The 132,717-nt window shown below is 41.4% G+C and overlaps 2 protein-coding genes and 1 pseudogene across 3 annotated transcripts; 2 read left to right on the top strand and 1 right to left on the bottom strand.

Moving 5' to 3' along the window:
* Nucleotides 1-62,883: 62,883 nt before the first annotated feature.
* LOC143435394 (NADH dehydrogenase [ubiquinone] 1 beta subcomplex subunit 4 pseudogene) lies at nt 62,884-64,065 on the bottom strand (annotated as a pseudogene).
* Nucleotides 64,066-64,565: 500 nt separating this feature from the next.
* Ripply2 (ripply transcriptional repressor 2) lies at nt 64,566-69,218 on the top strand. The gene is given in 4 exon segments (XM_034484313.2): nt 64,566-65,064; nt 65,067-65,281; nt 65,605-65,669; nt 68,994-69,218. Coding segments are annotated over 4 exon segments (828 nt in total). The 5' UTR covers nt 64,566-64,673; the 3' UTR covers nt 69,151-69,218.
* A 2,016-nt stretch (nt 69,219-71,234) lies between these two features.
* Cyb5r4 (cytochrome b5 reductase 4) lies at nt 71,235-121,510 on the top strand. Of its 2 annotated transcripts, XM_034484314.2 has the most exons (16): nt 71,235-71,462; nt 74,715-74,868; nt 77,651-77,751; nt 80,636-80,717; nt 88,851-88,880; nt 90,479-90,539; nt 92,037-92,094; nt 93,407-93,500; nt 95,181-95,213; nt 96,736-96,858; nt 104,058-104,198; nt 105,428-105,580; nt 107,232-107,382; nt 107,670-107,756; nt 117,466-117,630; nt 120,936-121,510. In XM_034484314.2, exons 1-16 carry the CDS (start codon nt 71,388-71,390, stop codon nt 120,988-120,990), a joined length of 1,563 nt encoding a protein of 520 aa, XP_034340205.1. In that variant the 5' UTR covers nt 71,235-71,387; the 3' UTR covers nt 120,991-121,510. The 2 variants fall into 2 exon arrangements, with proteins under 2 accessions (XP_034340205.1, XP_034340206.1); XM_034484315.2 differs by lacking the exon at nt 88,851-88,880 and having other exon boundaries at nt 71,238-71,462.
* Nucleotides 121,511-132,717: the final 11,207 nt, after the last annotated feature.

The raw sequence follows: 132,717 nt of genomic DNA on the forward strand, positions 1-132,717 counted from the left end.
ATAACATTACCTGAGGACCCAGCTATACCATTCCTGGGCATATACCTAGAAGATGCTCCAACATATATCAAGGACATATGTTCCACTATGTTCATAGCAACCTTATTTATAATAGCCAGAAGCTGGAAAGAACCCAGATGTCCTTCAACAGAGGAATGGATATAGAAAATGTGGTACATTTACACAATGGAATTTTACTCAGCTATTAAAAACAATGAATTCGAAAAATTTTTAGGCAAATGGATGGAACTAGAAAATATCATCCTGAGTGAGGTAACCTAATCACAAAAGAACACACATGATACGCACTCACTGATAAGTGGATATTAGCCCTGAAACTCACAATACCCACAATACAACTCACAGACCACATGAAGCTCATGAAGAAGGAAGACCAAAGTGTGGGTCCTTTGGTCCTTCTTAGAAGGAGTAACAAAATACTCATGGGAGCAAATATGGAGACAAAGCGTGGGACAGAAACAAAAGACAAAACAGAAGGAGGGGTCATCTGAAGACCATTCCACCTGGTTATCCATCCCATGTGCAGTCACCAAAGGCAAATGCTGATGTGAATGCCAGGAAGTGCAGGCTGACAGGAGCCTGACATAGCTGTCTCCTTAGAGGTTTGCAGAGTCTAACATACAGAGGCAGATGCTCACAGCTAACCATTGAACTGATCATGGAGTTCCAAATGAAGGAGTTAAAGAGAAGACTGAAGGAGCTGAAAGGGCTTTCGGCCCTATGGGGAGAGCAACAATACTAACCAACCAGAGCTCCCAGGGTCTAAGCCACCAACCTGGGAGCACACAGGGAGGGACCCATAACTCCAGCTGTATATGTAAGGGAGGAGGGCATTGTTGGGCATAGGTGGGAGAGGAGATTTTTGGCCCTGTGAAGGCACAGTGTGAGGGGATTCGAGAGCAGGGAGGTGGGAGTGGATGGGTGGAGGCACATCCTCATGGAAGCAGGAGAAGGGAGGATGGGATGGGGGTTCCTGGGTGGGAAAAAATGGGGTAAGGGGATAACATCTGAAATGTAAATAAAATATTCAATAAAAAAATAGAAAGAAAAGGAGAATAAAAAAATAAGAAAATGTAAAATTACTAAAAAGTAGTGAAAGAGAAATCTTACATGGTTTTAGGTATGGCAATATATGAAGCCAGGCTTCATCAATGTTGAAATTTTCTCATTGTGAAAGACATTAATAGAAAGATGAGACATGTTATCAACTGATAGAAAACATTTGCAAAATCACATTTAATAAACATCTTTTATTCAAAATGTACAAAGAGCTCTTAGAAATAAAAAATAACAAAACATATAACCCAGTTAAAAGAAAAACCTGAATAAATACCTCAAGAAAAAAGACACAGAAACTCATGTGAAAAGCACGTGAAAAATGCCCTTAGGGAGATACCACAGAGACACACATGAAAGGCACGAGAAAGATGCCATTGGGGAATTACCAGTTACAGTGAGAGCCTGACCTGACAGTCCAGTGATCACATCCATACCACTGATGTGTCCTGGTGGGGAGAGGGAGCACTGGGGAGGCTCATACACTGCTGGTGAAAATGGAGGACCAATCTGGCAGTTTCTTACAAGACTAAATATAACCTTATCATGAGTGGTTATATTCCTTAGTATTTGCCTACATGAATCAAAGTTTAAAAAAATCTGTGTTTGTGCAAGTGTATGAACAAAGTTATTCTTACATGTACATGTATTTATACATATGTATTTACATATACATCACATACACACATACACACACATATATATAATGAAACTTGGGAGCAATCAAGATGTATATTAACAGAAGAATAAATAAAACTAAACTTGTAAAATCCAGACTTGTAATAATGGATTATTACTCCATTCTATAAAGAAATGAGCTATCTAGTGTGAAAAGCCATGGAGGGGGCCTATGAGATAGATCATCTGGTAAATGTTTGCAGTGCAATCCTGACCACAAGAATTTGATTCCTTAAGCCATAGTGGAAGGAGAAAACCAACTCTGAGAGATTGTTCTCTGATCACTGTGTAGTTTGGATAGTATGTGCATGCTGGCATTCACATGTACAACCCCTACCCTGACACGTGCCTTAAAATATGTTTTAAAAAAAGGGCATAGAGGACAACTCAGTGTACATGATTTAGTGCAAGATACCCATTTGAAAATGCTACACATTCTGTGATTCCAACAATAGGGCATCTTGAGAAAAGCATGATTAAGGAAAAACTCAAAAGATCAGTGTTTCCCAGACTTTATATAGGGGAGAGAGATGAATAGTTTGGGTACAGAGGATGTTACAGGATAAGGCTTTTCTCTTTGATGCTCTACTGGTGGATGAATGCATGTCATTATACATTTGCACAAAGTGAATCCCTATATAAACTATGGGCTGTAGGTATAAAGTGTCACAGAAGGCTCATTGTGGCAAAATGTAGCACTCTGGTGCTTGTATTGCCAATAGAAGAGATATGTACTTGCCTTTGGGAGAGTATGTCACACCTTTCTTGTATTTTTTTCACTTGAAATTTTTTTTTGCAAGCCCAAAGCAGCACTAAAAGTTGACTAACTTAAAAACTGACTAGAGACTTGGACTCAAGGAGCATGGGAATGCGGCCTTGCTCTAATCAATTACATGACAGAATAGATTCAGGGAGAAGTTGCATTAGGTCAAGGCTTCCTCTTTGTTTATTATCAAGGCTCTCACTTCCAACTCTTACACCACTCTCTATTCCTCCCCTAGGTCAAAACAGCAACAATAACAATACAAACCCAGAGAAAAAGCACAAGGAGGCAATTATACAATACGCATGCCAATTCTGACGATTTAAATGACAAGAAGCTGCTGCCCTTTAGAGGCTTGGCCTCCAAGCCTCTGTGGGCCAGATGGAATTCAACTACTCAACAAACCAAATTATGGCTGTCCAGGCCAGCTGGACAGTCAAGTGGGACCCTTAGACCCTGTGTAGAGGACTGAGATGCACGAGAAAATAAAAGGGCACAGCAAGTCAAGAAGTCTGATCAAGCTGGCAAAATTTTTATTGTTCACACAGGTTATATACTCTGAAAACAGGATATGAGGAGGGGTAAGAAAGGAAAGAGGGCTTTGCAGGTGGAGGAAGCTAGCTGCAGCTGCAGGGTCTAAGTTATTCTCACAAAGCCTTTCCGTTACCAGGGGCTCTAAAAACATTTATCTAGCCGGATGTTGGCTAAATCTAGAGATCAGGAGGAAGGGTTACTAAGGTGGGTTGCTATGAGGCCTTGTTTGAAGTTCTGAGAACTGACAAGTGAATCATGGAAGGTAAGCAGAAAGAAGAATAGTAGATTGGAGAGCCAAGGGTGAGTGTTTGCCAAGAGTAAGGCCTTGCCATGGCTTCCCACACATGGCTTCATGTTTTAGTGCTGTGGAGGTGTTTGAATCTATTCAAAACTAATTTCTTCTGGCACTTACACATCTCTTAGTAGTCTTTAAATTTTTGTTAGATTAGATTTCACATATGTGTGTGTGTTTTGCATATATATATATATATATATATATATATATATATATATATACACTACATTTGTGCCTGGTGCCCTTGGAGGCCAAAAATGGGCATTGGATACCCTAGAACTGGAGTTACAGACAAATGTGAGCCAACATGTGGGTTCTGGGTATTGAACCCAGGCCTTCTGCAACTGCATCAAATGTAACAGGTAAGCCATCTCCAGCCCTCTAAAGAGTTTTAATTCAGATCTGGTCTGTTTAGAAAAGGCTAAAGGCATTCAAGTGACTTTTCTGGAGATGGCCCATCATTTTGCCTGGCCTGCGATGGGTGAGCTCTGAGGCAAGGTCCCAAGAGACTTCACCCAAGGATTGCTTCTTGCTACTGATACGTCTTTTCTGTCGCTGTTACATAGTTTAATGATTACTGGGGATTATCCCACACTTTTGAGTAGATTTTCTGCAGAACAACATGAAGATATACTTTCAGGTAAAGCCGTGTAGACAAATTGATGATTTCATAATTCCTAATAATGATTTTATAAAATTACTAAATTTGTACAAGTAATTTCCATCCCTCTAAAAACTGAAAACAAGGCTCTGTAAACCTTCATGTGTCATAGGCTAATTGTACTAGGATGAGAAAGCATGCTTGGAACAAATTTATGACCAGGAAAAACATTCCTTCTAAGTTAGCTATGAGACCATTATCTGGTAACTAAAGATTATAAACTGAGAATGGACTATTTGTTGTAGGTGCAAGAACAGAAAATAAAATATAGACTGGTTCATCTATACAAAACTTCAAAACTAATGAAACACAAGACAGATGATTCGTCTCTTGACAAAACCATGCTAACTAGTTACATAAAATTACTGCTTTAAACTTATAATGAACTTATGGGTCTAAAAGCTAGATAAGACTAGTCAAGTACTAGTCTTAATGAAAAGACAGGTAAACATTTCTGCTGTAACTGTATTGATTTATGACATGAACTTTTGCCTTAAACTTACTATGAACTTATAGAACATAAAGATGCTTAGAAAACCACATAATCAATGATCCTGAGAGAGTATAAGAACTAAGAACCCAAAATAAATGATGGTGTGGCTTCCTTCAGCTTTATCCCGAATGTATGGGTTTTCTCCCTCTGTGCATGAGTAAAGCTCGGTTGGAGCTTGCTCGATGGAACTTTTGCTCATCAACCAAATGTGTGTATGTGTATGCATGTATGTATGTAAAATGAACAGAGCCTCTCTTTCTGTTTCGTTCAGGATGAATGAGTGTTTCTGTGTGAGTGAATCTTCTCTTTTACACTTTTCATACTTTCTTTCTCTTCTTTTCTTTTCTCTCTGGCTAACAAAGAGTTAATGAATTCTGAGAGCTTCTAGCCTGGCCAGAGAGAGAGAGGAGGGAAGGAGGGAGGGAGGGAGGGGGGGAGAGAGAGAGAGAGATGAGAGAGAGAGAGAGAGAGAGAGAGAGAGAGAGAGAGAGAGAGATCTTTGAACCAGAGAGAAAAGATCTCTGCTGCTGCCAGCAGGCGTTTATTACCAGAAACCAGCAGCATTTAGCCACAGAATAGTAAGAAACCATCACTTATTAGCACAAAATAGTAAGAGAGTTACAAGACCAGAGACAATCAGTCTTTGGCCTTCATCCCACTCTGTGTCCCACCTCAGCACTGAACGAATCACCAAAGTCCAGAACTGGTCCCTGGCACTGGTCTTAAAACATGATTTATTTATTAGTTTATATATCATACAAACATACAGATACCACTAACTTTCCAATATTTAATTATTGCTTACGCGATCACAGAAGAGAATATGTGCCCTAGAAGTTCCTGATTAGGTGAGTCTTTTAGAAATATGAAAAATTAGAAAAAAATCATAAAATGTATTTATGGATTAGGAAACCGAGTGGCAGCTCAGTTAGTAGCCTGACACCATAGCCAAGCAAACCTGACTTCATAAATTAAGAGTTCTGAGTCCACAAAATATAATACATTGGTCTTAAAGGGGACCATGAAAACATTTAAAGACTTATGTTTTTGTCCATTTCTGAGCAACATAAGCGCCTAACTTGACCAGAAAGAGTTAACACCCCTCTCCCCCTGGCATCTCAGCACAGCTTGGATTTGCTATTGCTTGCTTGCTAGAGCAATGAGCTGTAACAGAACACAAAGAGACAAGGAATGTATTACAGGATATGACTTCAGTTTGGTCTCTCCTTTAAATAGAAACCAGTGCTATTTAGAGGGCAGGGGTGTTACTGAAGAAAATGCATCAACTTTACCCTCCAAGTATATTCCGATACTCAATTCCTGACAAAATGAAAGAGTGTAAATGCGTTGAGTATTTTATAATGCTGCTTTGTGTTTTGTGGCTCCTCCCAAGCCTCAACATGAAGGTCCTGTCTGTCTTGAGTGACAGTTATACTTGAAACATCATGTCCCATTTTGTGGTCAGTCTAGACCATGCCAATATACCCAATGCAGAGAGAAGAGGAGAAAGCAAAGCCACCACTGATTTAAGAAACATATTTGGTTTGTGGTACTGAAGATGGATCGTACAACCTCATACTGCACTGAGCAGCATCTCTGCCATGTTTCCCCCCCTTTTTGAGACATCTCACTCAATGGCTCCACATAGGATTCAAACTTATGATCCCCCAGCCTCATCCTCCCAAGTAGCTGGGAGTACGGGCTTCAGCCACCAGGCCTGTTAAGATCTTCTTAAAGATCTATTTATTTTATGTTTATGAGTACACTGTAGCTGTCTTCAGACACACCAGAAGAGGGCATCAGATCTCATTACAGATGGTTGTGAGCCACCATGTGGTTGCTGGGGATTGAACTCAGGACCTCTGGAAGTTCAGTCAGCGCTCTTAACTGCTGAGCCATCTCTCCAGCTCCCAAGACACATTATGTTTATCAGTGCACGAACCAATTTGCAGCGATAGAAGGTTTCTTTACCAGAGTGAGCAGGTAATAAATGACTCCCCTTGTGTGAACTGGTCAAGGTGTCCCTTCTCTGAGAAAACTGCTCGTTTGGTTCAATGAAAGATGGCATCTCCTTGTGTCTTCCACTTCATTCCTTTCATTAATTTACTCCCACTTTTTGTTTTATTTTTGGTTTTGCCTTTGAGACAGTCTTGTCTCATAGTTCAAGCTGGTTTTGGTCCAGTGGCCCCATCTGTGCTAGGATCACAAGCACGCACTGCCCGTCACCCTCACAGCACTGTTTTGTATTATTATGATTGAAGGCTTTTTGTTACTATCTTTTTTGATTTCTCTGCACAGTTTTATTCAAGCATTCCAAATTTCCTGCCTGACATTTCTTCCGCTTCCCAAAAGTCATTCTGATTTGACTTCCCCGAACTCCTCAAACAAAAGTCTTTTTTTGCTAAGTCTTTTTTAAGCTTAGGAAAGAAGCGTATTGATTTTTTTTTTTCTCTCTGCATCCCTTGCTTCTATTCAAGCTAATATTGGCATTTCAAGAGTGTAGCACTATCTGTTGAAAATTCAGTGCTAAGGTATGATTTTCTCTTGTCAGTTATGATGAAGCACTAAAACACACTTCTTCTTACCCTAGAATATTTGTTTATTTCTATAACTTGTATTCTTTATACTTAAATGTAAAAGATTTGTACAAGGTATTCAGATTGCTTTACAAACCCGTTAGATGACAGAAATTGTATATTGATTGGCCATTCTTAACACAGACTTTCTTCTCCAGACTCCTGCATGCACAGCAGTTTCTTATCATTGATGATGGTTGTGGTAATGCCTTAACAGAGCAGTTACACCTAAATCAAGTGCAGAATCTCAGGCCCCAGCAAACCAAACCAGAAAGGCATGCTTGTGCTACAGAGAGGGAGAGATTTTCCATGGGAGAGATTTATCCTTGCAGAACAAGAAGGTAACATGGAAAACTCAAGGCAATTTCTTATTCAGAACTGTTGAGGCGAGCACAGTGGACTGGCACCATTTATTCCTGGTCTCTTCTATGTATCACTTTGAAAATCGGTCCAGCACCAAGCCTACCATGCTACATTATAATTTTTTGCCTATAGCTCCCTCACACCAATTAAAACTATACTCCTCCTAAAGACAATAGCCACAGTGAGCATCCTCCTCGATCACTCAGACCCAGCCTGTTACAGATTCTAAGCTATTTTGGCTGCTGAAGATATCTAACCAATCAGTGAATCTAAAATGTTCTGCGAACGTTTGTCTTAACTTGTTTAGGACCCTATGTACAAGTCCCGCTGAGCATTCCCTCATATGATTTAAAACAGGCTCTGGATAAGGGAGCAAGATGCGGTGTGTAGGGTGCAAGCAATCCTTTGACTGACAAACCTCTGTGTAATGTCAGCAGCAGCCTTGTTCAAAGGAGGTATTCCACAAGATCCCTGTCAAAGTGTAAACACATAAACCCGAAGCTCCCGGCGAAAGGGGAGTTTCACGTGTCAGAGTCTGCCAGAACAGAGCCTATTTCTGTCAGGTGACTCAGCTCCCACACGAACACCACCAGCAATGCTTGCATGTGCTGCTTTCCTGCTGTGTTGTTAGCAGATGCTTTTAAGCCTGCACTATTGCTATGTCCATTCCTCATGCTGTAGGTGTCCCCTGAATCAATGGCATTACCTGCTTTGCCACTAGGTTTAGGGTCCCTTTCGGGTCGTGTCTAAATTCAATGGAAGAGTATGCTCTTGAGATGAGATCTGTCGCTACACATGCCAAAGGTCTTGCAGGGTTTGGGGGTGGAGGGGGGCACATCGTTGTTTTACAGACTCAAATTTTCTAATGTGAGCGGTGGGCAGTAACTTACTTGTTCATGGCCAGATGTCTGCTCAGTAGCTGGGTCATGATGTAACATAGGCAGTTTCTTTTACAGGCCCCTTGTAGGTAATCCCTGATATGTTCACCACCATGCATCTTATTTCTTTCTGATAACAGCAGAAATGACAGCACCTTCGTGAGTCTACAGAGGCCCCTCAGCCCTCTGCTGTATATCCTGGCCTTATTCAAAATTGACAGACTGATTGTAATAAGCAATTACAGGGAGAATTCTCAGGGAGAATAGGCCTGCTCCCTGTGAGTAGGAATTTTCCTAACAGGCTGTTTCTGGAAACATGGTCTAACTAACTCTGTCTGGCCTAGAACTTTCAGAGTGTAACCAGGCTGACCTCGAACCCATGTCTTTAAGGTTTAAGTCTGGAAGTTTTAAAAGACTGTGTGCTAAGTGATATCTCCAACAAAGTCACCAGCTGTGATAACACATTAGAAAAATTTTGACTTTGACTGTACTTTTAGTTGCTTTACCACAGTGCTCGATGTGTTATGCCTACATCTCATTAGCTGGGCAGCACACCAGCACCTGCCAAGAAGTCCCAGACTTGATGTAAATGCATGGACTTGACATAATCCCTAGAACAAGACAGAATAGTGTCATAAAAAGGGGGGGTCTTTTCCCTAGTAAACTACAATACAGAGCCAGGATAAGGGGTGCCTTATACACATTCTGGAAAAAGAAGACCATGCCCTTTAGGCCAGCTTCTTATAAGACCAGTAAGCATTTAAACATCAGACCAAGGCACTTGCTTAACTCTGTGTTGCAGTTTTTACACACTTACTTGCTTCCTTGGGAAATAATGCTTTTATACTTGACTCTAGCTGAGAGAATACTTTTTCAAGTCTGGAATACTAAACTATTTTTCATGGATCTTAGGGTCACACAACATACTCAAATAGGGTTACTAACACACAACACAGGGTGTTGTCGCTTGCCAATCTCCTGCTAGTTAATTTGGGATCAATCAGTTCTGTGCATTCCACCAACTTGGTTAATAAGCCAGTATGTCCTAAGGCCCTGTGTTTAGTCCTTAGGTCTGTTGCTCTGCTCACTCTCCCCATGTCATTGGTTCTCAGCCTGTGGGTCATGACCTTTTCGGGGGTCAAATGATCCTTTCACAGGGCTTGTCTAAGACCATTGGAAAACACAGATATTTACATTACAAAGCAAAACTACACTTATGAAATAGCAATGAAAATCTTTCTGTGGTTGGTTGGGGGTCATCACAACTGTATTAAAGGGTTGCAGTAGGAAGGTTGAGAACCACTGCCCTAATCTCTCACTTTGCTTGGGAAACCTTTTCCCATCTTCCTCTTCCTCCTCCCCTGGTTCCTATTTCCCCTGTGATTTATGTGTTCAGGTTTCCTTATGTGTGGCTCAAATTAATAAAGGCTATTCAATTGGCCTCTAGTTTCTTCCATTTTTCCTCTTCTAATAAATGCTTCCTTCACATTGCCACAATTACTATCTGTCAGACAAGAGACCTGTTTTGTCACTTTATAACTACAGATCTTCAAGGACACCTCATTATCCAGATAAAGTCCCATGGTGCACAGGAGTCTTTACTATCCAACTACTTTCTTCCCTGCTCAGTGACCTCCCCACCAGCTCAGGGTTGGGATGGTATTGGCTACTTTTCTTCTTTTCTTGACAGTCTCATTCATTGCTTATGGACAGTTCAGATGTTATTTTTAATAACTAACAGAAGGCAGGCTTTTCTGAGCAGAATGAGTACCTCATTGGCCTTACCTGGCTTTCTCTAGCAAGCATTGTATAGTTTTGATGTAGCAGTTGTAAGAGTATTACAACCAGGCAGTGGTGGCACATGCCTTTAATCCCAGCACTTGGGAGGCAGAGGCAGGCGGATTTCTGAGTTCGAGGCTAGCCTGGTCTACAAAGTGAGTTCCAGGACAGCCAGGACTACACAGAGAAACCCTGTCTCGAAAAACAAACAAACAAACAAACAAAAAAGAGTCTATTACAGTGACTTGTCCATTTGACCTTCATATGACCTGTACATCTTACAAACTTTAAGCTCCATAGCAAGAACTACACTGTCTCTTATTTTTATAGCACATATTAGTGTAATCCAATGAACAGAAATCTAGACTTGTGAGTCAGATAAGTTGATCCACATCCAGATGTAACACTCAGTGGCTAGAGAATCTTGAGCAGAAATACTTTTTATTTTTCTGTCTCCATTTCTTTTTCTATAAAGTAGAGGCTAATTATATCTATTCATAGGTGAGTTTTGATGGTAAAGTGAGATGATAGTTATCAATCACTTAAGATACATAAGTAATCGTCTCAGACTAGATTTCACTAGTTTATTTTCTGCACTGAGGCAATAATAATGATAAAAGGTTCAGGAAGATGGACGCTACATCTCAGTGAGATGAGAACAGTACTTGAACCAGCCCCACTAACACACCAGATTGTACATCAGTATGTCTCATTTAGTGACATCTGGAAAAGAACAGGGCGTTATTCCAGGAGAAAATGGAGGAGTTTTCAAATGAAATAGCTACTTAAGGAATACTGATATGAAACCGTGGACAGTGCAGTTTGAATTGCATATGGCATACTTGTTTTTAAATCATTGATGAAGAGAATTATCGTTGGGCTGTGGGGAATGGTTTCTCTTTAAATTTGCTCCAAATAGCATAGTCCATAGGGGAGTAATAAAGTGTAATCAAGTTGATAAGCTGAGGCATTTTTGAGGGTGTGAAGATCAGTATCTCCTTTGGTTTATTTATTTATTGTGTGTGGGAGGGAGAGTGTTACCTACATGCTATGTGTATATGTGGAGGTTAGAGGACAGCTTTGTGAAGCTGGTTCTCTCCTTCTACCTTTATGTGCATTCTGATGACTGAACTTATTTCATCAGGCTCACACAGTAAGCACTACACCCACTGACCTGTTTCACCGGTCCAAGACCTTTCGGTATTGAAGTTTGTGGGAGCACTAGACTTGTCAAATATGGAGTACTTATCATTTTTGATATGGCTAGCATTACCTTACTTGTCTGGGCAGCTCGTGTTGGTAGCTATTGTTCTGGCAGAGTTATTAATAGGACCATATTTTACTTTAAAATCTTCCTGGTTTAGGTGAAAGATTCAACGATTATCTTAATATTAGCGTGCATCATAACACACAAGTTTGCCTTGCTACAGTCAGTGACTGAGTAATAAGCTAATGTGAGATGAAGAAAAAAACCTCTCAGGATGAGAAAGGAGATGAGAGGGGGTTTCCATAAATGTCTCAGGTGGTACGCTTGGGTTCTGAGCCGTGTAATATTGGAGCTAATACAGTCGATTGGACCAGCAATAACTGATGCTCAAAACTAGCCAAATAATTCGGATTGGCTTTGCTCAAAAATCCTCCTGGTGAGTGTGCATAGAAGAGTGGGTGGTTGTTGTTGTAGGGGTAAAGCCGTACAAAAAGATGTGGGTGAGTCAGAGTTTCAAAGGTGCATCCTGGGCTGGGGAGGGAAATTAAGGTAGCTGTTGAAAAACAGAGGCATAGACCTTTGGTGTGGAATAGGCCCGAGTAGGGAGAGGAGGCTGGAGGACAGTGGTCTCACTTCAAGTACACAGAGTACTAGAGAAAACAACATCAACAAAATCAGTTTGTTCTAAGTGCTACATTGTCCCAAGAGATGAACGCGACTGGATAGCAAGTGAGACCATCATAGTAACTATACATGTAAGTGTCCCAGAAAAAAGGCCAAGTCTTTCTTTGGGAAAATAAACTTAGGAACTGGGTCTCAAGTCAGAGTATTTGTCACACATTAGCTGCCGCAGGAGGGGTTTATCCACTGAAGAATGCCCAAACAGCATGGGCTTCACTGAGAAACTCTTGCTTTCCTCTTAAGCAGAGCTGTTGGTATAAATGCAAGTCCTCACTGGGAAATAGAGGTGAAATCCTGAAACTGAAAAGTCTTGAGATCAGAAATGAGATCAAAGTCTACTGGTGGAAGCAAGGGTAGATCCTAGAACAAATCAGAGGAGGGAGTAGTGAACTGGGTCCGTGATGATTGCCACACCCACCAGTGGGGGGGAGTAGCTTCTCTTTGCAGGTCTGCATAGTGATGAAGTAGAGACGCTTATATCACAGGTGATTGATTGATTACTAGGCAAAAGCCGATGGTTTTGTCTTCTGAAAACCCCATTATAAGGGAGACAGGAAGACCCTGTTTTGTGACACCTTAAATCCAGTAGTGTCAAAGGTATTTCTCTGTGCCTGATGACTGCTTAGTTTGTGTGTTGGGATTTTAGTAAAGACATTGAGAGAGCTTCAAGTCAGTGTTAAAACTGCATTTTCCCATATAGGGCTCTTGTCGATGAAGTGAAATTGGAGAAGAGTAAAGCGTCAATAAATGCACCCCTTCCAAAATCTGTTTTTATATTCATCTTAGTTAAAATGATACACTAATAGTCAATGGTACAAAGTTCAACAGTAAAGCTGGTGACCCTGTGGAATATTGGATCGAAGAACAACACATGGATAGTTAGCAATAAATCAGGCATATGGTTTTGAACAGAATACTGAGTTAAAACAGACTTTTTAAAATATGCGAGAACTAGTGAGATTTTAGATAAGGTATAGAGTATGTTTTAGTCTATTCTGTGGACACTGCATCCAAAATCGTTTTCTGGATTCGATTACACACACACACACACACACACAGAGTACACACACACATACATACCCTCTGGTTTCATGATCACTCTACAAGGTAGGAATTACCATTTTATAAACGAGGCGACTAGGGGTAACTCACTTAAGATTAACACTGAGGTACTGGACCAGGGTTTTACATCCCCCACCTGTCTCCCAGCCCATTTTCTTTCTTCATTCCAACACCTCACTGCACACTTCATGCTGATTATTTTATCACCTGTCCTGATTCTATGGGTTTGCTAAGGAATTCAACCAGTCATATTAAGTCATAAAACACGCAGTCATATTAAGTTGTGTAAATTGACAGATATTTACAAGGAAGCACATACATAAGAAAGAGGATCTAAAAACATCAAGGATCAATACTTGAGACTGTCATAAGCCTAGAGGAATAGCACTGGGAAGACTCACATGTAGGATTGCTACATCCTATACAAATGATGAACAACATTTTCAGAGAATTTTGAGTGATCTTTTTCTCAAGTCAAGTTCAGAGCAAGATCAGCACAAGAGCGATGTGGCAAGGCCTGGGGCAGATGGTGCAGCATTAACAGATGGCAGAGAGAAGAACCCAGCTGGCCTTTGTAATTCCTCTATCAAGGAAAACATTACTTAATCTGGGACTCATAAAGTTTATATATAAAGCTGTTTAGAGGCACTGTCTGGCTCATGTACATATACATTGTATGTGAGGCAATAATTGAAAACCATCAGCTTCTTCAGATGTTTTGTAGATCCCAGGTTCTTAGACATTGTATCCAGGGTTCTTGGTCACGGGGCCTGTGTTAACATTCAAGCTCAAGGGAAAGAGTTCAGATGGCAGAAGTAAATATGCCATGGTTCTGAAACAGCCAGACTTTGAAGAGTGGGTCATGGCTCGATGAGCTGATGCTCAGCAAATGCTTGCATAAATTATTAAAAAATATGATAGTGGATATTATAGAAATTCCATCACCAAGCCTCAGGTAGGCAGAATTTTGAGGTACAAGTGAGGAACTGTTCTGATTGTCAAGACCAAAGAAGGAGGAGGAAGAAAGAGGAGGGAAGGAAGGAAGAGAAAGAGGAAGACTCGAAATCCTGCAAAGGACAATAATGGAAGGGCTGGTGGAAAGTTGAAGGATATTTGAGTCAGGCCAAGGCCAACAGAGACAATGCACGTTGGGTTGGCAAATCAAAGCAGGGTCTATGGAGCTGAGCCGTCTTCTCAGTTTGAGCCTTTAGAGGTCTCTGGGCTGCTGGGAACCATGCACTTTTGAAAACACCAAACACCTGGACTACACTCTCCCCACCCTTTCCCATTAGGTATACCTTCCAGACACTTTAATTTCATTCTGTAGAAAAAAAAAAGAGAGATGTTTTTAAAAAAAACAAAGAATTTCATTTTAATGGACTGTGCATTAGGGTGCTCACGATGTTCTGAATGTCATGTTCTATAAAATATGTACATGAGAAGATAATGACTACAGGAAGTGGGACTTTTGATGCTGTTAAGTCACAAGGGCACAGCCCTTGTGGGCATGAGTAGGGCCCCTAAGAGATGCTCCACACAGACCCCTAATCGCTTCCACTGTTTGAGAACATAGACAAGAGGTGTTGCCCTTAACAGGAAAGTGGGCTCTTACCAGACACCGAGTCTGTTTGGGCCTTGATTTCGGACTTCCCAGGGTCCAGAACTGGGAGGAAGGCAAGCCTGCAGTTCTGTCACAGTAGCTTGAACACCATAAACAGTGCTGCCTCAAGGAGAGACAAAGCTTTTCATAGTCACCAAGTATAATGCCCCACAAAGAAAAAACATAATAATAAGCAGAAGATGAGTGTTCTAAGAGAAGCCATGACTGCCCAAGTGCTTTGAATAAAGAATGTTAGAAAGAATTTAGCCACATTTCCTGTATGCAGGCAATTCTCCATTAGAATAAACCCATTAGACTGCCAGTAAATATTGCTAAAATATATAGATCACTATGCATGGGCAGCATGTTTTATATTTATAAAAGCTCTTTCTCTGACAGTTATGTGGTTCGTTCTATTCTTAGGTCACGATTCTTCACATTAAGTTTCCTGTGGTATTGTCATTTTTTGAGTATGTTCATGGTTAGGAAATAAAATTGATTTTTTTTCTCCATAGGAAATGTCTTCATTTATAGAATCTTTTATTTGCAGTTCCATCATTTATGAGCTTCTCCGTCTTGTAACCAACAACTGGTGAGGAAGTACATACTTTTCTATTTATCACCGGCACTGTGGAGACAGCTCAGTGGTTAGACATTTGCCTTGCAAGCATGATGATGACCTGAGTTCAGATCTCTAGCATGCAAATGGAAGCTGGACATGGCTGTCATCCTAGAACAGGGAGAAACAGAACAGAAGGATCCCTGGGGCTTGCTAACATTGGCCTATGGCTTCAAGATGTATGCACACATACACACGAAGTTATTCATTGTTAAGCTAAACAACCTCATCGGGTTTATTAATTCAGTCTCCCCCCCCCTTCACCCCACCAGCTTCCTTTCTCTTTGCACTCCTCCTCTCTGAGGCCCCTAATCTCTAATGCTGGCATAGTTTATAGTTAGGAATAATTTTTGTGACAACATTAGAACATACAATGATGCTTAGGTCTTGCACATGTACAAGTCCAGAAGTTAGCAGCACAGGACACTTGGCAACTCAGTTATGTCTTCAAGGATCTGAGCTATATTGCCTTCTCCCACGTGATGCCATCTTTAGCATGCCAGCTTTCAGCTTCATGGTTAGTGCCGTTCAGCTGCTTCATCTCTTAGTACCAAGAGTAGGAATGGTGGCAAAAGCCACCCATTGCTGTCTAAAAAGCCTTTGCTACTTTATGGACCTTAATTGGGCTACACTGCCATCTCCACATCACTGGAAGATGCCAGAGAACTGTGAGGTGTGTGACTTGGAAAAGCAAGTAAAGTATCTGCAGCCCTTTCCTGTTTCTTCTAACTGCTGCCTAAAAGTTAGTGAAGGTGTTGTGCTAATGGTCCTTGGCCTATGTACAAATACACACACACATATAAAGTAAGCAATATATAAAATTATATATACATAATATATTGCTTCATTTAAATGAAACAAAATTCCACAGAATAGTCTTTAGTCTTTTTTAAAGTTGAGATAAAGAGGCTTGAGTAACCTAATTGCTGCTGAGCGGTAGGAAGCACTATCAAGTATTGATTTCTCTGCCAAGTTGTGGGATGCATTGTGAAGAGTCATCTGGGACATTGTTTTTCTCATAAAATAGTTCTTAGTGCACGTGACCTACTCCAGTACCCGAACCTCTTAAATTAAAGTGAACCTCTGAGACGAGATGTCCAGGAAGGAAAGAAAGCAACCAGACAATAGTCTGCAGTCAACAGAGGGGAGGGCCCCATCCCACAGCTGCTCTACCATAGAGATAAGATAGATGGAAATGACCCCAATCATAGCAAAATGTACAATAATCAGGATGTGCTGAGATTTAAATACCACTTTTGCTTTTACTCTAATTTATTTACTAAGAGATGTGTAAAGGTTGCCTTTTTAAAGGTTATATTTAACAGCTGTCTCTAGGGATGTCTAAAAATGTAACAGCTGGCTCTCAAGGCTGTTTGCATGAACAAGAGTGCCCAGAAAAACCATGTTGAGTCCATTTCCTCAGCATGAAAAGCAAATGAAAATTCTTGTTTTGTCTAACTCTGATTATGAGACTTACATAAAGCAAGCTATTTGATGAACGGACTTTATAACTGATGAAGTGCTGTGTAAATGTAATCCCAGGAAGAAAGAAGATGTGTAGGGAAAGAAAACAAGCAGTGTGTCCTGGAGAAATACTTACGGTTTTAAAGAGGGCAAGTAAAAATAACATTTCAATCTAAGACACCATTTTAACAGTGAAGATATCTTTGTAAAGTATAAGCAGGAAGAGAAACAGTGAACTTAAAAATACCCCTAAATTCTTCATGCTTCTTCCCCTCGTGTGGTTAAACGTGGCCTGACCTTGTGACTTGCTTTCATCAACACAAAGTAGCAGAAGCTACCTACATACGAAAGCTCAGACACTGGACATGCTCCATTTGCTGCTGGTGAGTCCTGGCCCCCATGAAAAGAAGCCCAAGCCAGTCTGGACGAAGAAGGAAGGATAAGAGACATGGAGAGAGGAACTTAGGTACTATCCCCCAACAGTTGGCCAGCCTCCAGGTGATTCAGCAGACATCTGGAGATACTTAGGGGAGCCCCGGGTAGAAATGAGTCAAGCCTGCTCGAAGCATCATAACGGCCCAGTTGAGCTCAGTCTAAATGACTGACCTTCAGGGCTGGTGGCTGGTAGTAGTTGGTAGCAGTTGAGGTGTACCACGGAGTGAAATCCAACACAGCCCTACAGTGTGTTCCAGCATCTGTATTAGATTCTTCCTCATCTTTAATCTCAAGGAATCTCTATAAGGGCCCTGTGGTAATCCTAATTATATTTTCATGTTTGAGAGACCCAAGGACTCTGGTTAAAGGACTGTGCTGAACATCAAACCGAAGAACATATGAAAGGACACATATGATTTACGCAAAACTTCATGGAAAGTGTGCTGGGGGCAAGGCTGGTATCTAAAGGGAGACTGGAGAGATGAGACATAAAGATGTCTATTATTACTAAGCATTTAGTTGATGTTCATGTTTGTATTTATAAAACTTAGATTATTTGAATATGTGGTAAATACCCACGTTTGTAATTCTCATGCTTAAATTTCAAAATAAGGACAATAGGGAGATCTTTTTGCTTCATCAGTCTCTGAGCTTGTCTTTATAGTCATAATTAGCACATCTATAATTGCCCTCAGTGGTTTTTAGAGTTTAATGTCCTCCCTGTATCTTACAGTATTCTATCTTCAAAGCTCTTCACTGGTCCTGTGACTATTAATACTTACTGTATTTAGTTATGATATACCGTGCTTTCTTCATTTGAACTAATAAATCAATAAAGAAAGTTTAAATCTAAATTATGTACCAACAGAAATGTTTTGTGATGAATTGACATGTATGATATTAATATTCAAATTTATAATTGTAAAAATTCTGCAAGGTCCTCATGCAACACAATGTACTTTTTAAGGAGCTGAATATAAAATTCTAGAATCCCATCACTTTCCAAATTACCCATCTTCTTTTAAAATATTCCCCTCACTCTTTACCTTTATAAATTTATTCTGTCTCTGTCTCTCTCTCTTGTGTGTGTGTGTGGTGTGCGTGTATGATGTGTGTATGTGTGTTGTGTGTGTCTGTGTGTGTCTGTGTGTGCGCACATATGCGTTCATGAGTGTGTGCAGATGCATGTGTATCATGACATATCCGGAGGTCAGGGGGTACTTTCTGGGGTCTGTTCTTTCCTGCCACCATGTGGGTCTGAGGCTGGAACTCAGATCTTCAGTCTTGTATGCTTGCACCTCTGTTCTCTGACCCCTCAAAATGGGACAGTCTCTTCCCCCTTTTGCTTGAAATGATCATCCAACTTTTTTTTTTCTTTAGGAAAGAAAATTATTTTGAGATCAGCTCTTATTAGAGGGAAACCAACTGAATGGCCTAGAAGGGGTTATAGAATGCACAAAGCTTATTCTGAAGATGCAGTGTTGCCATATCATGCAGATGATAGTCACCTTTGGCTTTGCTGCCCCATCTCCTGAAAGGCTCATTTCCTTCCACCACTCCAGCTTTCCCAGCCTCCTCACGTTCCCTTCTGGGTGTCTGGCTATATCATTCTCTCTTATTGCCTTGAGACAGTGTCTCTCAGTGAACCTTGTAATTGTTGTTTTGTAGCTAGGCTGGCTGTCTAGGGAGCCCCTAGCATGACCTTGTCTTTGTCTCCTACAGAACTGGACTGTTAGGCATAGGTGCAGGTGGCCATGTCCAGCTTCTTCCTGGTTGCCGGGGATCCAAACTCAGGTTCTCGTGCTTGCACAAGCCCTCGTTCCCACTGAGCCATCTCCCCACCCTTACTTCATTTTATTTGAAAGTCTAACTTAGTAGCAAGAGACTTGATTTTATAGACCCCCAACACGCCCAAGGTCAGTCTTACCTTGTCTAGCTTTCTGTACTACACACATATTCAGTTTTCATTGCTATGTCATCTTTATCTGCCTCTGGGAGAACTCCTAAAAGCTGGAATGTCTCCACTCAAGACCCACTGTGCTTGAGCCATGAACACAGCTTTCCAAACATGTAGCTAGGCAACGAGCTGTAATCCGTAGCTCCGACCCTCATGTAAGACACCTCAAGAAATCTTCAGAAAGGTCTTTGCTTAGAATGTCCAGCTGGAAAACAAGCGAGGCAGCAGAAAGACACATGCTTCAACCTTCAGGATCCATGGAGGTGTCAAGGGAAGGATGAAAGGAGACAGTTAGGTAAAATGGGATCAATGAGAGACTCAATACATAAAGTGTGGAGTCATGGAGACACGCTTGTCAACCTTTGGCTTCTGTAAGCACATATGCACACACACACACACACCAATATATGTGAATGTACATACATACACATGAACATAGACTGCTATTGTAATTGTATTCCTAGGGTGTATAACCTTGGTCCCAGTAACAGGATTCAATGTTAGTTCTGTAAATGAGTCTGTGACTCAGCATGCCACAGGCTTCCTGTACACTGTGATCTGTCCCATCCCATTCTGTGAATGATCATTTTGAGGGTTTTTGCATGTGTCCTCACACACACACACAAAATCTCCTCGGTTGTTTCTTTTATGTACCCTGAGATATCGATCCCACTATAGGATCTCATATCTCCCCTGGGAAATACCACTTTTTTCCCACAAAGCTCAGACTACCGTGTATAGCCCCTCAGCCAAATTTATTAACAACCCCCTCATTTTCCAGAGTCTGTAGATTCCTGTCTCTGTCATCATCTAGAGAAACAGCCTTGAACTATCAGATAATAAACATTTTCCTTACGAAATAAAAGTTCAGGGTCAATAGCTTCAGAATCTTCAGTCTGATTTACCGTATTAAACAATTGAAACAGTAAGTTACTTCTAATATACATGGCCAATTCTACATTCCTTGTAGTAAAAATAAACATAAACATTTAATAATTTGCTACTACTTCTGGGCATGTGAGTTCTGCCATTCAAGGATAAAAGCTAATTTTAAACTTGCTGGAGGATACACAGGTATGCAGCCATGTATGTCTTCTTGAATAGCCGGTGTCTTTATGCTCTTTGGTTCTCTTTGCAAATCCTTGGTATTTTCACACATATGGTCCATTCATCTGTTAGAGCCATGCAACTGCAGAAATATTTTATTTTTATGATCATTGACAATACTTTGTAGACTTGTATGACCAGGAAACCATCTGCACTGACATCCTTTAGTCTCTTAAGCCTTGTCCACACTTCTCTCTTCCTGAGGAGTGGTGCTCAGGAGACATGTTCTCTCTTTTTCTTCCTGGGGAGCACGAACTGTCTTCTGGACAGGGTTTGGATAACTGGGGGTAGGGGTGAGTAGGGTCAAAGCATCTCTGGTTAGGTTCATCTAAACCAGTCTCCTCCTTCTCATTTTTTTTTTTAAAGCTCAGCCATCTCCTCCCTGCTGAGACATGTTCTCTGGATCCTCCCTCCTTCTTTTTATTCCCTCTCCAGTTCTCCCTCCTCCTTTGTCTCTTTCTCATTCTCCCTTCCCCTAAACTAATATGTGCTGTAAAAATAAGTTCTTGCTAAGGAGCTCAAAGTTTGTAAGATGTACAGGCCATATGAAGGTCAAATGGACAAATCACTGTAATAGACTCTTACAACTGCTACATCAAAACTATACAATGCTTGCTAGAGAAAGCCAGGTAAGGCCAATGAGGTACTCATTCTGCTCAGAAAAGCCTGCCTTCTGTAAGTTATTGAAAGTAACATCTGAACTGTTCATAAGCAATGAATGAGACTGTCAAGAAGAGAAGAAAAGTAGCCAATACCATCCCAACCCTGAGCTGGTGGGGAGGTCACTGAGCAGGGAAGAAAGTAATTGGATAGTAAAGACTCCTGTGCACCATGGACTTTATCTGGATAATGAGGTGTCCTTGAAGGTCTGTAGTTATAAAGTGACAAAACAGGTCTCTTGTCTGACAGATAGTAATTGTGGCAATGTGAAGGAAGCATTTATTGGAAGAGGAAAAACGGAAGAAACTAGAGGCCAATTGAATAGCCTTTATTAATTTGAGCCACACATAAGGAAACCTGAACACATAAATCACAGGGGAAATAGGAACCAGGGGAGGAGGAGGAGGAAGATGGGAAAAAGGCTTCCCAATCCACTGACTACAAAGAAAAAAGTGAGAGCTTAGGGCAGTGGTTCTCTCAACCTTCCTAATGCTGCGACCCTTTAATACAGTTGTGATGACCCCCAACCAACCATAGAAAGATTTTCATTGCTATTTCATAAGTGTAGTTTTTGCTACTGTTTTGCATTGTAATGTAATGACAACATGCTGTGTATTATTCAAGGGTGACCTCCTATCTCAGGGCTGTTACTGTTCTTCCTGAATCCTAGCCTACTCTCCATCCCCATCTTGTCAGATCAGTGGGACGTCTTATTTTCCTCACCCTTTCCCATGGGTCCAGCTGAGCATTCATCTTCTCATTTAAGGTCATCTATAACTAGAACCAAACTTGAGATCCATGTTACTTCTGCTGACCTTGACTCTTGCCTCAATGTTCAGAGTTGAGCCGGACATCAGAGTTGATGTCCCGCAAGCCTTTAGTATAAATTCACAGTATAACACTCAGCCACATAGTCTATGCATCTTTATTATGTCACAGATCTATCTGTATGATTTTTTTCCTTTGAAAAATGTAACAATATTAATCCATAGAGCCACGTTACTGGTCAGAATTTTATTTGGCAAACATAAATCATATGATCTTGTTTTTAAAGAAGATTCCAAGTCATTATTTTGCAATGTACTTGTTTACTTAATGTTCAGAAGTTTCACCCTGACCATCAGAGTTATGATTAATGGTTTCCTTTTAAGATTTTAAGACTTGTTATATTGGCTTTGAGGGTTTCATGGTGCACTCTAGTGGGGTCTACTTGAATTACAAATAGTCTTGGTCCCAACTCTTTCCCACCGTTTTTAGGATAGACCATGACTTACAGAAACAAGAATTCATTAAAAATACACTATCCCAGAAGGGCTGAAAACTTTTGTTGAGTAAAAGAAACACATGGTTATAGAGGAGGCAGAGCCAGCTCCTTCTGTTGCCTCTAATAATCACTTAGCTTGTGTAAGTCCAGAGGAGAGATTTCCTGTCCTACATCCGTGTCTGAAAGAGAGAAATAAACTTGCAACACAACCATGTTTGTGTGTGCTCGTGTTTCACAGATGTTAAACATCATTATCATCAAATATTTATGGAGTGTGGCCTGTGTATTTGAAATTGTACTTGCCCTTATAATTCTTCTGGGTTATTACTTACAGTTACTGGCTCCTGTGTATAACTGTCTCTGTGTGTATGTGCACTCGTATGTAGAGGGAAGAGATATGGAGTTACTTCTAGCTCACTATTTTTTTTTTTCATGCAAGGTCTCTCTCCTGAGCCTGGAGCCCACTGATTCACTAGATCGGCTGATCAATGAGCCTCAGGAATGGGCCTGTCTCCTCCACCCCTAGTGCCGGGTTATGGCAATTCACTGCTACTTTGGCTTTTACATGGATTCTGTAGCTCTGAACTCAAGTCCTCATGCTTGCAAAGCAAATGCTTCCCCCACCAAGCCACCCCATTGAGCCACCTCCCCAGTCCTATAAACGTATGTTTGTTTTTTTTAACATTGAATTGAGCAGTTACACTAGAACTCTTCCAAATGGGGCCATACCACAATGTTGTAAGAAATAGTTATATTCTTCTGTTAATGCTCAGGGACTAGAGATGTCCAGCATGGAAGGAAAGTGCTGCACATCTGGTGAGGAAGATAATTTAAGAAATCTGACTTTTACCTTGTGCTGTTGGGAGACTGGGCAAGCAAGCCAACAAACTGTCTGGACCTCCCTTTCTCATTTGTAAAATTAGATGACAGCCAAGCATTTCCTCATTGTGTGCTTCCCTTAAGTGATGCTATCTGTGATTCTGCATTGTTCGTAAGTACAAAAACTAGTCATCAAAATCCCTGAAAATCCACAACAATTCGCATATGAAAGTCCCATCTGTATCATGTCATTTTAACCCTTCAAGCACTGGATGTTTATTAACCTAAGAAAAATAAGGCTGGCCAAATAGTATTCTTCGAGCATTTCTATCTATGTTTCCTTTGTCTTGGATCATGGGAATTGAGTGCTCATGGAAGGATGACAGAGTTCTTAATATGTACTTGGAATGGGCATGAGGAACCGTTGCTCGTGGCCCTCTCTCCATTATTAGTAAACAGATAAATGTGTAGCATAACAAGCATTTTATAAGTGCCCAAGGTTTTGTATAGATCCATACTAAAATATATATATATATAGATTCTGAGTAATAATTCTCAGTCCACTCTTAAGACTCATACGAAAAATATTTTCTGCTAAGTGAAGCAAAGCTCAGATAAGAGTTGATAATGTGAAAGTTTCCTTGAGAAAGATTAAGTCCATTCTCTACTCAGCACTAAGTTTCTGTACTACACTGTTGGACCAGTCAAAGAATGCTGATCCAATTTAAAAATGTCCAATCTGTGCAGGTTCCTCAGTCCTGCAGAGTAGTGCCTGCATCCCTGTGTCTAACTGCATCTGCAGGCTCCACTCTCCTCTCTAGGGTACAATGTTCAAGAGCATAATTGAAGGATGAAAAATTAAGTGCCATTTGGTACATAATTTATGCTATAAAGGAACTCACATTCCACACACATGTTTCCAGTATCCTCGATTTCCCTTTTAGCTGGCCATTGTCAAGTAGCTGTAGCATCAAGAGTCAGCCCTTGATTTAAATAATAGTTATTAGCATCTGGTGAGCACTGGATAGCATATAAATGCCAGGACTAGTGGGGAGGAATTGGAGGGTGGGGAGGGGGGAGGGGGGGTAGGTGGAGGCACACCCTTGTGGAGGCAGGAGGGGGGATGGAATAGGGGGCTCCTGGGTGGTGGGGGGAATGGGGTAAGGGGATAAAATCTGAAATGTAAACATAACATCCAATAAAAAAATATGAAAAAAAAAAAAAGCCAGGGCTAGAATCTAGTGACTTCTAAGTTTTTAAGTGTAAAAGATTTGGTCATTTCTTTCCTATAAACAGGTTTATGTGGCTGTGTACCTGCTTCTCCTCATGATCTCCCTTCCCCGAAAGTCTCTTTTGGTTAGTCTTTTGTCAGATACGCTTGTGTGGCCAGGTATAATCAGCTATTGGAATTCCAAGCATCTAGATGCAGCTGATTCGGAATTCTTCCTGTCCCTCTGTTCTTGCCAGTCAGTCAGTTGGGAACAGATGGTGAGGCTGCACTGAAGCCACTGAGGAGCATCCAAGCTTCCCCTTGCCTTAGGGATAAAAGAAGTAGACCATCTTAGCCAAGTGGGCTGCTTCCTGGTAATCTTGGGTGGAACACCCTTTTTGCAAAACAATTACCTTGCTGGGTAACTTGCACTTTGATCATATACTTCTTTGTACAACACTAATAATACTTACTTCTAACAAACACAAGACCTGAACCTATCTATTACAAAATAAATTCTAATTCTAATCAGTGGCTTGATATTAAACAGCTGATTCAGTCATATACTTTCTGAAAACATGTGACCAAAATTTAAATAAAATTTAATTTGAGAACAAAACCAGCTAATGAATGATATATAAAACACTATTAAAACTATTTGGACTCACACCAAACCAAGTATATCGTTTTAGAGCAACATGACTTATATTGTTTTTTTCATATCGTAGTGACTTAAAATTCATATATATATATATTCAATATATATATATATATATATATATATATTCACTACAATATTCAAATATTATTCACATAAAATAGATGTATTTATTTCTGATACTGTTGAATTTCACTGAAGTCAAGAGACATATCTCAGAGCTTGAAGAATGAATGTGTCTGTTGTGAAGTCTGATGACCTGAGTTTGAAGCCAGGGACCCACATGGTGTACAATCTCCTGCCAGTTGTCCTTTGACCTCCACACATATGCCATGACATGTATCATGCCCTGAATAAATTCATAAATGCAATTGTAAAAAAAAAATTAAAGATATGTGGCTTAGACCATTTGCTGCTGTCATAATGGGAAACCACAAATTAAAACAGTAAAAGTAATCTCATCATACTGGAACCTGATAAGGTCAAGATCAAAGGCTGCATTTGGGGAGGGCCTTTTGCCATCATAACATAGCAGAGGGCATTTTATATAAATAGAGGAAACATGAGCAGCTGAATATGTTTTTACAGCAACCTGCTCTCCCAAGAAAAAAAGTCACATCCCTTGACAATGGCATTAAAAATTCATTCATTACTACAGAGCTCTCAATAGCTAATCACCCATAAAAGCTCCAATTACTACCCCCTTTTACAAGTTTTGATAATTTCATATAGTATACAATGTATTTCAATCATATTTGCTCTTGCATATACCCTTCCAACTCCAGTGACCCTTCTTCTTCCCAGCTGGTTCCCACTTTTTATAATTTCCTTTTGGTCCATGCCGATATTATGCAGATATCACAGTTGTTTTGTGTGCCCCTGGTTTCAATAGCTGCATCATATCCAAGAGATAGCACTTCATGACATTCTCCCTCATTTTCCAGATCTTGGAGTCTGCATCCTACATTCTGAATTGCTCCCTGGGCCTTGGAGGGAGTTATATTGATGTTCTATCTAGGGCTAAGTACCCAACAGTCAACTTACTCTCCTCACTTGACCAATTGTGGGTCTCTACATTAACCATTGCTCATTGCAACAAGCTTCTCCAACCAAGGCTGAGAGTAAAAATAGACAATCCACACAAATGGGAATAAGCACTTAGAAGGTAGTGTGACTACATGACCACCTACTAAACCCCAACTTTACTAAACTCCCCGCTTTAGATCCTGTGCTCTCCCAGCCACAAGCTTTTGACAAGGCTAACACTACCAGGTGTGTATTTTCTCTCATAGAGCAGACCTAAATTACAATAGAGATGTGATTGGTTATCACTGTAAAAGCCATGCCACCATAACATGAGTGGACATAGCTTGCCAGGCCGGTCAGTATTGTAACATGCAAGGTCCACAGCTGGATAAGACTGCTGATGGCTTCTCTCTCCCTAGCAGCAGTCATAGTACTTGATCAAAGTGAATCAGCTGGAAGGACACTTCTAGCTCTGTTCTAGCTTAATTTCATTGTGTCCTGCATCCAAAGTGAATGATGTCTTCAGCCTCAAGGTCTTACCATCTGGTTCTGGTGGGAGCCAAGAGCAATAGCAATACCCTATTTAGTTTGGATGACCTCTGAAATCTCCTTGGACAACAACTTATAAGGAAGGATGCCCTACCTGGCACTGGGATTTTCATTTTAAATCCTATGTTTCTGAGAGGAACACTAGCTAACCAAATAGGATACTGTGGTGGTTTCAGCGATAAATGCCCCCTATAGTCTCTAGATTTGAATAGTTAGTCCCCAGTTAGTATTATTTGGGGAGGCTTAAGAGGCATGCCCTTGGTGGAAGAAGTTTATCACTGGGGTTAGGGGTGGGCTTTGAGAATTCAAAGGCGCATTCTCAGTTTGCTGTCTTCTTAGTGCTTTTGGTTCCGGATGTGACCTTTCAAATGTCCCTGCCACACTTCCCTGTTTGATGACGAAGAGCTCTTGTCCCTTTGGAACCATAAACCCAAATAAGGTCTCCCTTCTCTAAGTTGCCCTGGTCATGGTGTTTTATCACAGGCAATAGAAAAATAATGAATACAGATGTCTTGGTTCAAACTTTTTTTCTCTTAATATTGTTTTGATAGTAGTTAAATTTTAGCATGAGTTTGGAGAGAATGTTAAGCGTAGTAGTATGCAATGTCAACCCACTCCAGAAGCTTTAATAAGCAAGGCTGCAGTGCTGTAGGAAGGGACAAGCCAAGCGTAATTGAAGAATTTCCCATGTAGACACTCAGAATAAGTTTCTATATTTAATTAACTTTAAAAAGACACTATATTTAGTTCTCAATTCTCAGAGTTCTTCAATTATTATCTGTCTACTAAAAATATTGGTGGAAATGAATAATTTTGATGATCTTTCAAAAATAGCCTAACTTGGCACATGCCTTCTAAAAATGGATAACATGTAGGCTCACAGAGGAAGGAATTGTAAAATACTAGGAGAGAACTTAGGTACCCAGAAACTCATATGCAGTCCATTTCAGGAGTTGTTGGAAGTCCAATAGTAATTACCTCCAATGGAGTTCTTGTCTACCACAATCTACTTCCTGTCCTTGAGGTATATTCAGATTTCGTAAATAAAATCATGCTTACAAATGTCACAGGAAGGCAACCTCACCGGCATTTGACCTTACTCATATAATGAAATATAATCCCAGACATTTCACAAGAAGGATAAAATCACACCCATGTTCGTGAAATTCTCTGCTGACAAATATGCACGGTGCCTTTATGGTGGTGGGAGGCATTTATGATAAGGAAGGCCTTGGGGGAGAACATACATGCATGGCAGAGATTCTCATTGCAAAGGAGCACGCATTTGCCTGAGCTGTTTTCTTCTTGTTACATAAGGGCATGGGAGTCAGCCAATGGACATCTTGACACAGAGAATTGACAGATGTCTGCAGAGTAGAACTGGAAACAAGCCAGCAGTCCAAACTGGCACACTTCATATTGACTATGGACCAAACATTTGCTTTAATGAAAGATATTTAACTAGGTTTCCAGTTTTGTCATAGGTCTTAAGAATTTATGAACACTTTTAATTACCCATATCTTTGAGACTTCTTAGTAGTAATTCATACCTTTGCTTTCATAAGTACAATGCTGTATTTGTGATGTATAAAAATAAACTGCAATATGGTTTGTGAACAAAAATACTCAGTATTTTTGGATTATAGGCAAATACTGTCGCTCTTTGATATACATTGAGAAACCTATGTGTTCTCATGAGAATAATGGGTAAGCAAAGTCAGCAAAAGAAAAAACGGATTTTCTGCAAATAATCCATCCCTCAGTGCTACGTTTTATTGAAGGAGTGTGAGTTCACAGTTCCTCACGATTCCAGCTGTACATAGGTGTGACAGAGAGGGTCCAGGCTCTGAAACATGACACATTTTGTCAGACCCACCTCTTCTATTTATCATATGGGTGACCTTGGAAAGTGACCATCAATTCCTTCATTACACAACAAGAATAATGAAGATAAAATCAAAATAAACTTGTTACATTTAGGGGATGAGTCTTCAATAGCCATTATTTCCCTTCAAATCCCTCTTCTGCCTTCATGAAACCAAACAGTAAAACATGGACTTGTTAGAGCATGTCCTGTTTTTGGGTGGCATACTGCTCAAGAATACTCAATCAGCGTCTAAGATGCTAAGGTTTAAAGGCATCCATAAATGCTATTTCTTAGAAAGATGGTCCCTAATGCAGCAGACTCGGGGAGGGGAGGGTGCTTCAAGGAGGAGCTAGCCCCAAGGCTCCTGCCCTATACATGGGTTCATCCCTTCATATATTAGTGAATATGGAGAAACTGGCTCTGTTACAGACAAGAGTTCTCTCTGGTGCTCTTGCTTTACCAGCCCATGCCCTCCACCATATCACAAGTGTATCAGAAAGGTCCTCCTTAGATGTAAACACCATGCTCTTGGGGTTCCCAGCTTCCAAACTGTGAGCCGAACAAACTTCTGTTGTTTATAAACTCACTGGTCTGTGGTATTCAGTTGCAGCAAGAATAAATGGAGTCATACAAACAAGACCTGTTTATGTAGAAAGAAAACATCAATCATGTTAAAGATTTTTTTAACTAAAAAAAAATCTAGAAGAAATATTAGGCTTTGGAACACACAGCCTGTCAATATTATAATAGCATCTCACACACTACTAGGGCGAAGTTCGTGTGGAAGGAGAATGGTCCTATGCCCAGCTGCAGTTAAGATGTTTTCCTAACTTCTTGAGTTCTCAATAGATTTTGGATATTAGCCCTCTGTCACATGTAGGGTTGGTGAAGATCTTTTCCCAATCTGTAGGCTGCTATTTTGTCCTATTGACAGTATTGTTTGTCTTACCGAAGCTTTTCAGTTTCATGAGGTCCCATTTATTAATTGTTTATCTTACTTAATTCCTGAGCTGCTCCCCTAACTGGGCTATGTTCTTTGGCCTCAGTGGAAAAGGATGTGTCTAGTCCTGCAGTGACTTGATGTTCCAGGGTGAGTTGGTACCTAGGGGGTCCTCCCCCTTCTCAGAGGAGAAGGGGAGAGGGAAGGAGCTATGTGAGGGGGGACTGGGAGGAGAAGGAGTCTGCTATATGGATGCAAAGTGAATGAATAAATAAATTAACCAATGGAAAAACTTGTACAGGAAAAAAATAGTCAATAAAAATCTAACCAGGAAAAAAAAAAGAGAGATATTTTCCTAAGACAAAGCTAATAACCATGTGAGTACAGGGCTGGGTTCCGCCACAGCTTTGCACAGGTCCTTTGATACCAGGGGCTCTGAACCACATGAGTGTCACCTAAAACTCACCTTTGCTGCGGATTTGTAGTCACCCCTCCTTCCCTTCCTTCCTCAGACTCTGACCACCACTTTGGATCTGGTTACTATGCTCCCTCAATTCCGATGTTTCAGTCTATCACAATACTTGCTGTTTTGAATGTGAGTCCAGCAGCTTTCTCAGCAGACTTGATCCTTTATCCTGTTCTAGGCTAATGTGGGCGCCCTTCTGACATCCCTGCCGTCCTCTTGACCTGCACTGCCTTGAGAGTTCTCAGCCCTGTCCAGGCTGAGGCCTCTGCCTGGGCAGTCTTTAAGCCTTAGGCTCCCTGGTCCTCTTTCATCCTGGCCTGATTTCATTTTCCTGTCCTCTGTAGCCTTCAAGTCAATCAACACACACCACTGCTTAAATTTACCCCCATTTGTGTCAAACTATTTGTAAAACCTAGTTATCTACCGACATGAAATTGTGTTTTTTTCTCAAAAGACTATAAGTCAAAAGACTCCTCTTCTATCTCTTCCACTTCATTCTCCTATAAATTCCTAAACTGAGCTGATCACATAAGGAATAACCTGTAAATTGGTGCCTTTAAAATAATTTATTTAAAAAAAAGAAAAAAAATTTAAAAAATCATTCAAGAATTTTTTTGTAGATTATTAGGGTAGTACTATAGTCTCTTCCTGATAGCTTTGATCATCTTCGACCTGCCTAATTTGCAAGCTTAATATTTATTAAGCTTTCAGGAAATCTTACACATGGATATGTAACTACTAAAAATTATAATGGCTTTGGCTGGGTATTCACTGGGATAGTCCTTTATTAAATGAGAAAATCTGTCAAATGCTACCCTCTGCCTTCCAGAGAATTGTAAAATTAAAAACACAATTAAGGCAGTTAGATTGCTGACTCACAGCAGGGCAACACCACCACATTATATGATGAGCAATGCAGCCTGAAACTGCAGTGTAGCTGGAGATGGGAGGAGGAGAAGGAAAGGATGAGGGGCAGGGAAAGGAGGGGATGAGGGACAGGGAAAGGAGGGGATGAGGGACAGGGAAAGGAGGGAGGGAGAGGGAGGAGAAAGATTGGGAGGAGGTTAAAAGGAAGAGGAAAAGGAAATGGGAGGAAGAGGAAGAAGAAGGTGGGGAAAGAAAGAAGGAGACGGAAAGAGGAAGAGAGCAAGTGAAGAACAAAGAGGAGGAGGGGAGAAGGAGGGTGGCTGGTGACTACCCAGTTGCCATGTACAGAGCTGGCAGCCAAGAAGACGAAGGGAAGGATGACTAAATTAGGCCTCATCATTAGCAGCCGAGTACTATTTACACTTCAAGGAGCACTCTTGCTTCAGTGTGCTTCAGTGCCACTGGGTTTCAGTCCTTGGCTGCATCCGAGATCCAGGGTGGAGAGGGGTGGGGAAAGGGATGAAGCCTGGAGATTCTCTGAAGTCCTGTAGGAATAAGCTCTGCCCTACCAGGCCCTTCTGATTCATGGCTGACCCAGCTCTGGACACAGATGTAATTAGACCATAATTTCTTCTCACAGAAGCCCCATGAACTAGAAACAGTTATGTGATTACCAGCTTCACAGCCGAGACACTAAGGCCCACAGAGGCTAAATCATTTGCCCAAGGTTTAAACAATTTGAAAAGATAAGTACCAGGGTCTGAAGCCAGGCAGTCTGCTTCCAGATTTCCTGCCTTAATGAAACCATGCCGATCCTTGTGTACTATATTGTAGTATGTGGTTGTATGTTTTAGTCTATTTAGTTAGCTAAGCAGCACAATGTGCACCAGTTTTACTGTTAAATATCCAAGGTCAGAGAAACTGGGTGCAACTGTCACATAATTGCCGCCCTCCACCCCATGTGTGTGTGTGTGTCTGTTATTCCTGTGTTCACCTCCACAAGTACTTGTAGAGGCTAGAGGATCGGAATGTCTTCCCCAGTTCCATCTTTACTCCATCTTTGAGACAGGATCTCTCATGGAACCCAGAAATGGCTGTTTTGGTTAGAATGGCTGGCTGGCCAGTGAGTCCCCCAGCCTTACCTCTCTCTGCTCTCCCCAGCCTTTATGTGGGTGCTGGGGATCTGAACTCAGGACCTTATGTTTACACAGCAAACACTTTACCACGGAACCATTTCCCCACCCCCACTTCCGTTTTCGTTTCAGGGGTTACAAAATATTAACTATAGCTGAAGGTCTGTGTAAAATATTAGCAGACTTAAATATTGATCGTTTTAATCTCCCAAGTTATCTCAAATTTCACAGAACTTTGCAGCTAACTTGAAAATCTTAGCACGTACTTACAGGTTTTTTGTTTTTTAATTTTAATGCCTTGTTGAAGATGGAAAAATACTAGAAGCATGTATTTCCTGCTCCTAAAGAGAATTAAAATAGACACATTTTATTTAGCCCCTACCTCAAAGGTTTTGGAAAGGAATTTTGAGATTTACATGTATAACATGATTGAGAGTACCTGGCATGAACAATATTTAAAAGATTTCTTTTTAAATGAAGCGTACGTTAAGCCAAATTTCTAATAAAGTCCTACCTTGTGGAACTACCCACAGACAACAAGCCTGCCACGATGATTCAGGTGCTGAAGTGGGAGAAGATCATGAATAGAAGAAAAGGAGAAAGGTGGGGTGGGGGTTGAGGGGTGGGGAGAACATCCAAGAGGGAAGCTATGGAACCACACCCCCAAACCCTGTGAGCCAGGAAGACTTGCAAGGCTGGAAGGAGGGGCAGCTGCGACATCTACCCTTCACTCCTCTAGGTCATTCCTTCCATGGCTGTTCTGTGAGGGATAACAACCCTGCCCCTTGCCACACCTGTCATAATGGAGGCAGAAGAATTCAACAGCAAGAGTAGGCACTTTAAAAGAAGCCCAGCCACGTCAGGTAGCAAGCCAGGCAGGCCTTCCCAGCTATCCCTTTCAAGCTAAGAGGCATCCGTGTTTTGTTTGCCTAAATGTTTCCATACAAACAACATGTATCCTTGGAAGCAGGAAAAAAACACAAAAAACCAAGGTATGCAATGATTAGAACCCCTCAGCTAACGGCTGTGATGTCTTTGCTCCACCATGTGGACTCCGGCCCTCTGAAACTGTCAGCCAGATTGAATGCTTTCTTTTATAAGTTACCTTGGCCATCGTCTTTTGTCACAGCAATAGAAAAGCAGCTAATATCCTACCTAGGTTTAATTCCAGAACCCATGGTGAGAGGACAGAACAAACTGCCAAACACTGTTCTATGTTATCCACACATGTACTGTGGCACATGTGCACCCCTCCACATACACACATCATATATACAGCAATAATGAAATAAAAATGAAAAATCAAAGAGAAAGTTGAGAACAATAACGGAAGATACCTGCTGCTACCTCTGACTCCACATGCATCCATGTATGTAATAAACATGTAATCCTCTCCATACATATTTGCACATACATATGTAACATTATACACATAAGGAATATATTTATTCTTTGGTCTAAAATGTTCTGAACGCCTTATTAACTTTCAATTTTTAACAGTGACTGTTTTCCCTGTATTGGCAGCAAAAGCATTCAAGAAAGTAATGCCACGATTTCCACTGTTCTCCTCAAAAAGGATTAAAGTGTGATTTTTAACCCTCTTCTTGGATGCTGATGAGACTTCCTGGAAGAAGGAGTCCGTTAAGCATTTGATTTATATCTGTGTACTTTGAAATGTGTCCCTAGCCTGAAGTTAGATCTCTGTGTTTATGCAGACAGGAGAAAGGCTTATATTACTGACAGGATACACTGGATATTTTTTAAAAAATAGACAATAAGCATAGTGCCCTCCTTCTGAGCATCCTGAAACACTGGGTGCTAAAGGGAGGATGGAAAATGTCTTCCTTGTGGTCCTTATGAAGGCAGAAATGCTGACCAAATGCTGACAGGCTGAAAGAACGGTGTTACGCTTCCAATGAGCCTCGCCTTCAAGTTGTGTGTGCCCGTGCGCATGCGTGGATGTTCTTGAGAGAAGCTCGCTAAAACAGTATTGGAGAGTTGTAAATAGATTTGTATGAAATCTTTTATATCTTTAGAGAGAAAACCCGCAAAGATACAAAGTATAGGAACAGAGACCGTATGGAACAGAAGAGCAAAACACGACAACCCAGGGGTACCCGTTAAGCCATCTCTTTTCCAGATAGCATGCTTTCCTGTACAAACTTTCCTGGAGCACACTCGTGTGTTCTGCTGTGTTTTACAAGAAGGGAGCAAGGATGCCAGTGAGCACTGGTTTAAGATCTCCGAGAGCATCTTACTAGTCTTGGGCTTGTTTACTTTTTGCTTGGTTGAAAAGTATTTCATTTATTTATTTAATGTTCTTTGAAATTTGTAGTCTAACACATGTCTCTGATTATTCTCCAGTGCAAACACTGCCTTGGAGGCATGCATTTAGTACAGAGACTTTATTCATATCTATGCAACATGATGTCTGCATAATAGACATAAATGCTTACGGTAGACAAACAAAACAAGTGCCAAAGCTTGCTTTCCTAGGAAATACGGCTTTCTTTCATATCATAAGCAGGCACTTGGGATTTGAGGGAATCTATATCCTTAAATATGAATAAAATATTATGAAAAGATAATAGCACATTTATAATTGTCAGAAACATTGGGGAATAGTGGTGAATTACCATAGCTATTTCCAGCAATAATTAACCGAGGTGAAAATTTGAACAGGAACAAAAGAATAAAGGTGTAAGATTATTCAGACCTTCCAGGGAGTCACTGCAATCAGCAGGCAGAAGACTTCAGCCCACAGTTCCTATTCTGTGAAAACGTGCCCCAAATCTGCAGCGCTGAAGGCTCTGTCTCATTTGACCTTCACACACAGTAGCCTCTGGCCTCATGTGGCCTTTGGAATGTAGACAGCGGAAAAGAGGACCAGGTCTTTAAACTTTGACTCATCCTAGGAAACTCAAAACATCCACATGTGGTTACCATGGCTACCATATTGGGCACTGTAGTTCTGGGGTGGGAAGAAACTCACTTTTAAACCTCCTTTCCCCCATCCCCCCCAAAAAAACCCTACAGTGGCATGGTAAAGGGGATATAAAAAAAAATCAGAGAGTTAAAAACCAATGAGTATTGTCTGGAACTATATAGTAAGTTTTAAATCAGGAGCTAATGCCAAAGTTTAGAGATTCTATTGTTGGAAAAATACGAAGTTTTTGCTTATTTGTTTTGTTTTGTTTTTTGAGCTTCTATTTTTAGGAAAATAAACGTTCTCTAACCTCTTTCTTCCATAAACTTTGGGAAAGACTCTCTTAGGATTTCTTGCCGGGCGGTGATGGCGCACTCCTTTAATCCCAGCACTTGGGAGGCAGAGGCAGGCGGATTTCTGAGTTCGAGGCCAGCCTGGTCTACAGAGTGAGTTCCAGGACAGCCAGGGCTACACAGAGAAACCCTGTCTTGAAAAACAAACAAACAAAAAAAAAAAAAAAAAAAAAAAAAACACAAAAAACAAAAAAACAAAAATAAAGGATTTCTTAGCATCTGGCTTTTACTGGGGTTCTGGTGATTCAAACTTAGACCCTACTGCTTGTACAGCAAGTGGTTTTACCCACTGAAGCATCTCGTCCGTGCCAAGGAAAAACTCTTGAGTAGGGATATCAGGTAGTGTCTGCCCATCTTCTGTGTTCTTTCTCTCAAACTGTGACTTCCTTAAAGAGAAAACTACATCATGGTACATCAGAACACACAGTAGTCTGAAGGACAGCAGCTACTAAGTAAGAACACATTTGATGTGTGCATCGGGTGCATGCATTCTTATCCCCGGGAGGGGCATTCCCATAACCTCATCTGCAGCTTTATTGCAGGTCAATTTCAGAGTACAAGCTACCGTTTTGTATGTGTGAAAGCTCACCAGCACACTGTGAAATTGAAAAACGTGAATTTAATAGGCTTTGTATAGATTCCCACAGAAACTCGGATACGGATTTTTGAGAAGTGGATTTGGTTTTCACGACTTATCTGCCCCATGCAAACATTGTTTGCTAAAGGGAGAGTCCTTTAATTATCTTTTCAGGAATCCTTGATGAATGTGTAGATTCTAAAGTTACCAACCAGAGCAGCCCCCGACAGCCCATGCATCTTCTAAACACAAGTTAGCTGCAAATCACAGTTCTCCTCCCTACACATAGTGCTTTTCTCAACACAGAGTAATTAACATCTCCATCAAGTAAAACCTCCAGCTGTGTCATATGGTCCATGCTACTCTCAGGCCACTCACCCATCTGGCTCCATTATTTCTGCCATTTGCCAGCGTATGGGTCTGTATGTGCGTGAGGGGGTGAGGGGCGACAGAGGCAGCTGGGTGTCTGGAGTGACACGTTACCACATGTGCATGGTCAGGTTTTAACTTGTAGCCCGTCACTCTGTCCTACCAATGAAGCAGGGCAGCTAGCCTTGATTCCAGTACTCTGGGATTCCAACTCCGATCCGTGCCCTGCTCAGTGTCTCTGGAAGACATCACAGTAGGGAGGAAATAAATGTTTGTGATTAATCAGGTGGAAAGTTAGAGACTGGGAATTTCTCAACTGTGAACATAAATTCTACAGATCAAGGAAATATTGGCGATTCTGGATGAAAGGCAGAAGTTTTTAAGCCATTGAAGAACATCATATATAGAAAACTAAATGTGAAATAGTCTCAATTTATATGTGTCTTCCAAATACATATGCAGGTTAATTTGCACATACTCAGTATACTTAGGTCAAAGGTTAAACTCTATCCTGACCTCTCAAAGTGATTTAGTTCTATGGCATTCTACATACAGGTATTTCTGTTTAACTCCCTTTTTCTTTAAATTGCTTTGAAAGTGCATAAAAATATGATAAAAAGAAAAGTCGAGCTGTAAGGAGAAAGAGTTGAGTTTATGCACCATTTGGCGCTGTGTCTAGGATATATGAAACCTAGGGCCTTGATTATCTAAGGTTACTGTTTATCAAGCTGTCCATAGAAACCACTGGAGAATGCAGAGAGCACAGCACGGTTACTGTGATGTGTGAACAGCCATTATCATGTGCTGAAAGAAAGGAAAGAGGAGGAAAGAGAAATTAAGAAGGTAGGCATTCTAACACATGCTAATTATAACACTTTTGATGAATATCAGTCAACCCCAGCAAGGGCCTTCCTGCCCACACATTTTACACATTCTTGTTTCAATGTATCACTTACATTATTTTTCATTAAGGAAAAATAAGAACCCAAACTGAAGTAAGCATTTAATATAGTCTTCTCACGAAGTCCAGTGACCTCGTGTGCCATTAATTATGGCTGCTGCGTTGGGACAGGAAGTGCTATTGCAATGAGGCCTAAAGGATCCAGTCAGAGGGCCCTGACACAGCATGGAGCTCAGCTCACCGTGTGCTGCTGTTGGCTCTGACTCGTTTGGTCCCATCTGACCAGATGTCTGTTCACTGAGAGAGAGGTGGGGCATTAGAACAGGCTGCAGTGGTGATACAGTGACTCTGTATGGTCCACCAGTCTGGGCAGCTTGACCACATTGTTTGATCTCTTGTTCTTTCTCTATTTTATTTGCAAACTGTGGACAATGACTGAAAGTATCTGGCAGGCTTGTGGGCACATTGAACACAATAATCATAGGACATACTGAGCCCATGGATGTTCACTATCTAGTTCTTGCAGTGGTGGGAGGTAGGGGGATGGGAGCACAGCTGCTGAGCCTACAGAGGACACCAGCAACCATTCATTTCTTCACTGATCGTCACACCCTGAGTGCCTGCTCCCTTAGGTGCACATAACTGCTTCGGACAGTTGTAAAATTCTCAGGCAGGTGAACCTGGCCTCGGGTTTTCTCACTTCCTGTTCAGCTGTTCTTGTCTAGTTTCCCTCCCACTGCGCCAGTGGGTCAGGGCCGCTCACTCAAGTCCACAGATACAGCCTAAGCTATTGTTTCAACTATCTCATCAAAGCTCTGCTGTGTGAAGCCCTATCGACTGAGAAAGAATGACAGAGGGAGAACAAGAGAGAGAGACAGACAGACTGAGACAGAGACAGAGACAGATAGAGACAAATAGAGACAGAGAGACAGAGAGACAACCAAAGCAGAGAGTGTGTATGGTGTTACTGAATGAATTCAAATTGCTCTATGAGCACACTGTATTAATATCATAAGCCTAAAGTTCTAAAGGGCTCCTTTGGAGACACTGTGCCTGGTGCAAAGGAATTTTTAAATAAAAGAATATCAGATAAAACGTAGGCTCATTGGGTAAAGAAAGACCTGGGACAGACCAGGTATCTGGCACTGTCTAGTCACTCCCCGTGGGCAGATCTGGCTATATATTGGGAAGGTCCTGGGTAGGGAATTTAATGGTGTGCACGGCTTAACTGGAGAGACAGATACATCCATTAATTAGATAATGGCAGTTTACAGCCAATGTTTAATGATGTTCTGAGACATCAAACATCTTTTCATATGGTTGTTGGTCTTGTGGTGTGGCTCTAAACAGCTTTATCACTTGATTGTCGCCATAGACTTGCCGAGTGTTTACATAAGTGACCAGAGGCTTTGTAAGTAAGATCGAGTGTCAGGGGCCATGGCAGAATCAGGGTCACTGATCTCTGGAAATAGGGGAACTTAGCCTGGAAAGTGGGGGAGATAAAGTCAGACCTCCAGGGACCACAGTGTAACTGTAATGATGAACGGCTATGGGAAGTGTCTTCCCTATCAGGCAGGTGCTATCCACAGAAGCCAAGAGCGGGGCGCTGTCTGCATCCCTGCTTAAATAGGTTGGCCCTAGACATTCAGCTTTCATAGGGAGGCTTTTGAAAACCTCTATGGGACACCAGAAACCTTTATCTTTATTTTTAAAAAAGAACTAGCCTGTCCTAAAAGTTAAACGTCCGCGTTAGACGTCCGTGCGCAGTTTAGGACAGATCACTCCAGACTAAACGGTTCCAAGGGAGGGGGAGTTTATTCAGGAGATAGAGCAAAGGTGTGGGGAAGAAGATGGAAGAGAGAGGAAGAAGAGAAGTAGAGAAGCAGAGAAGTAGAGTAGTAGAGAAGTAGAGGCCGGCCATGACCACGAGGAGAGAGGAGAAAAGGAAGGGGGGAAGGGCGAGGGGACAGAGAGGAGCTAGAGGCAAAAGATCAAGAGATTAAGAGAGTAAGAGAGGGAGGAGGGGCAAGCAGCCCCTTTTATAGTGGGCCAGGCCTACCTGCCTGTTGCCAGGTAACTGTGGAGGTGGAGTTTAGACAAACTACGAACACTAATTACACCAAGATCTACTATCTTTCAGAAAATGCATTTTTAATTGATTAGCTAGCACTCTGTGATCAGAATATAAAAAAATGAAGTTAGACATAAATAACCCAATGGGAACAGAATCCAATCGGTTTCAAAGAGCTTCTACTCAGGTATGAATAGACCATTGAGATAAGACAGGTGAACAGAGAACACAGGCCTGAGAGCTAGTGCTTTTCTATCCATTTTCTGGTCCAGCAGGCCATGAGAAAGGTGTCTGAGAATACACCCATATCACCTGAATTAAGTAGATATTATACTGTGGCACATCATGGCCACGTTATAGTCATCATTAACCACTAAGACATCGCACATACCTTAAGATTCTTCTCCCATTGATCGTCACCGGGGAAATCAACAAAGGCACAGAAGCAAGAGTTTCCAACCAGTGCCTTTGAAAATCCCAGAGAATTTCCGGTAAAAAGATGTCTGCCATTACAGGGGACTCCATAAAGCGTGAGGTTGTTTTCAGTTACAAGACTCTTTTAGCCCCAGTGCTGCACAATCTTTTATGCTTTCTGAGATAAAATTAAAGTGGTGGATGGAAGGACTCTGTAAGTCAGGAGTAAAGGGATTAGACAGGGAAAGCAAAGCTTAAGATTCAGGTAACTAAAAGTGTCTGGAGAAGCCAATTTCCTGGGCCATAGCTTGCTGCCTCTGCTCTGCATTTTCTTGGGGACCCTGTGAGTAACACTGGCCTGTCACATTGCCCTGGACCTTGTGGGTGTTTTTATTAGCACACAGAAACAAACCTCTAACCACACTGGGACTTTCTGTTTACTTTAAAGGAAGTGCAAAGTAGAGATGTTTACCAAGCTTAGCTGGTCTCTGCTTTCTGTTATGTACTTAAATGTATTTCCCTATGAATACAACAGTTGAGAGCAGAAACACCTGAGGCTCAGTTCCATTCCTTTTCCCCCAGGATCTCCAAGTCCCAAAGAATGAAGAAATTGGTGGCAATTTTTCTACCAGATATGGTGACTGTAAGATGACCTGTCTGTAGTATAGATTGGTGCTTTTAAGAACTATATTTCAAAGAACATGGACTTTTTGTTGTCTTTTTCTTTTTCCAGGCAACTGTGTTTTTAAAAAACATTTGCTCCAAGAATCTTCTTTCCTCTTATTTAAAAAAAAATAAAGTCCCACAGCAAAAGTCACATTTGCACAGAGACTGGCACTAGTGGAGACAACTGGGCAGCATTTGCTGATGTCCTGGCTGTATCTGTAGCATTTGTTTCCTGGAGAGCGGCATGAGATAAGGTGAGATCTTCTAGAGACACTGATAAACCCTGCTCAGGGCTTTGCCAGACATGGAGCTGACTCCCAAGGGCACAAGCATTTCAGAACATGATCTTTTAATTTAAGACTAATTGGGACGTAGGAAGTATTCTCAGATGCCCTCACCTATACTGGAGCTGTATGTGTGTGTCCATGCATGAATGCGTGGGGGGGGGGCAGTGTGTGTGTGTGTGTGTGTGTGTGTGTGTGTGTACAAATCCAAGTTCAAAAGAACATGTAAGGTATCACACACAAGTGCATAGAGGAGGTTAGAAAATGTGGACATTACTGACTTTTTTTGTATCTTCTTTCCCCTAAAGCATAGGACGCCAAGAAGCAACACACAGTGGAAATGTGCCAAGTGTTTGGCTGCCTGAGAATAGATGATGAATTTTTCACTTTTTGTTCTCTTTTTGGTGATGGGGATCTGCCGCAGGTTCTTACCCACACAATGCAGGATTATCCCCCCAGACATATGTTCTCAGGTTCTAGCTTTTTATATTTTAAACTTCATTAGTGGTTTTGTTCTTGAGAGAAAATATGATCATTGTTGAAAAATAGACAATTTTAAATAAAAAAAAAAAAAGTTGGCGATTGCAACCCTAGCTACAACAAGGTTTGAATATTTTGGCCTTTAAAAAAAAGTCTCTTGACTATGGTTGTATAAATGCATGTGTATCATTATCTAGATACTGATTTACTTACAGAACTGAATTCATACCATATATATTTCTTGTTTCTATTTTCATTAAACGTTATATGACTTCATTTTTTGTTTGTTTTCTGTTTGGGGTATTGTGTTTTGGTTGCACTTGTGTAATATGAATATGTGTCTGCTTGAGAAGTGCGTGCACATATGGACACTAGGGGTTAACTTTTAGTATCTCCCTGTATCACATTTCATTGTACTTTTAAAGATAGAGTCACTTCCTTCAACCAATTTGGCTGGCCTGGGTAGCCAGGAAGTTCCAGGGATTATCATGTCCCTACCCCACCCCCACTTCTGTGATTACACATGTGCACTGCCATGCCTGACTTTTTACATGGATGCTTGGGATCTGAACTCAGGTCACTATGCTTGCACAGTAAACATTTTCTTTACTGAGCCAACTCCCCAGGGCTCAAATGACTCAGAATCATTAGATGAGAACAATTTTTGGTTTATGACTGCTGAGTATTTAATGCATACCCTTCGGCATAGGTCTTTGATTATTGTCTTCATATAATTAGTGGAATAGGAAATGATGAGTAAAATATAAATGCACAACTTATAAATGTTCATAGTAAATTCTGCCCTTTGTGCTCTGAGTGAACACGCCATTGACATCTGTGAAGACTCATATCACATTCTCCTGCACTCCATACCTGTGCAGTCTTTTAGTATCCTAAATGGCTTCCAAAGAGATGTGCAAAAATTAAAGAAGCAACTCAATATCCCTTTAATTACTAGCTCTTTTCATGTCTAAGTAATTACACCCTAGAACTGTTTTTTTTCCATCTGTAAATATGTCATAGACTCACTGGATATCATGGCACATGCCTGTAATCCTGGAATCTGGAGAGTAGAGGCAAGGAGATGAGATGTTCCAGTTGGCTGATGTAAAAAGTTTAAATGCCAACTTGGGCTTCGTGAGACTGTCAAAAACAAAGGAACAAACCAAAAATGCACATTCTTTATTCATTTGTTACATTGCCTTGATGGTCCTCAGTCAGAGGCTCTCAGTTCTGAAACCGTCTATGTGATGTGGTTCGTCTCAGTATTTATCTGTGCACACCCCTGTCTACGTGTCTTGTGCTTGTCATGCATAAGGCTTTGATCAATTTCTGTGAATCTAATTCAATGTAGAATATGGATAGAAAATAGATGCTTTTTCTGAGGGGGAGAGCTTCTGCATTGCAGCCTGAGAACATAGTTCGCACCAATTAGTTAGAAGAGCTAAGGGTAAGGGATGCTGTAATATGTCTACATTTCTGCCATGACATCACGATTCCTGAAAAACTGTGTGTATAACTGTGTATGTTGGGAGGAAGAGATGGGAGGGAGGGGGAGGAGAGAGAGAGAGAGAGAGAGAGAGAGAGAGAGAGAGAGAGAGAGAGTGACTTCTTTACTCCCTTCCCACCAGAGCCAAGAAACAGAAGCAGTGTTGTCACACAGCTGGGTAAAGAGAGAGCTGAGTCTCTATGCTGCAGCCCGTCCACTGCTGAGTTCATAGAGCTATTAAACAACCTGTGCTGGCCACACATGGGGCAAGGTTTCCCCTGTTCCTAGCATAAGAAGTCCTAAAACTCAAAAGAACTAGTAGGCTCTTGGTTTCTGCTTCCAGGAAATATCTCCACACCCAAAATCCTCCAGAGCCCAGAAGAAGCAGAAACTGCCACGCTAGCCCCGTAACATCTCCTACTCTCTACACGCCATTTTGGTTTGCCTCCAGGGAGAAAGATACATGAACACATCCATGAATATACCCACTCATTCATGACTTCGTTTAGAATGAGCATGAGTATAACTCACCTGGAGGCAGGCACCTCTGGGTGTAAAGTTGATGGTGGAGGTAGAGGGCCTTCAAGGGGGCACCAAAAGCCCCTAGTCAGTTTTGTATACTGGTACTTTGAAAACAAATGAAGGATTTAAGAAAATCTACCAAAAAAAAAAATCTAATTTGAAATGTAAGTTTGATGAACTATGCACTTCATATTCAACAACAAGACAGTGCACAGATGTGTGGGCAATTATTATATTCCAGTGAATAGACATAATGACTTTCTATTAAATTTCAAGTAATTTAGAATAGTTGAAAATCTCTCTGTAGCAGTTACTTGGAGAGACAGAGCATGTGAGCAAGAAAGAAGTGGGGAACAAACATGTAGGTGGAAAGGTTCTGGTAGGAGTTGGGGGGAGGAAAAGAATATGATTAAAATACTTTTTATAGAAAACATTTCATTTAAATTTTTTAAAAAAAGAAGTATAAGAAACAAAACAACTAGCTCCATACTTAACTCTATGGCGTGCCCACCCCATGTAAACAAGCCTGAAGGTCTAAAGCTGGGATGCAGTGGGGTAAAGTATCTACAGTATAGACTTTTGACACTTTGTGAAGAGAAGCAGAGGGAGAGAAGAAGTGTACACATATGTGCACACACAGGACCATATTACTGTCAGCTATCTTTCTGTCATTCTCAAAATACCTCATGTAGACAGTAGATGAAGAAGAAAGCTTATGTTGTACTGCTAGGAATGGATGGTGGGGCAAATATGTGGTGGCTGAGAAGCAGCTTGTGGTGGGACTGGGAAGAGGTTGCCACCCAAGCCACTATCCCTCTCAAGAGCAAGCCTCCACCTAGGCTCCACTCTTAAAAGTCTTAAAATTTCTACCATTTCCTGATAGTACCACTCTAGGGAATACGCCTTTAATGCATAAGCTTGTGGGTGAGAGGATTCTATAACAGTTTCCTCAAAGTTGGAGCCTTCCATCTTGGGGGAAGCTCATTAAGACATAGAATGTTAAGAGGGAGGTGAAACAACAGAATGTGCTAAGAGGAAGTGAAACATCTCATCCTGCAGGGAAGCTCATTAAGACAGGAAGTGAACAACTCAAAGGCTTCAGGAAATCCCTGAAACTTAAAAGATTCACTAGCTCCCTCTTTCCCCAAGTATATATAAGTAGTAAGGGTTCAAGCAGCCTAGAAGAGACTATGATCAGCTAGGTTACCTGAAAGAAACAGAGACGAGTCAAACTGCTTGGAAGAAGCAGAGACCAGCTGAATTCCTTGGAAAAGGCTCAGACCAACTGAGCTATCTAGAAAGGACACCCTCCAACATGTAAAGCTATCTGGTAGATTGTGCAGTAGCTCAGGGTTTCCAGATTTCTTGAACTATCACTTGTCTGAGGTGGGTTTTGGAGATGCAGTTGCCTTTGAAACATTTCTGCTCCTGTAAGTAACCCTCACACCTGTTCTTGTAAGTAACCCCATCAGTCATTGGTTCAACAAGTTGGACTTCGCTGTCATCCGTGCTTTGGTGTGTAATAACTTCCATGCCTGGAGTCAGTAGACATTTGTTCAAGTATCCCCAACAGTGTCATACAACAGAGGGGCATGTAAGACCCAAACTATAGCACCACCAATAGAAAATGTTAATCTCTAACATAAAAACATTATTGTTGACTTTTTATAGACTTTCCTTAGAATTTACATCTGTATGAATGAAAATCCCTTCTAATTTTATTTATTTATTTATTTATTTATTTAAATTTCATGTGCATTGGTGTTTTTGTTTTCATGTATACTTATATGAGGGCAGCAGAGACCATAGAATGAGAGTTACAGATAGCTATGATCTGCCATGTGGGTGCTGAGACTTGAACCTGGATCCTCTGGATGAGCAGCTAGTGCTCTTATCTGCTGAGCCATCTCTCTAGCCCCTCCCCTTCTGATTTTAGCAATTGATAGTTTCTGGGAAAATGAGGAGAACAAAATGATATGCATCAACATGTCATTGTCTAAATGTACTTTTAAAGGAGTAGCTTTTCCGTCAGTCCATGGCCTCTCCCCCACTTCACTACAGCACTAATTTCTATTATTACGTCTCCTACTTTTAACCTCCTGCTTACCTCTTCCAAGAATCTGTAGTTATTAGCCTGTCCCAATAACCCAGGGTAGCCTTCCAGCTGGACACTCTTTTCCACATCTGCACACCCATTTGAGTATGTGTGTGAATACAGTCATAGGTTTTAGAGAATTTGGATTTGGATATTGCTAGGGTTAAGCATAGGTGCCATGCTGGTGAGGTCTCCTGGATTGCAGGTTTCTAAATGAGGAAGCACTTGGATCAGCTGTCTGTTTTAGCACATTACCCCTACAGAATGAAAGAGTAGACTTGGAACCGTCCAGACGAAGATGGAAGGGGTCTTGGTCTGTTAGAAGACAATGGGGATGAGGAATAACGACATTAAATTTTCAACAGAATGTGGATAGTTGATTATTTTGGCTATGTAATATTTTACTCTTCCTTCTTTCTTTGCTGACTTACAGGGCTAGTGTGTAATTATTTCCTCACTCTCTGGGAGTTTTCAAAGACTGAGCCCTCCATGCCCTTGAAGAAAGGGAACTGTCTCTTCCTGCAGCTTTGATCTATGCTTCAGACTTAATGAGCCACTGAAGTCTCCTGGGAAGGTGCAAAGAGAGGGATAAAGAGGTTGTAGGGTGAAGGAAAGAAAAAAAACCAAACAAGGATAATACCAGAAAGGACCCGAGGTGCTGAGAAACTGATCTGGGGGAGTTCTAAGAGAGTGGGTCTGGGGAGTGGAGTCCTCATCTGACTCCATGATCACCTAGCAAAATCCTCCTGGCACACCACACACATATCCCTGGGCTCACCCAGCCATACAGTTTTCCTTCTGTACACACAGGAGCTTCCAGACCCAGAGATCTCTGGGAGTATGAATGACATTACCAGTGGGCCACAGGTTGAATTAATGAGAGCCACTTCCAGACTAGGAACATGAAATGCTGCTTGTACCTGGTTTTGCACTGGCTCTGCTTTGGCCCAAGTCAGATCGACTTGGAATATATCAAGCTGATGAAGCTGGGGATTTATTTGTGAATGTGGCACAGCTTAGCTTGTCATGACTAATACCCAGATGCCAAAACCAAAGCTGAAGGCAGAGCTGAGGCTGGGCGCTTTGTGAGTCAGGACCCCTGCAGGTGTCGAATATACAGCCTCCCCCTGACAGCAACCTGATCTCTTCCTGGAGAATTCTTGGAGGTCAGAATTCCTAGCTCTGCTCTCCCATTTCCCAGAAGCTGAAACCCGAGGGTGCAGATCTGCCTGGCCTCTGTCCATCTTCTTGGTGAGTGGATAACGCCGAGAGACAAGCTGTATATACCTCAGAAGGTACACACACGACAGTCAGTCAGAAGGTACACAGGCGACAGTCAGAAGGTACACAGGCGACAGTCAGAAGGTACACACGCTACAGTCAGAAGGTACACACGACCGTCAGAAGGTACACAGGCTACAGTCAGAAGGTACACATGTGACAGTCAGAAGGTACACATGTGACAGTCAGAAGGTACACACGCGACAGTCAGAAGGTACACACGTGACAGGATAAAATCCAGTCTCCATGTGTGCTTCTCATCTTTGCAGTTCCTCTGATAAAATGCTCTGACAAAAACAACCTAAGGAAGGAAAAGTCTGTTTTGGGTCACAGTTTGAGAGTACAGTCCACTATAGTGAGAAAGTCACAGTAGCAGAAGGAGGAGCCTGGCAGCACCCACAGGTAGGAAGCAAGAACCATGAAGAATAATGCTGGACTTTCTTCATTTTCTACAGTCCAGTATGCCTACTCAAGGCTTACCCTGCTGGCATTTATGTCTTCCAACACAATTAACTTAAGTAAGATAATCCCAATAGACATGGCCAGAAACACATCTCCCAGGTAATTCCAGATTCTGCCAAGATGATAATTAGCACTAACCATCACACTACCCTGAAGGACATGGATGTGGTTTCTCTTGGAGACCAGAGACATTAGAGTCCTGGTCTTGCAGGTGGAGGTACAGGAGGTTGTGAGCCACCTGATGTGGGTGCAGGGAACTGAATTTGGGTTCCCTAAAAGAACAGTATATGCTCTTAACTGCTGAGCCATCTTTCTTAGTCCATACACGTGGTAATATCCCCTGGTAGTGGCTGAGTTGAGGTGTAGGATAACTGTAGATCTTGAACCCATAGTGAGAACAGGCATCTGACAATGGGAATTGCATAGCAGCGCCCTCGGCTGCAGCACTCTGGCATTTTGTGAAGATCGTTACTCTTGCTCCAGCTTGTCAAGTCTCCTTAGGTCTCACTGTTCTCTACCTAATGCTTTTCAGTCACCTTCAGTTTGTGGTTCTAGCAAATTCCCCTCTGGTAAGCAGTTACTAAACTTTGATGGAGCAATTGGTGACAAGATAGAAGGAAAGTTACAAGTGGAGCAGGGAGAACTAATGTCTTCACCCTATTAAAAGAAATCAGTTTTCAGGTGGCTGGGGATGGAGCGGGAGACTAATGGGAGAGATGACTGGAGTTGGGGGGGGGGTGTTTGGGTAGCAAGGTAGAAGCCTGGTGCAATGGAAAACACCATGGCATCTACAAGGGGTAACACCAGTGAAGTCTCCTAATAATTAAGAGCCTGGTGTCTGAACCAGCCATCCTCTGTAACTAGGCAAGTGGAGGCATGGGGACACCAACCTAGCTACAAACCCTCCTACCTACAATTATCCTGCCTGCAGGGTGTGCTGGGACCGGAGCCTAGTATAACCATCATCAAAGAGACCAGACAGACTTCATCCAGCAGCTGATGGCAGCAGATGCAGAATCCCACAGCCCAAACATCATGTGAAGCTCAGGGAGTCCTGGGGGAAGAATGGGAAGAAGGATTGGAGAACCCAGAGGGATCAAGGACACCACAAGTACACGGCCCACAAAATCAACTGACCAGGACTCAAGTGGACTCATGGATATCAGGGAGCCTGTATGGGTCTGACCTAGGACCTCTGCACATATGTTATGGTTCTATAGCTCTGTATTCTCATGAGATTCCTAACAGTGGGAGCAGGAGCTGCCTCTGACTCTTGCTTGCCTTTGGGATGCTTTTCCTACTCCTGGGTTGCCTTGTCTAGCCTTGATATGAGAACATATGCCTGGTCTTATTTAGCTTGTAATGCTGTATTTAGTTTATGCCCCTGGAAGGCCTATTCTTTCCTGAGGGGAGGTGAAGGGGTTGGGATCTGGTGGGGGCCGGGAAAGGGGAAGTCTGGAGGAAAGACTCGGGGAGTGGAGGGAGGATATAAAATATGAGAGAATAATAATAATAAAAAAGAAAATTCAGTTTTCAGATTCACTTGGGATCTCTACCAATTTGTATAAGAACCCCCAAGAGGCATTGTATGTGACCTGTGCCTGCACATAGTAAACTTAATGTGTTGTTCTTAAGTAGACTTGTATATAGGAACTAGTTCTTGTGCCATCTTGCTAGAATTAATATTATTAAGAAGGGAAAAAATCCTCTCTAATTTCTTCTTTGGCAATATGTCAGTATGATCAGATTAGAAAGAGCAGCCAATTCTGATCTAGATATACCAATCTAGAGATTCTCTTGATTCGGCTTTAATATGACTTAAGCTTAATGCTATATATAAAAAAGACAGTCTAGAAATGCAGATTGAACTGGCGGTGCTTTTCTCAGTTCCCTAATAAATGCTGCTCAAAGGATGGTAAGAAAACCAAAATAGGCCATGTGCACAGACACAAAGGGAAGAGGAGGGGATGGCAGGCCATGACTGACTCATCACTGTGAGGAAAACTGACACCTGAGCCAGCAGTGGGAGACAGAAACAAGCTGACTCATGCTGCAGAACTCTGGGGAGACTCAAGAAGGGAGCTTTGGGGTTCCTAGGAGAATGAGAATTTGGGGAGACATTTAAACCGAATGAGATGAAATTGTATTTGCCATGATTAGATACCTTTCCCAACAAAACAGGAAAATACCCCACTGTCCACCACAGCAGCAGACTGAGAAGGTCAACCCTGATAGCTCTCTGGGTCAGAGCACAGCAGGCACAGCTGAGGTACTGTCCTGAGGTAATGGGGCCATTAGTTAACCCACTATCTTGAAGTGTTGGGTCACTAGTAAACCCATCCCAAGCAAGCATCATACACTCAAATTCAGTTATACTACGGACAGTCAGTTGCCATATACATTTCAGAATTTTCAGTACCTAAATGCTACTATTGTTGAGGTCAAAGATATCCCCTGAGGATTCACACTTTGAAGCCTTGGTCATCAGCTTTTGGTGCACAGGGATAGGGTAGGGCATTAAGAGATTAGACCCAAGGACAGGAAATTAGGTCCCTAGGGGTATTCTTTTAAAGATGTCAAGACCTTAGTCCTCCTCTTCCTCCTCTTCCTTTTCCTTCTCCTTCTCTCTTTGCTTCCTGGCTTCTATGCACCATGCATGTCTTGCCACATGCCCAGAAGTCTCAGAGTCTCCTGGACACTGAGTGAAACCTTTGGAGTTATAAACCAAGGCAACTTTCCTCCGCATAAGTTTGTCATGGCAATGAAACCTGACAACACCCCAGTAAGCTGCTCCAATATTATTTGTTCTTAGATGACAGTTTCAAATACAATTTCAGAGTCTCTAGAGCCAAGAGCAGCCCTCCTCTCTAAGACCCAGAAGAATGCATGGCCATTAAACCATAGGAAAGAAGTCTGGCTCTCCGCAGGCCAGCCACCTGGAAGCTGTGCCTTCCAGGGTGTATTTCAGGGCTCCACACTGGCTGTTGGCTACTTATAATACAGAGACTATAAAGCACAATCCTGGAGTCATGTTGCTTGAGACCAAACTAAGCTCTCTCAGTTGTCTGCTAAGACAACCTACTTCCCCGTGTGTTGGCTTCATTGTATAAAACAAGGTTTTAAAAGTCTTGCACATCTTTGGTGCAAATACCTAGAATTTACTTCATTTTTTAAAAAAGTCCGTAAGCATTGTGGTTTCTCTCTGTGACGGTTAGTTACTCTTGATTATCAGCTTGGCCGGAGCTGGATTCACTGAGGAGACATAGCTCTCAGATATTCCTGTGAGGCTATTTCTAGAAAGAATGAACTGAGGGGAGATCTTCCTTTAGAACGGGCAACACCTTCCAATAGGTGGCCAGGTACTAAAAGATATGGGGACCTTATTTTTGCCTGCCTTCACTTGTTCATGAGTGAGAATGTTTATCTCTTCTGCTGCTGCTGCTGCTGCTGATGGTGGTGGTGGTGGTGATGGTGATGGTGATGGTGATGGTGATGGTGATGGTGATGGTGATGGTGATGGTGATGGTGATGATGATGATGATGATGATAGTACCATCCTCTGCTGGCCCCAGATATCAGCTTCCTCACTGATTCTTAGGAATAAGGATTTCAGCATCAGATTTAGACTGCTGAGGCACCCAGTTTCATGGGCTGAGCAGCTACAGAGGTTTCTGACTCTCCAGCAAATAGATGGCCATTGTTGGAAGACCTAGTTCTTGTTATATAAAAGCAATCTTTAGTGTGTGTGTGTGTGTGTGTGTGTGTGTGTGTATGAATGCTTGGCCCAGGGAGTGGCACTACTAGGAGATGTGGCCTTATTGGAGGAAGTGTGTCACTATGGGGGTGGGCTTTGAGATCCTCCTCTTAGCCACATGGGAGTCAGTCTTCTCCTAGCTGCCTTCAGAACAAGAGGCATATCTATCAGCTCCTCAAATGCCATGCCTGCCTGGAGGCTGCCATGCTTCCTGCCTTAATGATAATGGATGGAACCTGTGAACTGTAAGTCAGCTTCAATTAAATGTCCTTTATAAGAGTTGCCAAGGTCATGGTATCTCTTCACAGTAATGAAACCCTAAGATAAACACACACACACTTGTTGTGTGTCTGTGTGTGTATATATACATATATATACGTATATATATACATATATACGTATATATACACACATTTGATATATATATTTGACATATATATGTATATGTATAATACATATATACATATATATACATATATACATATGTATACATATATATCAATACACACACACACACACACATATATATATATATATATATATATATATATATATCAAGTATATATATTGAATACACATATCAATCCTGTTCCTGTGTGACCCCTAGGTAGAATTTCAAGGGATTAATTGAGCTAATATCACCATGTTAATTGCTTCTTTCATTATCATGAGCAAAATGTCTGCCAAAACCAACAATAACTTACAGCAGAAAAGATTTATCTTGGCTCATGGTCTCAGGGAAAACAATTCCTTGCACTTGAGTGGTCCAGTCCAGGCAAGAGGAACTTGGCTCAGCCCCTCACATCGTGACAGGCAGGAAGCAGAGAGCTCAGTTAGAACTAGAGCTGTCCCACTTTCAAGGCCCACTCCCAACTACTCGCTTCTGCTAGCTAGGCCGTGGTCCTACCCTTCCAAAATAACACCATCAAGTGCACTGGGTGGTCAAGCACGTGAGCCTGGGGGACATTTCCCATTCAAGCTGTAACACCTCAAACAGAATTCTATGATCCGGAAAACTGATTTGGAGTACGATCACTACATTGTTTTTGAACCTAAACACTAGAGGCCCATGGCGGCTTCTAATGTCCTAGGAGGACCTGGAAAGCATAATTTTGAAACTATACTAATAGTATTAGATATGGGCATCTCCACATGCTTCCTTATTGATCACTAGTGGAAAATACTGGACCAGTTCCTGGTTCCAGACTGATCCCAGAACAGGAAGAAAAGAGGTATAAAAGACAGCCTGTGACCAATGGTGAATATTTAAATATTGGCTGGGAATTAGGTAAGTCAATGTTTTGTATGAAAGAGATTGTCCTTGATTTTAGAATACAGATTGTATTAGTCAGGGTTCTCTAAAAGAACAGAGCTCAGAGAATGAATGAGTGTGTGAGAGTGTGTGTGTGTGTGTGTGTGTGTGTGTGTGTGTGTGTGTGTGTGTATGTGTGTGTGTGTACATGTGTGTGTTATTAAATTGGCTTATAGGATGCAGTTCTTGTAGTCCATCTATAGTTGTCTTACACTGAAGAAGCTGAGAACCCAGTAATTGCTCAGTACACAGGCTGGATCAACAGTCCCGATCTGGTACTGAAGGCCTGGAGAGCTGCTGGTCTTCAGTCTACATGAGAATACCAAAGGCATTAGCTTCCATATCAGTGACAGAATACCACAGCAACGGGTTAAAGGGATTTGCCTGTAGGACTCTTTTCTGCAAAGTGTGGAAGCTTCACTTGTCAATAAAAAGGTCTGTGGCCAATTAGATGAGGCAGGATTAGAAGGTGGGCCATCTGGCAGACTGTGTGTGTGGTGAAGGTTGTGGGATAGAGACAAACATTGAGAAAAGAGATTCTCCAAGTTACACTGGAGGAGATGATTGAATAAAACTAAGGACCAGATATTCAGATAAGCAGATAAGTTCTACATGGCAGAACTTAGAATAGAATAAATATCAGGATGGTTAAGTTATGAGCTAGTTTGGGGGACAGAGCCAAGGCTTTTGGCCCAGGCATTTAGTCATACAAAAGAAGTATTGGAGTCATTATTTCGGGGAACATGGCATAGGTGGCAAAGCCGGGTGAGGGCAAGCAGGAAAAAAAATTCATTTCTTTTTATCTGGGCTGTCACCAGAGGTGCCGTCTACATTTAGCGTAGGTTTTCCCCCTCTTTGAATAGTGTGATTAAGAGTCCCTCATAGAAATGCCAGCACTTGGAGTTTTAGTTGATTCTAAATGTAGTCAAGGTAACAAAGAAGATTCGCTCAGACAGTGGAGTATTTAGAAGTAAAGAAATATGAACTCTGTAACTTACTACCAAGTAGTTGAGGAAAAAAATGAATACTAAGGTAGAATTCATCTCGGTGTCAGGAATGTTTAAGAATGAATGAACTCAGGGAAACGATAGACTTTGTTGTGGCATTTTCACACAAATGTGTTTTGTTTCGTTCAGATTCATCTCCCTACCTGTCTCATGCTCTCTCTCACCCTGCTCTGGCTGGTCCCTATCCTTCCCCCATATTGTCCATCGCCTTCTCTCTTTATCCCTTAAGACCTGCCCCTCCCCTCTCCTACCACACGCACAGGCACACACATACACACTTACACAATATTAAATCTAGAGTCTACATTGTTGTCTTCCTGAGTCCAGTTCCCTGCAAATGTGTGATGATTAAATTATATAAGAGAAAACTAAACAAATTTTCAGTCCCTCTAAGTTTCAGTTATACAATTTGTCACCAAACAAGTAACATTTTTAAAAAAAAAAAAAAAAACAGGCCTCACGTAGCGCCATAATCTGTGAAGTTCAGGAGCTGGTTCACTTCTAGAGGGTAGCTGCCATCAGTGTGTCCCCCTGAACCACATTATCTTCACAGTACTTAGATTGAGGAACATTTTGGGGGGACTAACTAGGATTCTTTTCATAAAAATGACTTTAAGATGTTAACCTGTAACAGCTATTGCAATTCAACCTAAAGTTGTGTTCATTATCCTTTGCCAAAAATATTACAATTAATGCAGTATTGATATTTTTCTGGTCTTCCAGTTTGCTCAAGTTGTAAGCTTTCCGATTATACTTCTACTTCCACAGTATTCTTAAGTAAAGGATGATGAAATAACATGGCTCAGCAGGACAGGATGAGCTATCCCGATATAAAATCCCCAAGTCCCACTGGCTTATAGAAGCAGAGATTTGTGGCAAGAGAGACAGCTCAGGTAATACAATGCTTGCTGGGCAAGCAGGATGGCCTGAGTTCACTCCCCAGCACCCTTGTGAAAAGGTGAGTACACTGTGACTCATGCCTGCTCAGCAGTGAAGAGGGAGAGGTAGGATGCTCCCTGGAGCTCTCTAGATAGATGCCCAGACCACTTGGTAAGCTCCAGATTTACCAAGGGATCCTGTCTCGGAAAATAAGGTGAATAATGATAAGACACCTGGCCTGGCATTGACTATGAGATTTATTTCAATTTAGTAGGAACATCTGTTCCATATCATCTTTATTGAAACTGATGCCATCTCCTTTATCCAGACAGGGAAGGAAACATGGCAAATTACCCACTGTTATTCTCATTTTCTCTCTCTCTCTCTCTCTCTCTCTCTCTCTCTCTCTCTCTCTCTCTCTCCCTCCCTCCCTCCCTCCCTCCCTCCCTTCATCCATCCCTCTCTCCTTCTCTCCTTTCCTTCTTCCTCTCTCCCTTCCTTTCTCTCTCTCTCTCTTCTCCTTGCTGTCTTTCTGTCTTTCTCTTCCCCCTCATGTGACATACACACACACACACACACACACACACACACACACACACACACACACATGGATGGCCTCTCACTGAACCAGAAGCTCACAATTTTGCCTCCGCTGGCTGAATCACAGCCTTGCCTACATTTTTACATGGGTGCTGATGACTTTACATCAGGTGTCTTCCTCAGTCACTCTCCATCTTATACTTTTGAGACAGGGTCTCTTAGTGCTCACTGAAACATTAAGTCCAACCCTTTATCACCTCAGGAAAATGCTAATCATACTAGCCCAGCAAGCTCTCTCACCCACATACTATCTCTCTGGCCCTATGCCCATGGGTTCTTAACACTTCTAGCCAGGAGTGAGACATCCCACTTCTGCTCATATTTTGTTAGCTAAAATTAGACAGCCACATGCCTAACCCAAGAGGTCAGTAAGTAAATCCCCACTCCGTACACAGAGTGAAGATGTCAGAAGGTGGAGAACTCCTCTGACCGCCAAGCACAACGCTTCACAATGATGGTGAACTTGTGACTTCCCTTATTAGCCTTCTTCTGAGTTTGCTCAGTTGTTTTTAAAGCTAGCACTCTTGATTAATAGAATTAGCCAGCTGTGTTTTGTTACTGTTCTAGGAAGGGAATTTTTCTTGAGGAGATAGCGGATTGGGCTGAAGGCTCCTGTTCAGCTACATTTACTTGTGAATATCTGATGATAAAGTCAAGTCACCTTGATGCTTCAAAGTCACATTGGTGTAGACTGATGTGTTATCTTAGATCTGTGAGAGAAGTAGGCAGTACTCTTGAAGATTCTCCAGAACACAGTTAAGGAGGCCACAAAAACCTTCCTTTTTCAGTCATACACATTTGAGAACAGATTGTCTCCATCCTTCAAGCAAGATGACATATTGTAACAGACCAAATACAAAGAAGACATGAAAAACAAGGCATCTTCTTAATCAAAAAGTTAAAGAGATTTGCAATAAAAATAGTTCTACAAAATATTTTTATAATATATAAAACATTTTTATGCCAATCTAGAACAAATACTTCTTATTTTGCAGATATTAGAAAGTAAATATAATTTACTTTTATCTATTTTGATTAAATAATCTACATCAATCCTTGGAGTTTGGGTTTCCTCAGTAGATTTTTTTTTTTAGGTTTGGAATAATTAGCCTCAATATTTTTTTTTAAGAATTTAAAGGGTTTGGGAACCATTTTCTCAGGTAATAACTTCTTTGGTCAATTCTGGCTTAATCTACCAAAAGAGAAAATAGTAGATAACATTATCTCTGTGGAGGTTACCAAGATAAGTGAGAAAAAAAACCTTGTGTTTATAAAGACAGGATCATTGTGAAGACACACCCCCATGGGGGAAAGACAGACTGACCATCTGTTTTGCAATTCCAAATCAACTGCTTTTTTCTATTATAAGAAGTATGTTCAGTTACTCTTCTGAATAATATTTGGCTAAAATTAACTGCTGTTGGGATATATAAAGCAGCAAATAGGAAATTCATTAAAGATGAAAAACTGAAATAAGCAAATTCATATTCTCATCTACCGAGAAGCACAGGTACCAGATATGTCAATGCCTTAGCTCAACGGTGTCAGCACAGTCTGGAGACTTCCTCCCCCTTTATTACTTACAGCATGCCAGCCTAGGAAGCTGGTTTCTCATTTGATCCCCACTCCTGGTATCAAACTGCACCTCCCTTCTATAGCTGAGGAAGCAGCCTTCCCAAAGCCACATGATTCCTTGACATTCACACAGAGTTGGGGTTTGTTTAGCAAGAGTGAGAGTGGGGCATAGCGATTAGATAGCTGAATAATGAGATCTTATTCTACTGTTGCCACAGATGAGATGCCTCATTGCAGTGACTAACACTACCACGAAACACTGGGCAAAATCCTCAGTGTTAGTGTGATAAAAGCTTCCTGTGGCTCAGAAGTCACTGAGAACCAAAGTATACTTCAGAGCATCACAGCGTGAAGTCGTGTTTCCTTAAACGTTTATAGCTCATGACCGTTGTTAGTATTCTGTCTAAACTCCACCTCCCCAGTTACCTGGCAACAGCCAGGTATGCTCCTCCCCACAGTTACCTGGCAACTGCCAGGTAGGCCTGATCCACTATAAAAGGGGCTGCTCGCCCCCTCCTCACTCTCTTCCTCTTACTCTTTTCCTCTTATTCTTACTCTCTTACTCTCTCTCTCTTACCCTCTTGCCTCTCTGTCCCCTCCCCCACCTTCCTCTCTCTCCACGTGGTCACGGCCGGCCTCTACTTCTCTTCTCTCTTCTCTCTTCCACCTTCCTCTCCCCACCTTTGCCCTAGCCCCTGAATAAACCTCCTCCCCCTTGGAACCGCGTGGTCTGGAGTGGTCTGTTCTGAGCTGCGGTCGGACTTCTTAAAACAACTAGCAACCATCAACTCCTAACATATATTATTCAACAATCAAGCGTGGTTCCATTCAGCCTTACACTACCACACTTTTGTTTACTTAGTTAAGGCATCCTTTAGTTGTCACTGCTGACACATCCCCTTCCTTTAAACATGTTGCTTTCAAGTAAAAACTGGGAGTTATTTACTCATTTAAGGAATATAATTTTTATTCTATAACCCAATAAGAGTCAGAAACAAACACAGAAATATATTATTCAATACAGCCTTGGTTTTTTTTTTTTTCCTGCAACAACCCACACACCATCTGTTTCATCTACTTATATGAGCCAACCGGAAAAGCAACATATTTTCTGTGATAATTTTTGCAATAATGTATAGATCATTTAGGAAATGGTCCTTGGTCAGTTTCCTTCAGGTCTCAGCTTAAATCTCTTTGGGAATCTTCCCTGACTACCCTGTATAGAATAAGGTATTATCCTCTGGTTACTTCCTACCAAATCTTGTCTAATTCCATTGGTAGAACTCTTATGGATCTGTAATTGCTTGTGTGCATTTGTGTAAGTCCCATCTTCTCACTAGAGCGCTGATTCTCAACCTGTGGGTCTTGACCCCTTTGGGGGATCACATATCAGATATTCCGCATATAAGATATTTACATTATAATCCATAGCAGCATCAAAATTACAGTTATAAAATGGTAGCAAAATAGTTTTATGGTTGGGGGGGTCACTACAGCATGAAGAACTGTATTAAAGGGTCACAGCATTAGGAAGGTTGAGAACCACTGGATTAGGGGGATGTGAGGACTGGCCGACATGTTGGTTTCCTCCTGTGCATTCCACACTTGGTGCTCCACTCATCATGGCTGGTCAATAAGTATCTGGTGATTGGATCTACTTTTCTGAATCATCTCTCATTGAAACGTCTTATGTTGTGTGCTGAAAGCAAACTTTAAAATAAAAATCTCCTGGTGTGTGTGCTGCTTGGGTTGATGATACTTAGTCGCATTGGGTTTTAAATTTGCACTGTTAGTAGACATTTAACAGAAAATATCAGATGTAATGAAACCAATAAAATATAGTTTCATAGTAGGAAAGACACGTTTCTCTTAACGGCTGGGGTAGATTTTTGAAGGTACTGTGTTTTATTATAAATAATTTATTATGTGTGGAAAATTAATCTGAGACACAGAAGTCAAAAACTATCTAGAAGTAAAGCCTTCAAGAACCCACACTTATTTTTCTGTTTAAAACCGAAATGCTAAAAGTTGTTTTTATCTTCATAAACTTTGGATTGTAACCACTGCTCACAGACAGTCTCTTTGTCTTAGAGGCCTGAATAATATGCACTTAATTGTAACTATAGTATGAAACATTAGATATTCCAGGTTTTCAAATACTATGCCTACTTGTAGTTATTAACTGAGTAAGAACTCCTACCCCCACCCCACCCCACCCTGGAAAAAGAGAGCCCAGGGAAACGTGGCTGCTTCTGGTGGAGGTATTCCCATGCATGAGTGTGATTAGCACAGACTTGCTAAATCTCTCCCTGAGCCATCTGTGAGCACCTTCCTGCTTTAAAACAACACACGCCAGCTCTGCTCAGCTCTAAGTCAGTTTTTGTCACAACTGTTATCTTCATCTTAAACCTGGGAACATTCTTCAGTGTCTAATGGCTTGTAAATGCCACCTTCAATGAAGAATATGGTCCTCCAACTGAAAATGGCTCTTCATGAAGTCAATTATCTCAAATTAGATCTTACTGCCATAAAACGCCGATCACAAAAACTCCATCTCATTTATAAATGGTGAAGAAAAGGGAACATTTTGGTTGGACAAGTGAGTTTTAAATATTTTCATGGGGTTAACCCCCTAGCAAGCTCCAGACTGATATAAATGCTTCTTTCATAAGGGTGGCCTTGGTGTGAGGTGCTGGGCTGGCAAGTCAGCAATAACGGAGACTTGATGGACAGGACTGGGCGGTGAGTAATGAGCGGCTCAGACTGGAGACCAAGTTCTTTGCTGCAGACCCAACATCCGCATGAAGGACTTGCTTTGATTACAAATCAGGCAACTCAGGTAGAGACTCCACACAGTTGCTACAGTGAAGGCATCTAGAACTGCCTGGAGACCGGCACAAACACAGGCTATACTTTGAAATAAATACCAATGTCATCACAGGTGTTATAGCCATGCACTCTACCAAAGATGTTAAATTCTGATCTTTAAGAAAAGGGAGAGGGATGTATTTTAGCTTTTACTTATGTGTATATTTGTATGTATATTATAATCAGGTGCTTGAAGAGACCAGAAAGGGACCTAACTCCCTGGAGCTGGAGTTAGAGGTGATTGTGAGCCACCAGTCCTGGGTGCTGGGAACTGGTACTCAGGTTCTCTGGAAGAGCAGCAAGTGCTCTAACCACTGGGCTAACGCTCCAGCTCCCACGACACATTTTTCTTAAAAACTTGCAAATCTGTAATAATTTAAAACAGGTTTAATTGTTTAGTACATCAGGCCCAACCTGAGAGCAGCCAAGGAAGAATCTATCCTTTAAGGTTTGTCGTTTTGCATATAACTAAATTATATTATGATACAAGTTAACAATGTTGAATTAATTCACAGAACTGTGCACCCCTCACCACAATTCAGTCTTACAACACCCCAATCATTCCTCATACACATGAGGTTTAGGGGTCTGTACTTGATTTCTCATACATTTCTGGGGGGGAAACATAATTATGTAATTAAAACAGAATACCAAAAAAAGTTAATAAATTTTATTCAATTAGTGTTCAGATAGAAATGAATAATTCGCCTGGCAGCACACACATTTTATATGTGCAATGTTCAAACAAAAAGTCTAGTTGTGTTACACAGGTGTCTGTTTTGGCTTAACTGTACAGGCTTCATAAAATCAATGAAGGGATGAGTATGAACTGGCCTCTGGTCACACGTGAAGCTGGCATTGAGTGGAGGTGCACGGTGGCAAGCAGAATGAGGCATGGCAATGCCCCAGTCCTTCACACATCTCGTCAGCTCCATTTGTAAGTGTGGAATAAATCATATCCTGTGAGGTCATCTTGTCCCTTGGGAAGCGTCGTGCCACAGCAGACCACAATCAAAATGGCTGATTAGTTCAGATTCCGTCTTTATCTTTTTGTTTGTGATTTCCAGACACTACTGATGCTCAGTCTGTTTGGAGTGCAGTCTTGCTTCCTTTCTGGCTTCCTCCTTGGGGACCACCACCTAGCATATTGCCTCTGGGATATACTCCCTTTCTCTCTCATATTAATCTTGCAATAATAAAGAGGCAAGAAAACATGTTTGGCACACATATGTAAGGTACATTTATAATTTTTCTCTAGTAGAATATAAAGCTTGGTGGCTCAAATGCAGAAATATTGCTACCTGAAGTATGACAGTGGTGGCCTTTTGTCATGAATGGAGCCCAAGTTGTGGGAATTGCATCTGATACATAGTGGGTGTCCAATAAATGCTTGAATAAGTAAAGTTTTTAATATTTCAGTCTTAAGAGGTTATGGAAGCTAGTCTCTAGATTATGAGAATGTTTTGAAGAGCATGTTTAATATGTTCTGGGAAACATGTCCTGCGAAGGTCCTGCTAGGGGTCACCATGAAATTCTAAAACCTCACTGTAACATGTCATGTTAGATCACAGACTACATTATACATCTGTATTTCTTTCTAATTTATTTGAAATTTTATTGCATCTCAATTGTGTGTGTGCATGATACATGCATGCATCTACGTGTCACAGTGCACATTGTGAAGGTCAGAGGACAACTTGCTTGCAGAAGTTCCATCATGTGAGTCTCAGGGATGAAGTCATTGAACTCAGCCTCTACCTGTGCCGTCTCTGCAGCTCTCTGTCGCTGTTTTATAAGACGTTCTATCCCACGTTGAGTCAAGCTTAAGAAGTATGTGTATCTTGTACCTTACTGATATAAATTGGTATAGTTACGCTCTAATTGTATTTTGAGAGAAAAGACTTTTTTTATTTTAACAGGAAGGGTGATATGTAGGAGGAGCTAAGGTGGGAAGAGGAAGGAGAGGAAGAGGAGGAGGAGAGGAGGAGCTAGGAGATGAGGGGGGTGGGGACCATGGAGGCAGATGTGTGTGTGTCTCCGCCAGTCAAAGATAGTTGGTATATCTAGGTTGGATATTGGGTTACACTTTTGATTGTATTGGAATCTTGTTATTGAGCAACACCAAACTTATAAAGCCGTTGATTAACATTAAAAATAAAAGTTACTAATAAAAATAAAGAAAGAAAGAAGTATGTGCATCTATTCTAAAGTAGTAAATATAATGTTCCTGAAAAGTGCTCTTGTCTTCTGAAACATTTTAAAAGTAATGCTCCCTTTCATGATTTATCTGTGTGAGCCTATCTTTGATGAAAATGACAAGCTGCACAGAAAAAAAATTCATAAATAAAAAAATACTACTTTGTCCCTGGTACCATGGGGGACTCAGTTTTAAGCTCCATACAAATAGATAATTTAATGCAATCAGTGTAGAAATGAAAGGTTTGGGATTTTTGGAGTTCTAGTAATCTATATTTTTGCCTATCAGTTTAAAATAAACTTGATCAAACAATATTCTTGCTATATTCTTATTAACTGGCTTTTGCCTTTTCTTCTGGGGGTGCGGTGTTCTGTCCGGTTTATGTATGTCATTGCCACGTGATGCCTCTCCTTCTCCATGCCAGATCGATTCCCTTGAACTGCCAGCTTCTCAGGTATTTGATTGCGATCAGCAGTAACTTCCCACTTCATGAGACTCTTCCCCCAGGGTTGCTGAGCTGCTCATTTCAACCTTCCTGCTTGGGGACGATCGCCATCATGCAGTCCCTCCCTCATCTCCAGAGGATCCTCCTCTCCTGGTCTGCATTCCCCTCCCACTCTTCTCAAGAGAGAGAACATCCTCAACATTCTCCTCTTCTTTAGTTTTCGTCCAGAGTGCAGGAAAAAGCTTCTGTCCATATGCGTCTGAACGATGATTTCTAAAGTCATGTCAACCCTTTAGTTGCTGAATCCGATGAAGATCTGCCTTTATTGTGTTTGCCTCTCTTCTCCCTCACTGGGCCAACTCCTTACCTCATCTTCCCACAACACTTGAACCTGATCACTTTTACCTGCCTCGGGTCCTCTTCAGTGATTTTTTTTTTAAGTTCTGGCTCATCTAAGAGCTGTCAGGCTGCACAGCTCTGGCCTTGGTTTGCTCTCACCAGCTACAACATTCCCGTAGGAAGTGAATCGGTCCCTATTGTTGATCACACTTTTTGACTGATGCTCCCACATTTAAATTCATTTTTAGTTCTCTGCTGCACCCGAGCATTCACGTCTCTGGTTGCTCTCTGTGCACCTCTATCTATGTTCAAGACTTCTCAGAAGCCACCAGATCCATCTGAGTTCTTGTCCTTAGTGTCTCTGTTCCCCCTGCCCCACGGGAAGGACAGTGAACTGAATATCTGTTCAGCAGCCACAGGGAAAGGCTACTCTTGCATGCGGTTTGTTTCTGTTTCTCCTCTTTGGGGGAATACAATGGAAATATATTTCTTTCCCTTCTCCTTTGAGATAAATATGTCATCTCGCCAGTTTGGGCCAGAGAAATGTTTTGGAGATGACATGTGTCACTTTAGGCACACAGGTTTACAGGTTTCCCTGTTGTAATAACTGGCAACAGTCCAGAGATCAAACTTCATCAGTCTGCCTTCAAGAGCCAAGCCTAAAAGCCAGCCTTCCACTAAACAAAACAGGATGTATACAGGGTGAGTGAGGAAATCACTTCCTCTGTGTTAATCCTGTGAAATTTTGGAAGTACTCCTTGCTCCCAATATGGCCCCGTCTATCCTGATTGATTGACAAACCAATATAAAATTCATTATTTTCTTTTTCTTCTCTAGGTCATTTGAAAAACTGAAATATGGGAGTTTCGCTTGTGTTCTGGGTCTTCTGTGATCTTGGCTGTGCCTGATCCATCACCACCCACCTCTGCTAAGTGGGTTCCGTATCTCAGAATATATGTCAGCTCCACTTTCATGAGCACTTTGTCTTTATGACCCAGAGAGTTCTGTGGATGCTGTTTCTTAACTATCCTTCAGATCTGTCCTTTGTGAATATATGCCTTGCTATGGCCTGCAGAGACCAGCCTTTCAGGGGTGTCCCTGTTCTCACCGCTAGCTTTCAATGACTCTAGTCTTCCACGGTTGTGTCAAAAAGACTTAAAAAAAAAATACAAGCTGTAGTCACCCCCTCTCTGACTTATAGTCATTCTTCCGCCAATACTTACAGAACAAAGTCAAAATGTCTGAGCACAGCATATTCCCAGCAGCCCAAGCCTGCCCTGCCTCTTTCGCCTCATCGCTGTGTCAGCAATAGCCTCATCCCTTCTCTTCTTAGCCGGTTTCCACACAGAGACAATAACATTTTTTGATTAATTAATAGGAGATTTATTTATGCAAGAATGGAGTCATCCTTGCCAAACTTAGTAGATGTTAAATTTTCTGTCCAATTTTCCTTCCTGGATAAGTCTTTCCTTTCTGTACCTGTCTGTTTTGAAAACATAATACCAGAAGATAAGGGGCCCAAAAGCTGCCACAGCTCCTAAAGGTCAGTTCTTCGAAGTGGGTCTGAAATTAGGATAAATATTTGTTGATCTTGCATAGGTCCAACGAATCAAGGCAGGATCCTCAATTGTGATTGGCGTTTGGAGTCATTGTACTGAAGCAGATACTCCCGTTTAAGCCAGGCCCTTATGCTCAAGCGCTCAACCTGTGCCTTTCCGGTATCCAGAGACACGTCATACCCAGCAGGGTCCAGGGTACTGGGGAGAGTGGCCAGGGGCACAGGCTTATACTTGGAACTCAACATCTTGGCTCCCTGACAATAACATTTTTTTAATGGATCCTTCTAGAAATCCCTGTGTAGGTTGTGTACACACCCACCTGCCTAGGTCGAGTATGCACGCACGCACTTAGGTATGGATATGGTGGGTTCTCACACCACTGTTGTGTGTGGTCAGAGGACGACTTGTGGGAGTCAATTTTTTTCCTTCTACTATGCAGGCTCTGGGGACCGAACTCAAGTCGTCAGGCCTGGCAGCTGGCATCTTAACCTGCTGAGCCAGCTGGCCATGATATTCTTAAAATCATTTCTATCATCTGTCAAGGAAGGGCTTACTGTGTGCCAGACATGCAACAAGCATTTAATAAGCGTTGTTACTCTGAGCTGTGGAGAAAAGCAATGGGCATCTATCTTCACTGATTTCATTATCTGAAGAAAATCATATCTCATCCTTCTGGGAGTTACGTCATTGCAGCCCCCTAGGTAATAATTAAGTGGATTCTTTCCTTATGAAGTAACAGAGTGACTAGAAGATGTACTAAGGTTGACATTTAAGATGTTCAATCTGCAGTGTTTGAGGAAACTCATTTTCATTATTTAAAATGTCTTGGAAAGGAATTATAACATTTACAGATCATATTTGCTTTGAAACAGAACATTAATGGACCTCTACATATAAACAAGGGGTAACTCCCAAGAGAAGAAACTAGTACAGAAAGAATAAATAATTTATCTCGTATATTCTCCTCCTCATCTTCCCCAACCACAAAGTGTTGCCTAACTATAATCTGTTGATAAAGTACCAAGTGATGGCAGAGTTGTAGAGATGATACAGCCAGGGCTTACTGGAGAGAGATACTAACAAGAGTTTGAGAAAAGTCACGAGACTGTGGAAAGGCACTGAGACCACATGACAACCGTCTCAGCCCCTCTTAGCTGTAACAATCAGGTTTTCATAATTCATCTCTTCTTGCCCAAGATTTTTTATCCCCTTCAAATAACAGGCAGATTGTGAACAGAACTTATCAATAACTGCTTTAAAAACACACATTTATTATTGATCTATATTTCCACACACAGACACTTCGTTTGTGCCTTTGCTTGATATTCGGGGGATGACGGGTGAGACTAAGGCTATTTGTTTTGCTTCTTATTCCATATCCAGTTTGTAGAACACAGGCTGCTGCAGAGCCAGGTGCATTTGCTGAAGGCCAAAAAGCCAAGCCAAGTGTCAGGCAATTACCAGCCCTGGGCATTTTTGCAGAAATACACAAAAACGTGTAGAATCGTTTAATTCCATCCCCTCCTAACCTCTTCACATGGAAATTGGCAGCTTGAGCGCATGCTGTTTTTCTCCCAGGCCGTGTGTCAGGGGGCTATTAACACTCGCTCCAGCAGCCGGTTCCCGGGCCATTTGGGATGTTGCACGCGTTCACACCCGCGCGCGGCCCGCGGCGCCTTCACGCGCTGCCGTTTTGTTTATGCGGAGCTAGGGCGGCCGGGGTGCGAAGGTCTGCAAGGGCTAAATAAAGCCGGGCTGCGACACCGCAGCGGTCGTCCTGCCATGGATACCACGGAGAGCGCCGAGAGCGCGCACAGCCCAGCATGTCCGCCCTCGCGCAGCCTCTGCCCGCCGCCCGCGCAGTCCGGGTACCTATCAGCCCGGATCCATCCCCGCGCATCCCCCACCCCGTGCCCGCCGCCCACGGAGCCCGAGGACCGGCTCGTCCCCGTGTGCCCTCTACCTCAGCCCTCGCCCTGTCCCCGCCGCCCTTGCCTTTGCCCGTCCCCAGTGCCCTTGCTAAGTCGGAGTTGAGTCCGGTGGCCCCGCTCACGTTCCTTATGCGCAGCTTGCGCTTGCTATCCTGCAGGTCCGAGGGCTTCTGGAGACCGTGGGTTCGAACTCCTGGCGAGAAAGAGGAGCGGGCGGAGCCCCATGCTGCAGAGGCGGTGAGTGACAGTGTGGCCCGCTGCGGTTCAGGCTGCAGGGCATCCCCACTCCGGATCCCCCCAATCCAGGTATGGGTAGTAAGAGTCCAAGTGGCTTGAGCTCCCAATCTGCACAGTGCTTAACAGTGTGCCTGCCCCAGGCCCTGTGGTTTGAACGCGGGCTGGGACATTCGCTTCAGTGATGCAGCCACTTGCAGCTGAAGAGCTGGGTTGCAGAGAGGCTCAGGGTCACAGCTCCTACCTGAACCAGAGGCACTGGGTCACAATTTCCCAATGAGATACGATGCGTGGTGACTGCGACTGATAACTTCTTTCCTTCCTAGTTGCCCAGTGGCCCAGGAATGACTGAAGCTTCGGGGAAGCTTTTGCAATACCAACACCCTGTCAGGTGAGTGACAGGCCTTACTGGATGGGGCATGATGGGGCATAATCACGCAGCTTGGTTTAATAGCTGGCGCCCCAGTTTCTCGCTTTTGGAAAATCTGCCTTAGTTACTCTGTGTTCCCACTCTGAGGATTGTCTTATTCACAGAATGGGAAAATACAGGACTTACCTCATAAAGTAACTGTCAGTCGGTGGAGAGTGAGTAAATGCTAATAGAATTGGCTTAAAAGAGAGAAAGCAGACTGATTAGAATGAGAATCCTGTAGGCTGGGCATGTTGCTCACTGGCAGGGTGTTTACCTGCCCTGAAGGAGGCTCTGGGTTATAAGACAGAAGGATGACTCTGGGAGATATCTTATGCCCGAAAAGTTGTTTTGCGTTTTTATTTTATTATTTTTAATCCTAAAAGGACACTGTAAAACAGGCTTATCAGCATGCAGAGTATATGCATTACTTTCTTGCAAACCAAAAGGAAGAATGGGGTGGACAGTAACGGGTTTGTAACAGAACAAGCTTGACACTTAGAATACCTAAGGCTGGTCCAGCTGTTCACTGTTTTCGTTTGTTTTTACTGTTTTTTGATCGTTTCATGTCCCCCAAGCCCCCACAGAAAGCCAGCCTTTCTGTAAAATTCTTTGTAGTTTTAACTTAAGATAAAATGTTTATGATTGTGCGGTGTTCTCAGGACTGTTCAAAGAAGGCCTGTGTGCCTGTGTTAAAGAAAGCCTAGCCTGTGTCTGTGTGTTTATAAGCCGTGTACAATAGTTGATACATGTTGGTTACCTACATATGCTGAGAGTAACTGAAGAAGACAGGGCAAGCAAATGATAGGTGGGATTCAGCTTACTGTGGTCATGTTTTATTTTTTATGTGTCTGAGTATCTTGCTTGCACATAGATGTATTTGCACCATGTGCGTGCCTTGTGTCCACAGAGGTCAGAAGAGGGAGTAGGATGCCCTGGAACTAGAGTTGCTAATAGTTATTAACTGTTATGTGGATGCTGGAACCAGAACCCAGGTCCCTGGAAGAACAGCTAATGTTCTTAACCACTAAGCCATCTCTCCAGCTTTACTTTGATTAGTTTTGAAGTGAGGTCAAAGCATGAAATATGTTACTTTTGAAGGGATGGGGAAAGCTCACAAAAGATGTGTTATAAGTTGGTTATGGTTACTATTGTTGAGTCTCCAAGAGTCACATGAGTGGATTTTTTTTTTTAATTCAAAGAAATGACATCAGAAAAGAGATATCAGGTCATGGTTCCTGCTGGAGCTCCAAGAACTGGAAACTTGGATGTGTATAGCTGCAGTGGTGACAAAGGTAGTGAAGGGCCAGAGCTTATACACCTCCATACAGAGTTTTGTCCAGAGACCCATGGGGTTTTCTCTGTAGAATGTGTTGCTGGCTATAGATTTTAGCCAGAAGAATGGTATGATCCAATCAGTGTTTCAGAAAAGCACTAAGGGACTCAAAGCAATAAAGACTCAAAAACAAAAACTGGAAGTAGTTACAAGTAAGAAATGAAGAAGAGCTTTTCAAAGACATCAAAAAAGGAGATGAGACTTAGTAGATGTAGGAAGTACTTGGGAGACAAAGCAGGGCTTTATAATGTACTGGGAAGATGGGTGAAGAACAGCTAAAAAGCCAGAATTCCTCCCAAATCTGTGGCTGCTGACCAGGTGAGTGATGTTCTGTGACGATGCAGTTGTGGGGAAGGAGGAAGTGGGTCTAAATGGTTGTTCATTCCATTGCACATGCTTTAGGGCATCCAAACAGAGCTATTAGGGAGAGGATTGCATGTAAGTCATGAGATAGGCTGCAGACCTTCACTGCAAACACTGGTGTGAGGTCTGTGAGTGTGAAAGGCTTGGGGACTCATGGCAGTGAGTGAGGTCATCCTGAGGAGGTGCAGACAGAGGTGGTGAGAGTTCTCAAGGAAGGCCTAGAGGAAGGGCGAGCCTCCACCTGGTAATGGAGTAAGGGAAGGCCTCAGAGGAGACGAAAGAATCACAACAGGGGGAACTCAAACAAGAACTGCCCACAGTGAGACATTCTGACCATTCATTATGATACCAACTGAACAACATTTTGGGGGGATTGGCAAATTCCAACTACATATTAGAAAATAGATTGGTAATTTTGTAAACAATTCCTTTCTCCGCTGAACAATTCAATTGTGGTTTTCTTAGTTAATTTTTATTAATTTCTATCTTGACTTGTATTGTGTGTCTTACACTTTTTCTTCAGTGGTCACTTCTTTGACTGTAGGATTCATGATTTATTCTATTTGGTAGATTATGTTGGTGCAAGAGCTCACTACAACACTTATTGCATGCATAATTGATAGCTAGTTATTTAAGTATTGAGATTATATGCTTTTAATGGGTATAACTAGAAATATATGTAAACTCTGCTGCCTAACTTTCTGTCTTTCAAGATTGAGCACACTGAACACAAGATAATCTTTCCTTGGTTAGAGTCACTCAATTGTATGTAGACAGAGTCCTTTTCCCTACACTAAAGTGACTTCAGGATAGTTGTCAACTCAGTCTTATTTATTTTTTTCTTTGTATGAGAAATAAAAGAAGGCCACCAGGTCAAATGAATATCGGTCAAAATTGTAAAATTCTGAGATAATGATGCATACATGCAAATTAATTGTATAAAACCTGTATCATTCTCAATACACTAATATAATGTTCCCAGATTGGTTGGATGGGAGAGGAGATGGATTGGAATAAAGGTTGGTGTTGGAGCCGCTTTCCCACCTAGCAAGTTGTGAAGGCATAGACCTTAAAGCCACTCTTCTTAGATATTTCTGACCAAGTATATCAGCTATATCTATAACTAAGGGCTACATCTAAAGTTTTTCTGCTGGACCGTGGGTGATTGAAGCTTGTTCAGGGTGCAAACATCCTGCCCTCTTTGTGTAGTTGGGTATCATCCACGTGTGTGATGGAGTGGTGGGACTTATTTGCCTTCTAAAGAAATTTAGAGAGTGAAAATCTAACATTCTGCATTTTTATAAGAATAAACACGTACACAACACGTGAAATAAGATAAGCATTGATTGTCTGCTTATAGAGCATGTAATCAGCTTTTAAATCTAATTTTTATCTTGGATAAAAGATGTCAAAGAGTCAACCATTTATTTGTGCATTGGCAAGCAGACTCCATGAAAGCTGCAACAACAGTAGCAGCTTTAAATTCTGTCTCTAAAATGTGCAAACTAATTATTAAGCATAGAGAGCTTGTGGAAATCAATTGTTTGGTGACAATTAGGATCCCGGGTGTGAAAACATATGGATAGTATGTTGTCTGCTTCTTTCAGACTATTCTGGCCCAAGTCCAAGTGTTACGACTACTTATATCAAGAAGCAGAAACTCTTCTGAAAAATTTCCCAATTCAAGCTACAATTTCCTTTTATGAAGATTCTGATAGTGAAGATGAAATAGAGGGGCCGGCCTGTGAAAATCAATCTAATTAGTTACTTCTGTTGACAATTTGAGCTGTGTAGAATTTAAATTTTGTATATAAATGTACCATAAACTTTTAAAACTAATTTATTTGTATATATGTTATTAATAAAACATTTTGTAATAACCATGGTATTTGGGCTTCTCTTTGTCCCTACACTAGAATTAAATGTTGGGATTTAAGATAGATACCATGTACAGATGTCCTGACTATTTTGCAAATATTTGTGGTTCACAGAGGATACTTTTGGTTTGTTTATACAATACTGTTTGGGTTTTTTAAAGACTGACTCTTGTAATGTCCGGTGTTTTCTATTGATCTCAGTTGGAATGTTTAGTTATAGATGATATAATCTTGGCAGTTAGTGAAGAAAACTGGGTGCTGCTACTCCTCTGACATATATTAATATTTGTTTGCTAGTTCATAATGAAAGCACTTTACGTAATTATCTATAGTTGAGAAAAAACAATCTTGTGTCTCTTTAATCTTAAGGACTATAATTAAGTATCGAGTAGCGTGACTGTCACTCTGATACTCTCCTGTTGTCTTTAGTCGGGTGTTCAGTATTTTCTGTATATGTTGAGGGATTTCTATATTTAAAAAAAGGTTTAAATTTGAATTATTTGTATGGAGTCTGAAACCAGTGGGAATGTGAAAGTATTCTTTTGTTGTTGTTGTTGTTGTGGATAAAGCTAAGATTTAGAAGACATAAAATTCAGCATTATCCACTTTCCTTTTGCTCTAGTTCCATGCTCACAATATTCTCATATAAACATTTTCTTATGGGGAGTAAAATAAATTTTCAATAGCTGGTTCTCTTATGTTGCCATCACAGAAAACTGACTCCATCCATTAATGTTATGGACAATGGACAATTTGCATGGTTAAGGTGACATAGTAAATTATGATCATGGTGTACTTTTAGTTTATATATAATCATCTGGTAACAGTTCAGTTGCTATCAAACATATTTTTATTAACCTATAATCTGAGGTACTTGTGAGGATGAGGCAGGAGAACTGCAAGTTCAATGCTTGCCTGACAATATACCAAAAATACCTTTCCTGCAGTATTCCAGAATAAAAATGGGTAGAGGTGGAGATAAAAGTTAATTATATACCTAAGAAATGCCTCTTGCTGGAATGACTAAGCATATCCACAGACTTTCTCTCATAATATTAAACCATATTATAACAACTTTGATTCCCAGGAACTCTGGAGACTATATAATTGAAATAAATCATGTGTCCAGAGTCAGAAAAAATTAGCTCCCCACAGAGAATGGACAGGGTTATTTAGAACTGCTCTTTGGGAAAATGTTCTCATTTTATTGGATTCTACTCTGTGGATCTGTGTATTCTTCTAGAGACATGCAAAAAAGAGCCCAGTGAATCAGAGACATGGGCCCACAACATTAGGTGCTTCTCTTGTTAACAAAGAATAGTATAAGGTGCTATATATGCAGTATATGGTTTAGATATGGATGTGCAGACGGACAAAATGTTCCTTTAATAAGCTAAAAGTAATGTGCATAAACCATTAAGTACAAAGATGACACCAAAACCAAATCACTTTTAAAGGAAGATTTCAGTGAAAGTAAAAAGTTATGGGAGGAGGAAGAATGTGTGAGTGTGTGGATAGAGCAGAAGACTGGAAACGTCTTTTACTCGTTTTCCAGACCGGTTCCCCAAAGGTGAAGTTTTCTTCTTAACCCACAGCAGAGGCTGCTTGAGTTTGGCTTCTTAGCTCATGAAGTTGTGAAGTCCTCTTTCCTAGAGCTTAGTATTTTACAGGAGAGAACTATTCAGCAGACTGAACATTTTGATAGTGTTATTTTGTTTCATATTTTAAGCAGTCCGATGGTGGTGTTTATCAAAAGACAGGCACTGGTGTTCTTGTTCTACCAGAAATGACCCTCGGCCTCTATCAGCACCAGGGCTGGGGAACAGCTACACTCTCTGATCTTTCAGCAGAAAGCTGTCATTTTTCTTGTGGTGCTGAAGTTTAGGACAAAAGAGTAACTGAGCATGCGCTGCCCCCAACCCCGCATAGCCACGCCTCCCACCCCGCCTCCCGTAAGCGTGATTGCGTCACGACGCGCCTGACCCCTGGGACCCCGGAAGTGGGTCGGGGGCTTGGCCTCGGCCGGGCCAAGAAGCCGGCACAGGCAGTGGTAGCTGCTGGGGTCCCGCCAGGCGAGCCTGTCCGGTGGCGGAGCCCGGATGCGGCCCGAGCCGGGGGCCCAGGATGCTGAACGTCCCTTCCCAGGCTTTCCCGGCCCCCGGCTCCCAGCAGCGTGTCGCCTCCCAGGGGCGCAGCAAGGTAAGTGGCGACACGGTTTGTCTACTGACTCAGATGCCCTAAGTGTGTTTCCTGCTGCTGAAGTTGGCCTCGGTAGGTCTACTCTGGTTGCTTTTCTGTCTCAAGCTGTCCTCTCCAATCTTTTGTTCTTTACGGTTAGAAGAACAAGGCTGAGCAGTGGCGGTGGCTAGGGAAGACTGGAGGCTGCAAACCTGCCATCAGATTTAGTGCCACCTCTCCAAGTCGCACTCCTCTATGTGTAAGATAGCCAATTGCTCCAGCACTGCCTCATCTGTAGACACCCCTGGTAGATTTTAAATCTGGTACCATGCTCTTGACACTTTGTTGAATATGGTCACTGTCAGCACCAGGTGGAAATACAAATATGTATTTACAAAATGCAATACAAATTGTGTAGTGTATTCATTGCAAGGCGGATGCTGTTTGCTTATCTTATTCTGGTAGTTCCTTATTCTGTAGCCACATCTTGGGTTTTTTTTTTTTTGTTGTTGTTTTTGTTTTTTTTGTTTGTTTGTTTTTTGAGACTTCTATCTAATTGGGCTACTCGATTTCTTTTTCGAGTTTTACTTTATATGACTTTAAGACTTTCACTGAATGTTTCTATTTTTCTCCACTTAGACCTTAGATCAGAAAAGGAATTGAGGTTTTCATTTATTTTTCAGAAGTGTCTTTCCCCAGCTTTAATCATACATGTTTTGTGGGGCTCACGGATGGCTATGTGTATCTTTAGTCCTTTTTCCTGTGTCCATTAAATCTTCACAGTTACCCTGAAGATGGCTGTGCTTACTATCTTCATTCTGGGTAAAAAGAAATAGGTTAATGAAAATCTGCCATCAGTCACGTAAGCTTGTGATTACAACATTTCCTTCATTGCTTTGTGTGTGCGCGTCTGCCCACCAGCCACCAATTGTGTATCTTGCTCTCTTTAAGCTACATGCTTAGCTTCACAGTCAAAGGTTGCCTTTTGCAGAATGAGAAAGCCAGTAACTGCCTTTCTTCATTAAAGCAGCTATGTTCTCAGCATTCATTTAAAGGAGAAAACCTCTAGGCAAAGACAACAAGTTCCTTAGATGTGGGAGCAGAAGTGAGTTTTGTCGTCCCCAAATCAGGCAAAGTAAGATCTTTGTATAATTTAACAGGAACCTTGGGTGGAATTAATTTCTTTGTTATGAAATGAGACAATCTTGACCCCATGAGAAGCTGAGTTAGGACTGGGTGAAACAATCAGATAAAGTTTTCAAAAATGGAACGCAGCCGGAGAAGGTGATTGTTAGATTGTTAAAAGCATAGACTTTAAGAGATGTCTTTCTAAGATCCACTACTTCACCTCAGCCACTTTTTGGCTCAGGTGTAGGTAGGGATGACCAGTTTTTGTTGCTGTCTTGTTCTGAGATGCTATTTCTCCATAGCACAGCATTATGCTATGCTATGTATGTGAGTATATGCTGAGTGTTGTGCACTCAGCAAATACTACTTACCACACGCCTTTTATTCACATCTCACCAATTTGAATCTTACATAGAGACAGATTCCTTATGCAATAGCTATTTAGTGTTGAGAAACTGTGAGCAATGTCCTACATAGACTGAGGCATTTGAACATGGGCTTCCCAGTTGATGGTGCTGTCTGTGGACTTATGAAACCTTTAAGAGGCTTGGCTTTTTTGGAAACAGTATGTCACTTTGGGCAGGCTTTGGGGGTTTGCAGCCTCACCCCTCTTTCAGTTTGCTTTCTCTGATTCATCTCTGTGTGCAGTTGTTATATGATTAGTCAGTGTCTTGCTCTGGATGCCTGATGCAACACCTTCCTTGCCATTATGGACTCCCCTTCTGGAACCATAAGCCAAAATAAACTTTCTTCTATGAGTTGATTTTAGTCATGGTGTTTTATCATAGAAGCAAAAGGAAACTAATACAGTATGGTGTGTTGAAGGGTGGTCTCTGATTTCAAGGAACTTAGTCTCACAGGCCACACAGATAAGAAAACAGACAACTATACTCCGTACTTCAGTAGAGTGTTAGCACCAAAAGAGAGTTGGAGTTAGAGTGGAGGAAAATACTGTGAGCAAGTGCTTGACACCGATGGGGAATTTGTCCCCATTAGGCCCAAGCATCTGATAGAAAGCTGTAGAAAGTTGTGGCTAAAACATGGAGCTGGTAATGCAAACTGTGACCAGATTATGGAGGGTCTGGCTAACAGTTGAGGAGTCTGTAGGCGTCACTATAAGGAGCCACTGGAGAAGGAAGATTGATGATTTGAGTTGCATTTCCAAAAGATGAACTGCGCTGGGGATTACTGAATGGAGAGAAAGCCCAGTAAGTTTCTCTGGGATAGGAATTGTTTTTCTTATTTTTTAATTCTTTGGGTGGAATTGAGTCACCAGAAGAGTTCACCAGTGGTCAAAACAAGAGGGTTGTGTTAGATGATGGAGTGTCCCTTAGAGGTACTGACCTATTTCTTTTGGGGTAAATGAATACCTAAATTAGATATGACTCTAGAAAGTAAGTTATGAAGCTTACTCCAGTGTGCATGTGTTTGCAGTATCGTTCCTGGTACTTTGGAATGAGCTAGTTGGACAAGAGTGGCCCTGTGCAATACAGGTGCTTGAACTTTTCCACTAGATCATCCTAACTAATTAAAATACTAGTATACCCCTGTTAATACACTTAGTACCACTGTAAGAATACTCCAGAGTGGGTAATGGATAAAGGACAGATATATTTATTAGATGAGAAGTGTTCATATCCAGCCAAGGCCTTATTGTAAGCTTTGTTAGAGCGTGGTGGAAGGCATCATAGGGCAATAAAGAACACAGGGGAACTTGTAGCTTCAAAGCCATTTTTAATTTATATTGACTCTCAGGACTTACACACTTCCCAGTGTACCCCACCTTGCAGAACAGGTTTATTATGTGTGCTTTTTGGGGGGAGCACATTCTGTGCACACACACACATGCACGCACACACACACATGCACGCACATGTGCATGCATGCGCACACACACACACATGATGAGAGAATTTATAGAATTGTTTTAGTTTTATTATTTTACTCATTTTTTTTTTTTTTTTTTGAGATGGGATCTTGCTGTGTGTAGTCCAGGATGTCCTCGTGTCCTCAAATTTGCCATGCTTCCCAGAATTTCTTTTAAAAGGCTAATAAAAGGACTGAAGTAGTTCAAAGGCAAATAGGCGGAGGAGATGGAAACAGCCAACTTAGAACCAGATGGTACTTTTGTTTTCCGTTCTTTAGGTACCTTTAAAACAAGGCAGGAGTCTTATGGATTGGATCCGACTGACCAAGAGTGGGAAGGACTTGACAGGAGTGAAGGGCAGGTTAACTGAAGTGACTGAAGAAGAACTGAAGAAGCACAACAGGAGAGACGACTGTTGGATATGCATAAGAGGTAGGAGCCTGCACTCAACAGTTCAGACACGCCTGAGCTTCGGACTTGGTAACAAACATTACCTTACTGGATCATAAATAATGTTGTTCTCACTTTGGACAGTATTTTTCCTTACATAAACTTTTACATTTTGATGCAGAAGACATAGAACTAATGGGATGGCAATCTTTTGTAGCATCCTTATGTTGTATTCCCTTTGAAAGGAAGCATGTTTGCCAAGAAATTTAACACCAAGGTGTTAAAACTTTCAGGGGCACCCAGTATATGGAATAACTGCGCATCCCAGAGCCTTGTGATTGAATGCTGTTAGAATAAAGGTCTCTGAGCTTCTATAGGAAACCATGTGTGTGTTGTATGCACCTATACATATTTGTATGTGTATATGCATGTGCTCGTACACATGCACACAGATGAGAACAGTATTCCGTGTGTGTCTGTGCAGACCAGAGGTTGATGGGCTTTAGATTCGGTGAGAGACTGTCTTAAAGTATAATGAGGAGACAGCTGAAGTTAACCTCTGGCTTCCACACATACGTGTCGACATGAACATACATGTGCACCCACATTCTCCCATGCACACACCCACACTCACACGCATACATAAAGAATCAGTTCATTAAGAACACCATGTTGATGTGTGGTAACAAAGCTTCAAAGCACATAACAGACATTAGAAGAACCAAGAGATAGAATTAAAATTTTCATTCAGAGTTGTAGGTTTTAATCCCTTTCAGCAATTGTTAGAACTAGATAAACATCTGTAGACATAATGAAATTGGCAGTGCAGTTCCTTTATTGAACACAAGATGGTGAAGTCATCACAGCCCTTAGACTGAGGCTTAGAGAAACTCCTGTATAGTTGAAAATGGTGAATTACTCCATGTTTTTACCTTATGGACATATCTTTTCCTATTATATTTTGGGGGCTACCATCATTAACAATGGGAAAAATTTTAAGTAAGTAAAAATGCTGTTTTATAATGGCATATAATACTTGCTACATACATGATAGACATTAAATTCATTTATTAAATGTAGTCTATAACTTTAATATTTGTTTGAATGTTAAAACCAAAAATTAGTTTTTAATATGCTTACTTTAATTACCTGAGTGCTTTCAGACTTTTTTTGAGTCTTGAAATAACCCCTAATCTTTTAGCAATTATTGAGAATATTAAAAGGCTTTTGTTTGCATGTCTTTTAACATTACTATTAATTAAAATTAAGAAATGTAAACAGCATTTAAAATTATTTTAATAAAACTGGTACATGTGGTACATAGTACCTATGTTTATGAAAATAACTTTTCTAAATGAAAAATACAGGAGTACATAATTTTCTATTTTAGTAAATATCTCTAGTGCATAGCTTCATAGATGACAGCTCATGTGTTATTGTCTCAAGTCTCATATCACATGTCTATGTAGCTTCTAGAAAATTCCACATTTATGAAAGAACAAGAATTTTAAACAAACATAGTATTTTAGTTTTATTGGAAAACAATTTTCACCGTGCACCACCAGAAGTGTCTTTCTTGTGCTTCCTCTGGAGTCCTTGGGCTCTACCATGTAACTTACAGAAGAGAATAAAAAAATTCCCAGTCCGTGAACATGTGGCCCAAAGCATTAGGATACCCTCAATTCTGTATGGTGAGCCATTGTGGTTCACATACATAGTTAGATACCTAGCCTGGGACACTGTGGCACCTTCATCTGGGAGATAGACAAACAGACATAGGTCTTTGGCACTAATCCATGGTGGATCTAAGATGGGACTGTCTGGAGGCACCATCACATAGATCTGCGCTTGAGATCTATCTATGATAGACAGTAAATAGATTTATTGAATGAATATAACCTGGAATTTTAATATTTATTTGAATATGAACACCAAAATTCAGTTTTAATATGTTTTCTTTTATATATGTGAGTGATGCCAGACTTTTGGGTCTTTAAGTCCTCCCATTCTTCAAATCATCAAGCCTAGAAAACTCTGTGTATGAGTAACTTTTTTCTTTTCATGAAAATACCCAAGATAAACAACTTTTAAAAAGGTTTTATTTGGCTAATGCTTTCAAAGATTTCAGCCCATGGTCATCTGGCTGCAAGGCTTTGGTGCCAGAGGCAAGGTGTTACATGGTGGTGAGAATGCAGTGGGATGAAAGTTTATTTCTGTCTTTCTTTGTGTGTGTACATATACGCACACATCCATGCACATATATGTATGCATATTATATAGAGTTTCTTCATGTCGGAAGGCAGGTCTGTGTGGTCTTTTGCATTTCTTTATGTTTTACGAGCAGAGACACTGTCTTGACAATAAGTTTACTCGTGAGTCAGCTTCATAAAGATCATGACTCCCCCACAGCAGAGAGCTGGCACTTTCACTGACATTTAGGAAGGACCTGAGTCCTTTATCCAGGTTCCTCTCCTAGAGGAATAGGAGTGCGCAGGTCTCAGGGCCCTCTTCACATAGCTCTGTGGGAACTAGCGATCAAGGAGCTGATGCGAATGTTGCTTTTCTAGTTGTAGGTATTGATTAAGTATTAAACTTTCTTGTTTTAACCGACAAGTTCCATGTTATTTAAGAGAGACCAGGAAACTGACAGGTTAATTAGCTAGCTCATAAGATCAGTGGAATTTTAGACTTTACAGCTCTCACTACTTTGAGAAAATGAAGTCCTAAATGAGATGTTATGAGAGAGTTATCATAACTTATATTTATAGGCCTTACAATTTCTAACAAGTTCATGTGGACATTATTTCTCCTTGCTTTGATGCAGGGTTTGTTTACAATGTCAGCCCATATATGGAGTATCATCCTGGTGGGGAGGATGAACTTATGAGAGCCGCAGGAGCGGATGGAACAGATCTTTTCAATGAGGTGAGTTGCTTCAGGTAATCAGAATGTTGAATGCGTGGATTTAGCAGTGGGACATTTGTAGGACGCATCCATTTGAGATGGGTGGGCTTGAACTCTGAAATGGAGGCTAGTGTTCACAGGTGGCAGCTGTTCATGAGATTTCTCAAATCACTTTATTAAAATTCCGGAGATGGGGAATGACATCTGTAATGTAAATAAGTAAAATATCCAATAAAAAATATTTAAAAAAATAATTTCAGAGATGGTTTCAAGTACGTAGCATGCATTTTGTCTCCTCTGCTGGCAAGACTTGCATTCATGTTGATTTCTTTTAGTAATGATGGTAATTGGCTTACAAAAAACACCATCAATGGGAGAAGGGACAGGTGTATCTGCTGTTACAAATTACTTTAGTTTTTTAATTTAATTAATTTTTTTTTTTTTTTTTTTTTTTTTTTTTTTGGTGAGCATGCAGCATTCTTATTCTTTCTTTGTAGGGAGAAGTTGTACATCCAATCTGTGTTACTGTGTGGCACCCATACATCTTGGAGAAAGTTAGATAATGTTGATTAATGAATAAGAAACTTATATTTTCTAAATTAATAGAAGGTCTACGTGCATTTCAAAAAATGTTTACGTTAGTACCTTTTTCTCCAAATTTACAAATAAACATTGTTTCCTCACTATTTAAAAGTTCCATAGAATATGTTAATTACTATCAATTTTGTTAATGGTTATTCTGGCATCATAGTCATTGGAAGTTTAGCAATATGCCTTTGTTTCACATTTTATTTTGTATTTTAATGATAACTAACCATGTTATATAATACTAGGTTTTTACTATTTAAGATACTTGAATCAGATTGGGGTACTTTATGGTTGTTTTGATCAAATATAATATGATTTCTGTTTCTCCTGTTTTCTTTTGTTGGTTTTTTTTCTTAATACTTTTTCTTTATTTCTGAGATTATAGGTAGCTATTTTTTTGATCAGGCTGTCAGAAATGTAATTTGTTTTATTTTTTAAAATACTTAGGTGCATCTGCTTTACTAGTGGGACATGTTGAGTTTGATGCAAAGTCCCATTTGCTCATTGGTTGCATTAGCCTTCTCTTTGTAGAGTCTTTTGCTTCCCTTTGCTGTTTGTTCATTTTAGCAATGCAAACCAGATCAGCTTATGCCTAACTTGTCTGCTATAGATTCTCTTGGATCTCTCGTGTCCTCTAGTTCAATGTACCTCTTCAGCAGAAGATTTCTTAATTGAAAAACAAAACAAGACAAAACCTCATAGTTTACATTTCTCAGCACCGAGTTCACATGGGCTGTGTGTGAGGAAGGCGGTGCTGTGCTCAACACATGTGCATCCCGTGGCTTTAATGAGCCAGCAAAGTTTATTATTTATGACTATTACTCACTGTGGAAATAAACAGGCTTATGTTTTAGAAGCTTTTGGTGTGTTCTAGAAACTTCTTTCTAGACACTATCTTTTACTATAAAGCTTTCCCTGTGCCCTATATTCGAGTTGTACAAAGAATGTATTGGTTCATGTCTTTGTCTCTGTTCCCAGTTTCGATTGCACTGCTGACCCCTTATTTTATCATTTTGCATAACTGACGTGCTGAGATGGCCTGTTGGTCTTTCAACTCAGTCTTCTGTGATCACACTGCCTTACCTTCTCTCTGTGTTTCCTGGTGCCAGTTTTCAGAGAAAGGGACTGAGCTGCCAAGTAGTCTTTGTCGTTTCCCATCATGCCCTGATAGCTTTCTTCAGGTACAGTTTGGGTAACACAGACAATATATTCACTTTCTTAAGGATGATTGTCTAAGCAGCATCCTGCTAGTCAGCTCTAGGTGATCATTAGTAACAGTGAAATGAATTTAGTCATCTGACTGGTCTTTGAGACCCTGAATAGAATAATATGTCAGAGTAAATATTTTCCTTTGAACATACTTAAATGCCTGCTGTTTAGAGTCCTGTAATTGGCAAACCCTATACCCTTGCCTCCTTGAATCTCTGTCTTTTTTTTTTTTTTATCTGTTTGCTTAAATTACCCACATTCTTACACTCCAACGGCAGGTTTTACACAGTAGTGGATGCATTGTGAGTAACTGCAAATAAAATTTCAGTTTCTATTAATAATAAGTGCATGTCCATTTTGTAATGTATTTGCTATTTAGTATTATTTATTTCCTCAGGGTTATTAAGATCCTGTTAACAATATTGCTTGGCTTTTTTTTTTTTTTAATGTTTGAACAATTAAAAATAACATAACAATGTGTTATGACTGATATTAAGTCATGTAAATGATTTTCCTTTACTGATGTTTTTGAATGTTGTGTTCTTTTTTTCTAATCTTTTTACAATTGAACATTTCAATTCTTTTTCTAGGATTTTGCTAATTTAAACAGTGTTATGTGTCTAGCATAGTAATGCACATAGTTTATTCTATCACTCAGGAGGTTGAGGCAGGAGGATGTCTGTGAACTAGAAGGTAGCTTGGCTTTTATAGTTTGTTCCAGACCAGCCTAAGTTCAAATTTTCCGTTTTCTCATACAGGAACAATATGACAGTAGTTTTCATACATTGTGAAGGATATTCTTAAACACTAGTGCCTACCCCCCAATCTGTGATGCTTTTAATTGCATTGCAAATGGCAAAGAAATAGAAAGGATAAATTATATCTGAGTGTTCTTTTGAAATTGTTGGGACCTTTTGGACACCTGACAGTGTCAGAGGTCTGTGGACAACATGTTGAGAATACTGTTCTAAACAGGCTTTATCTGTTGCTAGCTAATTGAATCTGCTTCAGAACAGTGTGTTAAGTTTCAGCTCTGTTCATGGTAAAATAAGAACATCCTATGGAGGTAGAGTCATGTTGTCTATTGGCCATTCATCTCCCATGCTAGGTTCATCGTTGGGTCAATTATGAATCCATGCTGAAAGAATGCCTGGTTGGCAGGATGGCTGTGAAGCCTGCTGTTCCAAAAGGTAAGTAAAACAGAGTGGTTTTAAAATAAATTGGATTTCAATGAATAGGAATAAATAAGTCACAGTACTTGCCCCAATGTTACTGGCTTTCTACTGTATCTGCTCTAAAGGTTTTATTCAACCTTGGGCCTCCACATGCATGCACATATACATGCCCCCTACCCACAGATGTAAGAACGTGCACACACGCACACACACACACATGAAAATGGAGAAAAGAAAAATAAAGAATTCTGTATGTCTTTCCTTTTTTAAAAAAGTGATGTATTTTGTAGAAAGTTGTAAGGGGTAAATTGTATAGCAAGGAAACCTCTATTTGCTTTCTGGTTTTCAGTGATCTCACATGCTGTCATTAACTAAGCAGATTAGTGACAGTACTGGTTACAGATGTTGGCTGAGTTGTTTTATTGTTGAGGTTTTACATTTAATTTTTTTCAATTAATTTTAGAATTGGCACCTCACTTTCCTATTCCTGGCTACAGTCAAACTCATGGTCCTTTTTCCTTAGCCTCTGAGAAGTCGGGATTACAGGTGTGGCAGGTGTGGCCCCATGCTCAGCTTATAATTTAACTGCTTTCATTGGACTCAAAAAAAAAAAAAAAAAAAAAAAAAAAAAAAAAACCTGTAATAAGTGATACAAAGCAGTGTTGCCTTCTGCCTTTCTCTCCCATTTATCTTGACTCTTCCTTGTCTCCTCACTGATGTGATCATTCTTTGTTAAGCTTCTTTAAAGTGTAACTACCTCTGAGCTGGAGCTCTCCTATCTGACAGCTATTCTTGACTGTCTTCATAAGAGTGCCCTCTTGGAGTCTGAATGGGATGGCAGAAGCAGGAATACTTTATATAACCCCTTTCTGTGAAGGGATGTAGCAATTTCTGTTCAGTCACTCTTGACTCTAGGTCTCATTCAGAATGAGTCAGTCTGTTCAAACTGAATCTTTGACTACTTAGTTCAGTGAATTTTGTAATTAAAGGCTTTATTGTGGAAGCTTCTCTCAGTAAACTGCTATGTAGATCCTGGAATTTTAGATCCACAAAAGAATGTCCATCGTCACATAGAGGTAAGGAACAGGGGCTTAGAACTATAAGAGGCAGGAAGTTGGAGCCAAGCCCCTGTTTATGGCCTGGACTTGGTAGAACTATGTATTTAATGGAAAAAGTTTTCAACAGTAAAGGGAGATACTGGACTTTCATGTCTGTCTCAACCTTTTTTATAAGGTGATGAAGAAGAATTTCGTGCAAGCCTCTGACAGGGTGCTCATAGTAGTAAGGGTGCTTCCTGGTGCTCACGGAAGGCAGTGCTGTGGAACTTGGTCTTCATTAAAAGAAAATCTTCATTGTACTTCCAGCTCAGCAAGGAGGCCAGGAGCTCTTCAACTCAGATTTGTCCCACTTAAGTGGTAGTGGGGGATTCGTAGGAAGAGAAGGGAAAAGCAAGTTGTCGGTTGGTCAGAAAGGAGAGTGTGGGGGTTCTCAGTATAAGTATAGGAAGACAATGCACCACTTCACAGATTACATAGGTATTTCTTTTCTTTTTTTGGTTTTATATTTGAGACCAGCTTCCATGTAGACCAAGCTTACCTCAAATTTGCAGCTTTCCTTTAGGCTGTGCTTCCTAAGTGCTGGGATTACAAGTATGTACCACCATGCCTGCCTTTATTTTGTTTTGTTGCAGTGCTGGGGATTGAACCCAGGGCCTTGTACATGCTACGCAAGCATTCTGCTACTCCTCTGCAACACGTGCTTGGTTGTATTTGAGGATAGTTAGTGTGTCATCCATTGGGGATTATGAACTCATTAGAAGAGCATTGACTGGTGGGACTAGCTGCTCTATGCATGTTGACTCTTGGAAGCCAGCCTGGGGTCATGTTTGCATGGATGCTGATAGCTTCTCCTGAAACAGCTTGGCTTCTCTCAACTAAATAACATGTTTAGTCATGTACCAGTGTTACCAGGCCTTTCCTAACCAACTTCAGTGTGACCGACCTGGGAATCCTGATGGGCCACTTACCAGTTTGAAGCAAATGCCCATGAGGATTTGTATCAGAGGAATATGGGTTCAGCCTGAAACCCTCTTCCCACAGACACGGGGAAGTTGTTAGAACTCCCAAGGAAGTAAGTCAGGAATAGAGGGCAGTTGTGCTGTTGAGCTTTTGTTATGCCTGTCCAGAGTTTCGATAATTGTGTCTTAAACTTTTAGGGAAATGAGATTGAATTGTTAACCTAAGTTTAAAATGGGACTATTAAAAGCAGCCATGCAGAACTGAGAATGAATTGACAAGAACTGTGTTTTAGAAAGGAAATAATAGAAGCACGTCAAATTAAAGGCTTGTCATGTGAAGAGCTCAGTAGGTAAGACAGGGAAACTGCAGGGAGCACCAGATTGAGGAACAGAACTTGAACAGAATAAATATGGTGCATGGGGAAAGCATGCAGGAGACATGAAGTCTCCTCGGCCTAAGGCTTGTAATCAGACTTCTAGAGGAAAGTTCATAGTGAGAATGAGGAAAAGGCAGTGCATGAAGGGGATACAGGCTAGAATTTTCCAGAATTAATGAACATCAGGTATCTAAAGTTTAGCAAGGTCATCGATCCCCAGACAAGACCAACAAACAGCATAGCATGTGAAACAGTGGTAGAAGTGTCTACAACTAGAAGGTGAAGAGTAGCGGAGGGAGACTCGCCAACACAGCAGGGACTCACACACAGCAGGGACTCACACACAGCAGGGACTCACACACAGCAGGGACTCACACACAGAAGCTAGGTTGGTGCTGGCTACTACAGCTGAGTTCCCAACCAACAGCACAGGCTAAAAGCGGAATGATTAGTACTTTGAAAATGTTAAGGAAAAACAATTATCCACTTAAATCACTCTGTAGAAAAGTTAAAACAGATGTACATTAGACCATCAAAAAAAAAAAAAAAAAAAAAAAACAACGCCCCTCTCCATGAGGTAGAACCAGGGGGATGAGGAAATAGAGATTTCAGGCTAAGCCCTAATCATAGAGGACTAAATTATAACCACTGCTCTTTCTCTCTGCTGGTTCAGGGAAGGGCAGCATCTTTCTTAGGAAAAGAGCTTTTAGAATCAAAATAAAAACCTCCTCTCCTATTCCATCTTTATTCCTGACATCGATTACATGAGGCAGCAGGACCTTTGGAAAGAGCAGAGTTTCATAGACAGATTTGGGTCCAAGTCTCATCTCTGCTACTTATACCTTGTTTTCTTAGGTGCCAGTCATAGATGGTACCCAATGATAATGTTTTTTCATTAATAAAATGAAGTATAATAATAAAATGGAAAAATGGCACATGAGTAAATGTGCTTGCCTCACAAGTTCAGACTCTCAGAACCCAAGTAAAAGCTGCACATGGTAGAGCAGCTTCTGTAATTCCAGTAATCCCTAATAACTGCACTAACTCCTGCAAGGAGAGGGAGGCAGAGACAAGAACCAGGCTGACTAGGCTGCACCCAGATATACTAGTTTTACAGTACGACTAATGCCCAAAGGTTGTCCTCTACCTTTGTACCATGACCACACATCCACAAGCACACACATGGCAAATTTCATATTTCATACATTTATACACATGGATGAGCATTTTAAAGATGAGGAATTAACTGAAGCAAAATTTGCCAACCAACTGGAATCCAAGCAACATGTGCGTGTGTGTTGGGGGAGGGTGGCTAGAAATGCCCCTCGTGTTCCTGTACTTCCCTACTTAGAAACACTGAGGCTATTTTTTTTTCAGTTTATCTCTACAGTTATTAGGTATAAACTAGCATGTGATGCTATGTTTCACCATGAAAAGATGGTTTTGTTAGAGTAAAAGATAACATTCTTGTTAATTGATGGGACCCGTGAGAGTTTGGGGGAGTCAGCCTGTTTGGGTTACGAGTATTTTGTGAATTAGTGGCAGTGATTTGAAATGACTTACAAGTCATTAGGAAGCAAAACAAGAATTTTACAGAGCAAAAAAGCAAAGTTTGTGAGCAAAAGGACCTTTTCCTTATAAAAATATTTTTATACAATCTATTTTGATCATGGTTTTCCTCTCCATAGCATTCTTCCCACCTACCTACCTGCTCACTCATTTTTGTGTGTTACTCCATTTCTCTCTCTTAAATAAAACAAAACTCAAACAAACAAAAAACCTAATAAAACAAAAATATGTATATGAGAAAAAAGGTCTGCAAAACAAACAAACAAAACGTAGAGATTGTTTGGTGTTGGCCAACTACTCCTGGGCTTGGGGCCTGCCCCTGGAGTGTGATTATATACCTAGTGACACTATATTGGAGAAAACTAATTTTTCCCTAATCTGTGTCTATCATTCTTGGTGAGGGGTAGGCTTCTGTCTTCTTCTTCCTCTCAGTGCTGGTACCCTGTCTGGCCTGAACTTGTGCAGGTCCTTTGTGTTCTGCTGTAGTCTCTGTGAGTTGATGTGTACCTGTCCCATAGTATCTGGAAGACCTTGCCCTTTTTTTAAATTTTTCTTTATTTACATTTTAAATATTATCCCCTTTCCCGATTCCCACCCCCTGATACCCCTATCTCATCCCTTCTCCTCTGCTTCTATGAGGGTGTTCCCTCACCCACCCACCCACCCACCCACTCCCGCCTCCCTGCCCTCAAATTCCCCTACAGTGGGGCATTGAGTCTTCACAGCACCAAGGGCCTCTTCTCCTATTGATGCCCAATAAGGCCATCCTCTGCTACATAAGCAGCCGGAGCCATGGGTCCCTCCATGTGGACTCCTTGGTTGATGGTTTAGTCCCTGGGAACTCGGCGGGGGGGGGGGGGGGACGGGGGGCCGGGGGGTGTCTGATTGGTTGATATTATTGTTCTTCCTCTGGGATTGCCAACCCCTTCAGCTCCTTCAGTTCTTTCTCTAACTCCTCCATTGGAGACCCCATTGGGGACCCTGTGCTCAGTTCAGTGGTTGGCTGCAAGTATCTGCCTCTGTATTTGTCAGGCTCTGGCAGAGCCTCTCAGAAGACAGCTGTCTCTTCAGAGTCATCAATCACCTTTGGTTCTGGTGATCTATCCTCGTCTCCTGCATCCATCCATGGGCCTTTAGGGGAGGGACTTAACAAAGACATGTCATTCAGGACTGAGTGCTCCCAAGCCCCTTACTCTCTGCACATCGGTTGTGGGTCTCTGGGTCAGTTCTCATCTACTGCAAGAAGCTTCTCTGCTGACTGCTGTACAGAGATAGTCATATATCACTAGGAGTTATGTTATTGCTATGCTCTTTTAACAGAATAGTAGCAGTAGGTTTTCCTTTAGGCTTGTGTCAGATTCTTGGTTACTTTAGCAGTGGCAAGTGTGGGCCTTAATTTTTTTCAAAAAAAAAAAAAAAAAAAAGTGGTTGGTTATGTTTGTGCCACTTGTGCCCCCTATTGCAGCTGTGTGTCTTACAGGCAGATCACTGTTGTAGATTGCAGGGCTTGTGGCTGGGAGATATGATAAGTTCCTTTTTCCTCCTGTAGTATGTACAGTACTTTTTAGTACCACGAATGCCAGTCAATGAGGATGAAAGTTTTAGTTGGGCACCAGCTCAACTTCTCTGAGTTAGTAACATAAGTAAGTGTTGTATTCATCAGTAAGACCTTACCATTAGATTGTGGAGACTAACCAATAATCCTGGCAGAAGCCTGCAGTATTTGGTGGATACCATGGGACCTCATTGGCGTGTGTGTGTGTGTGTGTGTGTGTGTGTGTACACTACAAGTTTGAGGGATCCTTGGGCAAGTGTGAAGGGGAACCCTACCTTGTGACATCTTTCAATTTGAAAATTTGGATGTTATTTTAATGTATTATTCTTTAAAACTTTAAAAAGCTCCTAACAACTTGGGATTATTTTGATCATAATTGTGTAGCACTTGGTTATTAAAATATATTAGACTTCTGTGAATTGGCTACTGTCATTACAACTAGACTTAAGATCTGATCCCACCCCACCCCTATGCCACCATGCTGAAGAACTGAGTGCAGCTGACTGGCAGGGCAGCCTCTGACCAACTTATTCCAGAAGAGAGGCTTTGGCCAGAATATTGCCATTTAGCCAACATTAGAAAAGGATATCAGTTTGTTTTTCATAGTGTCTTTCAAATGATGCAACTGGTTTTCGACAAAGAAAACTGAATTTCTTCTTAGGGAAAAAGTTTCTCTTCCAACTAAAATGATGCAAATGTAAATGTGTTTAAAAAGGAAAAGAGTTTATGACTCAACTTTTTAAAACTTACACTGGTATAATTGTGAAGGTAATTTAAATAATTTAAGAGGAAGCTTTCTTCATACTGGAATTTCTTATATTAAAAAATGGTCAGTGTGTGTGTGGGGGGGGGTTTTACTTCTGAAAACAATCCAGTAAGTTCTGGCAGATTGAAGTCAGAGCACATTAGAAAAATAATCCTCTGACATAGTTTTTTTCCTTAGAAACAAATTACCTAAAGTAATTTTCAAAATCTATGAGTGCTTTCAATAAAAACAAATTTTTTTCACAACAAATGAAATTTATTAGACCTTGGCTCTAAAATACATTGAGATGGCTTTAATTTGCAATACTGTGAACTCGCTGTTTCTCTTCAGGTAAAGCAGATAAGCACAGTGCAGTAGCCATAGCAGGTACCACTGATGGAGGACAGTTAGGACCAGGCAGTGGACATCGGTGCTGCCTTACAAATGGCTAATGGTGTTCTTTGGCGATGATAAGCAATAACCATTTGAGGTACAGATTTTACCATGTTTAAGTCTTGTATGTTTTAGGAAGCATTGAACAACAGCATGTCAAGAAAAGCAGGGTGGGGTTTTAGGAAAACAGATTACGTCCTGGCTTTGCCGAGGAGCTGTGGGTCAGGTTAGACCTTGGCCTCTTATTTTCATTCTTGAAGAAGAGAAAAGCAATAGTTTGTTGCATAGTATAAGAGTCCTTTCAGTTATAGAATTATTTTGATTAAAAGGGGGAAGGATGAAAATCTGATTTTCTTAGTTATGATCACTGTGTGTCAGATGAGTGAATTAGAGGTATTTGTGGGAGTTTGGATTATTAGAAATTAGGAGACAAAAAAAAATGTGAAAGCAGAGCATTTCATACACCTGGAACTCCAGCACTTGGGAGGTTAAGCAAAAAGGACCACACGCTGAGGGACCTGAGGCTACTAGGAAGGGGAGCACCACCTTGTAACATCTTGGACATTTTGAATATGTTATCTTAGTTTGTTATTCTTTAAAACTTTTTAAAGCTACTAACAACTTGCTGAGGGGATTATTTTGACTATAACTGTGTAGCACTTGTGTGGTTATTAAAATATATTAAACTTTTATGAGTTGGCTGCTATCCTGAAAAATATACCTGAAAAAAATTTTCTGAGTTTTAACTCTAATAATTGTAATATATGTACATAAGAAAATCTTAATGTATTTTCCTCATTTTGGTGACTTTATGCTTATTACAATATAGGTATAGTTATAGACTGACAGACTCATAATAGATAATAAAATCTCTTTGGGGTGTTAATATTTGTACTTTATAGAATATAACTAGTAAATTAAGTTTTCTTTATATGAATTTAGAATATGACATCTCAGACAAAACTAAGTGTAAGTGCTCTTAGGATAAGAACCTGTAGTAGAACCTGTGCTGTGCATTCTCAGAGTCCACAGAGTCCAGAACTTGGGAGAAGTAGTCAGGAAATAAACTTAGCAAGATACTGGGAGGGGGATGCACATATGTATGTGTGCATGCACATGTGTACACACACACACATCTATCTAGAGAAATGGGCTGATGGTCTCCGCTAAAATGACTTACATGAAAGAAATGCCTTCCATGTCATAGCCCCATTTTTATTCTTGGACATAGTTTAACAACATAGTTAACCAATAAAAATGACTCGATGTTCTCTTTCATGTTATAGTATTCTTTTTTACTTATTTATATGAGTACACTGTAGCTATCTTCAGACACACCAGAAGAGGGCATCAGCTGGTTATAAGCCACCATGTGGTTGCTGGGAATTGAACTCAGGACCTCTGGAAGAGCAGTCAGTGCTCTTAACCATTGAGCCATCTCTCCAGCCCAATGTTACAGTATTCTTATCTGACTTTTTCCTTTCCAATACAGACTGTCATGAAGGAAAGAGAGTCTTAAATGGTAAGTCATATAAATTGCTACATAGAATTGTCTGGAGTATTGAAAAAAAAAATTTTTTAAAATGCAAAAGCTGCTGTTGCTTAGCCAAACTTAAGGGATTTACCTGGACATTATGGGCTCCTTATTTTAACTATTCCTTTTAAAATAGTTGCTTCCATGAAATCTCTGAGCCCAATGCATAAATGCTCATAGTGACTAAGACAGGGCTAAGGGGGTCTCTTTGGCATGTGAGCTCACCTCTGGTGCTAGGACAGATTCCAGTAGCTCATTATTCTAGGCTGCTCCTTGACTGAGCAGTACGGACATCCTCGTGGTTGGCACTGCCTCCTTCGCACCCATATGTGGTGTGGACAATACTGATTCAGGAGATGCGTGGGGGTTCTCTGAATTGTGTTATTTTTTGTACCTGTAGATCAGATGTTTTTCCTTCCCTGTTTACAAAACAAAATTATAGAGTTAGCAAGCTAGGTTTTCAGTAGAATTACCTTCTTTTTAAGAGAGAAAATAGTCTGTAATTTGCCATTCCAATGTTTGACATTGTTATGGTATAAGACTGCAGTAAATGGAAGGCTGATCTTGAGCTCCATCTGATGGTTGACTCTTTTGGGATGCTACAGAAGTAATCCTCCCTCTTGCCACCACATGTGGCTTTCAGCATCTTTACTTCAGTGCACTATATTTAACGTTTCAATTAAAGAGAGCCTTAAATGTGAAACATAGCATGCTCCATTGTGGAGCCAATACATGTTCTGACTTGGATCCTATATAGCAGTGAGGTGCATATGTATCTGTTTTTGTGTACGTATCTATGTACAAATGTATATATTTGTATTTTGTAACTGTTTCTATATTTGACTCAGCTAAGTCTATATGGTAATTCTATATTTGCAAATGTAATGTGCCTGCTTTTTGTGTCATTATTTCAACAGCTGATTAAAATCCTGAGTGGGATAGATGAGTTTTGTTGTGCAGTAGGGCCCAGATCCCTTAAACTGACTTGTCATTTTGTCAGCTAGCACTGTTGGGAGGGAAAGTGTTCTTTTGGACCACCTTACTTTCACGCTGCTCTAACTTGGGCTTGCTCCGTGTTCCCAGAAGGATATCATGTAAGATTTGTTTTATGGTTTCTTCTCATACATGTTGAAGTCAAGATAGATTCTGGTAAGTTTGGCATTGCACTCTTCTCATAAGCTGTATCTCTGTGCTGCTCTCTTGATTTTTAAAAGGTATCTGAGATTGATCTCCTTTTTGCTGTGGTAGGTTTGACTCATTAGAACTGTAATGTGTATAAGGGTAGACAAAAAGGCCAGACCAAAGGCACCATGTCTTATGATCCCTTCTCTATATAGTAAATAGTGCCATTAACGCATACCCATCAATTTAAAACTAGTCTGGAATCATAAGTCACAGTGGTGACTCCCACTGGGAGAGAACAAGCTTTTGGAAAGCACATAAAGAATGTACTGGTGACAAGGGTCTCTGTGCCTTATGAAAATGAATTTAGTAGCACATTTATTACTTATGTTCTTTATGTGTGTATGTTAAAACGAGCCAAGTGTGATGTAGATAAATTACTGTTTTCTTTTGTTTTTGTGAAGGCATGCTTCCAAAGAGCCAAGTACCAGACACACTGCCCAGGGAAGGCCCTAGCTCTCCCAGGTACGCACTCTTTTTACATTTCAAACTGAGAGCAGTTCCAGCAAACCCACAAACAGGATAGGAAAGAACCAGAGTTGGATTACTGCTTCCTGCCAGTCAGTCTTGCTTGGCGCACAAAGCAACTGGAGTACCTCATTTATCAGATGCAGGGGCAGAGGGAGCCAGTCCATGAACAGATTTTAAGCAACCAAAGTTGGATCCATTTTAAATACTTTAAAACACTGTCTTTTTTTTTCCTGATGATAAAATATATGTTCAAGGTAGAAAGTTTAGAAAACATAGAAACAGGAAAAACAGTTGTAACCCCATTAACCTTAGACATAGATGCCTAACACCGTGCCTTACTGATTTATGTACTACCTTTCCACACTATATTACGGTCACAGGCTTGCCTGTGAGCAGTATCTGTTGTTAGTATTCTGTGAAAGCATTTTTTTTCCTTTTGTATTTGATCACATAACCATGCTACCATTTATCTTAGTATTCAATCTTTATATATCTATTATTGGTGGTGTTTTTAAAAGAAAAAATTTTAATGGAAATGCTGACCAATTAATACCAAATGTTTGTTCACAGTGCCTTAGATGCCCTTGGCTTCTTTTTTGGTTTTTTTTGTTATTCTTTTCCCCTCCACTGGTCTTTGCTGCTCTAACAGAAGCACCTTGCTATACATAGGGTTAAATAAGTTTGTGGTCAGTTTTGTTAAGGGACTAAGAATGCCTCGTGTGGCTGTCTTTACATAGGTGATCAGTATTGACTGGATCGGCTTTACCTTAACTTTCATTACTGACCCATTACCTTGGAGAATGAATTTCCTTTAAAAATTATATGTGTGCACATGTGCCACAGTGTATGTGTGAAGGTTTTGACAACCTTGGGCATGGATCCTCACCTTCTACCTTGTTTGAGACAAGATCTTTTTTTCTCTGTCCTTTGTTGCTACATGTGCCAAAGGCAACTGGCCTGTGAACTTTTAGAGATTCTCCTGCCTCCACCTTCTACCTTGCCACAGGAAAACTGGGATTACAGATGTGCAGTCCCGCATCAGGCTTTATGTGGGCTGTTCAGATTTGAACTCATGTCCTCACATTTATTCGGCAAGCATTTTCACCACTGAGCCATCTTCCCAGCTCAAGAATGAATTTCTTTAGTAGTGATATTTTCATTATAGAGAGGAAAGGTGATAAGCATGCAGATTACTTCATGCTCCTTAACAATACATGTACGTATTCTGTAATTACTCTGAAAGATTTTAGTAGAAAAATATATAGCCTTTATTTTGCCCATTTTGGTGGTTTTATTCAAACACATGGAATTATAGATATTTAAATTTGTCAGTAGCTGTCAGCTATATGATGACACCTGCAACGTCTGAAGACCACTTAGAAAAGAGTTTACCTGGAGAAATATATTTCTCACTGTGGATTTTAAACATTGATTGACTTCATGTGTTCTTGCACATCATTCTGAGTATTTTTCACTCTTACTGTCTTACAGCTATGATTGGTTCCAAACAGAGTCTTCAGTCACCGTTGTTATATACACCAAACAAAAGGTAAGCATCTATAGAAAACAAATAGTAAGAATCAGCCGGTTTATTTATATAAGGCCCTTTTCTATACTCTTTTCTTGTATTAACCTATTCGTTCTCTACAACAACCCCAAGGTAGAAAGCACTGTTCTCCCATTTTACAAAGAAGGATTTATTTCTGTTTGGAACTTAGGTATTCTGGCTCCCGCCTGGCAGATATGCCGTGTAACCTTTAAACCTACAAAGGCATTGTGTGTGCCTTCCAGTTAACTTCGCCATAAGATTACTCTTCTGAGATTAGAAAGATTACGCTGCTGAAACTTACTATGCTTGATGGCCTTAATATGTCAGTGGCCTTCAGGTGCCCCTGTGTAACAAAGGTTAGGGAGCTCATTCATTTATGGGGTCTTTGAGTGGCACCTCTTCTATATGAGGCATTAGATGTTTTCAGCCACATAGTCTAACACCTGCTAAGCTTCCATTTGAGCCTTGTGGATCTAAAGGCAATCTAAAGAAAATCCCTGGAATTTTCAAGAATTCAAGCTACTTGTATAGAAGTGCAGAGCCTCATCTGGGCAGGGGCCTCCTCTCTCCTGGAGAGGGGATTTGAACACTGAGCTGGAATGGCCACCCTCTCTGCCTGATAACAGCTGAGTTGGCTCAACACACCACTAGTCCTACTTCTCCCTCTAGCTCGTTCCCTCATCCCACAGTCTAAAACCAAGAGGGTAGGCCCAGAGAAGCTGGGATCTGCTCTGCACTAATTCCCATGGGGTTTGAAGTGCGGTGACCAAGGAAAGGGGAGACAGACTACTAAAGGATTGTGTCGTCAGTGCGTGTGTAAGTAGTAAGTGCCACACACTTCCCTAAGTCTACATAGAAACTGGAGACATCGATGGCGTTCCCTAAGTAACTTATCATAGCTGAGGTTAATAGGTTGTGCACTTCTCCAGCATCACACAGTAGTGGGAAAACTAAAATGAAAGGAGATAAAGATTTTGACTTCTGGGTCATATTTTTATTTTTTGCTACATTGTTTCTCAAAAAAAAAATATTCTTGAGCAACTACTAGATGCTCTACAGATAGTCTCAAGGGATCATGACTTCAAGACAAGGGCCATGGTGGATACTGAACAGAGCACATGTCTGCTTAGTGCTAGTCCCACCTTTGTAGAGTTACGATGTTCAGAGATTTGCCTTGGATGAGAAGGAGATGAGAACCAGGAGTCATACTTACGTTGCTGGAGATCTGTAAAGCAGTACATGAGAGCACCACAAATGGGGTGTTGGGGTCAGTACTCATGCTTTAATCTTTCTGTCTGTTCTTCCTCTAAAGAAGATCAGTTTAGACTCAGTAATCGTTGACCTCCAGGATGACTCCTTGAGAGCAGAAGCAGTCCTCAAGGGTCAGTCTTACCTTATACATATTGGTGAGTACCTCATTCTTATTCATGGCGGGAACAGCCTGCTTCCTTTCACTATGGCAACAGCATGCTCTGCAGTCAAGAATGGTGGGGTAGTTTATTTGCTATGGTTGCTTTGGGTTGTCATTTCTGATCCTTTTACAGTTACTATTTTTCTTCATGCTAATAAAACTGAAAGCATGATCCCCTTTCCAAGTTTAAGCAATCAGAAGTCTAATGTGCTGTCTATTGCATGACAGAGCTGATTGCTTTAAACAATCCGATGTAATCAGAATCCTTCATAAAAGTCTGTCATACTCAACTTCTATAAATAAGTCCCTGGAAACCTTTGGTCACTATCTGAGCATTCCTTACTGGGATGCCCAGTTCTTGCCAGGTCTGCCACAGGAGGTCAAAGGCAGAGACCAAACGACCTGGACTGCAAGTTCATATTGTATCCCTCAGTTGCCCATCTCCTCACAGACCGAGATATAAGCCTTGTTGATTTTAGTCTGTCAGAAGCAACAAGTCAGCACTGAAGTCTGGAACCAAAGATACCAAATGTTGGATCTGTTTCTCACTTATAAGGAGTTTGAGTCCAGTATTTCATTGTTTTCTCTTCTTATGCCTATGACATATTTCTAGTTGGAAAATAGATATGACACAGATAAAAATATCCCCAAACAAGAGCAGATATATATTAGTGTTTTAAAATAAATTGTGTTTGTGTATCGGTGCTTGATGTGTAAGTACCATGACATAACATGTATGGCAGTTAAAATTTTGTGGATTGGGTCTTCTCCTTTCTACCCTTACATGGGTTCCAGGAAAGGAACTCAGGTTGTCAGGCTTGCAAGCACCATTGCAGGATATCTGATCATGCGGTGAACCCGAGACTGAGTACTAGGAAAGCCTGTCTCTGGTTATGGTGTGGCTCAGCCCTAGCACATGCCTTTAATCCAAGAGTGTTGCAGGATATTTGATCACACTGTGAGACTATGTACTGAAAAATCTTGTTTCTGGTTGTGGTGTGGCTCAACCCTAGCACACGCCTTTAATCCCAACAATGAAGGTAAAGTTAGTTTGTAGTAGGAAGCACCTATGTTTAAAAGTGATGTCTAATTGCGTGGTAGACAAATTGAAAAATCAAAGAAAGCTTTGACAGGATATGCCCAGCTCTTATGAGATGAAAGCTATGTGAGGGAGCAGTGAGGGGAGGAGGGGAGGCAGTTTCACTGGAAGAGTTTTACAGAGACGGGTTGAAGAGAGAGAACAAGCTAGACAAGGTGAAGACAGAATGAGCCAAAAAATGAAAAGGAGCAAGAAAATTAGAAAAGATTGCCAGAGTTAGTTTGAGGCCAAGCAGAGCAATTCAGTAGAAGCTGAGGGAAACCAGATTGAATCAGTCAGCATGGAGAAGACTTTTGAGCCTGAATAGCTGAGTTGACCAGCCAGCCAGACTCCAGAAAGAGCTAGAAAGCAAGTCTTAGGCAGAAAACATTCCTTAGTTAACAGAAAGAGATAAGGAAAAGTGGTAGAACTATAAGTAATTTGGCACATTCATTTTCTTGTAGTCTCTCATTTTTCTAGTCCTGAGCATTTTGAAATAGTACAATAAAAAAGATCTCACAGATATAAGACTGATTTTTGTGAATTGAATTTTAGTGGTAATGAAAACTTTTTTTTTTTTTTTAAATATAATCTCAGGACTAAGCCATGAAGTTCAAGAAAATTTTTCTGGTAAGTACAAAAAAACAGAAACAAATTATGCATATAAATGTATAGACACACACACAAACACACACACACTCATAGGAAGAAAGAAAGCCAGGTCTTTAGCTTATTTTTCTTACATATATTTATTTTCATGTCATAAAATACATTTATTTTAAGGTACACTTGGGTTTCTGTTTTTTCCTATTTTCTTTTTCCTTAGTCTTCTTGTCTCTTTATTTTTTCCCCTTTTTCTCTCCCTTAAAAGTATTTTTGTCTCTTTTCTGTGATTCTTTGCCCTGCTCCTCACATGCAGCTCACAGGCACACAGACAGGAACACTTGTCACAGAACCGTGGTCAGGCGATTGCCGGGTTCACAGTGTGGAAGAATAGACAGCCAGCTGCTGGACAGAAGGACAGTTTGTGTGTTACAACTCTGAAAGCATGTTCACCTCATCAGACTTAAGTTAGGACCTACAAGTCCATGTTTATTATTGGCCGCGCATGTGGAGCTGTTCTAGTCACTGAGAAGGGAAGATTGCATCTAGAAGGTGTTCAGTGATCAGAGACCCCCATGGACCCTCATGTACTTCCTAGGTGCTGATTCTCCTGAGTCTGTCCATATGTTTTTAGGCTCAGTGTTGCTCTAAATTCACATATATAGACTTCTGAGCTTTAACTAAAAATATGAAAAGGGAATACTTAAAATTTGGTTTTGTGGGTCCATTCAGTGTGATGTGTGTTTTAAGCTGTTGGCTAGATCTGTGTCCATGATTGTATCTGTGCCCCTTTGAAAACCACACATACAATATCTGGCCTTGATAAGTTAGTTTGTGTTAGTATTCTGTCTAAACTCTACCTCCACAGTTACCTGGCAATAGCCAGGTATGCTCCTCTCCACAGTTACCTGGCAACCGCCAGGTAGGCCTGGTCCACTATAAAAGGGGCTGCTTGCCCCCTCCTCACTCTCTTAATCTCTTACTCTCTTACCCTCTCTCTCTCTTACTCTCTTGCCTCTCTCCCCCCTCTTCTTCTCTCTCCACGTGGTCATGGCCGGCCTCTCTACTTCTCTACGTCTGCTTCTCTCTCTCTCTCTCTCTCTCTCTCTCTCTCTCTCTCTCTCTCTCTCTCTCTCTCTTTGCCTCCACTACCCTCGTGGCTCCCCTCCCCATGCCCTCAATAAACTCTATTCTATACTATACCGGTGTGTGGCTGGTCCCTCACAGGAAGAGATGCCTCTACATGGGCCCGCTGAGGCATCCCCTTCCTCATACCTCTCCACACACCCACAGAATATACTCTCTTTATCTTTTTATCTTTTTATAAACACTTCAGTTTGAAAGAAGCTAGTCTGAATAAAAAATAAACCGATTTAACATCAGATAAAATAAAAACCAATTTTACTAAGTGAACAAAATCTTATTTTTTTTATTAATTAACATCATTATGTAATAGCAGCATACAGTGTAACTGTATGAAAAAGGTTGGTTTAAAATAAAATCTCACATTTAATGTTAGTGAAACAAATGGGATTTTTCTTCATTTCAGTACGGGTTATTGAAAATGTTGGAAAAATAGAGATTGTCCTACAAAAGAAAGAAAATGTTTCTTGGAAACATCTTGGTGATCCCCTGGAGAAACACGATTCCTTTATTCCAAAGAAAGATGCAGGTATGCAGTAGTCTCCATCCTCATGGTTTCTTTTAAAAGTTTTTATTAGTTTGTTTGTTCGTTCGTTTGGGGTGTGTGTGTGTCTGTGTGTGTGTGTGTGTGTGTGTGTGTGTGTTGTGAAATATACACACAGTGGCCTGCATGTGGAAGTCAGACAGTTTGCAGGAGCTGGTTCTCTTTGCCATTAAGTCCTGGGGATCAAATGCAGGTTGTCAGGTTTGGCTGCAAGCGCTTTTACCCACTAAACTACCCCAGTAGCCCATCTTTTTAAAAAAATAATGGATGTGGTTCCAGTGGTTGGTTTCTTTTTTCCTCTCTGTGACCTGTCTGTCTCACAGTCTTGTCTGTCTTTTGTTTTGATGTTTCATACCAGATGCTGTCTTTGATACTTCTGATTCTCAAGTGTCTGCTCATGTTTCAGCTGATTAGCAGCTGTGCATGAAGGGCTGGACTTGTTACCAGTGCATTCCCTGTACAGTTGAGTGTTTTCTCTGAGGAGAAGTCTGATGCTAGAATTTGCGAGCCTCTAGAGGGAACAGTATTCATATTCTCTCTCTCTCTGTCTGTCTTTTGGAAGCTTTGTGTATAAAGAAGCTGCAGTTCTCTAAATGTGACTTAGCCTTATCCTTCTCTTTCCCCTGTTTTTGTTTTTCAGTGTTTTCTTTTGTATTTCCTTTCTTTTTCTAGAATACTATTTTAGTTAGTTAAGATACTGTAATGACTGCTAACCATGTGTTTTATTTTAGTTGTGGGATTTTTAATTCCATCCATAGAATTAGCAGGATTAGATACTTCTGAAGCCTCTCTTCTTGGCCTGTGTGACCATCCTTGTGTCTATGTGTATCTTAGCTTTTCTTTTCTTCAAAGGGCAGCACTCCTACTGGAAAGGGACACCTATTGTCCTTAGTGTAATTTAAGTAACTCACAGACCCTGTGCAGCTTCTCGAGAGAGCTAGTGTGTGCCGTCTTCTTGAGATTTGAGAGGGCCCATTGCATGGTTTGCTAAGTAGTAGAGAGCTTAAGTGGGGTGGCAAAGCGTCTGAGACTTTTAAACACACTTAGCCAGAAACTTCCATTTTGCCTTGATTCTAATGTTAGAGGTGACAGGTTCTGCTAGCCTGGAGGTATTAAAGGGGTTTTCTGTTTAAAAAGTGCCAGTCTGGGAAGGGGGCTGGAGAGATGGCTCAGTTAGGAGCATTGACTGCTCTTCCAGAGATCCTGATTTCAATTCCCAGCAACCACACAGTAGCTCACAACCATCTGTAATGGGATCCAATCCTCTTTTTAAAGAAAAACAAATGCCAGTCTGTTGCTGCTTAGATTTCTGGTTTAGACTTCCACTCTCTCAGGTCTGCTGCGTCAGCTGTTTGCCTGCCTCAGGGATTCCCAGGACTTATGATCCTTATCTCTCCTATTCTCTCCTTGGAGATGTTTGCCATAAACAATCAAGCATACGTGTATAGCCTATTGCAGCCGTTCAGTGGGTTCAGGTGGTAGCTCCTTGTATTCAGCTAACCATCTTTTAATATTTGAAGTTATTGCAAGCTATGGAAAGCCAAATTAAGTTTGCTACTCTAATGGCTCAATATAGAACACTTCTCTGATCATTAAAAATATGTGGGAATTTCTCCCCACCAACCACTTACCTAGTGACACCAACTGGGTAGCCTATAGTCTAGATTAGTTCTGATACTAAGTGAAGCTGGTGCAGGCCCCACTGTTTAAGGGCTCCATCCCACAAAACCCTCCCAAACTACAAGTGCCCATTGTAGATCCCAGGTTCTGTACCTTTAACTGACATCAGAGTTTTCATTTACCTAACCGATTTAAAAAAAAAAAAAAAAAGTGCCAGAGTGATTCACAGAATTCAGACAAGGATTTATATTCTTCTGTTTATTTTAAAGGATACAGAGGCTTGTAAGAAGAGCTGTGGAGCTTCTATGCCTTCTACAGCTCTGCTCCCAATCTCTGGGCACCCATATGTGCCCAGCACTCTTTTTAAGCTTTCTAAGCTCTATCTCAGGGGGTTCCTGTAGAGACTTCATTACATAAGCATGATGTACTATGTCATTGGCCATGGTTGATCAGTTCAGCATTCAGTCACCCATCCAGAGTCAGTGCAGAATCTATTAAGAGTCACCTCTTTGGAACAAAGAGTTCTATCTCGAAGGACATTCCAAGAGATTTGGAGTTGTGTTTCAGACATACCTATCACTAGGAAATTACAAAGACTTCCAGAACTAGAGTTGAACTCCAACTTCTTATGGTTCTTCTTATGGCTGTAGGGGCTCCATGTCAGAAACTGGAGGCAAAGGCCAGTGTCTTTTTATTAGTAGTATTCCTCAATTATAAACATACATTTGTAAGTAAGTTGTCTAATTTTGAATGATGTCATGTGTTGAAGGCTGATACAGCCACCATGCTATGAAACAGAAGCAGACATTATATCCCAAGGAAGGAAGGAGAGAAAGAAGGAAGGAAGGAAGGAAGGAAGGAAGGAAGGAAGGAAGGAAGGAGAGCATATACAAGAATAAGATAAAATAAACTCTTATAAGAAATAAGCCAACAAGGGTAAGTTGTGTAGTCCAAACACAGCGCATCTGAAGGGAGCCTCGAGTGAACAGACAAATGCATTTGATCTTAAATGACTACCTGGAAAAGGTAGACGTAAGTCTTCGGAGGACTTTTGATGGAGAGCTGTACATCATCACCGGCTGTTCTGGACCAGCCGTTGTACAGGTTGTAGAGGAAACAAAATGTGAGCAACATTTGGGGATATTTAAACATTTGACCTTGCCATAGCGGGAGGTCTGATGTGACCCTTGTGGTATAAGGTAGGAAGAGAACATGACATGGTGACCTGGTCTGATCCAGCAAACTAGTAATCAGTCACTGCAAGTAAAAAGAGCTACTAAGAGGATGAAGCCTGTTTCCCAGGATTATCTGGCTACCTAGTGATTGAAAAGGTCTCACCAGCCAGATACAAGCCTAGTCAAAATCACTGAAAACCAAGGCTGGCCTCTGGAGATGAATGGCATTGAACTGTTTTCCCTGTAATTTCCTGAGGTGTTCTGTGAGCTCTTTAATCCCTGCTATAAGTTTCCGTTAGTCCTGAGCCACCATTAAAAAAAGAAAGCTTCAATTAAAAAAAAAAAAAAGAAGAGGGAGAGAGAAAGAAGGAGGGAGGGAGGGAGGGAGGGAGGGAGGGAGGGAGGGAAGGAAGGAAGGAAGGAAGGAAGGAAGGAAGGAAGGAAGGAAGGAAGGAGGAAAATTAGGCAAGAAAGCTTCAGCCATGTTCTTGCATGACACTAAGCTGGGTAAGGTGCACAGTAGATTTACTGCTTTGGAATTAGTTCGGTACTTAGGTGACCATTTTCTTTGACAAATGAGCAAAGACAATTTCTGCTATTGCCTTTCCCTTCCTTAAATCATGATCTAAATTGTAGTGGAGCTGAATTCTTATCTTATGAATGTATCATTGACTTTGCTGTCAGTCCATCTTGCCTTTACAAGGCAACCACTATATGGTTCCTAGATTTTTGTTATGTATTAATTAAAATTATTGACTTTTTATGATTAGTATATTTCTTAGGTAAATAATCATGTAAGTTAAAAATCTATAGTACAATGTGTTCTCATGTCAAATCTTTATGGCCAGCAAAGATTCAGATGTAGTCAGACACATGAATCAGAGAAGGAACAGTATTCCATTATTCACCGTTACTCCAATGCAGCTGTTAATAGTTTCAACTGACTGCATTCTCCCAGAATGAAGATTATGAATGAGTGGTTGTATGTATGTGTACGTGTATGTATATGTATGTGAGCATATACATGGACACTTGAACAATTTTATTTATGTAATAGCAAGTTTTATTGATTTGCTTTTTTCTGCAATAAAGATCTGTCAATAAACAACCCATAAAATTGGTAGTAAGCAAAAATATTTTTAATTATGTCATAATTTTGATATGTCAACAGCACTGTGAGCCTGTAGATTAACCTATGCATGTGTGTGTGCATGTATGCACAAACACACATACCTTAAATTCAGGTTGAACTATATGAAATTGCTGATATTTTCATATAGTTATATGCTGATATTTTCATAGAGTTCATATAGTTTCAACAGGGTTTCTTAATGGCGGACACATGTGTATGCCATGGAGTGTACACCTGTGAAGATGCTTGCTAGAACAATGTTTGCTAGAACTTGGTGAGCAGTCATGTCTCTCAGGCCTGGACCCTGTACTTCTGCCAGCCCTTGCCTAATCATCCATGGTTTTCTACCGCCTTGAAAAATGTTCATACTTACTAGAAATGAATACATTCTGTGATACATTTGTTTCACCATGTTTTACTGTCTGAGTTATCTGCTCAGCTTAGCTGGTGAAAGCTATTCTTTGCAAGGTTACTTGGATATGCTTTTGGATCTTGCTAGCCTGTTTTCCTTTCTATGAGAACTGCCTGAATATGAAATCAGCATAATTCAAACTGATGAGGCATTGTGTAAGTTAGAATTGTGTAAGTTGTTACAGTGTGAAACAAGATTAAACAGTTCGGACTAAAAGGACTTAAGCACTCTAGTATAGTGGTGTTGGCATGGAAGGACTCATATTCGTGACAGTCCTGTTACAGAGTTCTGCTTCTGAGGTTCTGTTAAATCAAGCCATCCAGAAAGCCCCACCCATCCACCCCATAGTTTAAGGCCAGTATTTAAATATAAAGCCATAACTGAAGTAATCAGTTCTCATCCATCCATTTGCAGTAGTAAAACATTTTAGTAGGCTTCAGGAGTATTTTTTAAGACCTCATTTATCACTGCCATTTAGAAACCAGACAGGTATATTTTTTAAACAATACTAGTTAAAAAACAAAGAGGACTCAATTTAATGATGCTAATTTTTAAATCATATATGAAGATTTTTCATTCTTGAACACTGTTTTTCATCATGTTTTATCCCATGTGTTAATTGGCTTGTGCCTATAACACTCGTCATTCTTTGTGCTTAAAGATGCACTGTGATTAGATTCTTATGGTTGTGAGAGATTTGGTGTAATGTACTGCCTCTGTACCACTACAGGAAGTTACATGAAGACTTTTCAAAATCAGTGGAAAGGCTGATAATTAACAGCAGAATATTTCATAAAGTGTATGTAAAGACTTCAACCTTTGTTTCTTCAGTATGCAATAACATGCTAACGGCTTCGTGAATGAGCTATTTTATCAGTCTCCAGATTCTAATGAGCATTCATGACATGTTAATAGTGAAGATGAAGAAAGAAAAGAGGGCAGACTTGGGCGGTAGCCCACAGGTCGTGCTCTGAGGAGCTAAAGAATGCTGGCCTGGAGCCCACTGGGCTTTATGAAGTCATGTGTTTGCAAGATTTTTTTTTTTTTTTTAAAAACTATTTATTTATTTATTATATGTAAGTACACTGTCACTGTCTTCAGACACACCAGAAGAGGGCATCAGATCTCATTACAGATGGTTGTGAGCCACCATGTGGTTGCTGGGATTTGAACTCATGACCTCTGGAAGAGCAGTCAGTGCTCTTAACCACTGAGCCATCTCACCAGCCCGTGTTTGCAAGATTGAACACAGAACTATTACATGTGACAGTTTTTGTCTGATGTATAATTTTTGACTATTTAGACATACAGCATCTGAGCCATTGGTTGTATTTTCTATTTGGGTCAAGAAAGGCCTAGAGGAGTGGCTCCCAGCCTTCTTCATGCTATGACCCTTTAATACAGCTCCTTATGTTGTGGTGGCCCCCAAACATAGGATTATTTTCTTTGCTACTTCATAACTAATTTCACTGCCATTATGAATTGTAGTCTAAATAACTGTGTTTTCTGATCATCTTATGTGGATCTTTCTAACCCCAAAGAGGTTGATACCCATAGGTTGAGAGCCACTGGTCTAGAGAAAGGGATAAAGAGACAGTTGGAACTCTCATTTTACCTGCTGGTGAGCTTTGTCATTTGAATCTGCCATTAGTCCAGAACTAGCTAGGCCTTCCAGGATGACTTTAGAGTAATATCCCTAGATGTAACCAGACCCAAGCAGATTTCCTGGTGCTACAGTTAGGTGACAGTACACAAACACGTACCTCCTGAGTTACCAGGGTAACAGGTAGAAAGATTGGATGACAGGGTCTTTGGGAGCCACAGGAAAATAAGAACTTGATGTAATTGTGGCCAAAATTAGTTCTGAAAGTTGTATATGAATTCTGGTTTTCTATTAACCATTGATTGTTTTTGTTTGGTGGCTTTCGCTTCCTGTGAGCTGGAGTAAATCTTTCTATACCAAGTTAAATACTATTATATGAGAGAGAGGGAGAGAGAGAAATAATAATCGGGATGAAGGTTCTACTGATCAGCTCTATTTCTGTAAATACCATCTTCTGGGAGAGGAGACGAATGTGGAGCAGTCTTTAGGGGTAAACTATACTCAAAAGAGAATTTATAAATGACAGTGCTTTTAGAATTCCTCTAACAAGTCTTTAATGTTAATTGTTTTGTGCAGTATAAAGTATTTTAGAAGCATTGCTATTAAAATGTTTTCAGTATTTATAGAAATACTCAATTTCTTTTACTGAAATCAGTGTATGCCATAAACCCATTGCCTTTAGCTGTCACTTCACAAAAAGTTATTTTTGTTTAATAATTTAGACAGTTAAGATGTTTTATTATTCAGATGCATATGCAATTCATACATATAAGCATAGACATAATACATATTTTTTTTCTTTTATCAGAGTGTGTTGCTAAGCCTGTTTAACAGTGATAATATTGTTAAATTCCAAGTATTCGGCTTTCAAAACTTTTTCACTGGAAAAGAAAAACTTTACAATGTTTATCAAATACTTTTCACCTATAAACTTAATACCACTGTAACTATAAAGCTTAAAATAGTTACCTACAAAGTAAATTTAGTGTCTTGAGACCGTTTTTAAACAGGTATGAAGAAATAATACTTGTTTTATTAATTTATAATACTATTAATTTTTTTCAAATTATAGATATGTTTGTATATTTATAAAAAATCTTAGAAAATGAAATAGAAAGTAGTCTTGTACAGTTAATGAGTTTTAGAACTGTTAGGCATTTTAGTGAAGTTGAAGTTGTAAAAGAACAGAGACGGAACTCTCCGTGGGCTTACACTTAGTGACCTTCTTGCACTGCCTTCCAGGCTTGTACTACAGACGGTGCCAGTTAATTTCCAAGGAAGATGTTACTCATGATACGAGGCTTTTCTATCTGATGCTGCCTCCAAGTACTCACCTTCAGGTGCCAGTTGGGCAACATGTTTACCTCAAGCTCAGTGTCACAGGTAAGGGGAATGGTGGCTCGGGTGGGGTTGGACAGTTACTGGCCATTCTGGGCACCTGGCTTTAATGTCAGGAAGCTTCTGGGTTTATGGATGGGAGTAAATGTCGGACTGTGTCTGTGTTGTTGAACACATGGAGCAGCTTGCCTCAGGTGGGAAGGAGGGAGTATCACAGAGAGTCCACTAGAAATAGACATGTGCCATTGGTATCTCCTAGGGGCTGCCACCGTTTGTGAGACTGAACCAATAAGACTCAGAATGAGTGGGTGACGGTACTTAGTTCCCTTTCATATGCTACTAGTACGCAAAGCTCAAAACTATGTTCCTTACTGTGTGAGTGCCTTTCCCCCCTTATTTCATCCTAAATTTCATCTGCTTGTTTAAATTGCCCCATTCTTACTCATAGCCACTGTTATCTTGGGCTCATGAAGCTGCAGAATCCTTACCTCAGCCTGTGTTGCAGTGCTCCATCTTGTAGGCCCCCTTCTGAGATTTGGTAGAGGTGGTGTTCTGTGAGAGCACTGCAGTCACTTCTCTTCATCTCCACTGACACCAGGTCACTGTGCGTGAGCTGCTGGCTTCCTTAGCATAATTTTTAACCAATATGTTTTAGGTTCCATATAATTAGACCCATGTATAAAATTTTGGTCTTTCAAATATTTGGTGACTTTTTTCCTCTGGAATCTGGTAAAATTTGTATCACATACTTTCATTTTGCTTTTAAAAAATAATGACATCCCATGAGATAATAGGATTATTGTTCCTTTCATTCTGCTGCCAAAATAATAATTTTAGAACATTAAAACAATTCAAAATATATAAAATTAAAGGTGAGATGTCTCCTTTCTTTCCCTAGTGATTGCATTGGTGACCACCTACTGTTGCTAAATATAATTGGAATTTTCTGGAAATTATTATTTTTCATGGAAAAATTTTGATGTCACTTTATTGTAGCCCATTACAAAGCGCATACACTTATCTAGATTCATTGTTATAGACCATACTTAATAAATAATAAAAAAGGCTTTATATAATGGTTAACCATTGGTTTGTTAAAATTATCGTCTTGAGATATATGTAAATGTAAATAAAACATGGCTGTGGAACATCTCACTAGAGGTGTGTGTACATTAGTTTTGTGCGCACGCTAATAACATCCAAAGATTTGTATTTTTATCTTTATTAAGAGCTTTTAAATGTTATACTTTTCTTTGTTTTGATCTTTTTTCCAGGTGCAGAAATAGTAAAGCCATATACACCCGTGTCTGATTCCTTACTCTCAGATTTTAAAGAACCAGTTCTTTCCCCAAATAAATACATCTACTTTTTGATCAAAATCTATCCTGCTGGACTCTTCACACCAGAGCTTGACCAACTTCAGATTGGTTAGTAATGTTGCATTTATAGCCTTGTTTGTGCTAAAGACTAGATAGCAACCCTCTCTTATCTCCGAGTGGGAGTCTGTTCAGTGTGTCAGCAGTGACGTCATCCTCTTTGTCTTGTGCATGTCCTCACCTTTATCATTTGCAGCATCTCTGTTCATCTCTGCCCTTCCCTGGAGACTCGCTCATTCCCTGAATCCAGTCAGCCATAACGTTTGATGTCATCTTTCCTCCCATCCCCTAAAAGCAAGCCTTCTTCCTTTCTGCTTTGCCCTCTAACCAGTCTCTCACATGGCTCTAACTGGTGTCTTTCTCTTCATCTGCAATTTCCAGTAACTTCTCCAAGCTTCTCTAAAGATAGACTTTTGTTGCTCCGCAGTGTTGAAGCCTCTTGGCAGACCTGCTTTAGCTGGGCTGACCACGTCCCCACAAGGCTTACACGGACCTGATAGGCTCTCTAGCTTCTGTGCTCCTTGAAACCCCAGTTTGTTATCCTGTCTTAGGCTCCTGTGATGCCCATCAGCCCTGCCTTTGCTATATTCCTTCCTGTAAAGACTCAGTGAAATGGCACTTTCATCAGTGAAATGATGAAGCCCCCTTCTCCTCTGAATCGCTTAATAACAGTTACTCATGCTCTGTGATAAGGGTTATAAGCACACAGTTTGTTTGTAAGACTGGCACTTACAGGTGGAAGCTGTCTTGTTTGCCTTATTTCTAGAACCTAGCATGACAGTTGGCATATACTAGGCTATCAGGAAATGGACCTTGAAAGACTGGGTAACACATTATAATGTCTCTGAAGACTCAAAAACTGTCCTTTTTGTTTCTAATCCTTTCTCATTTTCTCCATCTCATTTTGATTTTTTTTCCTCTCTTAATGGCAGAAATGTCCTTCCTCTATCTGCATCAGCATCAGGTCTCTCTCACTGGGGCAACAGGGTGGCCTCTCACTGAAGTCTTTATATTACTTCCGAAGTTTACTTAGACATCCACCTATAGTATGCTTGTCCCTTAAACTACCGTTACTATCCTGTGGTGAAAAACATAGGAAATGATAAGCACCCAAACATATTACAATACAGTATTTGAAATAAGTTTAAAATAATGAACAGGTTTGGTTTTTTTATTTTTCAAGTTACATTGGAGATTTCTGAATGTAGTCCTGGTGGCAGTGTTTTTATGAGAGAGGTATGTACTCTCTGTCAGCCAGTCACCACAGAAACTAGGCACTCATTTTACAACTGCCCAAGTACAGCTGGTTTCTGGTCTTGCAGTTTTCCTAGGAATTAAACTCATAATGGCTCATCTTGTTTGCGTTGGTCTGTCTTTTCAATTATTACTAGAGAAGTTTATAACACTTCCCAGTGTAAGGCTTTAGAATACATTTGTTTTGAATTTCTCTCCTGTTAACTTGACCCTGTGGTTACTACCCAGTGTATAAATAGCAAGTGTCTGTTGTCTCGTGACCTTGTATTAATTACTCGCCTGGCATAGCTGGTGTCTAACGACTGCCTCTGCAGCTCCTCTCCTACTGCAGAGGTGGCTGTGGCAGTCGCAGGTCTACCCTGTCGCTCCCAGTGCTCTGTCCTGTTTCCCTTCTAAGTTTCTTGTTTCGTTTGGTTTTTGATTTTGTTTATTTTGTTTATTTCTTTAGGAGATTTTCTTTCTGTAAGTGGTCCTGAGGGCAATTTTAAAGTATCCAAACTCCAGGAAGTAGAAGATCTTTTTTTATTGGCAGCCGGAACAGGCTTCACACCAATGGTTACCGTACTGAATTACGCTTTAACTCACATAGCCTGTCTCAGGTATGTTCCCTTGTTTCTGGCTACTGTTATTTGGGAGGTTTTGAGTGCAAGGCATCCATCATACATGAACTGCTCACTGAGGTTGAATGGCCTCGCTAGTGCTGCCCAACTGATGGTCTGCCATTCTCTGTCCTCCTCACCTACTCAGGACTTAGTGCTTAGCTCTCCTTTCATGCTTTCATAAAAAGCATTCACCAGGTTCACTTCGAACATTTCCACTTGTGCATATTTTAAATGTCATAGTGACTAACATAATATGAGCTTTTCTTTTTTTTTTTTCTTTTAAGGAAAGTGAAGTTGATGTTCTTCAACAAAACAGAGGATGATATAATTTGGAGATGTCAGCTAGAGAAATTGGCATTAAAAGATAAAAGGTATTGCACCTGTTAACTCAAATTTAAGTGTTTGTACATAGTGTAATGAGGATAGCTGAAGCACAGTTGAATATCATGGTGTTTCTCAGGTCCTCTAGTAAGCTCTACCTGTGTGCTGTCCAGGAGAGGGATGTCACATTGTTCAGCAAACTGGCTTCATTTTTAGTTGATTGAATTAATGAATATTGATAGCCCTATTGCTGGTTTTCTTCTTACACTGGTATTATCAATAGAAAACAAATCTTTTCAACATGAACTCAGGAGAAAGAGTAGCACAGCAAGAGCCTATGTCATTAAAAAGAACAATAGTGAGCAGTCAGCTGAAAGCAGTGCAAATTCAAGAATACTGAGCTAGATGGGTTACCATACTTTCTAGAACATTTCTGTAGTCATTTATTTCTAAGATTGCCAGGACTTTCTAAGTTGCATAGAATATCTGAGGTGATTACTTATGTTCATATAGTCTCATCAAAATAAAATGTCCAGTCCTTGAAAAGCCTGAAGACTCTTAGATGCCACCCTTTCTAAGGTCTTGCACATGGGTCCTGGACTGTCAGTAATAAAGGGCTCTTTCCTCTGCTCTCTGTTAGTTCCCACATCCTTTCTCCTTCAGTGAGTAGCTCATAAGTCAGGGCTGTGACTTCAGCATGCTTACCCTTGAAGCACTACTGTTCTTAACCTGGCTAAAGCCTCCACTTGGCATATTTATTCTGCTGAGGCAGCTGAGAATGAGTTCAAGAAATATACATGGCCTAGTTCCAAGCTTTCACAGTGTAGAACAAACCCTAGTTCCCATGTCTGTTGAGGTAAATCTCCAACCCAAATAGGACTGATCAAAGAAAACACAACTCAATAATTATGAATACAAACTGCACGCCTAAATTGGGCAGATTCACCACTGCCCTATTTTATTCCCCATCTATGAGATCCCTTAGAACTTGCAGTTTTTCCAGACCACACCCTTCTCCTTCGTTGTCCTTCCACCTCTCTCCCCTCTGGTCATCTCCCACCACCTCCTCTCCAGTCATCTCCTCCCCTTCCTCTATTTCTCTCCCAGCTCCACCTCCACTTCTACTGCCTAATCACGGAGCTCCACTGTGAATACAATGTAGCAGAATAAGTATCCTGCTACAGCATGTCCTCAGCTTTAATGATTGAGTGAGTAAGAGCCCTGTGGCTGTGGCAGAGGACTCATCCATAATTATGGTTCCAGGGTATCCAGTCTCCTCTTCTGACCTTCACAGGCACCAGACATGCACATGATAGATACATGTGCACACAGGCAAAACAATTTATAGAAAATAAAAAATAAATCTTATTTTTTTTAATTAAAAAAGGCTTATTGCTTGAACTCTTCTTTAAAAATTGCTTGCCTTCATGGGTTCAGAGTCAAACAGTTGTGCTTTACTAAGCAGCTGGAAGGTTTGGAGAAGACCATGCAAATGCTTTGGGAACTGGGAAGCTGTCTCTGGGGTGTTTAAAATGGGTTAGAGGCCCTCCGAAGGAGAGGATGGTTTGCTTTATTAGAGCTCCTGTTTCACAAACATTTAAAGATTTTTAAACAGATATGGGTAGGTTTAGTGGCAATATTAGAGTTTTGGTATCTTTAAAACAGAAATATAAGAATATGGTTTCATTTTAATCTCAGGTATAAGATATGGGGCTGCTTCAGATTGTCCACAGCAACTGACTATGATTTACCTCTTTGTGGTTTTGCTAGCTGCAGATAGTTTCTGCAATTGTGTTATATTTGGAATTCTGGGGACTTTTCAGAGGGCAGGTAACTGCTAGGGCCTCAAGGGCCGGGTGGGGTTTGGTTGTGGATTGTTAAGTAGCCGTGCTTAAAGAAGAAACAAGAAGAAATTAGATACACTCATGGTGACAATCAAACTTGTCCCAAGGGAACTAACTCAGTGTCCCTAATCAGCAGGAAACAGTCTAATGATAACACCACCCCATTTCCAACCCTGACTTTATTCGGGGACTCTTTCCTTTCTTCTCTGTCCTTTTTTCTCTCTTATCTAGTGTTAAAGGGTTAAATGGGTAGAAGAAAAAGAACTCAGAAAACAGCAAAAGACTGGTTACAGGTGGGCATTAAAATTAATAAATGCTTCTAGTAAATTTTGGCAGAAGTATTAAATTCCTAAAAGAGAAATTTTATAAAATTTAAGAGATTCATCTCAATGATTAGGCACTAATGTAACAGACTAGTAATAGTCTGTTAATAGGAGTTAATTTTGATCAACTGTTATGAAGGAACGTTGTACCTCTGCACATGAAGTGCCTTGCTTTTTAGTTTAGTCTTCGTGATTGGGTTGTTGGGTGCTTAGACTACAGTACTAAGGAGTTGATTTCTTTTCCTGTCATAACTACTCAGCAGCTGAGTGATCCTCACAGTTTGCCCAGAACAGTGCTGTTATAGCAGGTGTGCTGCTTTGACCACCTCTGTCCCTCCTGCCCAAGGTGCTCATTCTCCAAGGCTTCAGCTTCCTCTGAAAGATGACCTTCTTTGGATCCATCCCACCTCATTCCTTCTCTCTCTCTCTCTCTCTCTCTCTCTCTCTCTCTCTCTCTCTCTCTCTCTCTCTCTGTGTGTCTCTCTCTCTCCACCCGTGTGTGTACTGACTTCCAATAGTGTTTTAGGATCTCCAAGGGCTTGGTCTTTTATAAACATGTGGTCAGGTCAAGCCCTCCCTATGATCACAATCTGTAGTTGGATATGAGACATTTGTCAGCAGTTTTCTTATAGTCTGAGACTTTCCATACAAATAGAAGACCCCTCATCCTCAGGGCTTCTGGATGGGCCTGGGTGATAATTTCCTATATAGAAAGTGGGAGTTCAGATGCAGTGTAACGAGCGTCTGTTACACTTTCCCACAGTGCCACTTCCCTGGATCAGTTGTATTAGTCATGAAGTTTTGGAGGCCGAATGTATTCCCTGAACACGTCCCTTTGTTTAAATTATTGTTGCATTGTGAAAACTTTAAATTTCTGATATTGTATAGTTTAAAGAGTTAAACATCCTGTAGAATTAGGTTTTAAATTTCCATTCAGTCTTCTGTGGGACAAGGAAGAATGGGCAGGCTGGAGACTGGGGCGGGCTGGTATGGAATCTAACAGTGTCCTCTTCAGGGGACATGCTCTTGTGCTCAGGGTTTCTCTGGATGGTATCATTAATGAAGAAAGGAACACTTGACCATCTTGTGACCTCTCACAGGTTACTCAGTCAACCAGGGCTTCAGTTTGTCTATCTATAGAACAGAGGTTTAGTATCCACAGCGGTGGGTGTGGCCTTGAGATGCCTTACCTAGAATGATCCTGTTTTACTCAGTGTGTATATGTGAGCATCTGTCTGCTACATGCCTATACCAGGTCACACCTCAACAGGGCGTTGTATGAGCTTGCTTTCTCATGTAGTCTAAAAAATAAGCCTCTTTACTTTCTGTCACTTAGAATTTTTCTTTTCTATTTCAATCAGTTTTCATGCTAAGAATGAGATTTGAACAAAAATTACATTATCTTACCTGGATGCTAGATGTGTGATTTCACCTAATTACAAGCTCAAAAAAAATAGGGATTTAATTAATAGCATTCTGAATCTTGCACACTTCTCTCTCTCACACACACACATGGGGTTCTGGAAAAAAATGAGAACAACAGTAGGCAAATAACTGAAGTAAACTAGCTGATTACTGTGTAGAAAAGTTGAATTTTACTGTTAATCCAGTGTGTATCATGGTGAACTATGTGCCTCTGCTGTAGCATGGCCCCATTCTCCCCATCAGTAGCAGTGGCTCTGAGTGTCCTGCTGCTGCTGATATAGCATGAGATATCAGGAGTTGGGTAGTCCAGATGGCAGGTTAGTTTCTGGCCATCACTTTGGAATGTATTTATAGTACAAGTATTTCCTTCTCCTTCAAAGCACTCATCTTTGATGTCAATACTCTTCTTTAGAACAGTTGTTCTTAACCGCATTGGAGTCAAACGACCCTTTCACAAGTGATCACCTAAGACCATCCTGCATAACATATTTATATTATGGTTCATAAGAGTAGCACAATTAGTTATGAAGTAGCAATGAAAATAATTTTATGGTTGGAGGTCACCACAGCATGAACTGTATTAAAAGGTCACAGCATTAGGAAGGTTGAGAACCACTGCTTTAGATAGAAGGGTGAGTGATACATTCTTTCTGTGAGCACTACTTGGTGTGATTTTTTTCTTATATTTGTGAAGTTAGTACATGCTTACATAGAAAGTGTAGCAGAGAATAATGAACAGAATTGCTCAAGTTTCTACTCTACAAATATATATAATCTATATCTTTATACTCTGTCATATGTCTATGTATGCACACACATACCTTTTTTATTTTTATTTTGAAGGCAATATAGTCATATTGGCTATACTTTTGGTAACTATCTTCTGCTTGTTGTATCTAATCATAGAGTATACTCTTTCAACCTGGCTCTCCCCCATCAATCATCCTGAGGAATGCTTATTTGGAGATGGGTTTTGTTGTTAAATTTCTAAAGATATTTTTATTTTATATGTAAAAGTATTTTCCTTTTATATGTGTACGTATACCACATGCATTGGTTTAGCTTCTGTCTTAGGTTGGTGAGGCCTCCCAGTTAAAGGCAAGGGTCTTGAGGTGTTCTCTTACCCGTCATTGATTATCTGGCTTAGCATATAAGTTAGGGGCTAATCCTTGTCAGTCTCGATGACAGAGGTTTTAGAGTCCCCTACTTCCAGCCTGTAATAGTGGACCTGTATGGGTTTCATTTGAATAGCGTCTATCTGTTGTCGTACAGAAGCCATCAGTTTGTTGAACAGTATGGACTCGAGAGACAAGAGAATAAGTATCCCTAACAGGGGTCCCAAGATGGATGGGAGTAAAGTGGTGAGCCATGGCGAGGTACTAAACCAAGCCTTGAACCAGCCCTGTTCCTGGTCATGCTGGCGTTTGCGGTTTTCTAGGCCATCTCTGACCTTTTTCATAGAAGCTTTACAATGCCTGAATGGTCGGTATAAAAGCAGCACTCTTCTTTAAGGGCAGCACACAATCCCCCTCCCCCCTTTCCTTTTTCTTTTCTTTCACTGTCTTTAAATTTTTTTCACCCTCTTCAACAACCGCTGCTGTGGACAGACACTTTGTTGAGATCATTTATCAAGTTCCAATATGAAAAGGCAGTGATGTCTTTTCAGGCCCAAATGCCCTGTAAAAAATCGGAGTGCATCTCCAACTCTGTGCCATCTTTTTTCATCAATGGTCCCTTCTTGAGGAAACCAGGGACATAACTCTTTAATAAAATAAAAAAATAACAGCAAATGCTGAATTTTCACCTTTACTCCTTGCTGCTGTAAAGCCTTTCTCATCTGTTCCACATATAGTTCATGCTGACTCATTTCTTGCCCCATTTTCATTACTATGACTTACCACCGGTCTCGACTCGGCAGGTTCCCATGGCCATCACCTTTGTTTTACTTTTGAATTTTCAGTCGACCCTTCTTCCAGTAATGTTCCTCACAGGCATCTCTCATTCTCACTGTCTCTCGTTGGACACCAGGTGACCCGGCCTGTGGGTCAGTCAACAGGGTCTGCAAAGGAGAGAGTAGGGATGGAGGGGCAAGAGACAAGAAGAATGGAGACAAGACAAGGTGTCTGATCAAATCTCGTTTATTGAAAGGCAATTATGGGCATATAAGCACAAGCAGGGGAGTGCAGCTGGAGACACTTTACCATGAGTGCCTTGCAGCTGGGGGCACTAAACAGCAAGTCCAGGATATGTCTGAAAAAAACAAGATGTTATCAGAGTGTGCTCAGCTGTTGTGGGCTGCTTGCAAAAATATCATGCTAGGAAAAACAAGTCTCTTGTCGGGGTAGAAAAGTATCAACCTGTAAATATATGGCCCAAGGTGGCTGCAAAGATGATAGCCACTTTCAGCTAGGAATTGGCTCCCAACACAGAACTGAGAGTTCTCCATCTTCATCTGAAGGCTGCTAGTGGAAGCCTGGATTCTAGGAAGCTAGAACAAGGATTTTAAAACCCAAGCCCTCAGAGACATACCTACTCCAACAAGGCCACACCTCCAAATAGTGCCACTCCCTGGGCTAAGCTTATACAAACCATCACAGCTAGGAATGGCTCAAAATGTCAGAAGTGTGGGCTGGACAGCCATGTATTGTACCATGATTTTTAATAACAGCACTGTGTTCTGTCATGTGAACATAACCATGGTTTATTTATCCAGCCTGTGTTGTATGGCATGGTGAGAATTTCTCCTGTACTCCCCTAAGTACTTAGGATAAGAGTGCCGAAGAGTCACAGATGAAAGTGTTCTTGTGCTGTGAAGACTTTGACAAAAGTCACCCCTACCCAGCCAGCAACATCATTTGATATTGGTAATGCCCTTAGTTTTCCACTAGAATAGAAAAAGAAAAGAATCCCGGCAGCTCAGGACTGAGTCACACGTGAAGAGGAACATCTGCATTGCCGCATTGCTGTGCTGTCTGAAAATGGCTCCAGCACACCCATTCTAAGGAGAAGGGATGCCTGGAACAAGGGATTATGACCTGGATTGTAGGAAACAAATTAGCATTTTTGTGAACAGGAAAAGAAACTCTAGTAGTTAGGTTCTGTAAGACCAGAATGTTCTGGTACTTCAATGAAGAAGCATATTTTTCTATATGACAAATACAGAAAAACCATAAGGCTGGGACACCAACGGCTTTGAATTGCTAATCTGTAGGCAATAAAGACCCTCCCGGGTTTGAGAAGAGTTAGTATGGCTGTGGTGTGTCAGACAGATGTAAGATCTGAGGGTCCCACCTGAGGCTGAGACAGTAGAATTAGGGAAGTGTCGTGGACAAACGTGAGAAACGGGAAGGAAGAGGTAGGTTTTGAAAACAAGAGGGAGAAATTAGTTGCTACATAGACAGACTCTGTATATGTTAGAGTGAACACGGTCCACTTTAAATTTTTTCAGTAGATTAATTTATTCCCAGTGACTTTTTAGTCCACTGTTAATTCTAGTGAATTAGGCTGAGAAAAAGACCACTGCTACAATCTTAAGCCAAGTTTGAAGCAAGCTTTAATTTAATACTGGACTCTGACCAGGTCCATCTCTGGGTTCCCAGAAAATGGCCACAAGTCATGTTTTTGCGGGGACAGCAAAACTGACAGCTCGCCACATCTCCCAGTTCCAATCTGGAGCAAGCAGACATCCTGAAATATCCTCTATGTACCTTCAGCCCACATGTGGTCAGGCCCATCCAGTGTATCTGGGTCAAACAGCACAAACAGGAACTTACTCTTAACTGCAAACAGAACTGAACCTGTAAGAGCTATTCTTCCTGTTCTGGTCTCACGCCACATGTACATTCTCAAGGAGCAAGTCCAGGTCCCTACCCTATCCTTTTCTCTCCTTGTCACTTTGCATTTTGTGGGTTGCCTGATTTGTTTTCAGGTAAACCTTTCAAGAATCCTAATTTTTTTCCTTGGTCAGGGTTTAAAGATGACCCCTTTTGTCCCCAGTGGCTTAGTGCTGTAATTGTGTCAAACAGAAGATTCCCAGGGAAGACACTACAGTGATTTGAGACATGATATCATCCATTCTATCTTAATGTGGACTTGCTCCCACTCTGGTTAAAGCACTTTCTCATCCAGGACAGCAGCATCTTCACGGTAACCTTAAATGATCTGTGTTGCCTTTTCATTCTGTCCATTGAGTACCAGACTGTAGGAAAGGAACCAGTGTGTGACTGAGTACAAAAGGCCTGAAAAGTGTATGCTGTTTATGTAGAGAGCTCAAGGTCTCATCGCTGTCTAAGTAGATGCTCATAGAAATGGTTAGCCTTCTGTAAAATGCATACCAGTAAAGGCGGGTTAAGAACAGGTATCCATTTCAGCTCATGGACAACTTACTCTGACTTTCTATCTTAGCAGCTTTATTTTAGTGAAAGGTTCATTGGAAATAGAGCCATGCAAGGCCATCTTTGGCTTTTGATTCACCATGGTAGATAGACATTTAGATAAAAGATATTAACAATGATTTAGTGAAACAAGGTGCAGGTTGAGTGTCCCTAATCCAGAATGCCAGGAACCAGAAGTCCTTCCAGTTTCAGAGTTTGAGAGTTCCCCAGTGTTTGCATAGACTTCACCATCTGGGTGTCTCTAATCTGAAATCTAAGTGCTGCAGAGTCCAGTGTTATGTGGACACTCAGAAAGTTTGTAAATTTGAACGTTTGGAGTTGCAGTTTTCAGGTGTTTGTGCTTTGCCCTGCATTTGGGAAGGCAGTCTAAGCATGGCTTAGAATTGTTGTGTAGGCTAAGTGGGAACCTTGATGGGAAAAACTACTGATTGATGTGTTTGATTGGGAAGTTTCCTCACCAAGTCCAGTGAATGCCCTGGGAAACCCGTGAGGCAGGGCCTGTGTGCAGAGCCGGGCTAGTTCTCTGACCGCTGCCTGGTGCTCTTACTTGGTCTGCAGCTGCACCTGGCCTGTCAGTTCTTGGGAGTATCAGCCAGCCTGTTTTCATGTTCGATTTCTTCATCTCTTACCGGAGAATCCTCTGGGAGCAGCCCCACACCAGGCTTAGGCTGATGTGTGAGCAGGGCTTGCTGCTCTTCAGAGAGGAGTAGGCTGTGTAAGAGCCCAGTGACCTGGTGCTGTCCAGATGGCAGTGTGTCCGGTGGCAGGACTTCGGTTTTCTAGCTTTTGGCCAGCAGCTCACTTAGTGGTTCACTAAGGTGTGTGCTCCTTCTTTAGTTTCCATGTCTCTGGCTCCATGATGTTTAAGTGCTCCTGTGTTTTGGCCACGAGGATACAGTAGCCAAAGCTCACGTCATCCCTGCTTTCATAGAGTTTGGAGGGAAAATGGACAGTGAAATAGTTCCCTCGGGGACGACATGCTTGCAACCTGAAGTAAGGGCTGCAAAGAAAAGGCAAAGGCCACCATTTCTACAGCCACAGAGTAAAGGAGCCAAGATTAGTGGGGCTGGTCATAGAATTTGCTGATGGACATAAAGCTTGAGCTAAGAGCAGAAGAATGGGGTTACTGGGAGCATCATGGCAGGAAGACTGAGTAGCCAGTGTCCTGTTGTGGAGACTGAAGGGTGGAGCCAGGGCTGCTCCTAGGCTGTACATAAAGGGTGGAGGAGAGGCTTCTGAGAGGAACGCCTAGGCTCTACCTCACACAACCGAGTGAGCAAGAGTCACTCACAGGGTCAGTACTAGGCTCTGGACATGGAGTCTACAGAGCTCCCTGATTTGTAACTACAGGGATAAGAAGTCACGTAGGCTTCTTAGCCATATTGTCCCATGGTCTGAAATTTGTGGTGCAGATTTAAGCAGGTATTAAAATACCTGTCTCTGGAAATTGCACTTCTCTGAGTCTCACACAGGCAGTGTAACAGCCTCTGAGATCCCATGGAGGCCTCTCGCTAATGAGTTCAAGAAAACAAAAGCATAAAACAATCAAATCACTGCTCTATTCATAGCAAGGCTAATCCTAACCTTGCCCTTACCCATGGCACATCCAGTCCTTAGTGAACTTGCATTCATGTGTGTGTGTTTGTTAAATGTTTACTTAGAACCTATCCAGTCTTCATAAACTGTCCTTTGGGAAAGGAGTCTTACTGACCTTGAAATGTGTCAGTAGTGGGTTTGAAATGACAGGCTTTGTAAACTCTTTTCTTGTCCTAGATTTCATGTTGAATTTGTTCTCTCGGCACCTTCTCCAGAATGGAACGGCAAACGGGGACACGTGTCACGAGCTCTTCTCTCTGATTTTTTGCAAAGAAGTTTAGAAAACTCTAGGGTCTTCTTTTGCATCTGTGGACCAACACCATTTACAGATGAGGGGATAAGGTGAGTGGCGGCTGGGGGCTGGAACCCTGCAATGGACGCTCACAGAGCACTTGGCCAGCCTTTGGCTCTTGCTGCCATGCTGTCACACACCAAAATCTGTGGTTGCTATGAAAGCCGTGCAGCTGCTCATCTCCATATGAGGGACAGAGGTTGGAGCCTGCGTGTGCTTAGCATTGATGCAGCAGTCGATGTCACCTGCCTGTGGCTGTCATGGCTGTCAAGAACAGTTACAAGATCAGTGCCGCAGTCTTGCTTGGCTATTTGGAATGTTGGGCTCTCGGTCTCATCTTCACCACCTTCAATGTAAATAATTCCAAGTAAGCCATTTTCCTTTGAGTGTGCCTCTCTGCCTTTATTCTCTGCAGCTGTATAGGAGTTGGTGAGTAAAACAGTGATCCCAAGCCAGGCAGCAAGTCAAAGGAAGAGGCTAGATTATACTACGTGAGCAAGCAAGACCCATGGCTAGACTACACAATGAAACCACCTTACATACCTTAAAATATTTGGTTAAATGTAGCAGGTACTGGATTTCTAGATTAGAAACTCTTTAAGTTTGGTTTCTATAAACCTAACATTTTCTAGATAATTTGAGTTTAATTTTATTGTAAAATTTATTTACGAAAACCCTGACTCCCAAGTTTTAAAGGAGCATTCTCTTTTATTGGAAATGAAGGCTGAGTGCTGCACTGCTTGCACTGCTGGCTCACGTGTCTCCGGGCATCCTCAGGCTGCAGTGACACTGTGAGGGGTGGAGACTGCCAGCCTTCAGCCTGGGAAGTCTGGCTACAGAGGGGTCACACACCCAGCCTAGCAGAACTCCATCTAACCGCATGGCCGGTGGTCTGCTGGAGCTGAGGCCATGTCTTCATTCTGATTCATTTGCTTCTGCACATCTTAGCCACTCAGATGCAGACTGGAACCACTCGATGTGCTCATTAAATAGGAGGTTGTCATGGCTATAGGATTTTCACATGCTATTAAGCAACTGTAATCTCTACAGTTTCTCAATTTTGCCTCAAAACTAATCTTCCCATACCGAGCTTGCTTGGCTACGAAGCTCAGCAGGGCTGTTAACCATCCCCATGGCTTCCTGAGATTACCTCCCCTGAACAAGCTGGTGGAGCAGCCTGTCCAGGTGACTTGACCCAGATCAGTATTTGCACTTCATAACGTCTCCCTCCCTCGTGACTTTTGTTCAGACTCACTTCCTTGATATCCTGTCGTTACCATCTTAATGGAATGTGTCTTTCTGTTTGAGCCCGGTCTCAGTAATTATCCCTGGCTGACTTCAGACTTAGAGATCTGCCTGCTTCTACCTCCTGGGTGCTGCGCTTAAGGCATCATGCCCAGCTAATGTGCCTTTCGTATCAAAAGTGATAAGAGGCTCTTATTTTATCATAGTTTTGTTCTGTAAAACAAAGGCCTTTGTCATCCTCATTACTAAGACCTCTGGAGTTAATCTCATGTCTGTTGCACACGTCCGTTCTCCATCACTTCCACATCAAGCTGTGGATCAAGAATACTCTAAGACATTGCCTGGCACTGAGCGTTTGCACAGTTGGTGTCATCACCTCCTGGCAGCACAGCATAGGCGTACAGCAGTTATGTTGTTTGATGTACTATAACTAGTCTAGAGGTCACTTACAGTGTCTCGGGAGATGTTCATACATAGGACACTTATACACTGCCATTTTATGAGGGTCATAAGGGCCTGCAGACTTTGGTGTCCATGGGTAGGCCTAGATCCAAGCCCTCTCAGGACTAGCTAGATACCTAGCTGTCTTCCAAGCATACCCTCCTCGTTTCATGAGCACTTGTCAATTTGTATAATAAAGGTTTAGAAGCCTATACTTTAAAAACAAACAACTGATAGTGATACTTTGATCTACTCACTACTTTGTACCTTGGATAAGCAGACTCAACTTCAGAGGCTCACACTGTCCTGTGATGAGACAAATGTGACTGAAATATAACTTGGAGCACCATAGATAGTCAGGTACTGTCACCTGGGGTGTTTTGAGGAGACCGGAACCATGTGATCATAAAGGACCTATGCAGTTATGGATGTAGACTGCCATGGTTCCCGAGCTTTTTGTGATGTGCTCACCCGTAACCTCCGTATTCTGGAGGCAGAGGCTGGAAGATGAGGAGTTTCAGGACAGCCTGAGCTATATATACAAACAGAAGAGCTAGGGGTGTAACTCAGTGTTAGACTGTCTTCCTCTCATGTATACGACCCTGGGTTTATACACAGTCCCGTCAGAACGAGGAAGAGAAGGGCAGAAAGAACTAGGTGTATTAAAGGTATTCAACTGGTGGACTGTGGTTACAGTGAAGCCCATCCCTGGAGGAGACAGTATACATGTCTACAAAAGTAGATCAGGCCCCGGAGTGAGAGGCTTGCCCGCTGTGTCCTAGTGCTGTGCCACGTGGGCCCTTGCTGTGAATGTTTCTGCTCTGGTCAGACAGTGCTGAGTGACCGTCTTCAGTAGCCAGCCACCTCTATGGTCTCACTCTCTGTATGATTTTCCAGGCGGAAGTATATTGTCGCAGGGTGGTCTCCTATCCCTCACTTTGAAAACTGGTGAATAAAAGGGGGAAGGAGAGCATTTATTCTGCCTTTCTTTTATAGGAGCTAGTTGCCGGATAGCCACATGACCACAGAGCAGGCTTTCTTTAGTGAACCCTTCAGTTGATCAATGAAGGATGGAAGGAGAATCTTAGGTTTCATAGGTCACCAGTGGTTGCTAGCATCTAATAAGAAAGGCAGCCATGCATTATCATACAGTGGTAGCACTCTGAATGCAGTAGACAGAGAATTAAATCTATATGTCATAAAGCCCTCGATGCCATACCTTTAGTTAAGTGTGAGGACTAGAGGACACAGAGCCATGCTGTTGAAGAATGACATAGGAGTGCAGCAGAGAGGACTGCGGAATAGTCCACAGTGAAAATAGTACGGTTTTCAGCAGATAAACTGCAGAACATGGCAGAGGTGGGAGCAAAAAGGAAAGAAGGATCTTAGAGACCACATGTATCCAAGAGCATGTCTGCCATTTACAAGGAGTGATTATAATTGGGTCTTAATTCGAGTCATGTAAAATTAGTGGCATTTGTGAAACTATTTAAAAAATTGAATACTGATTAAATAGCTGATGCTGTTTAGTAATTAGGTTTCTGGTGTACTCATTGTGTTCTTAACAAATATGACGTGAGAAAATGAGGAGGGTATGTTGGCAAGCTTTGATCGCATGACTTTATTTGTAAACACCTTCCCTAAAAGTCATATATGTTTTCTTTTTCAGGTTGCTGCATGATCTTAACTTTTCCGATGATGAGATTCATGGTTTTACAGCGTAAGAAAAAGCTGCCGTTGTCTTTTATCCAACTAGTTTATATTTGTGATTACCTAGGATTTTTTAAAAGAATTTTTGTATGTATGGAAGGTTAATCAGAACCCAGGCTTTCTGAAGTGAAGTCATGCGTCTTCAGTACAAGTAGCGTCTTGGTTTGGTTTTGTACCATGACTTATCTTACTGCTGACACCGGCCGGACCGTCAGTCATGGCGGCAGGTGCGCACAAGAGCCTTTGCTACGAACCGCAAGTTTCTGACCACTGAGATAGCATCACTGCTCTGCAGTCAGCACTTGAATTTTATGACGTGATAAACCAAGCAATCATTTTGGTCACTTTTTATGCTGCAAGATATCTTCTGAGCAATACCGATTAAATTTTACACTGCACTGTTCACTCAGGAATTGTTGCTGTATGTCCTTATTAGTCTTAAAACATGGAATGCTGTAACTGTTGGTGGTCCAGTTTTGTGGGTGTCCATGGCGTTGATACAGATTGAATAAAACTGTACTTCTATACTTTTTACTCCATGTGGTAGACGTGTGGCTGAAGGTAACAAATACAGTGGTTGTCTTAAAAGGAATTTTATTTATGTACTAATTATCTTTTGAATCTCACTTTATAACTTTGGTTGGATTGAAATTAGCTATGTATAACAGGCTGGCCTAAAACTCCTGGTTCTGCTTCCTGGTGCTGGGGTTACAGATGTGCGCTACCATACCTGAGCTTAGAGGAAACTTTAAAGACACCAGTAAGCATTCAGTTTCTAATCCCCAGAAAGTGGGAGAACTGACTCTGCAAGATAGTGTCAGTGTGCACACCGTGGTAGTAGTACCGTGTAGTGCACAAACACACAACACGGCCACTAAAGAAATTTAATCTCTAAAATTTTTAAGATACCAATAAAAAGTATTAGAATTTCTTCACACTTGCAGTTTGGGACTCCGTGTGTTTAAAAAGCTTTACGAGAACACTTACTGTCAGCCCAGACCAAAGGTATTAGCAAAGACTGAAGTTTGGCATCCAGCCCATGGCCTGAAATAATTAATCCTTCTGCAGACCTTTCCCCAGCAGCTGGAACCTGGAGGTTTCTTTCCGAGCTGGCTCCTTCCCCAGCAGCTGGCAGATCAGTGGGGAACTCTGCTGCAGGCAGCCTTCAAATCCTTTACACCTAGAATTCTGCAGAGCTACCCAGCTTTTCCGAAGGGTATGTTAATTGCATAGATTGCTGGAGCACTCACCGGATTACTCTGTCCTGATCCATCCAGCAGCAGTGTTTACACAGACAGTAAGGAGGAGCCCCTGGTTTTCCAGGAGGAGTTTTGTAAATAGCTACCATGTCTGAAAGAATGGCCTGGCCCAACTAACAATGGTGCAGATTTAGCTCGTCCCAAAGGACCAGTAGCTTCTGAAGCCTCTGCTGGCAAACGGCTGGTTGAACACCCAGTATTCCTGTGTCTCCCTTTTCTGAGGTAGGAATCCAGCTGCCCAGCTGTAGCCCTGCTGCCACAGGAACTTCAGCTACATGCTCCCCCGCCATCTTTTTCTGTTGGGAGGAGGTGTGTCTTTTTAATTATTTTCAGTAGTCCATTGGTAGTATGTTGATTAGCTTACATGAATTGCTTTATTTTTTATGTTTTTAAGCCTTTTTCTTTCTCCTTCAATCCTGTTTCAGTTACTTCAGGCAAACAGTTTCCCTCTGCTGTTATATCTCTTCTTCATATCTCTTCTTTATATCTCTTCTTTGCTCCTCCTCCTTTGTATTTGGGAGCAGAAGAAAAGCCAGCAGCGCCCTTTGGACAGTCTCTGTGCGCATGTTAGTTTATGTCTTAGTTCCCAAGTTGTGGTCTAATTGGAGAATCAGATTTTGATAACTAGTATAGATTTTTGCCTACTGTTGATTGGATAATTTATTCTTTAGGTGCTTTTTTTTAAAAAAAATTATATTCTAGATGTTCACTGTTGTGTTTTATGAAAATATAAGGGAGAAGGAATATGTTTGGTGGATGTGTAGTCAGGTGCGGGGGAAGTGTTTATTCATAAAGCCAGATGGTAGAGACAACCCAAATATTCATCTGTGGATGTATTGATACAAAGATAACATGTGTATAAGCAAACATATTTAGCCATAAAAAGGAGTGAAAGATTAGATGAGCCCTAAAACATGCTGAGTGCAGGGTAAAAAACCAAACAGCTTTTACAACATGCCTCTTTTATGATCCTTTTATATGAAACTCTAGGAAGGCGCATCTATAGCGACGGAAGGGTATTATCACTGTCACAGAGTACAAGAGCCGAAGATGAAAGGTATCAGGTTGTTTTGGTTTTGATGCAAGTTTTCTAACTTGCATATTTGTTGACGTATTTGTGAATATGTGCTCAAATTTAAGTAGACAAATTGTATGGTAAGGGACTATATCTCAAAAGGAATGCTTTTAATAGACTAAACTAGAAAGAAAATAAGAATGAGCAAAACTTAAGCTTTCTTAAAGAGAAAATGAAGAAAGTCTTTAAGATCTAAAGGTCAAAGAAGTAAACACTGAAGACAGTGGAGAATGTCTACCAGAGAGCAGCAATCATCATTTAAAGGTAATAAATGCTAAAAACAATATACTGCAAGAAAAGACTTCCCTAAATTACCAACCAAAATACTGAAGTGAGTGTTGAAGGAGCACTTCCAAGGTAACTTCAGTAGAATGACGAAACCTGGAAAAGCTTTACTCATCGAGGGAACTAGAAATAAACCTGAAGCTCATGACTTGAGGCAAAAGAAACGGAATCATCGCCGGCTTTCCAGTAGCTGGAGCTCTGTGGAAGAGCATTCACCCAGCATGGACAAGGCAGTGCTTGGGTTTGATCCCCAGCAGCGCGCGCGCGCGCGCGCACACACACACACACACACACACACACACACACACAGAGGAAGACAGCATCAGAAAACAATTTTTGAAAAAGGGAAATGTACCCTTCAGAATCACAGGAAAACACTTTTCTCTGGAAAAGCTGAAGTGAGGGAAACAGGAATTAATAACCCTGTTTCCAGAAGCCTCCCTGTATCTCTGTCTCTAAAAGGACAGGAGTAGATAAAGACCGAGGCATTCAGACACAGCTGTGGGTCATCAACCTGTGGGACTGAGGCTAGACAGGGGTTAAAGGGGAGACTCCAGACATGGGAGGGTAACCTGACGAACATGAGAGCACGGCGTTAGGGATGTAGCTCCGTTGGTGGAGTCCCAGCCTAGCAGATACAGGGTTCTGTCCTCAGCAGCATAACTCAGAAACTGCATGCATGGTGACACACGCCTGTTGTCTCAGCACGTAGGAGCTGAGAACATCAAGCTCATCCTTTACTCCACAGAGAGCTCGAGGCCTGTCTGGGCTAGACATTCAGCCAAACAAGGAAGGAATAACGCCTTTAAAAAGAAACCGTCGGCAATCCCTGTGGTAGTTGTTTTGATACTGTGATTTTGAGCATGTGGAATGAAGTAAATTAGGTTTTTAAAATATCCTTTAGTCTCAGCCTCTATTTCCCATAATACCTTTGTATTGAAGTAGTTTAAGACTAATTCTGCCCATCAAATTATTATTCAACTTTGAGAGTTTTTATTAAAAATCTGAGAAGAGTGTAATCGAGGGTCCACAGTACTGCTTCACTCAAACTTTATGTATGTGTGCACACATGCGCATGCTCCTGCATGCATGGAGCTGAGAGGTGCATGAAGCTGAGAGGATAACTTGCAGGAGTCTGTCTCACCTTTCAACATGTGGGGCTGGGGTTTGAACTCAGGCTTGGTGGCAAGTGCCTTCACCCACTGGGATATCTCCTAGCCTGACACTGTCGCTTGGGGACAGTCACTTTTTCACCTAAGGATTGTTAACTCCCAAAACAAGTATATATGGATCAAGGGGAGACTATCAGAGAAAAGAGCATCCCTAAGAGAGGCTCTGCAGGGCAGGACCAGCGTGCCCTGGCTTCCAGTGTACGTGCCTTCAGCTTTAACCAGTGTCAGAGGCCTGAGAGAAAATGTTCAAAAATAATCTAAGCACTTTTTGAACTAAGTGGGACATGCCTATAATTCCAGCTCTGGGAGGCCCATGAGTGCAATGCCACCTTGGAATGCATAGTGAGTTTCAGGCCAGCCTGGGCTGCACAGACCTTGCCTAAGGTGCTGCCGCTGCCGCTGCTGCCGCTGCTCACAATGGGGATAGTGCATCCAGATGCACAGATGATGATCTGTGCAGAACTAAATGAAACCAAAGCATTACAGTTTGTTTTAATGTCAACTTGCTACAAATTAGAATCTCCTGAGTTGGCCCCTCACTGGAAGATCTGTCCTGATTGCCTCAACTCATGCCCAATGCCCTCTGAGTGTGGGTAGCACCTTTCAGCTGTCCGGCTTGTCCCTTGTGTTGAATTGGTTTTCCCTGTTGCTACAGTGAGCCTTTTTGCTAATGTCAAAACCAGCATATCAAAATTCAAGATCATTGGCTCTCCAGGAAACTTCGAGGTTTTCAGTGCCAGACTGAGACTGCTGACACACCCAGCCTTGTGGGCTGAGTGACTGCCAGACTCTTGGCCTTCTCTGCAGTGATGGACAGCTGCCGTGGGACAACTCCAGTACTGAGGACCAGCTTCAAGGACCAAGCAGCTACCAGCCTCTCAGGTATAACTCAGCTGTTACTTTAACTTAAACTGACTTAGTAAGGTCTTTATCTTGTGTGAGTGTGTGTGTGTCCCATTGGTTCTGTTTCTTTAAAGAACCTCGACTGATACCAAGAAAGTTGTGGAAACGGAGTCCAGGGGCATAAGTATGGCTCTCCAGGTGTTACTCTGAGAAGACGTTGGACCAATTTTCAAATAAAGAACAGGCACAGCAGGAGTTCATGTACTGCATCTATCCCTAAGGACCAGTCTGAGCTGGTTGTTCCTCTTTCAAAACTAAGTAAACTTAAAAAGCCTAGTTAGGATTTACCCAAACTCTACTGTCCAGACAGACTCCTCTATTCCCCAGTTCTTAAGTCCAGCTCTGCTAAATTACTTAGTTCATAAATCTCCTGTGTACTTTTCCTGACAGGAAAAGTATCAGCTCAGGACTCCCAAGACCCAAGATCTCGGCACAAAGGAGATTTATTTGCCCTAGAGGGACAAGGAGGAAGTGGCCAAATAAGGGAGTAGACCTTGGTGGCTAGCTTTAGGAATGTATAATTTAAAGGTTTTTAGAAAATCAGGGAAATAGGAGAGCCATGCTTGCCGAGTCTGAGCTGACCAGAGTTCCTACATTGGCCCATCATCTTCTTAAGGTATGTCTTGAGGGCTACACGTATGCTGGCCTCTGAGGTGCCCCTCCTGTCCCTCCTCAAAGTCACTGGGATGAATGAGAACTGGGCACTTAGCAAGCACAAGTGAGTCACAACCCTTACCCCTGCTTCCTAATCAGATTACTGACTTTAAACCCTGTGTACCCAGTCTCCATGAGACTTGCCCCTAGACACTGCCCACACAATGAAAATAAGCTCTGTAGGGGACTGGACTTGTTTCTTACTCCAGTGTCCCAACTCTGACTTGGGTCACCTATAGAAATGAAGTGTTCTTTCTCTGTAGTGTTAGTTTAACCATACAACTGAGAAGCCAGCTGGGGTGTGTGGAGGGAAAAGGGCCACAGGTTAGCAGAGGTGTGCCGTACACAGCCACACTTACAGGAGGCTGAAAGTGAACCAGCGCTTTGAAGGCAGACCGCCTGCTCTACCCTTTTAATCACAATGTTGCTTTGAAAAACTGCAGTCACTTGTTGTGGATTTGATTTAATGCTGTATTATGTTATTTGGGTTCCCAAAATTGTGCAAGAATCTGCATGTAAGACGCTGAGAGTCCCTGCCCCCAGTTGGTTCTGATTGGTAAATAAAGTTGCTGTTGGCCAGTGTCTGAGCAGAGAGGCAGAGGAGAGACTTTAGGATTTGTGGGCAAGGGGATCAAGGAAGAAGGAGAATCACCATGCCAGGGAAGGAATAAGATGTGGGTTTGAGAGCTGCAGAGAAGAGATACCAATCATATAAGAGCCAGGGAAGAGTGGCCCCACGGGGCACCCCTGGTTGGGTCTGGGGTAGCAAAGATGAAAAATAAATTTTAGTAAGAAATAACTCAGGAGTATCTGAGGGAGGCATTAGCAACATGGAAATTTGGGAGTGGCCCAGCAAGTGAGCTGTTTAAGGCGTATTTAAATATAAGACCGTGTGTGTGTGTGTGTGTGTGTGTGTGTGTGTGTGTGTTTCATTTGGGAATCCAGAACATTGGGGCGACTGCTGTCAGGGAAATTAGAGCAGATTATTATTAATCGTAATCTGCTCTAATCATCATAACCATCATAATCTACTGTAACAGTCACTCCTCCAGGGTTTATCTAGCTCTTAAAGATGTCATTATGAGCCCACACTTGAACTTTCCGGCAGAATGTGTGAGAATCTTTGCAGAAACAGTTACTTAGAGAAAAACAGAAGCAAAAACTACAGATGCCACCATCCCAGAGAGTGGGAGATACGACTTAAAAACAAGAACTTCTGCAAATTAAACAAAGTAACACACAGGTGCAAAAAGAGCATGCATGGATGCATGTGTGCATGCACAGAGGGGCGACATGTTTCACTCCTTACTTTGTAGCCCAGGCTGCATTCAGATGTTCCATCTTTATGCCCTTGCATCCAGAGGGCTGAGATTACAGGTGTGTACACACTAGGAACATGTATCTTCTCACAAACCAGAGCTTCGTAACAAATCCATTTCGATTCGCTATGCCCTACAGTGAATTTGCTAGCAAGGCTCCTGGTAGCTTTGTGGCTTTAATACAATTTTCTAGCATTCAGTTAGAACAAAATATGGTTTGTCAACATTCAAAGCCATAGTTTTGATCAATAAGCTAGCTGCCTGTGCATGCCTCTGTTTCCACGCTAGCAGACAGGATACCTACCATAGCTTATGCTCATACCCATGTAGTCGGCCATAAACTCAGAACGTAGCAGGCCATGAGGTCTAACCAGTGACCTCTCATATGAACCAAAATGGCAAGCTTTGCACATGCAGGTCATTCAGTTTTGGGAATTTGTGTCCCATACTTTTCTTATCCGTTAAATAAAGACATTTTAGAGGGGTTCAGCAGGTGGCTAATGACACAAACGGGGCCGTGAAAGTGTAGACGCTTTCATGTGGTTTAGCGAAATATAGGCAAAGTAGTAGAAGTTACAGTTCCCAGCATGAAAGCAAATAAAAACCCTGCAGCTCTGTGTGTGCTTGGCTCTGAAGGGGAACAGACCACGTCAACACTGTGCTGCTTGTCCGTTGTTTTGGAATAACTGGGGACTTGGAGGTGAGCCTGAGAAAGAGCTAGCCAACAATTTTGTCCCCGTCACAGAGCTGTGCTCTGATTCTAGATGCTGTCATTGGCTGTGTTAATCCATGGGGGTTAGACAGTGAGGAGTGTGTTCACTATCCTGTCTTCATTGTGTCTTCAGAGGTGGCTTATGTGGACCCCTTTGCAAGTCTGTTTCCTCCCTTTTAGAACATGCTTTGAAAAACAGTTCTTTGTGTTTCACAGTGGCTGTTTAATGAGTCTGCAGGAAAGGCCTTCTGAATTTTTCAGTGAAGCTCACTCAGGTGCTTGTCATGATAAAGACTCCCCACATTCTGAGCAAATTAATATTTTATTGTACAAAACCTTCAACAGAGGGTTTTGAAGACTAGTCTTGAGAATCAAATCAGAAAATCCCAGCAGAGCATCTAGGCGTGTCTGCTCTGTTACATTTCAGGTTTTATTAATATGTACACTTACATTTTAAAACCTAGGATTTATTATCCCAAGCTTCATGTGAGGTGGGGGCCTCTGCACACGCGTCATCAGAAGAGGCTGGCTCCCTGCCAGGCCAGAGGGAACAAAGAATTCCACAGCCAGAGCTCCTAGCACTCATGGGTGTGAGGGGAAGCACACTGAAGGGACACTAACCCACCTGAGCATGTGGCTCCGGCAGACCTTCCCTTCTTCCCCATTTCCTCTTGCTAAAACCCTTAGATATTCCTGAAGCTGCCACCAAGGTCTAGTCCCTGATTTGGCCATTGATTCCTGGAGGGATGTAACTCAGTGGGTAGAGTGGCTCCCTACGCCGAGCAAACAAAAATGACCATTTCCTTCAAACAGGAAAGACATGATGTGATGTAGCATTCCTGTGGGAGGAGGGTTCAGACGGAACAGTCCATTCTTGCTCCTCGTGTCTGTGGAATATTTAATAATAACAGCCAGTGTTTATGTAATACTTTTTCCATTAGGAAAACAGTTTTCAACAGCCCTTCAGCAGGCAGGCAGATGGGCAGGCCCTGGCAACTATTCAACAGCACAGATAGGCGTGCAAGTGCTACTAACTGGATGCCATCTCCAGCCTACCAAGAGGGATTTTAATGTGGAGCTATCTGTATCTAAATCTAAATTTATCTATATGTGTGTGTGCACTGAGATCTTCCTCTTTTAAGAAGCTAATGTGCTGCCGGGCAGTGGTGGCACACACCTTTAATCCCAGCACTTGGGAGGCAGAGGCAGGTAGATTTCTGTAGTATGGCCTCCAAGCAGCTGAGACCATTGTGACCTGTTCTCGCCCCTCCCCCCTCTCTTTTTATCATTATTGGCTTTTTAATCTTTTTACATTCCAGTCCTAATTCCCCTCCTGGTCCACCCTCCAACAATTCCTCATTCCATTCCTCCTCCCTCCCTCACCCCCCTCCCCAGTCTCCAAGAGAATGTCCCCACCCCCACTCCACCAGACCTCCCCACTCGCTGGGGCTCAAGTCTCTTAGGTCTGCCAAACCCGGCAGTCCTCTACTGTATATGTGTTGGAGATCTCATATCAGCTGGTGTATGCTGCCTGGCTGGTGGCTCAGTGTCTGAGGGATCGCAGGGCTCCAGGTTAGTTGAGACTGCTAGTCTTCCTATAGTGTCACCCTTCTCCTCAGTTTCTTCCAGCCTCTCCCTAATTCAACTACAGGGGTCCCTGGTTTCTGTCTATTGGTTGGGTGTAAGTATCTGCATCTGGCTCTTTCAGCTGCTTGTTGGGTCTCTCGGAGGGCCACCATGCTAGGTTCCTGTCTTGTAAGCACAGCATGGCATCAGTAATAGTGTCAGGCCCTGGAGCCTCCCCTTGAGCTGGATCCCAGTTTGAGCTGGTCACTGGACCTCCTTTAAGAAACTAACGTCAAAAAAAAAAAAAAAAAAAAAAAACCCCAAACAACCCAATCAAAAAATGAGCTATAGAACTAAACAGAGAATTCACAACAGAGGAATCTCGAATGGCCGAGAAGCACTTAAAGAAATGTGCAAAGTCCTTAGTCATCAGGAAAATGCAAATCAAAATGACCCTGAGATTCCACCTCACACCAGTAAGAATGGCTAAGATCAAAAACTGAGGTGAGGCGACAGCACGTGTTGTCGAGAGTGTGGAGAAAGAGGAACACCCCTCCATTGCTGGTGGGATTGCAAACTGGTACAGCCACTCTGGAATTTAGTCTGGAAGTTCCTCAGAAAATTGCAAATAGATCTACCAGAAGACTCAGCTATACCACTCTTGGGCATATACCCAAAAGATGCCCCACCAGACCACAAGGACACCTGCTCCACTATGTTCATAGCAGCCTTATTTGTGATAGCCAGAAGCTAGAAACAACCCAGATGTCCCACGACGGCAGAATGGATACAGAAAATGTGCTTCATTTACACAATGGAGTACTACTCAGCTATTAAGAATCTGACCCATCCTCTTTCCCATCTGCACTGATCTCTTTCAAGGTTTAGCTATATTAGCGGTTTTTGAAGACTGGATCTCTGGCTCTGCCAGTACTTTTCAGTTTTACTCCCTTTTCTTTGCTGTTATTCTGTCCTAACTGTCACTACTGAATGGACTCCTGCTCTCCTGGAGAAGGGCGGGAGGGGGAGGAAGAATGCGTAATATTTTTTAATTAAGATTAAGCTAAGGAAAACAGAGGCTGTCGGTTCCTCTGAGAAGGGCTAGACTCAAGCTGTTTTGTTACTGTTACTGTTTTTTTTTTTTTTTCTATTTTTTTTTTCTCATTTTAGTTTACTTTCTGTGTGTGGGCCTTTTTGTCTGTGTGTATTTCAGTGTGCTGAGTCCATATGGTATCTACAGAGGCCAGAAGAGAGTATCAGATGCCCTGGGACTGGAGTTACAGGTGTTTGTGAGCTGTCATTTGGGTGCTGGGGATAAAACCCAGATCCTCTGGAGGAACATCCAGTGCTCTTAACCACGAAGTTGTCTCTCCTACCCCTCACGAGAAAGCTTTTCAAGTTTTCTTTTGTGCTGTTTGGAAAGTCCTACAAGCTGTGTTCTAGGAGAGTGTCTTAAGGGAATATTACTTTTTATTGCACAGCAACTTTCTATGTAACATCAGGGGCAAGAGGCAAAGGCTTTCTGTTTTCTTTAAATGCCCTGACTTACTTGTGGATGCTGTATCGCGGCAGAGCAGGTGAAGGGAGAAGAGAAGAAGCTGAGTCACTTCTGCAGAAGTCTCTTTTGGAAGGCAGAGGGGTTCATTTTGCATCTACCACGCTCCCTAACTGTCCCCTAACAAGCCACTGCATGCTGTTGCCACATCTCACACAAGTGAGAGCAGGGTTTCCTTGTCTCCTGTGTCTGCAAGCACAGACAGGCTGGAAGGATTTAGGAGAGTGTTTTGTCTTAAACATCAACCACCAATTTGGTCCATTGAGTGGCCAGAGACTGAGCTGATGTCTCTATCCCTGTATCCCAGCTCTTAGCTCTTACCTCCATGCAAAATTCCACAGCCTCGCTCAGTCAGGCCTGTTGCAAGCATTAGCACCTGCTCTCTCCCCTGCCTGGTGCCCTGCCCACCTGTGCTCACAAAGCAGTGATTTTAATTTCTCTCCACATCTAGACCGGTTCCTTGGCTGACCTTTCCTCTTCATCATTTCTAGACAGGAACTCCGACTACGATAGAGCAGGAGGTTGGAGATGGACCCGGGCTGAGTGAGTCAGGAAAGAACAGGCTCTGGGGCAGTGCTTCTCAACCTTTTTAATACTGCAGCCCTCTAATGCAGCTCCTTATGTTGTGATGGCCACCAAACACAAAATTATTTTCATTGTACGTCATAACTGTACGTTTGTTACTGTTATGAATCTTAATGGTTGAGAACCATAACTCTAAGACACGAAAGCCATGCTAGTCGATTAGCTTGATGACCTGCCAGATGTTGAGGTGCCTCAAAGCAAGAAACCTACACATTCTACTGAGAGCATTCTATTTCAAAGTAGTTTCTAGGCTGTACCCTAGGAAGAGAAAAACCCTGTGTATATGGTAAGAACAGCTCCTTCATCCTATGTGACTGAGGCATTTTGGCTGCAGTGGCAGACAGGTGATAGTCTGTCTCATAAGTACCTGAGAGCTAAGTGAAGCCTGAGCTGCAAACAGTTATCACCCATCCCCACTAATCCCCACCGCTGTACCGTACTAGCAATTCACACTCTATGTGCAGGTGACTAGCTTCCCGGTTCAGGTGAGGCTAGCAGTCAGAACTCCCAGCAGCTCTTTGGACTGGAGTGAGGGAGATGCAAGAAGGTCTGCCTCACCTACTAAGGGGCTCTGTCAGGGACAAATGCTCTTTTTTTTTTTTTTTCCAAGGCTGAAACCTAGGGTCAGGAACTGATGCTGAGGCTATGGAGGGGTG

Source organism: Arvicanthis niloticus, chromosome 21, assembly GCF_011762505.2.
Source record: "Arvicanthis niloticus isolate mArvNil1 chromosome 21, mArvNil1.pat.X, whole genome shotgun sequence".
NCBI lineage: Eukaryota > Metazoa > Chordata > Mammalia > Rodentia > Muridae > Arvicanthis > Arvicanthis niloticus.

Excerpts from the sequence above, each read along its gene's own strand:
- Cyb5r4 (XM_034484314.2), top strand. The coding sequence starts at position 71,388 with ATGCTGAACGTCCCTTCCCAGGCTTTCCCGGCCCCCGGCTCCCAGCAG. Across the intron at positions 80,718-88,850 it reads GAAGCCTGCTGTTCCAAAAG|ACTGTCATGAAGGAAAGAGA; the intron begins GTAAGTAAAACA and ends TTTCCAATACAG. Across the intron at positions 104,199-105,427 it reads CCTCAAGCTCAGTGTCACAG|GTGCAGAAATAGTAAAGCCA; the intron begins GTAAGGGGAATG and ends TCTTTTTTCCAG.